The sequence below is a fragment of the Plecotus auritus genome, assembly GCF_963455305.1.
Source record: "Plecotus auritus genome assembly, chromosome: 1".
In the NCBI taxonomy this organism is placed as follows: domain Eukaryota; kingdom Metazoa; phylum Chordata; class Mammalia; order Chiroptera; family Vespertilionidae; genus Plecotus; species Plecotus auritus.
In genome coordinates this window covers 89987875-90132053 of record NC_137770.1, presented here as the reverse complement: position 1 = coordinate 90132053, position 144179 = coordinate 89987875, and positions in this window count along the sequence as shown.

The following is a 144179-nucleotide window of genomic DNA, read 5'->3' as shown; positions in this document are numbered from 1 at the left end:
AAAAATCAACTAATCAATCCATTTTATGAGTCATTCAATAGTAAAGGCAGTATTCTTTTGTCATGTTATAAATATGCCAGCAATTCCCATCTCTTTTTCAAAATCACATTGAGTTCTTAGGGTTTTAGAGGAGGCCAAATAAATAACTTCTCTTCCTCTCCCAAGTTTAGAATCAATTAAAAGATAGGTATTCAAGTCAGTTGGATAGAGCTCTAAAGGTCAGTTTTATTACTGGTAAATGGTGGAAAAGAGGCTTTGACTGGCCTGTAAGTTACTTTAAAAAATGTCTTCACCAGGAACCCTTGTCACATACCTGCAGGCCTCCCTACCAGGGCTGGAGTCTCTACTGGCAGAAGTGTCGACCTAGACACTGTCCCCACTGCCAGACAGAGGCAGACCTGAAGGAGAAAAATGCCGAGCTTCCTCCTGAATGCACCTTCAGAGAAATTGCTCCCCCTCTTCTGGGACCTGAGAGTAAAGGCTGCATGTCTCTCAGACCTTTCTCCTCCTAGGAAAGAGAGGGGCCATTTTCTCTCCTCTAGGAAACAAGAGGCATGGGTGGGGAACAACTGTTGGAAGAATCTTTTAGTTCTGCTACTAAAGAGAAAAGTCTCCTGTGTTCTGTGTACTACTTACAGTATTTGCTTCCTTGACCTACCTCAACTTATTTCTCTTGTGCCTGCTCTCCTCCTTGCCATAAGTGTATTTCTTTTCTTATTTTTTTATTGTTGACACTATTACAGATGTCCCCCATTTCCCCCCACTTCTCCCCCTCCACCCAGCTCCCCCAACATTATTGTATGTGTCCATGGGCTATGCATATATGCACATATGTTCTTTGGTTAATCTCTTACAATCCCCCCACACCTTTCCGCTCTGAGATCTGTCAGTCTGTTCCATATATCCATACCTCTAGTTCTATTTTGTTCCTCAGTTTATTTTGTTCATTAGATTCCACATATAAGTGAGATCACATGATACTTGTCTTTCTCTGAATGGCTTATTTTGCTTAGCTGAATAATCTTCAGGTCCATCCACCCTGTTACAAAAGATAAGAGTTTCTTCTTATTTATGTCTAAGTAGTATTCCACTATGTAAATGTACCACAACTTTTTTTATCCACTCATCTACTATTGGGCACTTTGGTTTTTAACTTGCCAAAATTACTTTATCATGAAGATACCTGGAGACCAGAGAGGAAGATTTTATTAATTTTTTATGTATCTATCTGCATAAAGCTTCCTATACCTCAACTCATGGTACAACTTTCTATTTGAGAATAAGCTACCCAGATATTGTAGCTAAAAGAGGTTTAATAATAATGATCAAACCAATGAATTTAATTTTAAAGCAGCTAAATAGGTAGGACCTCACTCTAATATCTTGATAAATCATAATATGCCTCTCCCTTATTCTCATACTTTTGCAGGCTCTTCCCAGTTTCTATTCTCACTGGTGCATGAGTGACCCTTGTGTACCAGTAAAATAAGTTGATTTAGGAAAGTAAACTTATTTGGGAAAGATGTGGATCCCTACTACTTAATAATATTTTTTTTCATTATATCAAACCAGTTCATACCATTCAAACAGGCACTGAATAAAACTGTACCAAACATGAGGGAACCTGTTACTATGACTAATTGTGTGGCTGGCAGCATCAGATCCACCAGGAGCTGTTAGAAAGACCGAGTCCTGGATGCCAATCCAGAACTCCCCAGCAGATCCCTCCCATCACAGGCTTCTCCAGGCCATGATAACTTTTTAGAGCAACTGGTTTAGGAAATTATTACCTTCTCCCAAGTGGTCAGCTGGTTGAGGAGACTCAGCCCTTGCTTCTTTGAGGCTCTTTTGCTCAAACTATTTTTAGAGCTAAAAAGCGGTGGAGTGGTGGGGCCCCATTGGCCTATTCTCATAGTTGGCAGGATTTTTTTAGTCTAGTAGCTGGGACTGTGTATGAGTGGTCAGACCTTGCACAAAAGGTCCATGACCGTAAGCAGCACTTGATCATTATTCAAACAATATGGACTGTGGCCTCCAACCTGAGTTTGAGTCCCGGCTTTGCCCCTTACCTGGACTGTGAGCTTAGCATGTTACTTGACTTCTCCTTAGCCTTACAGCATTATATATGAAAATAGGGAAATGATAATGACCTTTAGATTTATTGTGAAGATTACAATAAGAACTATAAGGTAAGTACATGACAATCTGTAGAGAAATAACACATTTTAGTTCTTTTCCCCCTACATTTTCTACAAGTGAAAGATAACCTTACTTGTTTTAACAGCCTCGACTTTAACATCTTGTTCTACCCCAGTCAATATGAGAGGTGTGCAGAGAGGTTTGCTCCTCCCTATGAGGTCATTGCCTTTTGTGGCCAAGCAATATTCGACATGTTCTCTTCTGCTGCGATAGCACAAATCCTTCTTGTGTGCTGATCATTTGCTATTCTCAACAGCCCTACTACTATTCCCATTATCACAGGTGATAAAAAAGCACAATGAAGTTAGGTAAGCTACCCAAGGCCATCGAGCTTCTAAGAGTTCAAAGTGAAATTCAAAACCGCTGCGCTTGTTCTAGAGCCCACATCATTAACAACTATGTTGGACACATAACTGGAAAGATCCAGTCACTTTCTTTTATGTTATTTCTGTTATGATCAAGGATGTGTATTTTTGGGTTAAGAGTAAAGTCTACAACCTGTGAGGAAACACAGAAGCACTTGTAGGAGAAGCCAAGCCTTAGATCTTGACCTCCGTTTTCTAGGTAAGAGTCACAACCTTCCATCTGTAACAATTTCTTTTTTTTAATTTAAAAAAATATATATTTTCATTGATTTCCAAGATGAAGGGAGAGAGAGAGAGAAATGGAAACATCGATGATGAGAATCATTGATCTTGCACTTGAGTTATATATGACATTGCACTCCCCCTACTGGGGATTGAGCCCGCAACCCAGGCTTGTGCCCTTGACTGAAATTGAACTAAGGACCCTTCAGTCTACAGGCTGATGCTCTATCCATTGAGCCAAAGCGGCTTGGGCTGTAACAATTTCTTTACACCACAAAGTTAAGTCACTTCATCTTTCCTATCCTTTTGGGAAATAAACAATCCTGTTTTTTCACAGACTGCTTTCAAGAACTCTGACTAAACAGTTAATGACTGTGAAGAAGATGGGCCAACTGCCTCTCTGAATTCTTTTTGTGGTAGCCAATGCCCATTGACCCCTACCTGGAGAACAAAAATTAATGTGAACTCAACTTACTTTTTAAGCCTCTTTAAGACTGTTATGGACATAACATTTATGATTTGTAATATACTTTCAATGTCTTAAAAGTTTTAAAAACTCAAGGTGATATTAATATTATTTTGAAAGATACCTAAAAACTCTAAGTGCTTTTATTATTCTGTCATTCATTCATTCATTCATTCATTCATTCAACAAATGTATATTGTGCATCTTCCTAGGAACTGAGCCTCACCATAAGCACTGAGAACACAGCACTCAACAAGACAAGCAAGATGCCCCCTTACATGGAGCCTATGCTCCAGTCTGAGGAGACAAAACTCATGCTCTGCAGGTACAGCCTTTGATATCCCATTTATGAATCTTGATCACTTTTAGCTAATGTGAGAGACAAAAGATATGGAACATTTAATTTACTGAAATGCATCCATTTTTAAACTACATGAATAAAAATAATTAGTAATAGTCTTTACTTGATGAAAACAAACCCACTTTAGTAGGCACATGTCTTAGGAGTTAGCGAGGCAGTTAGGGACGGCACTACGGGAAAGGAATGTAAAGGGAAAATGCAGCTGAACCCTGCAGGCGTGAGCAGGAACCAGGTGGTCAGCCATACCCTGTCCCATGAAAAATCACAAGAACAAGGGCGCTGGTCATGGGCTGGACACTCAGGGCGTGGAAAATGAGTGGTAACACTGAAGTTTAAAATGTATGGATGTTGCTAGGGTCAAATTTTTCAGAACTGTTAATGGGAAGTTAGCAGGGCACATATTAACCCGTAGGCAAAGAAGCTGTGCGGCAACTGCTTGGGTCCCCTCCAGGCCTCAGGGAGTGTTTCTGTAATAAAACTTTGCTTTGGCTCATCTCTTTGTCTCTGAACTCCTTCTTCTATTCCATGAGACAACAAACTCTACCCTAACAGAAAACCGGTATCATAATCAGCCTATCTCAGAAAACCTTAAATGATAGTAATAATTTTTAAATGAACAATGCTATTTGCAACTGAATGTAAGGCAAATCAATTAATACCCAAATATATGAACTTGAATATCTAGAAACATATCTTATTAATGTCCAGAAAATATAGTGTGCAACATGAAAACATCTATTAGCAATTCATTTATTTATCTATCTACATATATAATATCTCATAAGTTTATTATTTTTGATAAAACTGAATTTTTTGTCAGGTGCTATTACTTAATTGATCAAACTAATACTTTAATAACAACTCTTTTGAAGAGAAATGTGCCCTGACATTGTCCAGTTTAGGAGAGGTAATATTGCATATTGCCTGAAGAATGGGCTTATAGTTTTACTTCTCATCCAAAACCCTTACATTTTCTATTTTAAACATTTCTATTTCTCCATTCCTGACATTTGAATTCATCATTCATGTCTGTGACATGTTTTCATATTATCATTTAATACTGATGTCAGTACCAAACAGTAATAAGGGTGCAAACATCTGTTGTTTACTCTGAAATGATTAGTTTCCATATATAATAATAAAAATTAACCCTATTGCAGTAAAATTTTTAAAAACCTGCAAACATTTTGGACTCTGGTGATACCTTTAAAAGGACAATGAGCCCTAGCCAGTTTGGCTCAGTGGATAGAACGTCGGCCTGTGGACTGAAGGGTCCTGGGTTGGATTCTGGTCAAGGGCACGTACCTTGGTTGCAGGCTCCCCCCCGAGCCTGGGCCCTGGTTGGGGCGCATGCAGGAGGCAACTGATCAATGTTTCTCTCACATCGATATTTCTCTCTGTCTTTCCCTCTCTCTTCTACTCTCTCTAAAAATCAATTAAAAAATTTAAACAACAATGAAAAACCAGGCATATAAAGTTTGCCTGCTATTTGCTTAATCCTAGTAAAATATGGGATGTGTGGGAATAAAGTCCATTCCAGATAATGTTTACATTAAGGAGGGTCTATTAAATATATGCAAAGATCTGCTGGTATTTCACTTCATGGAGACTCAAACAATGCAGCCAAAGAGATCAAATCACTTACACTTCTGGTGAAGAATGCCTATTTTTTTTACTGTCCTTTTCCAAGTTGGCTGGTTGTTTTGTTGGTGACATTTAAGGACAAGACACAGTTGGTTGATAATACTGCTGACTTTAAGCTGAAATGGAAACATCTGGAGGAATCACATTTCTTTTCCTGGCTAACCTTTATTTCTCCTTTGAAATTCTCCTCAGGCAACATTTTCTATAGCAAGCCTTCTCTAATCCCCTAGTTTAGGTTAAATGATCTTTGAAACTCACAGCACCAGTGGATACCCCAAACTCAGAACTCATCATAAGATTCTATTCGAATAATCTCATATCTGAAAATCTTCCCTATTGGATTGTAAGCAGAGACCCAACCTTATTCATCTTTGTATCACTGGTACCAAATACAGCAATATATTGCCTGATCATGGCTAAGGGGCCAAAATTTGTCTTGATCTCAGAGAGATGAAGGGAGAGGGAGAGAGAGATAGGAACATTAATGATGAGAGCGAATCATTGATCAGCTGCCTCCTACACGCTCTCTACTGGGGATTGAGCCTGAAACCCAGGCATGTGCCATGACCTCCTGATTCATAGGTTGACACTCAATCACTGAGCAACATTGGCCGGGCCACATAGCTGAATTTTAACTTGTATTAACTAAGTGTAAGGTTAGTTTAATGAGCTGATTTATCTTGAAATTGTGGAAGATTTAATGTGGGAGCCAACTATTGAGAAATGAATAGATAATTGATTGCCTTAAGAATAAGAGAACAAGCCCCAATTTGCACCTTTGCTTGGTTTGTTTCCATTCCCTGTCCTGCTTCTCCACTCATTATTCTCCCTGGGAAACACTTCATCGATGAGTCATTTGCACACTAATTCTCATCTTAGGTTCTCTTTGTAAGGGAATATTTAAAAAATTCAGCTATGTAGAGGTTTAAATTTTCTGCTTTGATCCTCTTTCATATCCTTCCCAATGTCAGTTCTAAGTTCTAGGTGCCTCATGAAACTTCCGCCAGCATTGGAGAGGGAAGGACTACTTCCTGCTCTGGTTCTGAGTTGGTTCTGCACTGGAATTTTCCCAGAGGTGATTTAGGAAGCTTGTCCCTTGGCACAAATGGAATCCAGTCTTTCTCCAATGATGACTAATCTGTGGTTTTATTGAAACCCTACTTGGATCTTTGTCCTCAGGTTTCTGGTTGGAACAGAAACCAACTCTGTGTCCCCTCATGCTGGCCATATGACCCCTAGCTTTCTCTCTCAGCTAAACTTCACATCCCACCAGGCACAGAGGAACTGAATTTCCTTCCATACCCATTAGGGGACACAAACAATTGCAGAAAACATAGGAAGTCAAACGTTGTTGAGTTTCTTGGGTTGTGCGGTACAATTGAAAAATGTGTTATAAAGACTTGGAGAGGAGAAACCAAGATGGTGGCATAGGTAAACACCTAAACTGCTGCCTCGCACAACAATTTCAAAACTACAACTAAAAGACAGAACAGACACCATCCAGAACCACAGGAAAGCTGGCTGAGTGAAAATTCCACAACTAGAAGGAAAGAGAAAAGCTCGCAGAGAATTGGAGGTATGGCAAAGGGTCTTTGTGTGCGCAGAGAGGAAGGGCGGCTGAGAGCCTGGCTGACTTTCTCTGGCGGAAGGGGGAAGGAAGCCCCCGACCGCACTGAACCCCAGTTCTGACTGTACTGAACCCCAGTTCCAGGCGAGCCCCTGGGGACCCACGCTCTTACGGGGGGAATCTGGACTCTCGGGCGGAGACTCGGGAGCCGGGGAAGGCAGAGGTCTGGGGGTGCACACATGCCAGTGCACACAAAGGCTGCGGAGGTTGCCACAGGCTTTCCCTAGTGGAAGGGAGTCAGAAGCTCCTGACTGCACTGAGCCCCAGTTCTGAATGCACTGAACCCCAGTTCCAGGCGAGCCCCTGGGGACCCACGCTCTTGTGGGGGGAATCTGTACTCTCGGGTGGAGACTCAGGAGCCAGGGAAGGCAGAGGTCTGAAGGCGCACGTGTGCACACAAGGGCAAGGCTGACAGGAAGCCAAGACTGTCTGCTCCGCCCTGAGACTCCACCCCATCCAAGCTGAGCACAGAGGCTATTGCAATTTGGCAAGTCTAATCCTATAAGGCTGTCTCCAGCACCAAACTTCTCCCAGCATAGACACAGCTGATCCTTACAGCCAACTGGCCTGGAGGTCAATTCCTCCCAGTGATACCAACAACAATCAAGACTTAATTACAACAAGGCTGTACACACAGTCCACAAAGGGGTGCACCAAGAGTGTCCACCTCAGGTTAACTGGGGAGGCAGACCCACTGGGCCATATAGGAAACCTAGCACACAAATCTACCCTACCAACTCAGGGAAGCAATGAAAATGCGGCGTCAAAGAAACAGATCACAAACGAAAGAAATGGAGGAAAACAAACGACTGGATATAGAATTCAAAACCACAGTTATACGGCTTTTCAAGAATATCCTAGAAAAGGCCGATAAATATAACGAGACCCTCGAAGATATGAAAAAGGACCAACTAGAAATTAAACATACACTGACTGAAATAAAAAATATTATACAGAGACCGAACAACAGACTAGAGGAACACAAGAATCACTTCAAAGAATTGAAATACAAAGAAGCAAAAAACACTCAACTGAAAAAGCAAAAAAAAAATCCAAAAAGTTGAAGATAGTGTAAGAAGACTCTGGGACAACTTCAGGCGTACCAACATCAGAATTATGGGGGTGCCAGAAGAAGAGAGAGAGCAAGATACTGAAAACCTATTTGAAGAAATAATGAGAGAAAACTTTCTCTACCTGGTGAAAGAAATATACTTACAAGTCCAGGAAGAGCAGAGAACCCGAAACAAGAGGAATCCAAAGAGGACCACACCAAGACACATCATAATTAAAATGCCAAGAGCAAAAGACAAAGAGAGAATATTAAAAGCAGCAAGAGAAAAACAGTTACCTACAAGGGAGCACCCATATGACTGTCAGCTGATTTATCAACAGAAACTATGCAGGGCAGACTGGAGTGGCAAGAAATTTTCAATGTGATGAATAGCAAGAACCTACAACCAAGATTACTCTACCCAGCAAAGCTATCATTCAGAATTGAAGGGCAGATAAAGAGCTTCACAGATAAGAAAAAGCTAAAGGAGTTCATCACCACCAAACCAGTATTATATGAAATGCTGAAAGGTATTCTTAAAGAAGAGGAAGAAGAAAAAAGTAAAGATAAAAATTATGAACAACAAATACATATCTATCAACAAGTGAACCTAAAAATCAAGTGAATTAAAAACCTGAGGAACAGAATAATCTGGTGAATATAATAGAATCAGGGGCATAGAAAGGGAGTGGACTGATAATTCTCAGGGGGAAAGGGGTGTGGGGGGTTCATGAAGAGACTGGACAAAAATCATACACCTATGGATGAGGACAGTGGGGGGGAGGTAAGGGCAGAAAGTGGGGTGGGAACTGGGTGGAGGGGAGCTATGGGGGGAAAAAGGAGAAACAATTGTAATAATCTGAATAAAGATTTATTAAAAAAAAAAAAAGACTTGGAGAGTCCTCTTTCCCAAAGCAGATGCTGAGGGTGAGGAGAACACCCTGCAAAAGTCACAGCTAAACTTGGAATCTCTCATTCTTAATTTTAATTTTTTATTATAATAACAAAAATTAAGCCCCAAATCTTGTTTAAAATGAATAAAAATAATAAATAATGAATATAAGAAATGACTGTAGGCTTGTTATTTTCTTGCTATTGTTCCCACTTCTCCAAGAGACTGGCAAGACTACCAGGCAGGTATAGGTGCTATTTCATGCTATAGTCCTGACCTATTAGGGCACAGCTAAAGACCTCGGCCTTGAGTCGGGTCCTGGCTTTGCATTTATGTTCTGTCTTTAATCAGTCATTTCCTGTTTGTGTGAGTTAACGGTTCCTTTAGTGGATTTTTTTTTTTTTTTCTCTCTGAGTCATCTTACTTGATAATGTCAGCCATGGGCTCACTGGCACATGTTGTATTGTCAATCTGTGATTCTCACTTTGGGCCATTTCTGTTGCTTGTGTCTCTTCTATTTGCAATTTCCCTTTGGTCGCCATCCCCTATTTTGGGAGAACTCAGTCCACGTGCAGAGAAATATTATAGGTTGATCTCAGCAGGATGTGTGAGAAAGAGACCTTGGAAACAGGATGAAACTTGGAGTGTCATAATTCTATTTGCAGAGACTTGATCCTTGCTTACACGGACTGATCACAGTTGCTGAAAAAAAGTAACTCTGTGATATTTTCATGGATTCAGCCATATGGCACCACCCTACCTGAACCATCATTCTGTTTTTTCTTACAGACACTGAGGAATGCAATATGGACATCCCTCTGATTACACAGTATACAAACTCCTTACCTCATGTTGCAGATGGGTTTCATATATCCAAGGGGCTGTTTATTAATGTGGATATTTTTTCTCTCGCTTATTTACATATTGCTCAGAAGCCTGCCTACAACATGTAAATGATTTGCTTGCACCTCTTTTATTAGGAGTAAAGCACATTCCTACACAATAAGGCACATGATTTCACAGAGAGAGAGAAGTCATTTCAGATGTCCACTTCCATGTTTGGTGGGGGCAGTGCCAGAAAAGCACTCTCTATGCATTTTGCTTTCTACAATTTACTTGGAGTTTTGAGTAAATATAAAGAGGTTCTTAACTGCTTGGAAATGGTGGGGAGTGGTAGAGAAGCAGGACCCCAGGGAGGTTGGTAGAAGGAATGCAGGCCTTAGAATAAGATGAACTAAAGAAATATTCCTGGCTTTACTATTTATCACCTGTGCAGCCTTGGAAAATATTTAACCTGCATCCAATTGATGTCTCATCTATAAAACAGGGGAAATAGAATATGTCATGTAAAGTTGTAAGGATTGATCACTATGGATACATGATTCAAAATGGTGATGGGAATCGCATTATGAAATGGTGTTAAAATTATTTAGGAGTTATTATCTATGTTTTCTCAGGACAAGAGTATTGATGCTTCTAAGAAGTAAAGATAATTATCTTTAATTATTTGTCTTTACCTCATATGAGTTCTTGAAGGTATATTTCCAGTCCATGAGGAGATGCCTGGCAAGTACTAGTAGTTAATGCTCAATCTGTGTTTGTTTAGCTGTAAAATTGATTCATTCATATGAAAAACACTTAATGCCCCTAAACAGGTATTCATATTTAGAGAGATAAAATCAAAATTTTATAGATAATCATTAGATACTTTTCTGGCAGGAAAAGAAATCAAATATGAAAAGAGATATAGATTTATTTTTTACTCTTTCTTGCCTCCAGCTCTTTCGGTTTATACTAGTAAGTGGAAACCTGACACTTGGAGAACAAAAGAATAGAAACATGACTCAGTGAATGTCTTTATTTTTATATACTGCCTTCCTTTAAAAAAATGCTAACCTGCCTAAGAACAGAGATTTTGTCTGTTTTATTTTCTGCTAAAAAGCTACCCAGTGCCTAAAACTGTGTCTTGAACATAGTTGCTCAATAGTTATTGATAAGATTTCTATCTCTTTTCATCTAATATCTGGAAAGAAGTTTATAATAATATATTTTTCTTCCACTTTAATTGTAAAGTTAAGAAGCCCACAGTCCTCATATTCAGGATGTTTTTAAAATCTAGTATTCATATTAATTTTAATAAAACATTTATTCTTGTATTATTAATTTCTGCTTCTGTCTTTGCTTAAATGGTTATCCAAATGGTTTATCCTCCATACCTAACTTTGTTTCAGTCAAAATTCTTAATTTTGCTATCCATAGCTACCAAATTAGTGTGTCCTTTTTTTTTGTTTTGTCTATTTAGACTCAGTCATGGTATTCCTGTTAGAAGCAGACCTTAACTAGCACTACAAGCTTTGTGGGGGAAAATGTATATTAATTATTTTCTTATGACTTATTTTTCTGTTTCTATCAGATCAAACTTTCAGATGGATAGCAGATCATAGATCACCATCTTCCTGCCATCTTATGGCACATGGAAACACTTGATTTGCAAGCTGGCGCACAACTATTTGACCATGTAACTGTCAACAGCATAACTGGATATACATCTTATGCCTGGATACTCTAACTTGCACATTTTTATTTTCTGACATATTCAGAAAGTCTACAGTCTGAGTCTTTCAATTCACATTCATGTAGATGGCAATGAAGTTTTAAAATATGCCAAACTCCACAAGCTATTAGGGAAATGCAAATCAAAACTACAATGAGATACAACCTCACATCTGCTAGAATGGCTATCTTCAACTAGACAAATTATAACAAGTGTTGGAGAAGTTGTGGAGAAAAAGGAACCCTCATTCACTGCTGGTGGGAATGTAAACTGGTACAGCCACTATGGAAAACATCCAGCAACCCCTCTTCTGAGTATTTACCCAAAAATATTGAAACATGTATTCACAGAAATATATGCACCCCTATATTCAATGCAGCATTATTCACAGTGGCCAAGGCATGGAAACAACCAAAGTGTCCTTTGACAGATAATTGAAAGAGGATGTATTACAGCCCTAGCTGGTTTGTCTCAGTGGATAGAGCATCAGCCTGCAGACTTAGGGGTCCCAGGTTCGGTTCTGGTCAAGGGCACATGCCTAGGTTGTGGGCTTGATCCCCAGTAGGGGGCATGCAGGAGGCTGCCAATCAATAATTCTATCTCATCATTGATGTTTCTATCTCTCTCTTCCTCTTCCTTCCTCTCTGAAATAAATAAAAATATATTTAAAAAAAAGATGTAGTACATATATACTATGGAATACTACTAAGCTGTAAGAAAAAATGAAATACTGCCATTTGCGACAACATGGATGGACCTTGAGAATATTATGCTGAGATAAGTCATAGAAAAAACTAAAAACCATATAATTTTACTCATAATGTGGGACATAAAACTGTAACTCAGACACAGACAACACTAAGTTACCAGAGGGAAGTGGGGTAAAGGGTAGTAAAAGGTAAAGGGAGCCGAATATATGGTGATGGAAGATTATTTGACTTTGGATAGTAGGCACACAATGCAATATACAGATCATATGTAATAGAGATGTATACTTGAAAACTATATGATCTTATTAACCAATGTCACCCCAATAAATTTAATAAAAAGAAAATATACTAACCCTAATAGGAGTCAGACGAGAACCAATAGCAAAATCATAAATTATTCCCAAAGCCAATAAATATATTTTATTGGAACTAGAGTGAGGGTTAGCATCAGTTGAATTTCTTGCTCTTCTTAAACTCTTCTTATAGTAAATTTTCCAATAAGCATAGCTGGCCACAATGTGGAATGTCATGCACACTATGAGGGACTTAGCAATGGAACAGAAGGTGGATTCTAGATCCCCTGGGCTGTTTTTTGGTTGTGTGACCTCAGGCAAACTGTTTCACCTTTGGGCCACTGAGTCCTCATAGATAGAAGGAAGAATTTAAATAAGATAATTTTGAATCCTTTATATCTCTAGAATTTTTATGATCTACAAACCCAATAGGTCAACTGTAAATTATTGGAATATTGATACATAGTGATGTGAAATAAAGGAAGTCTTTCTGTCACAATTATACTTTAAGTAACAGCAGACTCCTTAGCCTTGCTTACATTTATATGACAAAATACCATGTCAGCCTCTGTCCTAGATGACATCATTCATCAGCAATACACTTTAAAATGTTTGAGGACTCAAAATATCACTCAGAATTTGTCTCTTAAATTTGAAGAAAAATAAACTCTGACAAAAATAAGATCCAAGGACTGGGTTGGCATGCTCTGGAAAATATTAAATATTAAAAAAAACCCAGCAATAGTAAAGCAATAGTAACTATAACAGTAATTTATGGATCAAGATAGCACTTAGGCACATGTGTGGCTTATCTATATATTCCAACATGTTGACAACAGAGCAATAATGATGTTTAATTCAAACAATCTTTTTATGGCAGGCAATATGTGAGAAATATTTTTGATACATTCATCATGTTTTTGTGTTCCAGGATCATCTTGCAAATGCAGGCTTGAAGCCTTCCTAAATGTGTGGTCCTTGATTTGCACTGATAGAATATTATGACTTCCTTTGTCTCCTGTTTTGTGATTTTGCCGGTAGTTGAAACAAGGAGAACAATAGAGTGTACATGAATAGAATTGAGCATTATGGAAGGTGTAAAGATACTGAAAGCTGACAAAAAAAGGAACACTAATGAACCCCAAAAAAATTCATTTAATTTCTTGTTAGTGATTTCTATATCTATCTTTTGCCTTCCTTTAAAAAAGAACAAATAGCTTATTCAGAGGGAATTAATTCCTTCACTTGTATTCAATTTATCTAAACTCAAATAGAATTTATATAATAACTCTAAAAGACAAACATAAAATGATACTGGGTCTTTGTGGGAAGAAAGCCCCAAATAAAAATAATAGGACCTCAAATACATGTGTTAAAACTGTTTATTGATTTATTTGTGAACACCTTTTATATATAATGTGATTTATTGCTCTAATCTTTATCATTAGCAACCTTAAACAGAAAGTCCATTGTTACATCAAAATGATCTTTCATAGAGAATATAGTCAACAATGTAATAAATTTGTACAGTGATAGATGGTTACTAGACTTGGTGATCATAGTAAGGTTATAAATGTCGACTCACTATGTTGCACACCGGAAACTAATATAATATTGTATGTCAACTATACTTTAATAAAAAAAGATTTCATAACAGAAAGACAGTTTGCTCTAGAAATGAAGGCACTGTTCTTTAGGGGACGTGAGAAGCTGTCCCAAAAGGCCTTTGTTCGCCTTCTAGCACCATGTTGCCTCCTGTTCACAGTCAACTGGGAACTCATGACCTTTCCCTTGAGCTCTTCATCTGCCAGTTTCCTCCAAAAAGTACTCGTCTCCGCAGAATCAATGCTCTAGACACTTCTCCCTCAGCCAGTCTATGAATCTGGATATGTTTATACTGAAATGGGAATATCGTTAGCTCTAGTGTAATTTGGCTTTTTAATGCTATTTTTCAATGGAAAGGGATCTTTAGTTGGTGGGTTTACTTGACTCCCACCCTCACCCCCCTTTTTATTCTCTGCCTTAAACTTGTCATTCTGCCAATAAAATACCTCATTTGGTTACTTTGAATTTTCCTGTTTGTTGAAAAATAATTTATTTCTTTAAAAACAAAGTACTTTGAGGGAGCCATTGTATGTTTTTATGCCCCAGTTTGTACTGAGCTATTACTCTCTGCCATTGCGTTAGATCCCACAGCTAATGGGTCCTAGGTGAGAGCACTTTAGTGGTTTGTTCTTGGGCACAGTGGGCCAATAGTCTTCACTCGCCCAGTAGAACAATGCCTCCTCATCTTCTTTTGTGTGGGATTCCTGTAGGAAGAGAGGGGACACCGGACAGTGACAGCAGTTTCTCTCTGCTCCAGCTGCCCTGCTTTCTCAGGCTTCCAGGTCTCTCTCACTTCGATATACAGAAACGATGGGCTCGTCCTCATCTATTAAGCTCCACGGAGTCTCAGAGGACCTGAGGTAATTTCTAGTTGCCTCTACTTCTGATATTTGGGGCTAAACTTTCTTTTCATCCAGCAAGAAGACATCTTCCCTTTGAATGTCCAGATTTTGGGTGGCGGAGGTCCCATATTAACGAGACCAGGTCCTGAGTGACAATGAGTTTTCAGCTTGACTGCACCAATGCTCTCTGTTCCTGGAACTCCAGACCCTGCATGGGCTGCTTCAATTTGTCTGGCAAATTCAGTTTCTTTTAGGAGATCCTTCATTTCTGTCTGTAGTCTGGCTTCTATTTTCACTCTCCTTTAGCTTATAAGATATATTAGTATATGTTTGGACTCCTATGAAAGACCAGGTTCAAATTCTTCCCCAGGATATTCATGTATGGCTTACAAATCAGAGGATGTGGCTGTTGACCTGTGCTTCAGTTTCTGTAAGCAAATAAGGAGACTTTGTCTTACCAGTGTCAGCTCTGACCCAAATAAATCACGTTACACCACATTTCTTCATTTGGTCAGACTAATTTATTTATTCAGAGCACAGGAGGGAGAAAGATCTCTCTCTTCACTGCTAGTCTAAATATTATATTAACCAAGCTGCTTGCTTTGTTATTGGCTTGGGGAGAGTGAGTGGCAGAGCATTTGGGGGGTATCATGGCTCCATGCCTTTTTTTATTATAAAGTATAAGTTGCACATTCTAGACCAACAGATAAGAATGGGGTGAGTGGAACCTTTCTCATCCATAGGGTCAGGTGAGGAAAAAATGGGGAGAAACATGGGGAATGCTACATGAGCATGAGTTTAGAAGGAGGGAAAGAGGGACTCCCAAGTTTTACAATCAGAGAAGAATTTTGTGGCACTCTGAAGGTAGAAGCCAGAACCAAGAAATTCAGAAAGCTTCTCTTAAGCAGGAGTTTGGGAATGGAGACATGAAACCAGAGAGTTTTCTTAAATCCTACATGAAATAGCTTTACTCTATTCAGAGGTGGGAAGATGAGAGTGGCTTCACAGGGTAGGGTACGGCCCAGTTGTGGCAGCACTGAGAAAGGAAGCCTGACCTGGGTAGAAATGGGAGTCTCCAGCACTAACCCAGAGTCGTAAGGCAAACAGCACAAAGGGACTTTGAAAGTTGAAGCTGATTATTCCTAAAGCCTACCTTGTTTTCAATTATTTTCTTATTTTAAGATCTCCTATACCCTGTGTTTTCTTCAAGCTAGTGTTTATCAGTTGGTCCCATTTGGCCACTGGATGACAGTGGATGCCACAAGAGAAAGGGAATGTAGGATAGAGAAATGATTTTATGTCAAGAGGTCAGCCCTGAGAATGGAAAGGACGACAGGAGGTCTTAGGCACTGAGAGGGGGACTCAGGTATTTGGGTAAAACGTGAGATTTCAGGGCAGAAAGTATGTGCACAAAGTCTCCTGCATACATCATAAAAATTTTCTTATTAATCTCCTGTAAAATGTCTGAGAATTAATACTTTTATGTGATATGAAAGTGTTCTTTTTACATAACCTTCAGTGAATTTGGGAATTTTCTTTTATACCTTACTAGTGGCCCGTAATTCCTGCAGGTGGGGGGCGAGGGGGGGGGGCAGGGATGCAGCCTGGCCTGCACCCTCTCCAATCTGGGATCCCTCTCGCAATCCAGAACCACTGGCTCCTAAGCGCTCACCTGCCTGCCTGCCTGATGGCCCTAACTGCTCTCCCTTTTTTGTCTGATCCCCCTAACTGCCTATCTGCTCTCTTGGCCTAAACCCCCTAACTGCCTATGTGCTCTCCCTTCCTCTCAGTGCCTTCAGACCCCAACTCAGGAGTGCTGAGAGCTCTCCGCTGAGGCCCTACCCTGGTCCTGATGCCCCCCCTCCCTAACCCCGCCCCCCTAGCCCCACCCCCACCCCCTCCAGGCCAGGTGGAGCCACAGGCCTGCTAGCACTTTCATTGTGGGGCCCACCCCTGGTGGCAGCCTCACATCCTGATGGCACAAATCCCTGCCCCCCAGCTCCTGTGTGCGTGCACCTTTGACTGGTCGTGACTGGGACACTGTAACAAATTAGCATATTCCCTCTTTATTATAGATGATGATTAAATGTTGGTAAGTGTGGCTGGAAGGTTAATAAGGACTGGCCCCAACTAAGAATAGAAAATTTCAAGATTTTAATTCATTTAACCAGAGGTTACCAAATTACAAAATCTATTTCTTTAAAAATAGTTTCTTTAGTCTGGAATACAAAGCTAGTGAGGTTACTGTACATACCTGTTGCCAGAGAACAGTGTTATTAAAAAGTAGAAATTCTTAGATCAGGATCAGTGGAAGTGGTAATAAGTAATGTTGTTTCATAGAAGTCCTTAATTGGTGAATTGTTATTATTTAACTGGTTCTGGAGACTTTGAAGACAGAGTCTTGAGTTTTCATGAATGTTTAATGGAGTGTGTCTCTGATTGATTTCTTTCCATGATTTCATTGGTGTTTCAAACTGAGGACCACAGTGGTGGGAGAACTAAAATGGTGCCATAAAATTGGTGCCGGTGTCTTCATTCTCTTGGAAGGCCGCATCTTAGTGCTTTTATAATATGAAAGCACCCCATCACGCTGATGGAGAAATCAAAGCTCTAGCCTGGTTATCTTCCATCTCAGAGTGGCGTAAAATATTACTAGTGTGACTGTGATAGTTTTGTTTGTAAATCAAATGGGTTCAACTAGAACTTTAAGGTCACTTCCAATTCCAATTTTAAGATTCTTAATTCTTTATCAGCTAATTGGAAATAGTTAAATCTTTAAAATGCTGAATCTTCCCTTCCTATACTTTTATTCATTTTATGTCATTTAATCATTTTATAGTTTAGTTCTTATTTAGTATATTTTTTCTTTTTATTGTCTAAGGTTTAACATATGTCTTCTTTTCCCCCAGTTGAACCCCTTATTTTTTTTTCTTTTTAAAATAAATTTATTGGATTGACATTGGTTAATAAAATTATATAGGTTTCGGGCATACAATTCTATGATACAACACCTGTATATTGTATTGTGTGTTCACCATGCAAGTCAAGTCTCCTTCCATCACCATTTATTCTTCCTTTACCTTCCCACTTCCCCAACCCCCCTTCCCTCTGGTAATCACCATATTGTCATCTGTGTCCATGAGTCTTTCTGGATCAGATAGTATCAATTTTTCATTTGGTATTTTTTAGTTTGTTGTTGCTAGGGTAGGAAAGCTAATATTATCCTACCTTGCCAAGCTCTCTCGTAATTTTTAAGAGATTTTTCTGTTGACAGTCATATTTTCTAGGTGACAGTAGCATACCTCATGTATTTGACATCTGGAGTAGATCATTATTTAGCACTCTGTCCTCTATATGACAAAATTATTTTGGGTAATAATCATGAAAGGAAACAAGTAACAATAATGGCCAGAAAAGAAATCCAGACAGATTAGAAATTCTCTCAATTGAATTTTATATTTACATATAGGGCAGTTTCTGACCGAAATGGTCTATAATATTTCCATTATGTATAAAAGTTTTCCATAGCTATTTTGTAAATAGTCCATTACCAAGAAAAAGAAGATTTTTTCTATTTCTAATTTACTAGTTTTTAATCAGAAATGAGCACCGAATTTTATGAAATAATTTTCTATTGTGACAATTGTATGCTTTTTATCCTTCAACTGGTAAATACCACATTCACAGTTTTCTAGAGGTTGAAGCATCTTTGTTTTCTCTTTTTCCTTCTGATTGAATTTATTGGGGTGAACTTTGGGGGTAAAATCTACTTCATAATATATTATTCTTTTGCATACTGCTCTTTGTAATCTGATGGTATTTTTTTGTAAACATTTATAAGCAGTATAAGTCTAGGGGTTGTCCTTTTGTGTGTTATTCATTTTTAGTTCTGATATTGGGGCACATTTCATCGATTGAGTTTGGCAGATTTCCATTTTTTTGGTACTCATGCAGCATAGAAATAGTCTGTTTCTCGCAGGCTTGATTTCCCCCCTTTTTGTTGAATTTATTGGGGTGACACTGGTTAATAAAATTATGTAGATTTCAGGGTTACAATTCCTTAATACATCAACAGTATATTGTATTGTGTGTTTACCACCCCAAGTCAAGTGTTCTTCCATCACCACCTATCCTCCCTTTACCCTCTTCAATCTCCCTGACCCCCTTTCCCTCTGATAATCACCATGCTGTTGTCTGTGCCTATGATTAAGCAAAAAACAAAACTCAAAAGCTTTTTTATTTAAAAGAAGTAGTTTTGTATTTTGTTATCTTCTGTCTAGGACTGCCAGAATTGAGTTCAGAATATTGTGACAGTGAGCCTATCTCAATACGAAACATAGATGATATGTTTTATCCTCTTCAATCTCTCTCTTGGAAACATTATATAAGTTATTTTAGAGTTACCAGTTGTCTCCTCTAATTGCACTGTTTCATTTGGTGTGGCGTTCAGTTCTTTTCTGTGTTGACTTTAGTGTCGCTTTTGCTGTGGTTTTCCTCATAAGTCTGCCAATTCTTGGTTATCTCTGTTCATGTGTTAATGAGGTTCTAGGTTGAACAGTATTGGTATCTGAAACAGAGTTTCAAGATAACAGCAGACAGCAAAATGTTGCTAATGGAATTTGAAAGCCCTTCTCATCTCCTCACACTTTTCACTCCCCGGGCATGAGAGCAAACAGGCCCTAGGTCAGTTAGCGCTAAGATTAGAGTGAACAAAAAACGGTCCCTTGTTTCTGGTTCGAAAATATACATTCTTAAGGATGAGAATAAATAGTAAGGGACTATCTTTAATATCTGTGTGTGATGCCAAAAACTTGTACAATTATAAAAATCTAAGTTAATTTTTTTTTTTTCTTTTTGGTCAATGATTCAGGGATTATAGGGCTTCTAGTTGTCTTTATAAATACGCCAGAGGAGAATTTTCCATTTAGGCTGACACATCCAAATCTAGCATCCTGGCCATGGAAAAGGAGTTAAACAGCTTCCAAATTCCTATGGCTTCAGAGAGAATTGTAACCAGTTTACCACAAATCTTGGCTATGAATATAGTACCGATGGGAGGGAATATAGAAAACTTTAGAAAGAATTAGAGCAGAGACTTCCCTTGAATTCGCAGGGGTGGAGTCCTCATCAGAGCCCCAGTCAGTGCATTCAGGAAGCCGGGTGGTTCCCTCCACCAGTGGAAGCCTTCCCTTCTCCTCTTCTGCTGCTGCCAGCGTCCAAAGAGGCTTCTGACAGCTGTGGTGTCCACCTGGAGTTGCTGGCAAGCCACTGTTCACTCTCAGATGGCTGGGAACCTGACTGTTGCCAGAACATCCACCAAGCCACCTCCCACACTACCATGTGCCAGTTCCTGACATTTTTGTGGATGCCAAGGTACCAAAGCGGAGGACTCTGCCAGTGCTGCCCTGTGCTCTTGGTGTCTCATAAATATTTTAGTCAAGCAACTACTTCAGGTTTATGTCCTAAAATGTGGGCATGAGGAAGTGATGGACAATCGGGCACACATCTCTCAAATACTGCCCTAAAACTCCTGGACTCCTCACGTCCTTGTTTCCTGAAGATAAGTACCAAGGTCCTTTATGGAAATAAACAGTGGACGGATCTATCACGGTTGTTCACAGACACAGAAACTTTTCTCAGTCATAGAGTACTCTTAGTTTAATTTGCCAAACTTGGCATCAGACGAAAGGATAAATAATGAATACATAATAGTGAGTAGATAATGTTCAATTTTAAAAATCTGAGACCTAGGTAGTGGACAAAGATATTCATTTTGCTATTATCTTTTATAATTTACATAAAAACATCATATACACAAATATATTATGTACATTTCAAAAATAAAAAGGAAAAAAGCCAAAATGAACAAAATTAATAGATAATTACAGGACCTCTCCTTACCCAAATAATTAATTTTAAAATTACACATGAAGAGGCAAAGACTCTACATATAAATTTATGTAAATTATGGTTGGTTTACATGGCATAACTAGAGAATTGTGTTAAATTCCACCTATTCTTTAGATTTCCAATTCTCTTTTATATCTGTGTTGAGAATTTTCTACCTTTAACTCACCTCTCACATGGGCATTGCTACATGAAGAGGAAATTGAGACTAAAGTTGTCCTTTAGCTTAATGAATGCATTAACATATAATTAAAGCAACAGTTTCTTTCATTGCCATCATGAAAAGGACAAAGAGTCTGAACCTAGAAGGGTTGAGAAAATGACGCAGCCAGTATGTTTTAGTTAAAGGTACAGGCATAGCAATCAAAGTCCTGGTTCGTTGGGGTGGGGTAGGAATAAAAGGGAGACGAGGGTGTCTGAGGAAGTCTGGAGAGCCTATGAATTCTCTCTGTGAAAAGAGCTGTGTATCCCCAGTCATTGCCCTGGCTCACTCTTTCATTCTCTCTGTCTATATTATCACTATTGCTGATTATTCCTCTGAACTAAAGGCTCCGCTCCACTGCCATCCGTCCTCCATGTTATCTTTCTAAAACACAAACTCGAGCAGTCATTTCTCTTCTTAAAAACTTTCAATGGCTCCCTATTGCTACAGAATAAGGTACAAATTCCTTGGAGTGACATCCAAGGCCATCCCCTCTCCTCCCTTCTACTTCCCCCCCCCTGTATGTACTGGTGGTTGGAAGCTCACATCTGGACTGTCTAGCTTTGAACCTTACTCTACCACTTACCTGTTACATGACGTTGTGTGAGATTCCACACCTTTGTCTCAGTTTCCTCTTCTAAAATAATAATAATGATCATCCTAAGTTTGCATGGGATTTTGTGAAGAGTGGTTTAATTAATACATGCAAAGTATTAGAAGTGATACATGCCAAGCACTTGATAAATATTAGCAATCAATTATTATTAATATAAAATTATACCAATCGACTCTATGTAATTTCTGCTATACCATTAAAATATTCTAGTTCCCAAAAAGTGGGTAGGCACTTTCCATCCTCCCAGTGCCACAATTTTGCCTATTCTATGCTGGAAGTTGCAAATTTCACCAGTAGCTTCCCAGGAAGCCCTCAGTTCTTTCTTGGTATATTCATCAACTTAGGCTGCCAGAACAAAAATTGTAGACTGGGTGGCTCAAACCAGCGATACTCATTTTCTCACAGTCATTGATGCTGGAAAGTCCACGATCAAGGTCTGGTTGGATTTGTTTTCCAGGAGGGCTGCCTTCCAGGCTTGCAGATGGATGCCATCTCCTTGGATGCGAACATGTCCTCTTTGTGTGCCCATCGAGAGAGGAAGAGAGAATCTTTCTTCCTCTTTTTATAAGGCCACCAATCCTATCAGGTTAGGGCCCCACCCTTATGATCTCATCTTATCTTAATTGCCTCTGAAGGGCTCTCTCTCCAAATGCAGTCACCCTGGAGTCTAGGGTTTCAACAGATGGATTTGGGGGTGGGGGCACAATGCAGTCCATTGCACTGGGGTAATGTCCTCTTAACAACTTTCTCTGAGTGCCAATTCACAATGTCATTATCTTCCCTTCTGATAAAAACACTTTTAAAATTAATTATATAATAAGCACTGACTTGCTATCTTTTGAAACTCTGTAGATGTGTTACAGTAGCCCCCTTATCACAGGTGATACATTCTAAGACCCCTGCAGATGCCTGAAACCACAGATGGTACAGAACTCTATATATACTACTAGAGGCCCAGTGCATGAAATTTGTGCATGGGGGCGGGGAGGCGTGTTCCTCAGCCCAGCCTGCACCCTCTCCTAAACCGGCAGTCGGACATCCCTCTCACAATTTGGGACTGCTGGCTCCTGATTGCCTCTAACCACTTGCCTGCCTGCCTGCCTGATTGCCTCTAACCACTCTGCTTGCCAGCCTGATAGCCCCCTAACCACTCCCCTGGTGGCCTGATTGATGCTTAACTGCTCTCCTGCTGGCCTGATCACCCACAACTGCCTTCTCCTGCAGGGCTGAGGGGACTGGGGTCTCAGGCTGGATGAGGTGGGGCTGAGGGAACTGGGGGACTGAGGATGGATGAAGTGGGGCTGAGGAGACTGGGTGCAGCCATCTTGTGGCTGTGGACACCACCATCTTGTGAGGGCATGGCAGTCAATTAGCATAGTCCCTCTTTATTGGCTGTGAGTGCTGCCATCTTGTGGGGGTGTGATGCTCAATTAGCATATTGCCTCTTTATTGGATAGGATGATTGTCCCTACACATGCATACTTATGATACAGTATAATTTATAAATTAGGCACAGTAAAGATGAACAATAATAAACAAAAACAATTTTAACAATATATTGTAATAAAAAGTATGCGAATGTGTCATTATTAAGATAAGGGTTACTTGGACACAAGCACTGCAACATCACGAAGGTGGATCTGATAACCCAGACAGCTGCTCCATGACTAACGGGCAGGTAGTGTATAGAACGTGGACATGCTGGACAAAGGGATGATTCACATCCTGGGTGGGACGAGTGGGATGGTGAGAGATTTCAGCACGCTACTCAGAATGGTGTGCCATTTAAAACTTATGAATTTTTAATTTTGGAATTTCCTATTTAATATATTTGGGCTGCAGGTAACTGAAACAGCTGAACTCAAAACTGTGGATAAGGGGGCACTACTATATTTCTCACTTTTTTGGATTTAGTGAGTTTTGATTATTATTGGGGAAGAGTCTCAACAAATAACATGTCTTTCAAAACCTTAACTTAAAGCATTCATGAAGGAAAATAAATCAATGTACTTAACTTAAAGCATTCATGAAGGAAAATAAATCAATGTACTAAAGAACTTCTTCAAACAATTATTAACAAAGTATTTACCCACATGCATAATGATCTCAATAAAAACCCAAACTCCCAGGGTTCATTTGTGATCACCTTCAACACGAAAATTAGCACCAACAACTTTTTACTGATTCTCCTTAACCTCAACTCTTAGGAGCCCTAAATCTGCTTGTGAAAACGTAGTTCTGACTAAATAATTGAATGGATATACTTAATGCAATAGATTAAGCAAACAAGGGTAAAGAAGATATTTTTAAATATACCTTTTTGGTGTTTCCAACAAAGCTCATTTTTTTTTTAAAATCCCTCTGAGACACCTCGTCCTTCCTAGATACCTGACTGGCATTCTGGTGCCTGCAGAGTGATACCTCTCCCAGACCTGGCTGCCTGCTCCTGAGGGAGCAGCTGTGCCACAGGCTGTCTGCAGCTCGGCTTCAGGAGGCAGAGCGTTCCCTGACACCAGGCAGCACCGCACCAGCTGGCTCTGCACGCCCCGCTTTGCTATTCCTGGATATTTACCTGTTCTCAGCCCTGTCACCTCGCTGTTTCTGCCATCTAATTAAAAACCTGCGCTATTGGATTCACTCTGCTACAAATTAGCAATGCTGTCTGTGTTCCTCTCTGAGCCTAAACTGGCCGTTTTTACTTTATGATACATGATTTATTTTTAAATTCCTACAAGATGCTTGATTATTTATTTGTGGTATATTTTAGCTCTCTTGTGGAGTCTCGATCAGAGTAATCCTCTCCTAATGTATTCATATAGAGTGAAGATCTAAATCTCCTAATCAAAATCATGTCAGCAAAAGTAGAGCTGCTCTTATGATAACATTTTAGTCTAGAAAATGATTTTCCTTTAAAAGGGATTCAATGGACATGATGACATAAAAAGAAGTGGCAAAATTACACACAATCAGTTCACAGAATCAAAACAGCAATGTTTTATATTCAGCAAGGATTTCTTTTTTACTATAATAAATGGAACAAAATAGTCCTTTTGGAATTCTGCAACTGTGTTATGGCTACAAATGCAATACTACTAGCATCCTATAGCAGTAGGGACAAAACTTTAGAGGACAGGATCCCATCGAGAAGTAGCCCCTAAATATAAATTTGAATATTTCATCACTAACACTGATATTCTGCCTACATTTAACCTCATTAGGAGCTCACTATTGAACCAAGATTAGACTATTTTCAAAACAGTCTAATTCATGCAAACGTACAGTTCAAATGGTTGCGTTTCAGTTACAACTGCCTGGAAAAGAAAAATATTATCTTAATATATACAGTGGAAGTATATAAATCTATGGGGTCTTTCTAGAGCCATCAGGAAAATCTGGTCCTGTCTGTGGGACAACCAATGGCCTTCATGCATACTTCTATCAGCATAATACTCTAGAAGTATGTGTTGTAAGGAATGTCCAGTTTCTGAAAGACTGGAGTTCTGTAAAATAGGCAGCATGTATTGCATAGCTTTGTATTCCTAGAACCTAGCCTGGGCCTCATGTATGATAGGTGTTTTGACATTGATTGAGTTCATGGAAAGCAAAGGAACATGGACTAATGTTTGTGTGAATTAAAGTATTAAGGTAATTGCCTTCAAGAGATATAAAATTATAGTCCCATCTGCTAGTATATCTACAAAAGAGTAGCCAAATCAGTTGCATGAATAGATGTGCATATTCATAATCAAAGCTCTGCTTCTTTCCTATTCATGGTTCTTTGATTCATAATCACCCCCCTCCACACACACACATCTTTATATAACCACTTCTTACTCAATGACCAAATAATCCTGTGGTCTTTTGTAGACTTTTGACCCTAAGGGCTTAATTTATAGAATGCATTTCTCTACTTTTCACCATGAACTGTAAAATACTTGATGTGAATTTTGGAATCAGATGATGCAGTGACTGTGTTTAGGAAGTAGAATCAAATGACAGAGGAGGTGGAGAATTTAAAAGTATTGAAGGTGCCCCTCAGCAGCTAGGCTGCTTTTAATGTGCAGGAAGTCGCAACCCCAATCCAAGGCAGATTCCTACTGCCACGGTTGGCTACAGAAGCCTTTGTTAAGAGTCTGGAAGTCACCAAGAAATTTAAAAGGGGATAGAGGAAAATATCATTGAGAAAGAGCACTTAATTCCCCAGGGACAGTCTGGCTGGCTTCTCTTCTCTCAAAATCTATTTCTTCCTGCTTCAGACCATAAGGTTGTCATGAAAAGAAGACTTTCCCTTTTCATAAAAGCAAACTGTAAAGATACACAAAGATTCCAGATGAGGACAGGACAGCCTATTAGAACTAGCATCATAACTGCCTGAAGTTAAACTGGTAAGCCTATAGCAATGGGTTGGTCAAAAGACAAAAACATAGGTGAGCAATAAAGTCGTTGACTGAGGTCTGACCAGGAAGGCCATTGCTTTTGTAGCCATTTGATTAAAATGGAGCCCATGGATGCTGAAGATGCGGCCCCAAAGCTAGCAGAAGAGAAAGTAAAACATTCTAGGTATATTGATACCAGCAGGAAATGGTACAACAGGGAAAGCGTAGAGGTAGGATGTGCACAGAAAGAGGATAAAGAAGAGCAAAACTAGTAATAAAATTCTCATACTGCCATAAAAGATCACTGGGAATGTAGAGAGGGAACCTGAGAGCCTTAATTGCTTACAGGAAATGTCAGCACCAAGTCCCCAAACTGGGCAATCTGATTAAGAAATAAAAAGAAAGGAGGCCACAAAAGGAGTGCAAAAATATGATTTTATTTTTGCACTCCTTTTGTGGCCTCCTTTCTTTTTATTTCTTAATCAACTTGCAGGTTCCTTACAAGTGTGTATAATTCTTTGTATTGATTGCACAAAAGTTTTTGTATTTTGTTTGTTTTACATTTTATAATAGGAACACATGGCTTGTTTTTATGTGCCTTTTTCCTTAAAAATTTTTAAAATAAGTTTTTATTGATTTTTTTAGAGAGAGAAGAAGGGAGAAGGATAGAAAGAAATAGAAACATCAATGAGAGAGAAACATCTATGGGCTGCCTCCTGCATGCCCCCCACTGGGGATCGAGCCTGCAACCCAGGCATGTGCTCTGACCGGAAATCGAACCAGTGACTCCTGGTTCATGGGTCGATGCCTAACCACTGAGCCACAGTAGCCAGGCTCTTAATTTTTTATGAGCTTAAAACCTATTCTAATTTTTTAAAATATATTTTATTGATATTTTACAGAGAGGAAGGGAGAGGGATAGAGAGCTAGAAACATCGATGAGAGAGAAACATCGATCAGCTGCCTCCTGCACACCTCCCCCTGGGGATGTGCCTGCAACCAAGGTACATGCCCTTGACCGGAATCGAACCTGGGACCCTTCAGTCCGCAGGCCGACGCTCTTTCCACTGAGCCACACCGGTTTCGGCTCTAATTTTTTATTTAATTACATTATGTGTCTATTTGCTTTAAAAACTTCAGTTATTTGTAAAGCACATAATTTAAAAATACTTGTATGTATGTTAATTATATGATACATTAAAAATTTTCCTTAAGCACAAATGCAATTAACTATACAATATATTTAATATATAAATTTATAAGTAGATATGTAGTTGCCCACATTAGTTAGATGTACATATTTATTTAAGTGTTAATTTAGACATTTATATAACTAATAGAGGCCCGGTGAATGAAATTTGTGCAGGGGGGGAGGGTGGGGGGGTACTCTCAGCCCAGCCTGCACCCTGTCCAATCCAAGACCCCTTGGGGCATGTCCAACTGCTGGTTTAGGCCCGATCCCCGGTCAGACATCCCTCTCACAATCCTGGACCACTGACTCATAATCGCTCACCTGCCTGCCTCCCTGGTCACCCCTAACTGACCCCCCTGCCAGCCTGATCACCCCTCACTGCCTATGCATGCCAGCCTGATTGCTCCAACTGCCCCCTCCGCCAGCCTGGTCACCCCTAATTGCCCCCCGCTGCCGGCCAGGTTGCCCCCAACTGCCCCCCAGCCAGCCTAGTCACCCCTCACTGCCCCCCCCTGCCAGCTTAATTGCCCCAACTGACCCCCCCCTGCTGGCCTGGTTGCCTCTTACTGCCCCCCTTGCCAGCCTGGTCGCCCCCAACTGGCCCCCTGCTGGCCTGGTTGCCCCTCATGCCCCCCCCCCCACCGGCCTGGTTGCCCCACACAGCCTGCTGTTCAGCCATTTGGTTGTCCTTCACTAACCTCCCTGCTGACCTGGTCCTAGGCAGCCATCTTGTGAGGGCATGAGGGTTAATTTGCATATTAACTCTTTATTATATAACTAATTATAAAAATGTATAAAATGATTTTGTTCACTAAAAGTGTTATTTAGTTCTTCTGAACTGATTGGCTTTTTTCTCTAGGTTCTCAAGAACCCCTTCAGTCATTATAATCCACCCCTAACTGGACTCAGGGAATCCAACCAACATTAGGCATCCTCTTGGAACATTTGTCCAAAATACAGGACAAATCATTATACCTTACACCACCTACCAAGAAAAAGGAAGCACGGTGCCCGGAGAGCCTTGTTGGGTTTTGAAGGCTTAACAGACCATATAGTATTTGAATGCATTTCTTGCCTATGTAGGTGACATAAGAGGCTGCTATGTTGACTAAGCCCAGTAAAGGGTTTGCACCAGCCACGTTACAATAAAAGTAGCTTTGCTACCTGTTCCATATGATCTAGTAAACCCCAGGGTATTAGACGTATCAATATGGGGGAGAATGGCATGTGGATTTTATGGCAAGCATAAAATCACAATACAGGCAGCACAGGTTCGGAAACAAAGGTATTCCTTTGGCCGTGAAGAATTATATACTTCTAGTTCTGAGTAGAGAGGAGGCTCTATCTGGCTGGGCAGACTGAACTGGAAGAACGGGCCATCTGAGAAGGCTTGGCCTACTGGTCTGCAATTTCGGCTGGGGTGCCTTGCCACACTCTTTCACCACTAGTTTGATATACAGACAAATTTTGAAAAATAACTTACACATACTAGATTGAACTATATAAAAATGGTGGTCTTTTTTGGTAGCTATGAATGTTGTCAGTATTTCATGTGCTTCAACCTAATAGGAAGAGAATGACTAACATATATTCCGTGCTTAGTCTATGCACAGACACAACTCCTTTGGCCTATTTCTTTTCCTCCCTCCCTCCCTCCCTACCTCCTTCCCTCCCTCCCTCTCTCTCTCTCTCTCTCTCTGTTTCTTTCTCCGTTCCTTCTTTACTATGTACTTTCCATCCTATTCTAGAATTTGACACTTTATTCCTTTCTAAGCTACTAAATGCATTTGTATTTTTGCAGTATTCACTGTCTTGATTTTTGTGATTATGATTTTTGACTGTGATAAGAAATTGCATGGAAGTCATAACCAGTTCCAGTTCCAAATGATCAACTAACACATTGATAGAAACCTTATTTTAAGATGGCCTATAAATCTATGAAGCACACATTAATGGGTGTAATGTTAGAAACCATCAGGCAATAAAACAAAATGCTTAATAATTATTAAAGGCTTAATAATTACAGCAGTTGATCATAATTTTAGCCAAGCTGCAAACACAAATGGCTTAGTTGAAAACACACCCAAAAGACAAAATAACACCATCGGTACCTACAAGTACTGAGTAAACATTTGTACCACTGAAAATGCATATTGGGTGTTGGACAGAATTGTGAGAAGGGCTGTCCTTGTCATCCATTAAGTTAGACAAGTGTGTATGCTGCCCTAAGTTAAGACATATTTCCCTCAAACGAAGAGGATAGGTTTAAATTACAAAGACTAAAAAAATCTGTACTCTGTACTATTTTTTTCTCCACAAATTGCATAAAATCAACCCAATCATTTTTTAATTTAAGATATTTTAGAAACATTTAATAATTTAGAAATGTTATTACTATTTGGAGACTATTTTATTTCACCTTATTTACTATAATATTTGCAGAAATAACTAGAACTAATGAAGAAAAACAATTTAAAAGTTCTTTAAGGAATTAAATTGATCATTGATATAGCCTCTTCATTTTCTTATTATTTTTTAAATATTTTTTAAAATGTATTTCAGAGAGAAAGGGAGAGGGAGAGAGAGAGAGAGAGAAACATCAATAATGAAAGAGAATCATTGATCGGCTGCCTCCTGCACGCCCCACACTGGGGATTGAGCCCGCACCTCAGGCATGTGCCTTGACTGGGAATTGAACCATAACCTCTTGGTTCATAGGTCAATGCTAACCATTGAGAAACACTGGCTGGGTCATTTTCTCATTTTTAATATAAGACTTCACAAGGTAGAATTATATAAGTTGAACTAAATGACATTAAAGAGCAGCTAGTCCAACTCCTGTTAATTATAGTGGAGAAAACTGTGGCCCAAAGAGAGTGACTTGTTGATGGAACTAGAAGGAGAACTAACGTCTTCTGACTCTAGACCTGGGTTTTATTTCATTGAACACATGAAACAAGATGAAAAACATTCAGCATTCAGTAGTGGGGACAACTTTGTCAATTATATGAACACTAAAGGCACAATGCACAAATTTGTGCACAGGTAGGGGGGTCCCTCAGCCTAGCCTGCACCCTCTCCAATCCGGGATCCCTTGGGGGATGTCTGACTGCAGGGATTGGGCCTAAACCTGCAGTCGGACATCCCTCTCACAATCCGGGACCGCTGGCCCTTAATTGCTTACCTGCCAGCCTGCCTGATTGCCCCTAACCACTCTGCCTGCCTGCCTGCCTGATCACCCCTAACTGCTCTTCCATGCTGGCCTGATTGCCCCTAACTGCTCCCCTGCTGGCCTGAATGGCCCTAACTGCCTCTACCTTGGCCCCTCCTACTGTGGCTTTGTCTGGAAGGATGTCTGGAAGATGTCTAGTTGACCTGGTCTAATTAGCATATTACCCTTTTATTAGTATAGATTAATCAGCTCAGACAGCCATAACAAAATATCACAAATTTGTGTGGCTTAAACAACAGAAATGTATTTTTCTCACAGTTCTGGAGGCTGGAATTTGGGGTCAGGGTATCAGCATAGCATCATCCCATACACCAGAAAGTGGTGGATCAATTGCCAGTCAGGGCACATGCCCAGGTTGCAGATTCAATACCCAGTCCAGTGAGTGCAGGAAACAATGGAATGATGTTTCTCTCTCTCTCCTTTCTTCTCTATGAGATCAATTAAAATGAATGATAAATAAATAATGTTCTCTAAGTATGGTTTTAACAAGAAAGACATTAGTGATCTATGAAGTGAAAAACTCATTATAACACATGTATACAGCATGACCCCATTTAAAAAAGTATTTATTTATTTCAGAGGAAGGGAGAAGGAGAGATAGATAGAAACATCAATGATGAGAATCATTGATCAGCTGCCTCCTGCACGGCCCTACTGAGGATCAAGCCCAAAATTTGACCAGGAATCATACTGTGACCTCCTGGTTCATGGATCGATGCTCAACCACTGAGCCCCACCAGCCGGGCCCCATTTTTATCAATACCAGGCATATGAGGTACATTGGCAAGATCTCACTCCTAGAAGAAAGTCTGAAATTGCTCAAACTCCTTTGCAGCTAGGTTTCTGGATATGAATTGTTTCTGCTGATTGGATGCGCTTGCACAATATTTTGAAGGCAGAGGTGGGGCAGAGGCATCTTCCCGCAGTTTGGGCTGTTTGCTGCTGGTGATCATGTTTGCAGAGATGTGGAGGTTTTCTGCAGAGAATCCAGGCTGTGCACAGGCAGTTGTGGCAGAGGCAGTGCCCAGTGACCTGTTTTGTGGGAGCTGGAGGGCACTTGCGGGGGCAGCAGTTTCCTGATCCCCGGGTCACAGCTGTGCCAGAGTGTCCTAGAATCCAGTTGTGGCTGAGAGGGCAGCTCCTCCCGCTGGCCAGGGAGTCTTTCCTGGGGGCCCAGCCTAATACCCACTCCTCCAGCTTTCTGATGATTTCCCAAGCACCAATTCCCTGTGCTAAATTCTTTCCTGCCTAAAATAGCAAAGATCTAAAAACATTTTGGATCCTCTACTTTCAACGAAAACAATGCTGGACAGGGTCAGGTCTGAGAAGTGGGTGTGGTGCTGCGGAAGGCTCCCTTCTTTGAGTCTCAGTTTCCTCTTCCATAGAACTGAAGATTATCTGTTCATAGTTACTGAAGACCATGGCAGCTGTGTTTCCCGAAGATGGCCACAGCATTTCCCATCCCTCCTGTGGCCTTGCCACTTCCAGCCACGTCCTCTCTCTTGAAGTGGGGCTGACCTCTGAATTCTGAGGCCAAGGCCGAAAAGGTTCAGGGCTGCAGCCCCGCTCACCCAGCCAGGGTTTCCAGCTCCGGCCCCACCCATGCCACTCGGGGCTCTGTCTGGTGCAGGGCCTTGCCCTCCTGGTTTGCTTCCCCTCCCGGACTGCTGTGGCCACCAGGAAAGCCTCCCCACCCCATCCCTGACTCCAGCACCCGGATCCCGGTCCACTTCCTCCAAAGGAGAGCTTTGCTGGCGCAGCTGCCTGAGACTGAGACCGAACAACTCCAAGGTCCCCAGACCCCAAATGTCTGCCAGCCAAGGCAGTTGGCCAGCTGGCCTCGCCCTGATCGGGGTGTTGGGGGGCGATCCGGCCTGAATCACGCTGGTTCGCTGGCCACCGTGGGTGTCATAGCAACCAGTCATTAGGTTGTTATGGTTGTGACAGCATTACAGTCTCTGGCTTTTTATGTACATAGATGCTTTTCCCAAGTGTAAAGCAAAAGGCATGCCATGCACTAAATGTATGTGATAATTATTGCTTAAGGGTAATATGAAGACTGACTAACTTGTAATTAAATATTTTATGTAGTAAAAATATTGCTTGAATATTATTATTTCTAGAGCAAATACGCAATCAATTTCAAACTAAAGCATATCTTAACAAATACACAGAACAGAAGAGAAGGAGAAAGGATTTTAGAAAAATGAACTTAGAAGATATGATTAATTTTTGAGAAGTTCCTCATGTCCTTCACCTAAAGGTCATTGGAGAATAATGACCTAGAAAGTTTTTTTACTGATTCTGTCTCCTCAGCTCCTAATCATGTCATTTTAACTAGCAGAAATGCAGCCTATTTGTACCTTTTTCTTTCTGCATCAGTTTCAATTCCTTTTTATATACCTGCTTTTATCTAGGTGTCAGATTCTCTCTAAATGATAGATTGTAATCTCATCTATAGAAAAAAATGAAACTTACAAAATGGATGGATTTGATTTTAAGAGATGTGGTCTAGTCAGACAGTAGCTACAGAGAGATGAGCCTCTAGTGAACTTTAGAATGAGATGTGCTTTGTATTAACCCTTGGTCTCGTGCAAATACAAATATTTTGTAAGGAAATTCTTAGTTGTATTTTGTAAAATTATTTTTAAAGTCCTTCCTTCTTAGGCGTTTGAGGATATTCCAAAACTTCTGGTAGTTTTAAATTCAGCCACCTATTCAAATTTTTTGTATATCGAGAATTTACTAATGCTATAAATTGGAAATATTTATCAATGTGAATGAGGAATGATTAAAACTTCATGGAACCTAGAGTCTAATGGAGGAAGCAGGGAGGTAAAGAAGATAATTATAGTGTGACAGACCTTATCATAGGGGTGTAAAAACCATGCTAGAAGGAATAAGGTTGTGGTTTCTGTGGGGCAGGGACTGTGCTGAAAACACGCTTAGGTCCTGTTAAAAAGAACATATCTGTAGCATAGAGTTGAAGATCTGTGCATGGACAGATGATCCACTGATCTTCATTCAGTGAATCAGAGAGCATCATGCTGTCTAGTTGTTGTTGAAATTGTGTAAAGTGCATTTTAAAAACAGTGGACTTTATAAGAGAAATGTGGGATAAACCACATTATTTCAATCATTTCTCCACCCCAACAAAGTTTCAAGAATAACATTTAGAGGATGCTAGTGTCCCATGTGACTATGCTTCACACTAGTTTGAAAGGGAAGTGGTTTAGGCATGAGAGAGATTGGAGGAAAATGTCCAATTCTCAGAGTCATTTCATTTTAAGTTTTGTAATGGGGTTTTTGAGTACCAAACTCAAATTTTAAGTATGAATATTACACAGAATCATATTTCATAATTCAATAAAATATTCTAGTGGTAGCAACAATTCAGTGACTCCATATACAAGCAGATTACTGAGAGGTGGATCATATTTACATGGGGAATGTCCATAGAAAAAGTGATGATGTGCATGAGGATCATCATCCTCAGCACCAGTTACTGAGGCCTGTATCAGTCACTGTTCTCTGTGCCATATATGTGTTAACTCATTTAATCTTGTAACATCTTATTAAAAATATGCAAATATTATCTATATTTTACAGATAAGAAAATGAGGCCAGAGTAGATAAGTGCTCTTTCTAATGTCACACATGTCTAGTAAATGGTCAAGCACTATTAGAAACGATAGAAAGATGCCAACAAAATGATGATGTCATCCTGTGTTAAAAATGCCCCCACATCTTCAGCTGGGTAGTATGCCACTGGCCATCCACTTCTGGTGAAGTTAAGAGGGTTAGATGCTGTTCAAAGGGGGCATTTCTATTTGTTTCCCAAAACTTGTTTCACATAATAGCAATTTTAAGCTACGGTAGTAATGTACATGGTCCAACAAATTTAGAAAATGATGATTTAAAGTCTTAGTTCAAAACATGTCTTTATTCTTGGACTTCTCAGAAGTTTTAATATGAAAGTGAGCATTGCAAATGGTCAAGAGGGTGCTATAGTATGCTGTGTTTCTCAAATATATTTATACAATAGAAACTTTTTTTGAAACTACTGTTTAAAGGAGTGTACCTAGATAAATGACAGGTTAAGTTACTCACTTCTGAGCCTAGTTTTCTTGTGTTTATGTTTAGAATTTATAAATGTATACATGGTTTGAAAAATTATTTACTCCTTCAGCAGAAATTTGAGATTGCTTACTTTTTCCCTGTCTTAGTCCATTCAGCTGCTATTATAAAATGCCATAGACGACTGGGTGGCTTATAAACAACAGCAACTTATTTCTCACAGTCCTGGGGGCTGTAAAGTCCACAATTAAAGCACCAGCAGATTTGGTGTCTGGTGAGGCTTCCTGGTTCAAGGGTGACTGTCTTTCCCAGTGTCCCTCACATGGTGGAAGGGGCAAGGGTTCTCCCCGGGGCCTCTCTAAGCAGGGCACTAATCTCATTTATGAGGGCTTCACACTCATGACCTAATTACCTTCCACAGGCCCCACCTCCTAATACCATTACATTGGGGGTTAGGTTCCAATATATGAATTTTGGGTGGACACAAATATTCAGTCTATGGTACTATCCTTGTTTGATACAGTAAAAGAGACCAAGCAGGAGCACCATAAACTTTGAAGCATAATAATCTTCATTAAAAACTACATAAATCTACTGACAATGTCCCATTATGTGACTATAATAAGAGACCGTGATTTTAAAGTCCTCATATTGTGATTTGAAAGACTGGATTGACACAAAAAGTAATTAAATCTACCAGGCACTATGTACCAAGTGACAAATATATGACAGGTGTTGAATTTATGGGTCATCATCAAGGACTGAAAGGGTGAGATACAAGCTTTCTGAAGAATGTGGGCGCTAAACTGAACTTTGAAGGAAGGATAGGGGTTGTAGGAGGTCCAGGTGAAGAGGGCATTTTGAGATCCTATGAAAGCTGTTTCCCAGAGAAATGGAATGACTCTTCTGAGCTACAGAGATTGTTTTTCCTTATCAGATTAATAATCAGCTTTGTTCTTTGTCAATGTAGATTGAACATCTTTGCCTTCAAAAAAGATATAAAAAAAGGATCCATCTCAGGAATTACAGACATCACCCACTATTTACAGCACTCATTATATCAGGAATGGTTTTGAAACATCTATATAACTTTGAAAATAAGAGAAGTTATATAGCATTTTAAGGCATTTTTGGACCATGCCAAATCTAAATGACTATTGGAAATCTCATAAGAACTGAAGTACTTGTCACAGAAAGCACCTCTTATTGTCATGTAATTTCAAGGTTATCTACTAGGGGTAGTGGAAAATCATGAACATCAAAAATTGTAGATTCTGTAATTTCTCTGCCTTTTGCAACTTTTCTTGTTTTCTTCCACAGGTAAGTTTTCATTTTAAAGAAACACATTTCTCTCCTTTCCAGTAGCAAAGATAAAACCTTTAAAAAATTTCCTATGTTGGCACTGTATATCTCAGCTATGCAGTTTTAACTAAACCAGAAAAAGACTATAAAGTAAGCTGTAATTGTTTCTTTCCCACTTTAAGAAGTAAACACAAGCCTATGTCGGGTCTTTTAAATCCTAGTTACTAGTATTGTTTCAGAGAATTTTATTTTTATAAGTTTCAGATGTTTTAATGCCCTCCCCCAATAAGCCATTTTGATTACTTATTTCAAAAATATGTTGACCTTTGCTTATTTATTTAAAAATTTGTTGACTTTTTAAAAAATATGTTCAAATCCTACATTTACTTTATTTTGGTGAATGACAAACCTGACAATATAAGAATGTGAAAAAAGTTACCACCCAAAGTCTAAGTCATACATTGAATCCATAAAACTTTAGACTTCTCACTATCAAACAAATCTTTATTGAATATTTAGAGAGTCCAAGGCATTGTTAAAATCACCGCAGGGAGCCGAAGATGGGTGAGTAAATCATAGACTATATTTTCAAAGTTTTTATTGTCCCTTGGAGAGACAAAACAAGTAACTAAGCAGCTATGAATCAATGCACATATGTTAAGGAGTAAGGTGAGAATTCAAAGTAAGTGAGAACAGTAGGGAAGAATTTGAGGTATGCTAGTAAAAGGAAGTGAATTTTTGTAAGAAAAAGTGGCATTTGAGAAGGAAGGTATAAGTGAGGGAAAGTCAAGAAACAGGAGAGAGAGGGAAGTAAAGGGCTTCGAGATCATGAATTATTTCAATTGGACGCTTCCTGAGTTTCCAACGGGGAAACAGCCAGAACAAAAGTTGGAAGGTTGGGATCACAGGGAAGTGCTCTAGAAAAACAGTATGGTGATTTAGTCTTGATTTGGTTTGACAATGAGAAGAGGATTACTCTAGGAAGACATATCACTGGCAAGTAGATTGTAGCTAACTGTAGAAAAACTGGTTAGGTTACCAGGTAGGAGGTCACTGACTTAATCTAGTGATACACCCTTGGCCCTGGGTAAGAAGGAGAATGCTGAAGCAAAATTTAAAAAATGCAGGTCGAACATTAGAAGGGATTTGAATCCAATAAAAATTTTTACTAACCATGATTCAGTTTTCTTCATTCCAGATGAAACAATAAATGAAAGCTTTCCCTAATGCCCAGTTTTATATTAGCTTGCTGTTTCAAAGATAATAATAAAGGACAATAATAATTTCTTGTAAGTAAGAATACTTAATGCTTAAAAGTGTTTCCATACAGTAGGCTATAGATTAACAAAACAGTATTTGGCCCCTGAATTGTAATCATCCCTTAACCCAGCACTGCCCTGCAATTAGCATTGCTCCTCATCTGCTCCTCCTTCTCCTCCCACCTCGGTTTTTGGGTTCAAAGCCTTTTTTTTCCCTTAGCAAAGGCACTAATACTGTCTATTTTCTTTTATAAAAAGGTTTTAAAGAAATTCTTCACAACTTTCTACCTACCACCTGTTCAATCAAGTCCATCTCTCTCTCTGTCTCCCTTCCTCCCTCTTTCTCCCCCCCCCTCTCTCTTATACATAGAAAGAAAAGGTAAAGTATAAAATTACTTTCTGCTTTAGTATTTTTGGACCATAATTCTTTGCTTTTGTGTTAATTTTTATGATTAATCCAATAGCAATTTCCTTTTAAAAAATATATTTATTGATTTTACAGAGGAAGGGAGAGGTAGAGAGAGATAGAAACATCAGTGATGAGAGAGAATCATTGATCGGCTGCCTCTTGCATGCCCCACACTGGAGATGAAGGCCACAGCCTGGGCATGTGACCTGACCTGGAATCAAACTGTGACCTCCTGGTTCATAGGTTGATGTTCAACCAATGAGCTACACCAGCCAGATGCAATTTCTAAAATATAATATATTTTATTTGACTAGAGGCCCGGTGCATGATATTCAAGTATGGGGGGGGGGAGGGGTGGGAGAGCCCTTCAGCCTGGCCTGCACCCTCTGCAATCCAGGACCCCTTGGGGGATGTCCCACTGCCTCTCGCAATCGGGAACTGCTGGCTCCTAACTGCTTGCCTGCCTGCCTGCCTGATTGCCCTTAAACACCTCTTCCTGCCTGATGGCCCCTAACCACCTCTGCCTGCTTGCCTGATTACCTCTAACTGCTCCCCTTACCTGCCTAATCACCCCTAACTTCTCCCTTGCTGGTTGGCCTGATCATCCCTAACCACATCTGCCTCGCCCCGTACCCGGAACCCAGAATTCCCTCCTCCAAGCTATGCAGGCACCCAGGACCTGGGCTTCCCTCCCTCTGCCTGGCCACAGGCATCCAGGACCCAGGCCGGCTTCGCCCGGGCCGGCTACAGCTGCAGGGAACCATGGGCGGGCAGCTTCTCCCGGGGCGCAGCTGCAGGCACTGGTGCCTGGGACCTCAGGGCAGGCAGCTTGTCCCTCTCCCAGGCCGCAGCTGCAGGTGTTGGCACCCAGGAGCACGGGGCAGGTGGCTTGTCCCTTTCTCAGGTCTCAGCTGCAGGTGTTGGCACCCAGGAGCACGGGGCAGGTGGCTTGTCCCTCTCCCAGGTCACAGCTCCTGCCGCTGGCACCCAGGACCGTGGGGTGGGTGGCTTGTCCCTCTCCCGGGCTGCAGCCTGGCTGGTCCCCATACCTCTCTCCCCAGTGTTGAGTGTCTGAGCCGTTACAGCGTTATGGCATGACCACTTGCATATTAGCTCTTTATTATATAGGATTCCCTTAAAATTTTCTAACAATGTACATGAAATCTAGGTCTTGTGCAGTGACCTATATTTTTCTTTTGACATTTTTAAAATTTATCTTTATTGTTGAAAGTATTACAGATGTCCTCCTTTTTTCTCTCATTGACCCCCTTCAGCCTGTACCTCCCCCAGGCCTTCACCACACTATTGTCTGTATCCATGGGTCATGCAAAAATGTATATAGGTTGTCAAGTAAAATATAAGACACCCATTTAAATTTCAGATAAACAACAAATAATTGCTTTGTGTAAGTGTGTCCCAAGTATTGCATGGGGTATCCTTATACAAAAAATTATTTGTTATTTATCTGAAATTTAAATTTAACTTTGGTGGTCTGTATATTTTATTTTGTTTTGCTTTGTTTTTGCTAAATCTGACAACCCTTTATATTATTTAAGTGAAAAATAATTACTCTCCTTTCATTGAGTTATATTTTAGGTCTAAGTAGCTGCGCTTACTAAAACATTCACAAGAAATACAACAGGTATTTGGCTGAACTCCCCAAATTGGAAAGAGCACATGGAAATACTTTTTCAAAGAACTTAGCCAATGTAAATGGTTCTTTATGTTACTTAACGATGAAAGAATTGTAGTATTCTAATAAAATAAACCAAATCTCACTAAATAATAGTAAATATTTCTTAAGATAAAATACAAAAATGATTGGCAACCCTCTTCCTACTATTTTCTCTAAATCCTGGGAGCCAGTGATTTTAAGTAGGTGATTTTTCATTGATTTTTGGTAGTTTAGTTCTGGAATTGTGTATTGGTATATTTTCTAGCTTTCAGAAGGACCATAAAAATGACATGGATTTATCTTTGCATACTCAATTATTCCCAAAATAAGTTGGTCTAACTTTTCTATTTGGAAATAATTTCTATTATTTTAATATACTGAATGGACCACTGATAATATAACATATTATAAAAGTTATTATTAATTATAAAAACAATGTAGATTGATTTCTACTTTTGGAAAAATAAATTAGACAGACTTTTCCCTGAGTAAAAATCAAAACCCTGGACATTATATAGAAAGCAAATATAAGGAGATTCTGGAAGTGACACAAAAAAGACACATTAACTGGAGACCTCAGGACCCAGAGTGAGTTCTCCAGGTTTTCTTTTCACTTCATGTCTCCTACAGTTGGAGCTGAAGAAGTTGGTAGCCTGGAAATGCCAATAGGTGCTGACACAAAAAGCCCCCGTGAAAGCCTGCTTTCTAGCCAAAGGACAGGAAAGGGCCTGTCTAGCTAAACAGAACCTTTTAGACAATAAGTGCTTTACTTTAGCGAAAACACTGCCGGAAAAACTGTAGCTCAGCCTCTACTCACACCAGCAAAGGCGAAGAGATCCACCCTTTCTAGGCTGTAATGAGGCTCATCAAATCCCTCACTGCGGTGGTATCAGAGAAGGATGAGTGGAGAGCTGAAACTTCCATCCCCTACCAATCTATATATATAAAAGTCTAAGCGACTGAATGACTGAATGACTGGTCAACCGGTCGCTATGATGCACACTGACCACCAGGGGGCAGATGCTCAACGCAGGAGCTGCCCCCTGGTGGTCAGTGTGCTCTCACAGTGGGAGCGCCACTCAGCTGACCGACCCATGCCAGTGGGTCACCAGCCCGGCGGCAGCCACTCACTCCCTCAGTAGTCCTGCAGGTCCAGTCTCTGGAGAACAGGCCAAGCACCGGCAGACCGGCTTCCCCTCCCTAGATGCTCCACAAGGAAGAAACAATATAAAAGTGGCCACCAGGAGGCTCCCGACAACCAGCGGGAATGTCAGTGGGATGGATCCCGATCCCAGGCCAGCAAAGGTGTCCCACCTTCTGCCCGGAGGGCCAATCGTGTCCTGGCCCCCTCCCAACCCCTTCAGGATGGGCTCCAGATGCAGGGCTCATGGCTGGCGAGCACTGCTGTGGTGGTGCCAACTTCTCCTGATTGGGACTGACTGGGTGTGAGCCTGCGGCAGGCACAGTGGGGCCAGGATGAACGGGAGAGGCAGGTGCTGGTTTCGGCCTGATCCCTGCAGGCTACCCTGAGGGATCCCACTTGTGTATGACTTTGTGCACTGGACCTCTAGTAAGCAATAAGCACTTCCTCTCCACCTGCCCCCTCCTCCTGTCCCAAGATGTCAGCAGAGGCCACCTGGGAATCGGGAACTTAAGCCCTTTCGTAACTAATGAAGCGCCAGGCCTCTTCCCTGCTAACGTGGTGTCTTCCTCCCCAACCCTGTGGTGTCAGTAATGAAACATTCCCGTCCTCCCAGCTAGGGACTCATGAGGGGAGGCAAAATAAACCCAAAGCAAGCAGGAGAATTAAAATAATAATGAACAGCAATCAATAAAATTGAAAGAAAAACAGTGGAGGAAATATCCATGAAATAAAAGAGATGGTTCTTTGCAAAGATAAATAATGTTGAAACCTCTAGCCTTGTAAGTCTGGCAAGACATAAGGAAAAAGGAGACAACACAAATCGTCAACATAAGGAATAAGGGGATATCACTCTAGATTCTGCAGACATGGAATGAATATTAAGGGGCTACTATACACCAGGCACAGCTAAGAGCCCATCTCTGGGTGATGCTGGCATCTGGAGCAGGAAGAGAGAGGGTGGGGATAGTGCCCGCCCTCTGAGGGCTCAGACAAGATTCATAGTCAGCCCTTAGTGTGTGTTTAATGATAAACCAGCCCCTCAGGCGGCAGCCAGAAAGATAAGCTTACAGACCTTTGTCACAGAAAGACTGAACCCCTAGGTCCATGGCCTCTTGCCTTGCCCTGAGCGAGGGTGGTGGCTGTTGAAGAACTCTCTCTGTGTTGCTTTCCGTTCTGTGAGAAGTGCAACGTTAGCCCTGCTAGCCACCAGAGCCCAGCAATGCAGAGGTGCCCTGCAAAACCAGGGTGCTAGACAAGGTATAAGCCCCTTTGTGGAAGATAAGGGGGAGTGCCCTGAGGCAGAGGGAGCGCGCCAAGCCTGCGTCCACAGCCTCCATTTCCTGAGAGCATCTCCGTGGCCTGTGTGCGCCACACCGGAAGCCTGCTCCCCAGGCCAAAGCTCCTAAACCAGCAAACAGGCCTCTTTCTCAGAAAGCCTGGGGTGTGCTTCAGTCAGCCGTCTGCCTAGAACTGTCTCTCCCAAAGTTACGATCCCACAGGACCCAGGAAAGCAAGCCCCCTCGCCTCCAGAGCCAGGCGATCTAGGTCCCCTGCGTGGCAGCTGCAAAAATCATGTCACCAGACCAGGGCACCAAAAGTGTGCAGAGGCCCTGCTCCCTCAGGGAGATGCTGATGCAGAGGGAAAAGGGTGATGATGGTGCCCACTGAGGAAAGAATAAGAAAGAGAAAAGGAAAAAGAAGAAAAAGAAAAGAAAGAAAGAAGAGAGAAAAGAAAGGAAGGAAGGAAGGAAGGAAGGAAGGAAGGAAGGAAGGAAGGAAGGAAGGAAGGAAGGAAGGAAGGAAAGAAGGAAGGAAGGGAGGGAGGGAGACATTTTTAAAGAGATGGCCCCCTCCAGCTTTAGAAAGGGAGAGGAAGAGCAGGCAGGTGGCGCCCAACAGCCTCCATCCCTACCCAGCAGGCCCCGCCCTTACGCTGATGCTTTAAAATGAACCAATCAGCTAAGTCAGTACAGGCCTGATGCTTTTCAAAGGGCGGCTGCGGTGTGTGCACACTTCACTCTTTTAAGAGCCATCCTTAGGTTTGCCAGAACTGTTCTCTTCAAAGCCAGATGTTTGGGGGACCCTTCTCTCAGGTACTGGTCTTAAAGGCTGGGGTGCAGCCTCAGGGCAAAGAATTCTGATTATCGATTATGGATAGCCACGCTGCAGGTGTGTTATGGTGAGAGCGTGTCTCAGCCTCTCCTCCTTGGTTTGATGTGGTTTCTCTCTCCTTGTGGTTTCCCCCTCATGCGAAGGGGTCCCTCCTTGAGTTCTTATTTTTTATTTTTTGTTGTTTTTATTTTTTGTTTTTAAAGGAAATTGTTTAATATATTCAGTGTGTCCATGGACCTCCAAAAGTCTTCATAGTAAAAGGAACCAGAGTGTCGGAATCAATAAGCTCAGAGGAACCAATTTGAGAGGAGAGGTGATACCAGAAATTTATTTTCCTTTTCTTGAATACTTTTTAATTCTTTAAAGAATACTCAAGGTAAAGCCATTTTCTTTCTACTTCAGTGACTTTCACGCTCAGCTGAATTTATTTTGAGGCTGATCTCCATGTATAAAATTGAGCCCATTCTGGGTGGATTTCAGCAGTTTGAGTTTATTACATGTTAATGTGGTAAAGTAGAACATTGGACAACAGTCTTCATGGATCATTGCAAGGAATACACTTGCCTTTCACAAAATCATTCAGTTCCTTATTTTTTAAAGTCCAGTTTTTCTTTCCTGAATGTATTATACCTAACTCAGGCGCAGAAACCGACACTTCTTTTTCATTTCCTTTGTTGTTACTACCTTCCTAACTTTTTGGAAACTTATGAATTCATGTTCCTTTACAGGAACTATAGAGAGATGCTAAAAGAAGTTATAAAATCTTGAGAAATCTGGGAAGTTATTTTCAATTGTCTACCTTTGCTCAGTCCCTACTAGTATTATTTTAGAGAGTAAAGATATAATTATTTTAAAGATTTAGAAAATATTGAAGTTTATAGGACCACTCTCATTTTCCCCTTTATGCTTTGCCAGTGACCTGCCTATTCAGAGTAGTTCATGGTGTGGTGATCGAGCCCATGACTGGGCAGAAGTGATTGCCATGACTCTCCTGGTAGTTTCCTCTGACACTTTCCTCTATTTTTACTTAGGTATGATATGAAGAAGGTCAAGCAATAAAAATGGAAGGCAGTTGGGATGCTCTAGTGTCAGAATTAGCTCGTTTACTCTGAATAGTATCTGAAACATTTGGTTACAAATTACTTCAAAAGCCAAACCTGAGTCACTTATTTGAATACATGGGGCTAGTAACAGTAGTACAGATTCTCAAAGAGCCTACAATAAATGTTCATATTTCAACTGGAAAAATATATGGAAAATGTTACTTTATTTATAACCTAAACGTTTTTGTGTCTTTATTTTTTGCAAAACCAGATATTTTTCCCCCTCTGTGTTTTTGTTTATTTTCACATGAAGGCCTGTCGGGTCCAAATTCTTCAGCCAGGGACTCGACCCCTTTGGATGCTGGGAATTGGAAGAACACACCAGCTGCTGTAGGTAGGGGGGACATGCTTTATCACAAACAAAGCAGCCAACAACTGGCTGGTCAGTGGCACCTTACATACATGCTCAAACAAAAGAGGCCTTGTGCCAACTAGTGACATCTGTGTTACATTAACATATATAGGTTATATAAGGGTGCGCCTGCGTAGTATGTAGAGTGCTACTGCTGAGTCATTGCCCTTGCTCATGCGTAGGGCAAAGGGACAGTTAACCTAATAATACCGCTGTGTCATTGTCTGCACACATGCATAGGCAAGTGGGCCTTTAACCTCTGGCGTACTCTGGTCAGGGCCCCCACAGGCCTCTTAATCAGAGCCTTTGAGTATCAGCATATAGAAGGTTTGAAGGAGTGAGTGAAAACATGTCAAGGCTGGGCAAAGAGATGCCTGAATTTGGGAGTGGCTTCTTAGAAAAATCACTTTTTCATTCTGGAATCAAAAATGGTCATGTTTCTGATATATTGCTATACTCAGACAGAGAGACCAACTTTTGAACTATGTGCTTCATATTTTAAGATGTCATTTTTATGACAGTTATTATCATAAAGGCAAGATGTATGATCTCATTCTCACCCTCTTAGGTCTGTGCTATCTACAGAATTAGTTTCACAAGACAAGGTCTATTGAAATGTGTTGTTGATTTCTGCTTGCTAGTAAAGGTTAGTTTATTTCCAAAAATTGTAATACAGGGATTGGCAAAAGAGGTTTACAGTTGTTCGTATGGAAAATAATACAATAATTAATAAATAATAATATAAGAATAAACTGTGTTTTATGTGCTCACAACTGTAAACCTACTTTTCCCCACCCTGTATTTATTAGAGTCCTATTACCTTAAGCTTGTAAGGAAATCCAGAGTTGTCTTTGAAGCAAGGTGATTTAAATATAGGATGACAATAAATGTAGACACACAAATCTAAGATTCAATTGTTTAGTAAAATAATCTCCAAACATTAAAACAAAGGGACAATAAAGATAGAAGAACTAGAGTTATTTTGTAAAGAAAAGAGAAATCTGCGTGGGTATTAATTGATCTCAAGTAAATTGGTAATATGTCGTTTCTACTTTCATTAAGGAAATGATGAATTCAATATAACATCATCTAAACGTAGAGAATTTTGAAAGTGAGTAGGATCTATTAATAATTAAACATGGAAAAATAGGCAAAAAACAGCATGTATAGTCAACCTAATAAAAATTCCTTCTTTCATTAATTCAACAGGCACTCTGCTAAGTACTTGGGGAAAAAATGAAGATCCTATCTCTGTCCCTAAAAATATAAAGGCCATGAGGGTAAAATAAATATGTTTTATTTAGGAATTAAAATAAAAGTTTTTTTAGGGTGCACAGAGGAGAGGATGCAATAAGATGCTATTAAGCCTTTAAAAATCCATAGAGTTAAGAATAATGAACTCTCACTCCCATTTGACAGCTAGGGAAACTGAGACTCATACTATTCACCTAGCCAGTGGTCGGCAAACTGCGGCTCGCGAGCCACATGCAGCTCTTTGGCCCCTTGAGTGTGGCTCTTCCACAAAATACCATGGGCTGGGTGAGTCTATTTTGAAGAAGTGGCATTAGAAGTTTAAGTTTAAAAAATTTGGCTCTCAAAAGAAATTTCAATAGTTGTACTGTTGATATTTGGCTCTGTTGACTAATGAGTTTGCCGAAGATTTGAGGCTAAAGTTCATAATCCTGCGTTCCATTCTAAAACTTTCCATCCCACTATGTTATTTTTATAGGAGTTAGAAGAAGGAAAGGGACATATGAAAATACTAGAGGTTTACTTTTACATTTCTTTGGAGACAAAGGATAGCATGAAACTTCTTTGTGATTTAATATCTTTTCAGTGAAAGAGAAGGTCTAAATATCTCAATTTAGTTACCTTTAACCTTATGAATCTTAAACTATAAATTTGCTCATTTAATATTTCAAGATAACTAGTAGTTTTTTGTTTTATTTATTTATTAAATATATTTTTATTGATTTCAGAGAAGAAGGGAGAGGGAGAGAGAGATAGAAACATCAATGATGAGAGAGAATCATTGATTGGCTGTCTCCTGCATGCTCCTCACTGGGTATCCAGCTCGCAATCAAGGCATGTGCCCTTTACTGGAATGAACCTGGGACCCTTCAGTCTGCAGGCTGACACTCTATCCACTTAGCCAAACCAGCTAGGGCTCTTTTTATTTTTAAGGATGACTCTTTGAGACAAAAATTTTCTTTAAAATGGAATCTCATGACAAGAGGAATTGCAATTTACATATTGTGCTACTAGGATAACTGAGCCTTTCACTATACCATATTCTAAGTAGAATTTCACTGTATCCAAATATACCATAAGCAGATCCTACTGTGTACACATATCAACTCAATTGAAGTCCATTATGAAAATATTTCTCAGAAGATGTTTTATAATAAACATGCCTGTTAGCTTGATATTTTACTAGTCCATAATATTTGGGGTGGGCCTGGCTACATGTTGACACACATTTATTTAGGCACATGTTATGTTGTTCAGCTATTCTGCCATTTGTTATTTCTCCAATGTTACTGATTTAATATTCCTTCAGTTGACTCTTTTTTCACTCACTTATGATAAACATTAAATAAATCAGACAAACATTAATATCTGAAACTTGTTTTTAATTTTGCTCCTTGTTTTTATTTTACTATAAATATAATGTTTATTAGTTTAATGTGTTTATTTTGAGGATAAAATTTTAAAGATAGACAGTGGTAATTATAAGAAAAGTCATAAAACGTGCTCTCTTTGAGGCAGAAAGTGCAGCACTTAGAACAAGACAATGGTATACATTCTCTGATTGACATGTGGATGTCACATTAGATGAAAATGATGAGATTTAGTGGACTGAAGAATAACTTCCTCTTGACAGTGCCCTGACCCTTGATCTATGGCCTAACTCTTGTTAGCTTCACTAACACAGTGTAATTGTCACAGGTGTAGGATAATAGACATCTCTACAGTAGCTATCAGTCTGAGATTTATTTCTTTTGATGACCATAAATGTGCTGTTGAGATAAAACAATAAATTCTCACCTCTCTGACCTATAAGAACATTTATTCAGTAGAAAGGAAAATTCTAAAAACAGAGCTGTGGGTTTTTTTTTTTTTCTTTTTTTTTTTTTTTTCTATTTGACTTGAAGATCCCTGTCATAATGGGGTTGGGGGTGGAGAGGTGAGGGGTAACAAGCATCAGGGCAAAGCTATGGTAAATGTGTTATTGTCCTTTCCCTGAAAGCATGTTTCTCACATAATTGTGACATGGATCTAATAAAGAATGCTTAATCCACAATAGACTACCTGAATTTTTATAATTATTGGTAAACTATTACTATGTAATACTCTGGAAGCACGTCCTATTCTGAAATTATTTTTGTATTTATATGCTAATCACCTTCTTCAAAAGGAATCAGTTCTTTGAGTTTTATTTAAATGTTCTGAAGTTAGTAGCTTTGAGAGTACTTACAGATGATGTGGTAACAACTGTGATTTCTCATGAAAGTTAATGCCTCTTCCTGTAAGAAAAATATATTGTATTCTCCTTTTTCAGTAACATAAGTAAGAAATTCAGAAAACACAGTGAAACACAATGAGTTATGCAAATCCATATTATAATAGAAGAATATTACAAGGGAAAAATCAAATGACTGCAACATCTATTACAGTGAAGTCAATATAGTAATATACCCATGATTTAAATAAAATAACTGTAGAAGGATGAATATTGCTGGTAAAATGACTTCACATTTCATTAAACAAAGTCAATGCAGTAACCTGGCAAGTTTTCAAAATGTTTTATCATGGAGAAAACAAAGTCAACTTTCCAAACTTTTGGCACACACACAAAAAAAAACACATGATATATTTCATTATTCTGTTTATTTAGAGGTATAATACTAGAATTATCAAATTTTTTGTACTCAATATAAAGAAAATGTAACAACTTTCTAACCATAATAGATTTCCAGGAGCCAATTTCTATTCAAAACTATGCAAAAAGCATAAATTACTAGTAAATTCATTGAGGGTTCTTATTCAGGTCATAGGTTTGGCCCTTCTGCAATTATTTATCCACAGAATGCTTTGATGACACAAAATTAGTGTATATAAGCTTTAGGATAATCAATGAAAAGGCAAAATTATGTTTATCTCAAAGTGATACTATATGTAAACTACATCAGTTGGTTCAGTAAAGGTGTAGCCAAAATATCACACTTTCTTTAAAAAAAATCATGAAAATAAGGGATATAATCATGTAACTTTTTTCATGCATACTTGGTATAATAATGCCCTTTTCCCAGACTACCATCTTTTCAAATGTGATGAGATCATCAGGTAACAGTGTAGGATATGAAGGCTTAGCATGCTGTGTTGTTAGCACATTAGAAAAAGAAATTGCTGGGATAATTAACAACTACTTATTTGTCTGTGGGATGCATTCATTATGGCTCTACAAATTGGAGGTCTCCAAAATCTGTGCAATAAAATTTACTCTTTGTTCAGGAAGTTCCCCTTGGATTTGGGGAAAATTCCGGTTTGCTGTGTCTATTGTAATTGTGACAGGCAGTTGACATGTCTCATAGTCTAAATGTAGTGGCAAGCAGGGGGTGGTACAATGATGAAAAAACTGCCATTCATTCTTGTGCAAAGGAAAGGTGTTTCTTAGCATATTCCAACCTATGTTCAGACTAGAGTTGGGTCTCTGGGGTTGAAGGTCAAATCTGTGAGGTCAAAGCTATTTCTTGTCAATCTTCGTTCACTAATGACACATGAATTGGAAATTAGAACAAAGTAAGTAAAACGAATAGCCAGAAGGTGAGTGTCTGTTTTATTACTCAGAAGAGCTGGGAAATCTGGCCAATTGTTGCCCTATGTGGCTTGAATGACAGTTGTTAAGTTGAAAAAGGGACAGTGTGATGGGAATGCCACTTTAAATCTCAATTACCTCCTCCACTCCAATCAGCTTGGTAGAGATTTAATGAAGTGCAATTCTCTGTCCTTTTCCTCATACTTCTATCTCTAGAATAAGCCTCACATTCAAGTTTGACAGCAGTACAATCAGTTTTCCATTCATCACTGGCCCTGTTTTAACCCTGCTGAAAAAGGGCCTAATGTACGTGGCAGTGATGGCAATTAGGCAGAAAAGTAATATTAGAAACAGACAAAAGCCTGAGTCTTTTAGCATTACAGGTGTTTTTTTTTTTCTTTTTTTTTTTTTTTTTTTTTTTTTTTTTAGCCTGTTCTAGACATAAAGGAATAGGCAGTGTTGTTAAGTTCCCTTCTTCAGTCTTCTCTTAAGCTGAAAGTCCAACGATTTCAAGATTCAATTAATTAGAGACATGGAGAGCCAAAGAACAAGGTAAAAGCTAAGTTCTTTCTAACTGAAGACACACTTAGTAATTGGCCCCTTATTAAAATGGATATCTTCTGGGTGTATGTTTAATAAGGTTGATAAAAACTCGTCATTTCCTCATTAGGATAACACATGAATACAGTCTGTATGTAGAAAAGAAATCTTAAAGAGAACAAACAGGAAAATATCAATCTGTTAAATATAGGAATGTGAAAGATAAAAATTGAAACTCTTGAGAACTATAACTTTTCAGAGATGGGGGATGTTAAATGCATTGTGCTTGTGTGAATGATGAGTGTGCAAGCTGAGTTGTTTTTTTTTTTGTTTTGTTTTTTTGTTTTGTTTTAATGACAAGTCTTGGCTCTGCAATCAGTTTATCTTGGGATGCAAAATATTCAAGCATTTGAGTTTTATAACCTGGATCAATGATACCTACTATTACTTTGTTTAGACCAATGGATGACACATTAAATGGCTTTCTCAAATGAAAACAAATGCAAGCTTTCAAAATCTATACCTTTGTGTCTGCATGCATAAGAATCCATGTAATAATCATGCCTGTATCTTTGCAAAGAAAAGTCACATATACGTGTTTAGGCACATCTATCTAATTATTTTTGTAAATATGTCCATACTAGTGTGTGAAACCTTAGAAACTATAAAAGTTCATAGATTTTTGTGTATGCATTTCTCATATATGTTTCCCTAACAGTTCTTTTTATGCCAATTTTAAAAAATGTCAGCCAGGTTGGGGTGTTTTTTTGTTTTGTTTTGTTTGATAGATTCCACAGGAACATGTGGCATCAGTGTAAGGATCTTGTTTAAGAGAATGGAGACTTGGAGGGGAAAAAAACACAGATGCAGCAATTAGGCGGCTCTTGCTGCTCATTGGGGAGGTGACACAAGTGGGTGATAGTGGCTTTCACCTCTCACACTCCCTTCTCTCCTGCCTGATTCCTAGAACAATCCCTGTCAGAAACACTCTTTGAAAAAGGCTGCATTAGACAATGGCTCTTCACCCTTATTTTACGCTTTAAGTAGTGGAGCAGAATGCTGTAAGGGGCTGAAAACAAGGCGTAATCTGAGAAAGACGCGCAGGCATTGTTATAACTGTGAAAACCAGAAGAGCCCCTTTCAGAGCCGTGACTGAAAGTGCTCGGAAGACCTTTAGTCCTTTGCACTCTCCCAATCACCAATTAGACAAACATTAACATCAATTAAGCTGTTATACGGCACAGGTTCCATATAATTACCTTAATGGGTTGACGCTTTCTTTAGCAGCAATTTCTTAAACAAACTTCATCTTTTGTGCAACAGGCTAAGAAAATTTTCAGCAGGGAGCATTTCCTTTTGTCAAGTTTTCTAAAGAGACAGCTGAATTGTTCTATTTAACAACAAACACCTTCACTAAGGACCCTCGTCTTGTCCCCGTTCCCACCACATTTGACTACTAGGCTCAAAGCTTATTAACCATCAGAGACAAAAAAACGAACTTGCCAGGGGAGCCCAGACACATGCAGGGCAGGCAGGACACAAAGGACCAGTGAGTCTGGCACCAGTTTGCAAGCAGACCCTCGGAGAAAGCACCAATTGAATTAGTTGCCTATTTAGTATCCAAAGCGCCAGATCCGTCCTTACCAAAAGCACAAAGAAAATGAAATAGAAAAACAGGATCTTGCTCATAAAACAAGACAAATCTGTCTAATTTATTTTGTACCAGTAAGTGCTAATTAAATGCAAGCTACTCAGATTCTTCCTGTTCCTGCCTCACCTAATTCGCTTAGAATCACGACAATGCCAGTCTGATTTTTCCCCCTGTTTAACAAACATTCATTTGAAATGTACTCAAATACAGCTATAAAAATACAACCCTTATATCACTTCTATTTTTATTTCATATAAAGTCCATGTGTTTTTACTCTGTTGTGAAATTATTTGGGGCGGGGGGAAGCTCTTGGCAGAAACACGTCCTTAAACTATCCTTGGGCATGGTAAGGAATAAACAACTTGAGATGCATATAATGAACTATAATTGTTTTTCCCCTCCCAGGGTTGGAGTAATGTATGTAATCAAATTTCACAGCAATTCATTAAAAGTGAGAAGCCTAACTCTTCTATCTGCAATTTTTAAAGTAGACCATGGTAGAAATAAATTAAATAAAAGTAAACAGTTATAAAAGATACAGCAAATACTTATGCCAAATCGGTCTCTAAAATGCTTTTCCTTATCCATCCTTCCCAATCTCTCTTATTCTCTTTCTTTCACATTCCTATTGCTCATTTTTACATACCTGACTATAACAATATCCCCTCGAGTAGGCAATTCATTTTACATCTTTAAGGTCAGGACTTGGTCTCCAAAGACAAATGTCACTCCATTTAGCCCTGCCCTTGTGAACTCTCAACACCTCTTGGGTCAAATGCTTAAGGCCACAAAATTAAAAGATGACGATGAACTTATGTTTACAATTTAACCTCAGGCAACTGTCACCCATGGGCAGAGGATTTTTGTTTGTTTGTTTACTGTGGAAAAATTCTAGATGTGGGAACATATATAATTACAAACTACTTGTTCTTAATTAGGTCGCCAAATTTCAGCATTTGAAAAAATATGTGGATACCAGAGATCAATTTATCTGCAATATCTAATCAATAACATATTTACTGAAGAGCTTTATGATCATAAAATAAAATTAAGGTTAACCCTTTTTAAACTTCTCCCTTAATACATTTAATATTTAGAACGATGTTCTCCATGCCAATGATGGTGTATTATTTATTAGAAGTTATTCTTTTTTCCTCAGTTCATGTGTTATGTTCACATTGATCTGGTTAGGAATATATCAAGTCTTCCTGGATTACTACCTTGGTGCCTCACGAGATCACTGTAAATACAAAACCATATTGCTCTGATTTTCTTCATTGGTTATTTCTGTTGCCCCAGGATAAATACAGCTACAAACTGGGATGGTGCGAATAAATGTGGGAAGCCCAAGTAAAGAATTTCCATGGCATAATTTTCTCAGGTTGGAGTTCAGCCACTCATGATCCAGTAGAAACATGTAAGATTAACTTAGGACAGGCTGAAAGAGAAGAGATTGCAGAAGATATCCTTTCAACATTTACTTTTTAACTAAAGAAGAATTAATGTTTTCAAATAGATTAGGAATTGGGGTTAAATAGACTATTTCTTTGTATGTAAATCTGTACCCTTCTTAGGCCTTTCACATAGGACAGATATAATTGGGTACAATAAAGAGGGACAGGATGCCAGGTGGTAAAGTCACCTATGTAACCACAAAGAAAATGTGTGTGGAATCTGAGATACCTTTTCCTAACTTCCAGTGTTTGAGATAAATCTGAGATGTATGAATGGATTTTTTTTTCATTCAACATATCAGGCAAAGATCTGAATAAAGTAGAAAGTTAATGTTCGCTTTTTGACACCCATATCAAACTGAAAACACCTCAATCAACTGTTGGATAGATTTGGCATAATTATTGATACACTTTGCAGGATGTAAAGAGTGAGGATTCAGTGCTCGCATACCACATTTGAAACGAACACAACTTATCAAGCAGCGTTCTGACATGTGTGACTCTTAGTATCATTTTGGAAGTGAAATAACCTGTCAGATTTTAAAATGTGTTAACAACTGGATGGTTAAATGGCAGGGACATGAAGAAAGGACATGGGCTTGGTTTGTGATTTTGTTCTGGAGGAGAGTCACTGACTGCCAGCCTAGAAGTAATCACAACAAAAGTTTTCCCCCAGGGGTTCTGAACAAAATTCTATAGTAGAATAAATAAACTACTACACAGTTAGATTATCTTAACTAGCATCTGCAATCTTCCTTACAATAGCCATTTATTGATGTCTTTCCAAATACATTAGAAGTGGCAGATGATTTATTTTGCCTTTGAAAAGTACTTATAACCATTCACTCATTCAACAAATATTTAAGTTTCTACTATGTGCCAGGCATTCTTTTCTAAGTACATTATCAAAGTCGAATAGTACAAAATGCCTAACATCGTTTTATCAAAGATGTCTTAACTTCAAATAGATTAAGGCAATTTATATAGAAGGCGAAGACAAAATATATCTACTTCTCTCGGACTTTCTACAATTCTTCATCCTGGTTAATTTATGCCTGTTGCCTGACACATAGTAGGTGCTTTGAATATGGTGCTCTGTTCGTTTCTCTGTATCAACCCCAGTTGATTTTTGTGTGTGTGCAAAATCGTTCAGCCAGAAGAAATCCTCTGCCCACTGCCATCATTCATTTGACTAGTCTCATTGCCATCTATGGCAGTGATTTCTTTTAAGCGGCTAGAACGCTTATTTTTTGCTTAATTTCAAAATATGTTTTTCTTTTTCTTTCCATCATATTCCTTATGGAAAAAGTGGGAGGGCAATATGTGAGGGGTAGGGTGGATGGGTGGTATTGGGAGTTGGGTCAGCAGTTATTTATTTTTGAAATGAGAGTTTAAATGACTGTGTGTTACACTTCAGAATGAATTGGAGTCACTCAAAATGAATTAGCAATTGTGGCTCTTCAAGGAAAAAATAATGGAATTGGAAGCAATGAAACCTAGGCTGGATATTATTTCCCTTTTAATAACAGTAAGTCAGAGAGCACCTATGTTGCAGAACATCTATAGGTCTGGGCAATGCGCTGGGTGCCACTGGAAGAGCTGCAGAAACAGTGAAGTATTTAAGAGATAAAAGTGTGATTAAAGCTTTCTTCTGAAAGAGTTTAGAACATGGGTTTATACTGCCATAGGACATTTATCCCTTGATAGTTTTTTGCTTCTTGAGGAAGCTTTGAGGAAATTTTGGGCAGCCTTTTATGCTAAAAGTTGGTGTATGACTCTTCAAACATAATTTTTTGATTCATAATTTTTATTAAAAATTGATAACAATTATTATATTATCAGTTGATCTAAAGGAAAACAAAACCTGTATCACTCATCTAAGGGCATAAAATAGTTGCATGCCAAATTGATCCCCTTGACTTCTACTGAAATCCTACCTATATATCTATATTCATATTCATATCCATATCCATCTATATGATCTCCCTATCACCTACATATCTCCTGACTTACTATAATTAAATTTACCCTCTATTAAAATTAACACAATAAAAATACTCTCAATTGTAATCATTTATTTTCCAAAGTTAATTTAATTCCCCTCCCCCATATACCCTCTCCCACATCCATCTCCCTCTACCCCCCACATTCACCACACTGAGATTATATTTCTTTAATAACTGGTATACACACACCCATGCACTGACAAATGTGAAGGAGCAATATTACTACTGAGATATTTGAAAATGCTAATCTATTTCTAGCATTTCAAATATTCTGAATATACATGAAAATAAATGGGAAATCTCTTTGAACCTCTTGGAGGGAGGTAAACATTTTCATTCAAAAATGTTGAGGATAAAATGAGAAGGCAAAGCCTGGCAGTAAACATATTAATAAATGTCCTTTGAAATTTCTTCCTCATCCTATTTCACAGTTCAATTTAGTGAAAGGAATGTTCTTATTAAAATTTTTAAGCCACTGGAGCCTATATGTGCACATCATTTCTATGATTCAAAAATCCTACACATTTTATAAACTTTTTTACCTTTGTCCAAGCTTTTCTATAGGAGCTATACTGTATATGGAGGGACCAGTCAGTATGTTAGATTTGAACTACAATTCCAATTCTTAACCTAATTCTTTTATATTTTACTTCCAATCATGCTCCTCTATTCTACTCTGAGTAAGAATGCAATGAAAACCTGGGGAATCATCTTTTTGAATACTTCCAAATTGTGCTCATCTTTCTAACGTAGTATCCAAAACACAAACGGCCACTGAAATCGATTTGTTGACAGTCAGTCTGGATGGTTTTGTTTCTTATTTCTAAATTGCAAACATATTTTGCTCTCAGATGGAGTACTGCCAATGTGCCAAGCACCCTTTCATCCTCATGGGAAAAAAAAAAAAAAAAAAAAAAAAAAAAAAAAAAAAAGGTCTTCCCAACCCAGTTCTTTAAAGGTCCTGTATAAACTTGGGCTTTTGGATGTCTGGGGGTCAGGAAAGTTCACTTGATCTATTGGCTTCTCATTTAGTTAACCTGGTATGGCCTAAATTCCTCAGGGCTTCTAAGCTACCCTGTCGTGTGTGATCTTTTCAGTGGTTCAGCCTGGTTAACAAACACTGTTTCCGCATCGTGCATCCCTGTCTATAGGAGAGGCCCAGGCTTTCATTCAAACCCTGAAAAGTTTCCTCCTCATTTGCAGGTGGTGGGATAAACAGGGAAGAAGGTTGGGGGTGTGTCTTGGGCCAAGTCTTTCCCCAGCGCCCCTCCTCTTCTCTAAGGGACAAAGGAATGTCAAGAGAAGGCTAGGAGACTTGAGGAGGGTTAGTGCAAGAAGATATGGACCAGGACTCTGTGAGTAGGGAAGATAAAATAATAATGGAGAAAGTGAAATGAGGGATTATTGGAAAATACAGTAAGAACAAGAGGCACACTTCAAAAAGAGGCTCTATAGCCTCTGTGGACAGTTTGTTTTGCTTTTGAAAAGGTGTCACAAATAAAAGTACATTAGGTCAGTCAGAGGTACCCCAGATCTTAAAAAAGAAAGAAAGGAGAAAAAAAACAACTTTTTACTTTGTAACCTGCCCCCCTTGTTATAATGCCTCAGGAAAAGATTATGACACAGCGGCCTTGCTCTTAGAAATGCATCATTTTTTTTCTTATATATTAACTACATTTGGCTTTTTGAGTGTCACACCATTAGCAAATTAGTTGTTCCCTAAGAGTATTCATGTGGGTTTTATTAAACATCCCCACCTTAATTTTAGAATATTACATGCAAGGGGAAAAATTGCCTTCTTTTTTATTGCACTCATTGAATCCCTTCTCTTAATGTTAGGCTCTGGAGTTACAGTGGCAGTTGGTTTTGTCATCAGAATATCAGCAGTTTGAATGGAATTTTGAAAATTACAAAGACTGCACTGGCATTAGAGCAGAATCAATCATTCTCTATATACGATAAAAGCACTCTCATTTTGAAGCTTATGCATTTCCTTTAATATAGCCCCCTTTCAATTCAATTCATTGCATTTATTACAAATATGAGATGGAAATTAGAAACTTCCTCCAAGGTTTCAGATCTTTTGTGTGCAAAATTTATGAGAAAGATAACTTTTTGCTGTTCTTTTGCATATGATTTAGTGAATTAAGCTAACCTTCTAAGAGGTACAACAAACTGTTCATTTGCACTTAAATGTGCAACTATGAAATACCATATCCATGTCCAAGAGAAGCCAGAGGTATGTTTTAGTTTCATGTTTAAAATAACCTATTCCCTTCTAACATGGTGCACTTCCAACAGGCAGGATTTTAAGTAGGACAGTCAGAGAGGCCCAGATGCTGTGTTGTATCTCTCTGAAAAAGCCATGCTGAAAATTTGCCAATGGACCATCATATCTGTGGACTTTGATGAATAGATCTGAGGTTATTTGAAGCTGAAGCTGAGACCATTATATTTTTGTTAGTTTCTTCTAGACTTTCATGATGTGACCATTGAGGGGAAAAATCTATTCCCAGCAAATCCAAGAAGAGTGTGTCATACCCTGAGAGAGTCATCCTCTATTACACGTGTTCTCAAGAGTGGCAGTGTGTGCCTTTCTTGGAGACTGGATGGGTGACTGGAACCCAGTCTGGCCCAATCTGTAATGGTTTGTCCATCACACCTATTAAGAGAGTTGTAAAATAGAATTTCACTTTTTGAGTTGAATATTTAGCTCTTGGAATCCCTGTGCATTGGTAATGAGTCCTTGAATAAGGTCTTCCTCTTTGAAAGGAGCTGGCACTTGGTAAAACACTCATATAAGTTCATGCATTTCCATCTGTTTCTCCAAATATGGGTGTATCTTTGCTTGTCAAGTCATTAATCCTCTACTTAATATCACACTCAAACCAAAAACTAATTATAGTAGTCCAGAACCGCAGCTTAATGTTCTGAAGATGAGTACATATTTATTTAAAGTCCCAGTGATAGCTTTAAAGGTCTATATAAGTTGGAATCACCATTTTGAATATTATTGGTAAAATTATGAAAAGCACAATGTATGAAAACACAATGGCATGTTAATTTCATAGTAAAATGTGATTTGCAACTGTAATTAATATTTAATATTATCCACTTCACAGTTGTGGGTCATTATATAGTTTAATTCAATTATTCTTGATTAAATAGAGATAATCCACTATAGGTATTGGTTAACATAATTCATGGCAATTAACAGTGGATAGACCTATTAAATATAAATAGTGAGAAATATTTTACTTAACATATATTTATGCTAGCTTAGTTTTAGAATTTAAAGATCATCATTTACTTTGCTCTGGCAGCACACGCGTGCGCGCGCGCACACACACACACATACACACACACACCCTGTGGTTAGTTTATTCCCTGCTACTTTAACAATCAGTTACTGCTTTGGTGAAAGCCTACAGCTTAATCCATTAAGAGCCATTCAGAATAAAACAAACAAACAAAGATTTAACCACTTCAGTGACAACAGTGCAGAACCAACAGCGCATTCTCAGAAAACCCCAGCAATTTTAGGATCAATAGTATCATACTGGATGCTCCTAAGTGATGAGAACAGGAACATTTGTGCTGTTAGGTTTTAGAGAATAAAGAATAAAACAAAACACAAAGTGTCTGGGAAAAATAATTTATAAGTTTAGTTTGGAAATACCCATGTGGTTCAGAGGACTGACTTAAGCCCTATCAGCAGTCATGATGGGAACAAACTGATTTAAACATCTCTTGGGGCTGAAAATTTGACCTGTGTGTCCTGAGAGTTGAAACTGTTAAAATATCTTTTAGTCTTTCTTCCAGTTCTACTACTTACAGCTTTATCATTACTATTTCTAATGAACCTAAGTGAAACCTTTGGTCTGTCTATCTCTCCATCTATCTACCCATGTATCTATCTTTTTGAAAAAAAAATACTTATCTAGTATCTCTAAAGTATTTAGAAGAACATTATAGTCTACTTAATTCAGGGCTACAATTTAACAATAAAACTAACAAATACATGTATATATAAGAGGAGCAAAAACAAACATTTTTTTTCCACAAGATTAAAAGCCTGTTCATTTCCTTTTAGAATTATTCCATTGTATATTATCCTTTGTGAAAAACCCATTAGCTTCTTTTATACATCTCAAGTCTTAAGTAATACACCACTGTTGCAGAATATGTTTTATGGAAAAAAAAATCTACTGTCATTCCATAGCATAAAAAGGCCTCCTACATCTTTTGTATTCATTCCATTATCCTTTTCAGTTTCACAAAATAATCTTACAGTACTATATCTCCTGTGGTTATAGTTTTTTAAATGCCTTTACGTTTATACTTAATTATAAACTCTGTAATGAAATAGGAGTATTATTTATTATTTATCTCAAAATGTCAGCTGGTTAGACTTTACCCACAAATTATCTGGAGGCTTTAAATTATATACCTTCATAGGTAGTCAACAGACATTGTTGGAATTGCCTACAGTATGTTTACAAGCTAATTTGTTTACTAACAATTGTCTACTTGTTTATATTTCTGTGTTTTGTTTTTTTTTAAAGCAGATCCTCACTGAAGAAATATACCTACTATAAGGAACTTATAAAAATGAGTATCAAATCAAAAATAGAATAATATCTTTGCTGAAATGTTAACAAATTACATTGACCATCAACATTTTACAGACTAAAGAAGTAAATTGCCCTGCAATACCATTAAAATGCACGGTATTCCTGTGTGTCAGGAATGCTGTGCAGTTTGGTCTGGACTCATTAAGGCGCTCACTGCATAAGTGCGTTGCCAACCGGGATGTGGGTGGCTGTAATGGCAGCCTGTAGGTTTGTATGGAAAACAAGTATGGCACTGTGAACAAAATCCTCCTTTCACCCTACAGATACCTGTACGGAGGGCTTGGGAGGCATCTCCATAGGCTCACTGTCAAGTGAATGCAAAGCCCCCTTCTCTGGGAAGCCAAGGTAAGTCTGGAAAATGCATTGATGAGAAAGGAAAGAGGGTGGGGGAGGGTGAAATCACCTAGCATTAGAGCCGCCTAACCAAGTGACAGACACGTAGACAACTCTGATGCTGCCAGAACAACACTCTGCACAGCCCACCAGCAAGCAATTTGTCACTGCGACAAGAATATCCTCCGCAATTTGGCATCAGGGTCCCTGGACAGCCAACTGCGCTTGTACAGCACGAGACGTGCTATTCGGCAACGGGAAGATGAGAACCAAGGTTCTCGTTATGCTCAAATGTGTTATTTTATGAAAAACATATATTTTGTCACGATCAACATAGAGATAGAACAGTAGTAATTGATAATAACTGGGGGCAAATAAGACAACAAATTGAGAAAAAAACATGTCCTTGTATGTTTGTGAGGTACCCTGTGTGCTGAGATTTCAGGATGTTTGCTCAATGTGTCTGGTATTTTATGACACATTCCCACAGTGTTTCATAGAAATAGTGAATCCATTGGTGCAAGAGTGAACTGGGACGATTTTTGATAGTAACTCACATGCTTTTAGCAGAAGTTACTCTTTGCTTTGTTTTAGGCTTTATGTGTTTGGCGTATGGTGTGTTGGTTAATATGTCACTGAGTGAAAATCCTTTTTCACTGGCATGATTTGAAATAAGACAAAGAATTCAAGGTAAGTTGGGTGATAAATGTGCAAAGGAAAGGCGCTTTACTCTTTATACTGCTACCCTGGTAATTTATTATAAAAGTGCAGTAAAGGAGAGAAGCCAGGGGCATAGGATAGAGGTATTTGATAAATAAGCAAGTCGTGTTCCCCTTGCCAATTACTTGGCATCTTACTTTGTAATTAAAGCCCTGGTAATGAAAAAGGTGGTAGTCACAGAGATTGGGCCTTTTGTGCATTCTATACAGAACCAAACACTCATACAAATCTAGCTCAAAGCTAGTCTAGTTTGGCTCTCTCCACAATCAAAACTTGCTAGAGAATTAGAACAATCTCATAGGGTGTGTGTGTGTGTGTGTGTGTGTGTGTGTGTGTGTGTGTGTTGCAGTGTATAATATAAGAGTGACATCAGGCTATTGTGGTATTGCTGTTTCCATCACACAGACAAGGGTGTCCTTCATTCCCCAGACACGATGGAATCTTGTACCTATTCTGCCAGAATCTAACATCGTGGTATCTATTATGTTCACTATTGTCCTATGAATCACTTTAGCCAACTGCTGCTTAAGTGGCTATGATAACTGCCTTGCAGAGCCTGGTGTGTTTCCCAGTGGCTTATCTATTTGTGCTCTATGGGAACTTTCAGGAGACACTAAAACTACTTGAGTTAAAAATACTGAAAGTGATAATACTAATAAGCATTTTTAGGAAGTAGGAAATAATCTAATTTAGGCAATTTTGATATCATTTGAAATGCAGCACACTTCAAAAATATGCAGCTAATAGTATGACAATATTTCTAAAAATATAAAAAATATATAGTTTCTCCAGCTAACTACATAAGCTGAACATTAATGGATGGTTTGGGATGGGGGGGTGGAGAAAGATGTTTAACTGTGCGATTTGGAAATAGTGTTAGGGGTGGAGTAAGTTGACTATGTATGCAGATGGTTAAGTTAAAAGGCCTAAGGTTTATATCCTTATAGGGGTAACATGCAAAGAAAGAGGAGAACAGAGAGGTATGGGAAGAGAGCATGTTCAAAGGCTAGAAGGTACAAAATACAGTGGAGACCATACAGAAAACTAACCCCTACTTTTCTAAGCTTTGCATGGGGTGTTTTCCTTGCAACTCCCATTAAAGTCAATGGGAATCATGCAGCTAAAACCCTGTGTAACTCTTGGACAATTTACTTCCTAGTGTCTGGAAAAGAGTACTACCTACTAAGGGCAATTTACTCATTTCAGTTTGTGCCTCCCATACAAAGATGAATTTGCTAGCACATAGCAGGAGTAAAAAGAGAGACTGCATTTAAGATTTTGTTATTGCAAAGGAAATCATCACTGAAAAAATGTCGCCTAAACTCTCACCTTGTTTAGCAACAACAATAAACAGAGAAAAGCAATCCAGTGAAAGAATATGAAAGGACATATTGACTTGATTACAGGAAAAATGGTGATTGCTAGTATGAGGTTTGTTTTTTTTCCCCCCATTTTAAATTCTCAAGCTCTGAACACAATTGCAGGATAATAAGAATAGAGGACAATTCTTAAGACACCAAATTGAAGCTCTTGATTACTTGCTTTTTTCCCATGTACCTCAAGTTGTACATATGTAAATATAGCTACGGTATCCTTACAAGTTCTTTGATAAAAAATACAGTTATGGGGAGGGGGGGTTATCATAGACTTCTAGTTATAGGCAGATATTTAGATAACATGAATAGATACTTATTCTGCTGTAAAGAGGAACTGAATAAATGCACTGTACCCTATATGTAATATTATTTTGAAAGCTAAGAATGTGAATGTTAAAAGTACATGCTATTTATAATCTCTTTCATGAACTTTGAAGTCAGAAAACAAACAATGGCTTCCAAAGTCTTATTTTTGAATAAGGTTCTACATTTCTTTACTCTCAAATGAAATGCCTATTTGGGTGCTATACTGCTTCACTGTTATAATTTTTACAAGTGTACAATTATATAAAAAGTTTATGTGGGCTGAAGATATAGCTCCTGTGTTTTCTGAATCCCTTCTCTGTGATTTGTTTTTTGACTTGTCCTTTGGAGGGATAAGAAGTAAGGCCCTAAAATATATGGCTTTACTTTTTAGTGAATGGAGCAGAGACACATCCATGAATAGCTGCCTGTACTAGTTGATTACTGGGCGATATAATGTCTCAGTTGTTATGGGTCAATGCGTGCTTCTGGCCATGGACCTAGTCTGTGCTCCAGTTTAGGTAAGCATACTGCTGCAGCAGTCTTGAAGCCATTGCTCTCTGATTAGCAAATCCTGAACTTCACCACCAGGAAAAGACATAGCTCCACACTTAGGAATGCCTGGCTTTTGAGAATTAGAATAAATATGTCACCAAAACCACCACTGATTTTCAGATAGACATCTCAAGGATTTTGTAATGATTTCTGAAAGCACAGTGATATTTTTATGGCAGAAATAATACATAGGGATGAATACAGTGATTTGATATGTGAGAGCATTTAGGAGAGAGAGATATTTTACTTGAACAGAATTAAAATGCATTCCCGGGCTGAGTCAAAGACTATAATGTTGCGGGGGGGTGTGGTTTGGACTGCGTAAGAATTTCTGAAATCTGATTTCCATGGAGGAAGGGGTTGAGAATTCACAAAATAATAAAAAAATGTGCTGTTATTAAAGTAGATTATAGTACTATTATAAAATAATATATAATAATAAATTTAAGAAGTTAAAATTCTCCAAATTTTAGTTTTAAAACTCACAGCTGGCTCTGACATCCAGGCCATTCATTGTTTGTGACCAGATCACATATCTTTAACCAAATACACATTAAAAAACTTCTATGCACAAATTAAACCTGATTTGAATTTAACACACAAAGCACTTTAATTATTTATTTTTTATCCTGTTTTTCTTCTTACAGTATTTTTATAACTAGCAAGGATAGGAGTAAGTTAATATCAATATTTCAAGCCAAAAAATAAATATTGCAGTGGCAGTGCCATTCACAATGTTACAGAAACTTGTTTTCCTCCAATGTTACAGTGTTATTGTTTCATTTTGGGCAAGAAACTGAATAATCATTATCACATTTCATGGAATCAAAGATTTACAGGATTTTATATTCTAGATCTCTTATTTTAGGATTTTGCTTTGCCATATTTGAATGAATTAGATATTTTAGCTAATTAAATTCTAAAATTAATGTCTTCATTTCAGACTGTTTTGCTGGGAATTTACTGTAAATCAATATTTGCTAGCACTGACGTTTAAGGCATCTTTCAATATTCATTTTTTCATACCTCCCTCCACATGGTTAAGAATTTATTATGATTTTGAAATGACATCTATGCAGTGATCTTGAAGTATATGTAGTTGGGGCAGTACATACAGAAATAATACATTTTCCCTTACAGTATCTCAGCTATCTTACATATTCAGTTTGTAAAATGAATGAACCCACTGCATTTCTTTTAGCTCAATGAGTGCATTTTTTAATATATTTGCCCTGAAACATTTTCCCAGTCCCAAGAATGATGTTTCCTGAACTGATATTTATCTCCTGTACAGGAGGATTATTCAAACATTCTCACTAAGAAACCAAACACATAAGTGAATAGTCAAATTAACGATTAATTATATTCATAAAGATGCATTTAATACATTCTTTTCTTTACTGTGAGCATGTTTGTCTTTTTCCTGTATCCCTGAAATGTCTGTCTACATTTCTTCAAATGAGACACTTGAATAGCTTCTACAACTAAAATACATCTGGAAAGTTAAAGCGTGGAGATAGGGAATTTGGGGTAAAGGTATGGTACTGTTAACGATGTTGATTCTCTGCCCCCAACAATCTTTGGGAATTTTTATTTGGCAAATTTCTACTGCTCCACTTCAAAGACTTGAGGCCTGAACTCTTCTTTGCTACATCAAAGAAAAGGAAGCCACTATACAATAGGCTGAGTAGTCTGGAGCAAAAGGTCATCCAACATTACACGTGCTTGTCAGGGACTCAAGCATGGGAAGGAAATCCTCCCAAGCAATGTTAAGTTGTCTGCTCTCTCCCTGGTGTGTGTACGAAACTTCTTTAACAGAAAGGGGATTCAAGCACAGGTATTGAAAGAGGAAGAGGCCTTTTAAGGTGAAATGAGATCTGGAAATGTTTCAAAGATACCCTAAAACAGACAAAAAAATCTATTCGAAATAGTAAGAACTGCGAGGCTTAAAAAAATGATGGCACAGAATGAAAATATTTTTTACAGTTCTAAAATTATAATGAACTAAGGTGATGGTGAAGGTGAAATGCAACATAATTTTCATAATTATTTAAAGGCACATTCACAGTCTTTCAAGTGGCAGTGTTGGGCAATGGAAAAACCAAGAAGATATTTCTCTGGTTTTTCAATATCATGCTACATAAATTTGAGCAAGTCACTTAACTGTTTAAGGCTTATATGGGTACAAAACAAGATTTTGACATTTATCATAAGAAAGAATGAAATATTATTTCAGATTTTTTTCTGATACCTGATGTTTCCATTGTTGTTTGAATTCTTATGCTCTAAAAGGGTATATTCTATTCTGATAGTTTAATTCATTTGCTCATTTGTTTATTCAAATATATCTGAGTATTGACTAAAAGGCATGACTATACTTGTTACCAGTTATTCAGAGACTATTAAGATAAAGTTCCAAACCTTTAAAATATTCATAGTATGGTTAATGAGGCAATAAGTCAAAATTAACAATACAGTTTTAACAAGGGCTATGATAAATGAATGCCACCATTTCTATGAAAAGTTAGAGGAGAAGCTTCTAACTTTGCCGCAGAAAGCCTGGAAGGCTTCATAGAGGAGGTGATTGCTGAACTGGAATGATGGTAAAAGTGGGACCACTTCAATTACTTGCTAATAGATCAAAGATTGCCACAGGAGGGCTGAGTTAATTCGTGCAGTTTAGCAGCCTTTAGCTTTAAAACATTGTGTGTACATGTGTGTGTGTGTGTGTGTGTGTGTGGCTTTTAAAATATACATTATTGTGAAATTCTGCTTCTAACAATTTGTTTTCTTTTTAAATTTCTTTATTGATTAAGGTGTTACATATTTGTCCTTATTCCCCCATTACCAATTTGTTCTGATATTAGTTTTTCTTTGTCTTTTTTTACATAGGAAGGAAAGGGGAAATCCATAGCTACTAAATGTAAATGTATGATTATTATCATGACTACTTTTTACCCATTCAATGCCTCTATTTTTTAATGCTTTATGTGTGTGTGTATGTATGAAAATGTAAACATAAGTAAATGTGATTATGATAATTTTATATCTTTTGAGATAACAGGAATGATGTTGGCATATTACCAAATCCAAATAGAAAAACCTACACTTAAATTGTTTTAAACATTATAGGGGGTTCTAGGGCTTTCCAAGAACAGCTAAATATATAAGCATTTTTTCTTTCTCTATTATACAATACTAGAGGCCTGATGCATGAATATTTGTGCAAAAATGGGACTTCCTTACCCTGGCTGCCGGCACTGCCTTTGCTCTGGCCAGAGCCGCCTTTCCGCCTTCCCACGCTTCCTGTCCTGCCCCGCCCCTGGCAGCTTGGCACTTGTATATGCAAATTAACCCACCATATTTGTTGGGTTGATTTGCATACTCACTCCTGATTGGCTGGTGGGCATCTCAAAGGTACAGTCAATTTGCATCTTACTCTTTTATTAGTGTAGATGTTAGAGGACTCTCATTCTAGCGAGTGTGCAAAAGAAGCAGGTAGCAGGAGAGCTTGTTACATAGAAAATATTGGAAACAAAATCAGAATTTAACGATTTAGGCCCGTGATTTCCAAACTATAATGTGCATAAGAACCACCTGGAGAACATGTAGGTGGTTCAGTAGGCCTGGGATTGAACTGATGAATTTTCATTTTTTACAAACTCACAGGAGATATTGGTGCTGCTGATTGAGGATCACACTTTAGGAACCACTAATCTAGACCAGCTCTTCTCAAATTTAACTTGTGTATGAATCACCTGAGGGTCTTGTCAAACTGAATATACTGATTCAGAAGGCCTGACATGCATGGGAGAATTTGTATTTCAGGTGATGCCTGATGCTGCCCAGCTGAAGACCACATGTGAGAAGCAAGGTCTTAGGTGACTTCCTACATTGTGAGTCCAAGTCATATGGCATGGCTTGGTGATTTCAGAAAATAATAGGATCAAATGGTAATGTCAAATTTACCTTCTGAGCAAATAGATTTCTATCCTTACCAACAAAAGCCAATAATTATTAATACTTATTCTTGTGTATTATGTGAATAAATATTCCTATCTCACTGAGAGAAGTATTTATTGAGCTCCCGTTCTCTGGTAAAATGCCTGTCCTAGTTACTGCAAAAGATTAGGTGAAATATGGGTTTCTTTTAAGTAGCTTCTATAACTACCTTACATTGGACTTTTAGAAATGAAACAATACTCTGTATTTAATGCATGATATTCCTCTGATTCTGATAAATTGTGTATATAAGGTTAAAAAGGATTAATCTAACCTCTCCCCCCAAAAAAGAGTACCGTAGAAACAGTACACTATTCAGGTTGTGTTATCTGGACCAGCCCTGACCCCCACCATCCCCCAGTTTAAAAATTCTACTTAGTTAGACAAGATCTATTCATGTAAGGAAAAGGTTGAATTAAATTAGTGAGATGAACTGAAAAATATACTTAATTTTGATCAGATAACAGTCACTGATGGATTATATGGGTGTGGTGTGAAAGAGCCTTACTGACACTTGTTGGCTGTCTTCAACCTATATTTTCTCATTAATTGATAACTCTCTATACCTTCTCTCATGTGTAGACATTTAAAAAAAATAGAGAAGTGAAATGACAGCAATGGTAATACATTAAGGGATTTAGAGTAGACATTTCTAACAGAACATTCAAATTAAAAATAAGAGGAATAACATCTATACTATATACAGGGTGTTCCCCAAAATGTATACACATGTTAACAGCTGATAGCTCAATTTTGAAAATGAAATGTATTTTAATAAACACTGTCTTTGTAAGTGTATGCATACATGTTTTGGAGACACTTGTATTTTGGCTAACTTTGAATAATTTTAATCACCCTTGAGATGCATATATTTCTGTTCTCTTTATTACCCTCCCATTTATAAACTTTTAAGTGATATGGTACTGTGAAATCCAGCGACTTAACATGGTTTTTGCATAGTTAAAAGTAAATTTCTCAATTCTTAGTTTATTTACATTTTTTGGTGCACTGGATAAATATCCGATCATGTTAATGCAAATATACAAGCCCTCATACAAATACATGTATAAATACTTAAAGTAATAATATAATTTTAACATTTCTTTTTGCCCGGGGAATGTGACTTTTTGTGTTATCATTTATAAGAAAATGGTAATCTTTACAATAATTATTTATGATCGAGTGCATTTGTAATGTCTAATCTTTCCCATTTCCAAAGGGTGTTAGTTTCTGATCTAATCATGAAATTGGGCTATTCAAGCAAAATTTTACTTGCAGAATGTTTGACTTTTTAAGACCTCCTACTTGTGTCTTTAGTTAACATCTATGTTAAAAAGTTGCAGATAATATGATTTTAAAATGTAGTCCTTTGGACTAGAAGAGTGGTAGTTCTTAACCTTTTGGGAAATATGGCCCTTTATAAAAGCTGTGGCTACCCTTCATAGAGATTGCTCAGGGAGTACACACAAAGAAATGCAGCATACAAACTAGTGCACTTTGACGGGCTTTTTGAAGGAAGATTAACAACTCCGATCTTGATAATTGAAGTGAAGTTAACCAAAATGCCATATTTTTTTCTTCTTTCTTACATAGACATCGAACCCAGATGGATCAATAGACTGTTTTTCTAAATACATCATTTTGTTTTCACTGTGTAAACCTTGCCTTACAAATAAGCCTTTCTACTGATTTGTAACATGGAAGCAAGTGGACATCTGGCTTCTGGAAAAATATGATTCACTCATTTGCATTTTTAAATTCCATTCATTCCATTTTTAAATTGTTCACTTGTCCTCTTTGCTCTTTCTAAAAGCAACTCTTCTCAGCTCTCTTCAATTTTAAATACCCACATAGTTTATGTTACTTATAATGCAGAACACCAACTCTTTAAAATTTTTAAATGAAAATTAATATTCAAGGTCCACAGTATGAAAAAAATCACAATATCTAGGTAAGCAAGAAGTGAATTGAAATCCAATAAGGAATTTGGGTGACAAAATTCAATTTACTCTAGTACTTTAATTGGTCTTGTGCTACTCTGAAATATCTTTCAAAGGTCATTTAATTTTTTTAGGATAAAAATACTAATAAATAAGTAATTTTATTCTTCAGGCCTGTTATGATATTTCTTTAAAAATATTTTGAGTATATAAAGTGATTCTATCATTAATGGTATGCTGTCAAAAAATTATGGGATGAAGGACTATATACAAGTATGCCCCACTTTTTGAAAGTTTGCTTTATGCAGCTTCACTTTTATGAAAGACCTGCATTAGTGCTTGCTTTCACTACCAAAGACATCTGAAGAGGATTTTCACTTTTAGGGAAAAAAAAGGAAAAGTGTAATCAGCACTCAGTGTTTGTTTTGCAGCCAGACCTTGTAGAGACAGGTGCACCCCAAGAAGAGAGCGTGGTGCCTCCAATGTCCTCTGCTAGGAACTACACTCAGCCTCAAGCGCCAGGGCTTTGCACTATATCTGTGAGCATCTGTGCTTTATCTCAGTTTATTTTGTGCAGGTGCTAACAAGATGTGTCCTGAAGTAATTGCTCTGTGTCTTCAGCCATTTAAACTGACAAAAGGGTTCGTAGGGAACACTTTACTTTCAGATAGTGGGGAAAACCTGTTACGCTGTTTGGTTGCTCATGAATATTATTTGCAGCAATACTTTTTGTAAGTGAAAATTTAAAGTACAAGAACTTGAGGTTAGAAAGATTTATTCTCAGTCCTAGTCCTTTTTATAGTTGCAAATCCAGAATCTAATACTTTTCACAATATTTAAATCTCATAATTGCCAAGTACAGAATAACTAGTAAATTCCCTTAGGATTTTAGGTAATATGTCACAAGAGCATTTTATTCCTCATCTTAAAGCTTATTCCCTGAGTGGAATTCTAGCATTTCAAAACGATAGTATTGATTAGTTAAATAGTAAATGTAATCTCTTTGCATATATCCCTATAACTATTTATATCCTGGAAAAACATGGTGTGTGTGTGCAAATGAAAATTTTCCTCCCGTTTAGTGAAATAGTCAATGAGTCTAAAATTAAACAATCCAAACAGGGATAACCATGATAGGAAATGATGATGAAATGGGAAAAGTTACTTCATCATGATCTTCAGCTATAATTTTGAACTCAATTCCAAAATTATACCAGAAGATATTGCTTCACTAAGACTATCAACAACATGAATTTTAAGGAGATTTACTTAGGGATCATATAGCATGGGCAGTAGAGAGGTATAGATGGGGAACTAGAACCAAGAAGACCAGGTAGTGGAAATTCTCAAGCTCAGAGCTTGCATGCTCTCATTTATAATTCATGCCTCACTATTGATGCCCTTTGCTAACTTCATACAATTTAGAAAATCCCTGGAAGAACATACTGGAGTTGAAATGAGAAGAAATAAATTTGGTTAAATTTCTTAACCTGGATTTTATCACAGCTATCACATTGAACTAAACCACATTTCCACTCAGGGTTTGGTGCCTATAGTTGATGAGAAATAAGTGATTGCTTTAATTATTTGGTTTATAGAGCTTTTAGAGAATGGAGAGCCCCTTTCTTGAGTTCAAGGCATTATAAACAAATTTTAGACAAGCTAGAGAATTTTAGAAGCTAGAGTCATATTCCTAGAACTAACTATGCACTATAGAAGTTGATCCCTAGAGTAACCTGAAACATAAACAGACTGATTTGATTCTAAGGGAGGCCAGTTAGTCCTATAAATCATTTAAGAAATGCCTCAACTCTTCTGCTTTGAGGAAAATGAGGTGTTCTATCATCAGGACACCCACTAGATCTTCTGAGGCATCGTTAATATTTATAGATCTATTGCGTCAAGTTCAGTATAGATGTAAGCATCTTCAGTTCCTTTAAGAACAAAAAGCAGTCTACCGCTCTCTTCCACTAATGCAGCTATCAGAATTGTGGATCAGGGGACACTTCTCTGTTCCATGTATCCATGCCCCTGTTTCTATTTTGTTTGTCAGTTTATTTTTTTCACTAGATTTCACATATAAGTGAGATCATATGGCATTTATCCATCTCTGACTAGTTTATTTCACTTAGCATAACAATCTCCAGGTCCATCCATGCTGTCACAAAATGTAAGATTTCCTTATTTTTTACAAATATTTGTTATTGATTTTTTACAGAGAGGAAGGAAGAGGGATAGAGACTTAGAAACATTGATGAGAGAGAAATATCGATCAGCTGCCTCCTGCACACCACCTACTGGGGATGTGCTTGCAACCAAGGTACATGCCCTTGACCAGAATTGTACCTGGGACCCTTGAGTACGCAGGCTGATGCTCTATCCACTGAGTCAAACTGGTTAGGGCAAGATTTCCTTTTTTATGGCTGAGTAGTATCCCATTGTGTAAATGTACCACAGTGTTTGTATCCATTCATCTCCTGATAGACACTTCTCCAAAGAGGACATACAGATGGCAATAGACATATGAGAAACTGCTAAAAGCCAATAATCATCAGAGAGATGCAAATTAAAACCACAATGAGATATCACCTCACACCTGTCGGAATGGTTACCATCAATAAATCAACAAACATCATTGCTGGCGAGGATGTGGAAAAAAGGGGACCCTCCTATACTGGAGATTGTAGAGAGAGCCTGGGAAGGCACATGGGCATTCCTTAATTATTGTCAGCTGAACCCAGTGGCATCAGCAAAGCCATGCCCTGGGAACACGCCTTGCCAAAAGGGCAAGGGTGTTGTCAGCTTGACCTTCATTTCAGCCCCTGTTATGGGGAAGTGGTTTTGATATCTAAATCCAGCCTAGCACCAGGAATGCTCAGGGCCTACTCAAGAATGCAAATAATTTCCTTTTATCTTGACCTTTTGGTGAAACTTCCTGGTATTTGGGATATAAAATAAACTCACTGGACTGGCTCTGGGTCACAGTCCCTGTCTCTCCATCAGAAGAGGACGGTGGTCCCACCAGGTCCCAGCTTTTTCCTTCTATCTCTGTGTCTTATCTCTTTCTTTTATTTCTCAATCCCCAGCTGCCCCTACTCAGGAACTGGACCCGCTCTCTAGCCGCGCTGGACGCGGAAAGAGAGAAATACCTATAGAGATGAGAATGAAGACTGGTGCAGCCACTGTGGAAAACAGTATGGAGTTTCTTCAAAAATTATAAATGGAACTGTCTCATGGCCCAGCAATCCCACTTCTGGGAATATGTTCTAAGAATCTCAAAACAGTAATTTGAATATTCACTACAGCATTATTTACAACTAGAGTCTCAGTACACGAAATTCATGCATGGGGGGGTGTACCTCAGCCCAGCCCGCACCCTCTCCAATCTGGGACCCCTCGAGGGATGTCCAACTGCCCGTTTAGGCCCAGTCCTGGTAGGATTGGACCTAAATGGGCAGTCGGACATCCCTCTCACAATCCAGGACTGCTGGCTCCCAACTGCTCGCTTGCCTGCCTTCCTGATTGCCCCTAACCACTCCCCTGCCAGCCTGATTGCCCCTAACTGCCCTCCCCTGCAAGCCCAGTTGCCCCCAACTTCCCTCCTCTGCTGGCCTGGTCACCCCTAACTGCCCTCCCCTGCAGGCTTAATTGCACCCAACTGCCCTCCCCTGCTGGCCATCCTGTGGCAGCCATCTTGTGTCCACATGGGGCAGCCATCTTTCACCACATGGGGACAGCCATCTTGTGTGTTGGAGTGATGGTCAATTTGCATATTACTCTTTTATTGGATAAGATAGAGGCCTGGTGCATGGGTGGGATTGGGGGCCAGCTGGTTTTCCCTGAAGGATCAGGGTGGAGGTTCCCTTGGGGCATGGGGCAGCCTGGGCGAGGGGCCTGTGGTGGTTTGCAGGCTGGCCACGCCCTGGCAACCCTAGTGGAGGCCCTGGTATCTGGGATTTATTTATCTTCTATAATGGAAACTTTGTAGCTTTGAGTGGAGGCCAGGGCCAGCCAGGAAGTTTGGCTTCCTCCATATTCAGGGAAACCCAAGCCTCCTGCTCGCTCTGTGGCCACAGCCATTTTTGTTGGGATTTATTTATCTTCTATAATGGAAACTTTGTAGCTTTGAGTGGAGGCCAGGGCCAGCCAGGAAGTTTGGCTTCCTCCATATTCAGGGAAACCCAAGCCTCCTGCTCGCTCTGTGGCCACAGCCATTTTTGTTGGGATTTATTTATCTTCTATAATTGAAACTTTGTAGCGTTGAGCAGATGCCTGGGCCGGCCAGGGTGTGCAGGAAGCTATCTTGGTTGGGTTAATTTGCATACTTGCTCCTGATTGGCTGGTGGGCGTGGCTTGTGGGTGTAGTGGAGGTATGGTCAATTTGCATATTACTCTTTTATTACATAGGATAGCCAAGATCTGGAAACAGTTTTCCTCTTTTAGTAAAAATCCAAATGGGGTTGGCTGTGTTTTTGGTTCATTCCGCCTCACTTGTGAGATAGGATAAAAGTATCACTCCCGCCGAAACCGGTTTGGCTCAGTGGATAGAGTGTCGGCCTGCGGACTGAAGGGTCCTGGGTTCGATTCCGGTCAAGGGCATGTACCTTGGTTGCGGGCACATCCCCAGTGGGAGGTGTGCAGGAGGCAGCTGATCGATGTTTCTCTCTCATCGATGTTTCTAGCTCTCTATCCCTTTCCCTTCCTCTCTGTAAAATATCAATAAAATATATTTAAAAAAAAAAAGTATCACTCCCTGCTCATTTCATATGTCAGTAGCCAGGACACAATAAGATAATTACTACTCAATATAAAACTTTTGAGATTTTAGGGGGGAAAAGTGCAAGTACATAAAACTCTAAGACATAGCACTCTATTGTGATTTATTTTATGGTTCTTTCCTTTGGAGTAATTACTGTGGAGGTGTTTATACACAAGAAGGTCTCAACTTCTCTTGCCATAAGTAAAATTGAAGACCAAACTCTTCATGAAGCCAATATGGAATCCAAAGCTATGAAACAATTTCTTTTTTTTTTTTCTAAATATATTTATTGATATTTTACAGAGAGGAAAGGAGAGGGATAGAAAGCTAGAAACCTCGATGAGAGAGAAACATCGAACAGCTGCCTCCTGCACACCTCCCACTGGGGATGTGCCCGCAACCAAGGTACATGCCCTTGACCGGAATCGAACCCAGGACCCTTCAGTCCACAGGCCAACGCTCTATCCACTGAGCCAAACTGGTTTCGGCTGAAACAATTTCTTTATTGGTATAGCAAGTTAGTAAAACACATGAGAAGACAAGGCTAAAACTTCTGAAGCCTATTTTCATTACCAGGAAATTATGTTTTGTGTTAAGTAAATTTTCATTGATGTAAAACCCATATTCAAAAGTGCACAAATGTAAATGTATGTATTATTGAATATTTGAACAAGGTAAACATATACATCTAATTCTCAATGATTTTAAGAAATAGAACATTATTAGCATATAAGAGTCCCCCTTTGTCCCATCTTGTCATGACATCAAAAAGAAATCACTATTTTGATTCCCATTTCTTCCAATTAATTTTGTTGTTGACTTTTATATAAACAATAACTATAATATATTCTTTGTTGTACTCCTGCTGTAGTGCAAATTATATATATATATATATATATATATATATATATATATATATACATATATATATATATATATATATACCCAGCGACCAGAATAGCGGAACGGCCAGAACAACTGGAATGACCGGTGGGCTATAATGCACACTGTGACAGCCAACCAGCCTGATCTGGGCCCCGATCGACCCCCAACAGCCCAATCAGGGGGTGTGGGGCCAGCTGGCCAACCCCCTAGCGGACCCCACCCCTGATCGGCCCCCAACACCCTGAATCTAGGACTCTTCGGTCCACAGGTTGATGCTCTATCCATTAAGCCAAACCAACCAGAGTGTAACTGTGTATTTATAAACTACAAAGGCTTCTACAGTAAAACAATTAGTATTTGTAAGTGAATTTGTAAAGAGAACTGGGTAAATGGTCCATATAAAAATAAATTATATTTTTATAAACTATCAACCAATAATTAGAAAATGAAATTTTAAAAATACACATACAACTTACAATAGCATCCAAAAAAAAGCAAGCCAAATGAAACTAACAATATATGTATAAGACCTCTACCCATAAAGTATTATTGATAAAAATTAAGATTATAAAAACTACAAATGAAAAGGTTTACCTTGCTTATGAACAGAATACAATGTTGAAAACAGCATTTCTCAAAAAAGTGATATATAGATTTAATGGATTTCCAACCAAAATTCTAGCACATACATTTATTTTTTTTAAGATTTTTAAAATTGACTTTTAGAGAGAGAGGATGGGAGAGTGAGGGAAGGGGAGATACACTGATATGAGAGCACAACATCAATCATCTGCCTCTTGCACACCCCATCTACTGGATCAAGCCCACAGCCCAGGCATGTGCTCTGACCAGGAATTGTACCGGCAACCTTTCAAAGCATAAGATGAACACCCAACCAAATGAACCACACTGGACAGGGCCTAGGAAATATTTTTAAATGTTAAAGTCAGCAAGATAATTTTAAATTTAAATGGATAAGAATAACCAAGATTATCTTGAAAAAGAACAAAATCAAAGGATATGCATTACTAGAAATTCAGATTTAGTTCAAAGCATAACAAAGTCAGTATAGTACATAAAGGAACTTAAAGGAGAATTTGAAACTACACAGACACAGTGTCACCTGTAATTTATGACAAAGGTGACACTACACTGTAATACTGCAAAAGCTGTCTTTTTAATAGATGGTGTTGGGCCAATCTTATATACATAAGAAAAAAAATTATAACAGATTTCTATCCCTCAGCATATACAAAAATCAATTCATGTCACCCTTAAACGTAAAATTAAAGGGTAAACAATAAGCTTTCCCCCAAAATAGGAATATATTGTCACACTTTTAGGGTAACTGAAGGTATCTCTAAAAGGGTCCAAAGTGCACTAACCATAGCAGATAAAACTACAGTAAAATTATGAGATTATGTTCATCCAAAGACACCATTAAGAAAGTGAAAAAGGCAAACTATAGTCTGGAAAAGTTGCTTGCAAAGCATTTATCTCATGAAGGATATATATACAGAATATGTCAAGTACTAAAAACTATAAGAAAAAAAGATAACCCAAAAAAAAAATGGGCAACAGATACTTCAGGAAATACAATATCCAAAGATCCACATAACAGGAAAAGTGGCCAAGCCTTACTTATTGCCAAAGGAGTGCAAGTTAAAATTACAATGAGATATCACTACATACCCACCAAAACTCTAAAGTTAAAAAGTGATAACACCAAACGCTGGTGAAAATAGAAAACATCAGACATTTCTGGTGCAAACATGAAATGATACAACTTCTGAATAGTGTTTGGTCAAATCTACCACAGCTGAACATACCTTATTACACAGCATTTCCACTCATAGGTATAAAGTTAACAGAAAAGTATACTTATATGCCCAAGAAAGATACTAGAAGATGAATGAATAGTAGCCAAAAATTGGAAATAACCCATGTCCATCAAAAGTGGGGATAGCCCTACCCAGTTTAGCTCATTGCATAGAGTGTTGGCTTTATGTTACTTTCTTTTTGACTTTACATAAATCAAAATTTTTATCAATCCATGCCCCCCTCTCTGAAATCTGGCTAGTTTAGTAATTATACTTCATTATATATTTTTAATTGATTAGAGATTATAACTCATTCTTATTTTATGACCATCTATTTTTAATTTGTAATTTTACTACTTTCCAGACAATGCAAGGTATACAGATAGAACACTTTATTTACCCATTTCTTCACTTTTGTATTATTGTTTTCACACAATAAATTTGAATTGTATTTTAAACTATAAGCTCTATTATTTCTCTTTGTAGATTTAATATCAATATTGATGTATAAACATATTTTTTCATTATTTTTATTTCTCACTGTATCTGTTCTAGATTCATTCTGTTAAAAGGTATCTTGCTGTATTCTTAATTTGAATCTACTGCTATGAATAATCTTAGTTTTTGTATATTTATCTAAGCTTCATTTTGTTGGAGGGATATTACATTTGGGTATAAAATTCTAATTTAGTAGGCTTTTTTTTTTCTTTTCAGCACTTTAAATATATTTTGTTATCTTCCAACTTCCATTGTTTATTTTACTTATTTGAAAGTAGTGATTGTTTCACACTCTGGGTACTGTTAAGATTAAACTATTTCTCTATGGTTTTTGCCTCCTTTATGCTGAACAAATTTAGTGTGATTTTCTTAGTGATATATATATATTTTTAAGTACTTATCTGTTTTGGGTTTGTAAGACATACTGGATTTGTTCTTGCAGCATTGAAAAATTCTTGGTAATAAATTTTGCAATATTGTGTATGCCACATACTTTTCTGCTCTCTTTCAAGAACTCATATTGCATGAATGTTAGATAGTTTTTGCCTTAACTCACATATATCTAATGATCTTCTCTATACTTCCCATTTACTTTATTCTCCATGCTTCAGTATGGATATTTTCTAATGACCTAGCTTTCAGCTCTGTAAGCCCTTCTTGAGCTCTTTCCAAATAACTGTTAAGCCTATTTTGTGAAATATGTATTTAAGTTACTCTACTTTTTAGATCTAGAATTTGTCTTTGATTTTTGATATGTTGCAGTTGTATGATAAAATCATCTGGCTTATTTTGTTTCTTGAGCATACTGATGAATTTATCTTAAAATCCATGTGTGATATCTTTAATATTTGTGTCACCTATGGTCTGTTTCTATTGTCTACTTATTTTAATACTTTTCCTTCAATAAGACTGTAATTTATCAAAATAGAATCCTAGACATTGTGTTTGATTATAGAAACTGACTTACATTATCTCATTCTAGAGAGATTCATTCCATCCTATGGCAGTTAGCAAAAGGACAGAATATATCAATCTAATGATGAATTGAGCTGACTGAAGGCAGATTTTCTGTCTTTGTAAGTCTTGGCCTTCTTATTCATCCCTTTCTAAAGACTATAGCTTTCCTGGGCTTCTATGAGAGAATCTTCCAAGGGCAATTAGAATGCCAGTACTCTGTCTTGCTTTATGTTTGCTTTCTACATGTTCTGAAGCCGATGATCAATGAAACTTTATTGGTAACTTCTGTGAAGAGAGTCTTCCTTTTCTGTGTGTGTTCTAGGCCCCTCAAATTCCTGCCTGCCTTGATAGCACAAAACTCATTTTTTACTTCTTAGCAGATAGCAGCTGGCTTTCACCTGACTTCCAAGTTTGACCCAAGCCAAGAATGGGTATATTTCATGAGCGGAAAAGAAGCGTTTGCAGCATTGGGCTTGACTTGGTAAGCTGCTTTTTCTTCAGAAACTTGGGCTTCAAATCTTGGCTGTCTCAGAAACTCTCCAGTTCCTTAAACCTTATGTAGTTTGTATGTTATCCAACTTTTCCTAATTTTTCTCAGCAAGGGCCTTGATCTACTATAAGCTATTCCATGGTATCTGGAAGTAAAAGTAATTCCCTATATATTTCTTCTTTTGGAAATGATCAGATTAGTTACTATTGAGTGAAATTTTATATGTTAACAATTAAAAAATTAAATCACTCAAAACTGTGTGTTGCTTAATATTATAAGAAGCTCCAATAACTTTTAAAAAATATATATTTTATTGATTTTTTACAGAGAGGAAGGAAGAGGGATAGAGAGTTAGAAACATCAATGAGAGAGAAACATCTATCAGCTGCCTCCTGCACACCTCCCACTGGGGATGTGCCCGCAACCAAGTTATGTGCCCTTGACTGGAATCGAACCTGGGACCTTTCAGTCCGCAGGCCAACGCTCTATCCACTGAGCCAAACCGGTTTTGGCATCCAATAACTTTTTTGAGTACCCTTTCTTGAGTATATATATATTGTAAATTTACATTCAGATAATTTCCAATTATTATTTAAAAGATATGTATTATATACTTCAGAAACATAGTTATATTTTGGGATATTAATGTTATAGTTTTGGTGTATGGCACTTTAATTACAAAATGATAACAAAATAAGAGGAAAGACATCCCTCAGGGCATCACAATAGTTGGTTCTTAGGGTATAAGATTATCAAAATATTTGGTTCTTGGGTACAAGCTTATGTAGGTGTTTTCAAATAGTCTCACTAATTAAATTTTCTTGGATAAAGTTCAAGAAATCCATTCAGCAGTATAAAAAACACTGAATTTTGTTAGAATGAGTTTTCAGAATCATAGCTTTCAATTAGTTAAGAATTGATATAAACATTAATCTGAAACATTTCAGAAGTGAGGTGGATTCTGTAATCCCTTACTCTAGAGCAAAACATTAGTAATACCCTATATTATATGAAATATTTTTCAAACTGTTATGGTCAGCACCCTCTTCCTTTTTGACATTGCACAATCACTGTATGCACCAAAGGTCAATCTTACACACTCCATCACATTCATGGTTGGTCTTTCCTCTGTATCTTAGTATCTTTATTTTCAGGGATGTTTAATTCCTTTTTTTTTCTCCTTCCCATTCTCCCATGTAGTTTTACCTGACCTGTATCTCATCATTTTAAGGCCATAGGTATTACCAAATATTTGATCAGATGAGCCAGCGATTTTTATTGGTGTGCTTGATTATTTAGTCAGAGGCACTGAGCTCTTTTTCCTTAGATTGAAAAAAAAATGACAACAGCAAACACAATAATAGCTGTCTAGTGTGAATAAATCAAAATTATACCTATATTTCTTGTCAGGTTGGCAAAAAATATATTTTTGATATGCTGAAGAATTTTATTAATTAATTTATGTGTGCCATGATATGAAAAAGGTTGTAAAACACTGAGATTAACTGATATATAATAAGATAAACATTTTAAATGGAAAGCTTTAAATATATCTTAAGCAAAATACTTCATTATAATGGCTTTTGAATAAAATCTTAATAGCATTGTGTTATATATGTATTTTCAAAGAAAAACATCCCTTTTTATGAAGCATTTGCATGAGTCTTTAAATGACAGCTTTCTGATTATAAACATTTATATTTTAATAAGTTGTAAAGATTTTTCTTCTGGAAATCAATTCAAACCTGGTGCATATATTATCAGTATCATAGTAATTAAGATATTCTTTTACCTTGAAGCTTCTTTTGACGAAGGTAGCATCTGATTTTATTTGTTTTGACAATTGCAATTTCTTAGTTTTAGGACTTTTTTACATTATTCTTCAAAATAAGATTGTATAGTGTTAGCCAATTTTCATGGTTTGCAAGTATGATGCCCATTAGGTGTTTTTATTAGAAATTACGGATTCTTATTTTATATAATAAGTTTTTAGAAGGGACATAACTTGCAAATCTATAAAAATGAAAATCCATTTTCATTCAGCTGTATAAATTATTTTATTACCTCTATTCTACAAAGATGCATTTGTCTCAAGGGCATTCAAGGATGCATTAAAAAACAAGTATATGTGTCACCACTTGTAGATAAGAAGTTTTGAAGATATTTTGCATGATCCAGGAATCAAAACACAAAAAAGGAAAATGGAAATATTATATTGCTCACAGCCTTTATCCTCAAACTTTACTGCCTTAATATCGTAAGCCTTATTTTCAGATTATTACTTTTAGATAGGTTACCAAAAACAGACCAGTATATTACTATTCTCTTGTGTATCTCATTAAACACCTTGCTACTTAATTATGATCTCTAAATGGTGTTAATATAAAAATGTTGTGACTTCAAAACATTGAAAATGCCTGGCCTAGCTGTTGTAACACCATGTCCACAGGATATAGCTATATCCCTGTTTTATACTGCACTTATGTTTAAATTTAATGCCAACATTTCATTGCTAAGAAACATGTTAAATGAGGATAGAGATGCCATATTTATTGAAGGGCACATCTACATTGGCAGGTGTTTTCTGAATTAAACATTTGTTTCAGATAATATTTTATTCAGGAGCATTTTATCAGCCAAAATGTTTTCTGTTTCTCTTTCTCCCCCTCCCCGCCCCCCCGCCCCGCTCCCCTCCAGATTTTGAGAATTCCAGTTTGCTCACTAAATATTCTAAGCTGGAAATGTTTGGGAGGAAATATTCTTTTCCTTTGCTCCCAAATGCTGCAAAATTCTAATTTCCTCAGTGAAAATTTTCTGTTGAGGGCTGGTATTAACACAGAATATTTCAACTCTTTGGGCATTGAACTTCATTTTCCAAATATTTTTCTTTAAAAAGTAGGCCTTTAGATTGGAGCTCTTCACTTGTTAATGGTTGAAAGGTATGTAAGCATACAGTCAAAGTGGAAGGATCGGGAAAGCACCATTTAGAATAGGACACTTGTCTAAGACAGTTTTCATTATATTCTCAGAAAGTTGAGTGATTGAGGTTCTCAAAGAAGCTGAGTTTGGATTCAACACAAGTCTAAATCTGTGCAATTTGACTTTTATTTATTTATTTTTATGAACAAAAGTTACACTTTGCACTCATTTGCATTGCTGCTACTTTCATTTGAAATCAGATTTTTGATATTTTTTTTACCACCATCCATCTGTAAGATACCTCCTGTCACTAATGTGGATTCCCTCATTAATATGAGATTCACAACTGCATAGATTAAAAGTTATCTGATCATATTTGGCTCGTCCCATGTTGTATCATTCTGTTTCTATATTTGATAGATTGTGATTTAACTCTGGCAATGTTAGCATATAAAGATAATGAGTCAGATAATAATGTTGGAAGAGTAAAATTTTAATATAGCTGTTGCTTTATTTTGTAGAATTTAAAATTATTAGGTACAGTTTTCTTTTATAGTCATTTTAATGAAGTAGAAAACATAAATTTTTCATCTTTAGTCTTATAAATAGTAAAGATTTATATCTAAATTAATGTCAAAATGAGTATCAAATGGTTTTCTAATTAAATATACATATCTGAGCTAAGAAAAAAATGATTTTCTTTCTTTTATATGATTAATCATTTTAAAAGCTCTTAAGCAAAATAAGTTTTTGTTTCTGATAACTTTTACAAACACATGCAACAATACAAAAAACATTGTTTTTAAGAATGTATGAAAACCAAAATGTTGAGCTAGTGAGAGAATAATAAACCTCTGGAGTATCCTGCCCACAGAAACTCTTACAGTGATTTTCTTAACTGGTTGTTTATATTAGGAACAAAGGAAGAAAACTCAACAAAACACATGAGTGCAGTGAACTGAAGATCCCTTTAAGAGTTGAATTTGATATGTGTTAAAGCATTAATAAGAGGTATCAAGAATTATCTTTATAATTTCAGACTTAACTCTACCTGAGTTGGCCAATGTTGAGACTTGCGGCTACTTTGAAACTCTTAGCATCTGTTCCTTTATTTGTTTGTTGAAAACATTGAGCATCTCTTACTATTAAAACCCTATCTTTAATATCAATGAGAATTTACCAATGGACTAAAGAACTCTTACTGCCACCTGGTTTCAGTGATTACAATAAACTGTATAAGGCTGTGCATTTTTAATATCTGTCCTCCCCCACCATGGTTCTTCATACCTATTATTAGGTCTTCTCTTCCCCAGTGTGCTCAGGAGGGGAGACCCTGAAGAGAAACATGTCCTTTTGACTAGTCTTTCCTAAAGACTATGTATCACTTTTTTTTTTGGAAAATAAGAATGACATTACCTACCTTCCAAAGTGTTTGGGAAATAATCTTTGTATAGTGCCTTGTATATGGAAGGCGCTAATACATTTTGGATCTTTCCCCATCTCTTTTCTCTCCCCTGCACCCCTCCCATGTGATGAGAATTGCCAGAGCCCTGGATAAGGAGAGCTTTTGGAGCCAATGGATGTTTCATGCTCTTAAATCATGCTATATGGGGACCACCTTCTCCGACACACTCTTCTCTGCTGCTCACGGCACCTTCAACTCTTCTGCTCTCAAGCTTCTATGTAATTCTTGCTACCTGACTTAGTTGAGACCTGAAATCTAAGTGATTAGAAGCTATAAACTATTTCTAACAGCACACCAAGTGAAAAGTTGAAAAAGTAAAAAAAAAAAAATCTTAATGTGAGAACCATGATGACTACAGAGATTACCACAGAAAAGTGAAAAACCAACAACACGAACACACTACACCACAACACAACTTTGGCTTAAGTTGTCAAGTCTTTTGCTCTTTTCCCCTTTTTAAGTGTGACACCTAGTAGGCTGCTTTACCTTTGTATTATTCAATTAGAGTACCTGAGCATTAAACTAGATCAGGTACAAAGATTTTCCCAGAACACTAGTACAATGAAATATCCTAAAGAAAATATCGTGAAATGCATTTGAAACTGCTGTGTACTATGGCCCGTTCCTCAACCCCCAATCTTCTAGAGTCACAAAATGACATTAACAAAATGTCTGTTAGTTCTTGAACAATAAAATTTTCTTAAAGTTGTTTAATCCAGTGTCCCTCACAGATGATCATTTTCCAAAACACATTCTGGAAGATGCTAGACAGCTTCAGTGAGAAAGCAAACTTTAAGAACTTGGCAATCCCATATTTTAACTAGCCGCCATTCTTCTTAATGTAAAAGGAATACAAGTCATCAAATCCTTAAATTTTCTATTGAATCTATTTCCCTGAAAACATCATCATATTCAGGCCTTTTAGGCTTATTAAAAATAAAAAAATGACATTAATTATTGTTGGCAGATTAAAAACAGTTTAATGAGAATGAAGGCAACATATCATCATAGAACACCTGTTGTTTTTACCTAATCTTAATATATGAGATGCATTATTTCAAAAAGTTTATTACTAAGCTCCATATTGTAACAGCTGAATTGCTCTCTGTGGATTAAATGCAATTTCTTATCAACCAATATTAATTCAGTGGAATCCTAATAAACGTCTATTCTGGGCCTTCCACTTATAACGCACTGTGCAGGAAGGCCAGTTGTGCCTCTCCCACAGTTGGAGATGGCTTGGGACACTTGGGACAGCAAACAGCAGTTGAGAAAGGTCGTGTGACCTACCCTTTGGCCCATGATGTGTGGAAGAACCTGGATGTGGGAATAAATTCATGCTGTGGCAAGTGACTAGAGGCAGAGTGACTGAAGGTATTCTTGACCTTTTCGTGCCGAACACAGAGCAGGCCCCTTGTGTCTCAGTGTCCCATTTTCTCATGTCACAAATGAGGTAGAACCAAATCCCGGCATTTCTCAGGTCCTTTTAGGTTATAATCATCCAAAGATCTCTTCAGCTAGGTTGTCATACCTTTTCATCATAATAGAGCCTCAGAGCCTAATTTCGATCCTGGTTAAGCATAGTTAAATGGAGCAGAGTTAATTAATAGGCATTTCGTATTTCGAATGTCAAGTAGCTTTGTAGATGAAGATGAGCCCTGGAATAGGTGTCATAGACATATTAGTGTGGGAGTAGGTATGTATGCGTGCCCAGATTAAGAAGGGACAAACAAAGACAGAAAAAAATGTCAAAAAGTAAAAAGAAAACAAATTTGGGGAAGAATGTGAAGGAAGGTGATTATGGCCTGACCGAGGGTTCTTTAGAAGGGGAACTACAATTTATTTATGTGATGGAAAGAGGTTATGCAAAGTGCTGAACTGAAGGAATGTGTTAAGTGTGTGTAGTGATGAAAGGTGGTGGTTTGGTATTGAAAGTGTCTGGTGGGAATGGAGTACTGGCTGGGGCATGTTTTCAGTCTAAGTGACAGAAATGTAAGTAAGTGTAGTTTTGCTGTTTCTGACCTGAAGGATGAATGATGTATATGTGCCAACAAATATAAAAGCAGATTTAGGTTCAATTTTGAATTTCAGAGGGTTTACCAAAATAAATACGGCATTATTTCCAAAGAAAGCTTCAGTGAACACACAGAGTATTTTGTTCCTTTTTAAAATATGATTAACAGCTTGATTGTTAAATACCAAACTCAACATTTTGATTAGCACGACTGTCACCGTGTTCTTTGTCTTCAGTTAATGGAGCATTTTGTGAGATCGTAGTGCATTTTCAAGGCTAGCTTTGCGATCAATACCCCAGAAATCCTAAACACAGAGGAGAAAACATATACAATTTGTTGTTATACAAGTCAGAAAATTACACTAACGGTTTTAATTTACATTCCACCCTAGCCTTCTGTTTTACAGGCAGCAACTGCGGGCTACCTCTAATTGCACAAGCAATTAGGCATTTACACTCTCAAAATTAAAAGGAAACGACTAATAGTGTATGCAATATCTGTGCCCACCAGTGACAGTGGCTACAGACAATCCTGCTACCGAAGTGAAAGCCAGGGATGAGAAGCCGGCCTTGAGTCATTGCCCTTTTTGAAGCTTGAACCATGTTTTGCTCATAAGTTCTCTGGTTTTGAAAGTTCTGTGTTTTTGACAGATGTAAGCAGTAGCCTCTAGTGCTCCTTACGATCTGAAGTACAAATTATTATCATTTAAATAAAGTGGAAATGGCGACAAGTTCTGAACAATTTTATTATAAGATATATTCTATTGAAACATTTTCCTCTGGAGTATTTTAGACCACTCATGTTGGAAATTTAATATGAGTGCCTGATTTTTCAAGTAACATGTCCTGCTCTTACAGCCCACCCAGAATTTGTCTCTAGTCATTTTACACCTCTTCAAATGACACCCAAATATTTACAGCCCCCAAAGCATCACAGGAGTTCCACTAAATATAGTACATTCACAAAAATCGCTGTGGATGCGAACAAAGGACGAGTCTGTGTCTTTCCATCTACCATGTCTGTTTCATTTGTATACAGTGAGTTTATGTTGCCTTTTCCTCACTAAAATATGTAAAATACACTTTCTGTTTGATGTCTATCTTTCAAAGTAAGAGTTGTTAGAAAACAATGTCTATTTGCTACTGAATATTTCCATTCAAAGTCTCCAAAAAGGAGAGAAAGACTTTTAAGACCCTTACCCAAGTTGAACACCCTCCTTGCAGTAATCAAATTCAGCTATTTTTAAAAATCATTAATAACAGCTGTTAAGCACAAAAAATCTGTGAGATTAAATTTTGTTATAACCACACACTGCAAATCTCTCCTTTTGCTAAATCTATTTAAAAGCCCACAACAGTAGTCAAACACAGCCAACCAACTCTTAATTCTACTTTCCTTTCTCAGGCTGATATTCTAGCCATTATTTTGTTGTTTTTCAAAAAATCTAACTACCCTTGCACTTATGTCATAAAAAAATCCTGCCTTTTTTCCCTTTTTTTTAATATTTGTATTCAAGACAAACAACAGGAGGTTGAAATCAGGCCATTTAAAAGAAACATCTGCTGACATTTATTCATATGCTACATGTTCCACTTTCATCATTGAATGTAATGATAAACACACATTCCAGTCAATAATGGCAATTCCCAGCCAAGCTTTACAAATGGTCTCTTTAACACCTAAATTGACAGCTCGGGAGATTTTGAGATAGAAGCTAAATATGGTACATTTGGACACTGTTTGCCTAAGTCTAGGATGTCTTGAAAACTTTAATAAGCAGACATACATTATAAAATAGAATAAAGTCTTGACTACACAGGTACTGGAGCAGTTGTTTGACTCCTTTTGAACAGATTAAATGAAGAAAAAAAGCAAGACCAAAGGGCCCTTGAATGAGTAAAGTAAAACAAAGCTCTGGCCCACGCTGTGTAGAACATGGTATCACTTAAGAGAGGAAACAGATTACATCTCATTTAAATTATAGATCTTAATTGTGGAATGCTAAGTAAGTTAAATATTTAGTTTGCTTCCCAAGTTAATTGAAAGAAACCCTGTTTTGAGTTTCAATTATGATCAGGACATTTTTTATAAAATATTAAATGTTTCATTTATTGCTTGCAATAATAATTATGCCAGTTTTTATTATGCTAAGGATTTTTTTCAAAGCCCATGCCATAGGTTTTGATACATATTTGTAACTTTTCCCCAAGCAGAGTGAATTAACAACACTCAAGGTAACCATTAGTTATTTCAGGAAGGGAATGACATTAGCCTGAGTCACCACTGTGAGAACACATGAATACATGCTCATCTGGGACATGAAGGATCCCGTTTTATGTGTATCTTTTATGCATATCCCTTTACATTTAGTTCAGATTGATTAACCTTGTAACTGAATCATAGACTGTGTTCCAGCCAAGCAGAAAATCATAGCTTTACCCAACTCCATCATGTGCAGAGTTTCTCTTTTCAAAACTCTGCCTTAGTGTGGTTTAAAACAGGCCACTCACTACTTATCAAAAACGAATCTAGACATTTAGCAAACTACCTCGGAAACATAATGAGAGGTTTGGAAAGTTATGTCATGCAATGACATCCAAAGAGCACGTCTCACCAATCTGTAGTGCTCCGATTAATGGTATTTTTCTCTGAAATCAGCTCAGTTTAGGAGACAGCTTGAAATTGTTTTTTTGTTTTTTGATTTGTTTCTCTATGCAGGACAAATGGAGCTAAATTTGGAATGTCATGTTACGATGTTTTCAGCTGCTTCCAAGGCATATTGGGCAAAGTAGCCAGACAAATCCTAAGGCCTTATTACTGTTCTATGTGGGAAAATAGAAAATTCAGACTAGGGGTTTATAGTGCTGTGTGCACAGTGTTATAGAGCATTTCTTGGTCATGGCAGGTGGAGGGCAGGTCACAAGGACTTCTCAGGCAGTGTGATGTAGGTCTGGTTTGAAATCACGGTTTTCAGAGTCAGCACTCAGATTAGAAAAGCATTAATACCATAATGTTCCTTTTTATAATGTCACTTCTCCTATGAATCTATTGAAACTAGTTAAAATGGCATTTTCCTCCAACCACCCACTTCCACATATTCACGTCTTGACTGTGCAATAAAATGACAGTGGGCAAATTAATTTGTTACAGCTTTGGGGCAGAGTTTAGAGGAATCGGTTGATTCCTACTGATTCTCGGTCCTAAAAGCTTTCTAACTGTGAAGGTTTGGCAGGAGTGTAATCCAGTCCTGCAGCAACTCCACTTGAGCAGAGTGTATTGTACTTAATGGCAAAAGGGAGAAAAAGTAGTATGTGCTCTCTCCCAGGCCCCCAAAGCCAGAGCAGAGCGAAGATGGGACGCCAAATAAATCTGCCAGTGATTACGCTAAAGGAAATTATGATCTTGTTATAGAAACCATTAAAGGAAAACCAGAGTTGGTATGTAAATATTGTTGCATCATTATACCACTGAAAAAAACAACCTAGTGCAACATTAGTATGTTATGCAATTAACAAAATGAAAAATGAGCTGCTTGAATTTAAAGCTTTTAATGTTTTTCAAACAGATAATAAGCACTTTCAACACCATTGTAAAACATAATAAAAAAGGTCTCTCAAAGAGTTACATATTTCATTAATACTTACTTTGCATTAAGGAGTTGACATACATTCACATATTTCGGTTATTTGTTATTTTCTAAGTCATCAAATAGCAACCACATAAAAGCTAATTCAGAATGAAGATAGAAGACTAGTGAGAAGATCAGGAAATAGTTTTTGTGACTTATGAAAGTGATTATTGGCCTGGACATATTTTACTGATTTACGGGGAAAAAAACAAACAGCTCAGATAGCCAACTTTGTATGGTAGGCAAAAGCCTCATTATTAAGTACTCTGTGAAATACTTTAAATCTAGAAATATTTTTAAAATATTAATATATTCTTCAGAGCCTTAGAATTATAAAATATAATTGACATTTAAGCTATTATTCAATATTCTTGTTGACTCCTGAAAACTAGCAGTTAATTTATATATTCAATTACTGTAGTAGAATCTAAAAAATACTTTAGCAGAGTTATTTCAATGGAAAAACAAAAACTTCTCCAAAATATGCCATAAAACATTCTGATGTGCTACACTAAGCAGATATTGTTCAAGTAATATAATATTTAAGATGTATTAATTATAACTATATAATTCATTTTACTGTGCTAGTATTTGTAGCTAAACAAAAAACAATTATTTTCTGTTTGAAAGTCAAAGAATTGCTCAATCAAAACAATTTTATAAACATGAATTTACATTACCAACAATGAAGCAATTTTACTTTTCAGATGAGTGATTTCAGTATCAAATTCAGAATAGTAAGGAAAAATTCATATGGGGACAGTGCAACTCTCATAATTTCTAAATGGATATGATTTACTGTAGGCACTAGAAAGTTAATATGTTCTCTAAAGATTTCTTTAATTTAGTTGTTGCTAATTTATTCACACTAATACAGAAAAAAATACTGCAAAATTTTTCATAACAAAAAAACTGTGCATATCTCTGTGTTTTAGCTGGCATGTGGTTCTACACAGATGGTTTGGGGCTTTCTTTGCTGCAAAACAGATGGGCCTGCACTGTCCCTTCCCAATCAAAAGAGGACTTGGAAATATAGGAATATCTTTACCTACACTGCGTCCTTTAATTCAGGAAATTAAAATGCCTAAAAGTATAAGTAACTGCCTGTGGAAAATAACTTTTGAAATGGAATTTCATATGTTGAAATTATACAGTAACCCAGTTCAGGTTAAATGCAAAAAAATACAAAAAGTTTGACTTGTACTTGATATTGTTTGTAACATACAACTATTAAGAAATTTACAGCTATGGAATGACTGTTATCATGTGTTCACCTTGCTTAAAAAACACTGCTGTTTTAAACGTGAAGTGCTGGTAAGCATATTTCAATTCAAAGTGATCATTCTAAGCAGCAGCAGCCATTGAACCAAATTAGCAAACACATATGAGTTTGGTATACTTATAACTGACATACTTTTACAACCAAAATAGAAATGAAAACAAAGCTCCAGATTAACCTTAATACTTTAAGTATTACTTTAATTATTTTCAACAGAAATGATAAATAAAGCATTTTGTACCTTGAATTAGAATTGCAGCCTGCCTTCGGTTTTAAGATTTCCATTGAAATGTGGAAGTATGATATCGGGACTATTAAAAGCACTCTCTTTGTTTTGTATAGAACAGGAAATCGCACGAAGTAATGTGGCAGCACACTCCCATGTCATCACCGTGTGAGAGACAGACATTGTGGGCTCATAAGCTTAGAATATAGTGTCGCTTATAGGGAGAGCGCCTACTGCTTTTATCTCAAACATACAAATAAAACTGTCAACATGTGATGCTGTGACCAATTTTGGATATTTTGTAAATATACATTCTAACAGTGAGCAACTTTGCTGAGCATAGTCAAGGCTACAGTTAGCTTTCAGAGGCTGGATTTTCTCTGTGGCATTTCCCTTAAAGGACGGTTTATCTCTCTGGTCTACCTAGTGATTTCAGAGCACTATGTACCCTGTATTTTACTTCTCTCCCAAACTATGCATTTATACATTGTACAACCTTTCCAGGAAATGAGAAGTGATCAAGCTCTAATGCTTCACTATAAGAAAAATAAATATAAATCCACTTATATGTAAGTCTATAACTATATATCTATATTTATCAACACATATAGATATATTTACATATATTTGCAAACTATACATATAACTATATATAACTGTATCTCTATATATCTATACATATATATATATATATATATTCTCTCTAAATATGTTAATATGGATCGTCATTCTTTGCAAATATTTTACTAAAGAACACAGAAATACTTTTTCTACATCTAAGCAGCATATCTTAAATTGGATTATTTATTTATGCATGTATGTATATATGTATGTATTTATTTTTAATCCTCACCCACAGATATGTTTTCTTTTATATTTCATAGAGAAAAATGGAGAAAGAGAGGGAAAAACATTGATGTGAGAGTGAAACACCAATCATTTGCCTCCTGTATGTACTTACAACTTGATTATATACCCTGACCGGGCATTGAACCCACAACCTTTTGGTATGTGGGACAACGCTCTAACCAACTGAGCCACCCAGCCAGGGCAGATTCTTTTTATAATGTTCATATTCCTAAAATAATTTTTCCTTTGTGTGACACAAAATAACAGCTTTGCTTATATTTTTTCAATTACATGAAAAACAGTTGTGTCTCTCATAGCTTTAGATCAGCGATTTTCAACCAGTGTGCAGAAAGAATTTTTAAAATGTGCACTACCAGACTATTTAGTCAGGGGCGCTGACCTTTTTCCCCTGATAGTGTCAATAGAAAAACCACAACAACCAACACAAAATAGCCGTCCAGTGTGAATGAATCAAAATTATACCAATTTTTCGTCAGATCAGCAAAAATACCTTTATCTTTTGGTGTGCGCAGAATTTTAGTGATTAGTTTCTGTGCATCATGAGATGAAAAGTTTGAAAATCACTGCTCTTGATAAAAGGTTTTGCCAGGCTAGTAAGTGTAAATAAAACTGTAAAATAAATATATTTAAGAAAAACTGTTCTCCATTACTCTTAAATACTTTGGCAGCATCTACATAAGCAAAAAATTGATACACTAATTACAAATAATTTTTATCCATTCTTTAAAAGAAGTTTCCAAAGATGTCTTCTAGCTTAAACCTAGATCAAATTACTGTTGAATGAAGTAAGATTAAACTCTTAAAAATGTCCCACACTTTAGTTTTTAAATAATTCAACAAATCTTTTTGTTGTTGTACATTGTAAAGTTTACTGGAATAGTTATCTAGTGAAGTATGAGTTATGAAGTTTTCTGGCTTAACCTTTAGTCAGTAGCTATTAGACCCACTAGAAAATCAAGGAACACAATCAGCAAGTTTTCAGCTTTGCGGCATTTTTAAGAAATATCTTAATTGTTGGGAATATTCTGGCTGAGGGGAACCAATATAGCCAAAGGTAAAACACAAACCAACCAACCTGAGGAACTAGATGAGCATTTTATAGACTCTTCCTGGACTCCATTGAGAAAGAGATATATTTCTAGGGTGTCCCCAAAATATACATACATTTTGAATAATTAGAAAGGCAGTGTTTATTAAAATACATTTCATTTTCAAAATTGAGCTATCAGCTGTTAAAATATGTATACCTTTATTTTTTAGGGTGGACACCCTGTATACAACTCTTTGGCATTAGAAAATTTAGATTGTGCCATCAGCCATTACTAGCTTATATGGCTCTTTAGTACCTTTCTAGAAATAGGTCTGATGTACCACCCTAAGAAATATTCATGCCTATTTCTTGGAAAGTTAGAATGTTCCAGAGCTTCTATGTCCATTTTTAAAGTATCCTCCTGCTAATTATGTGACCCAAGTTCAATTTTGCCAAGTCACGTGGACCTAAACAGAAGCTTTAGATCAGGGGTCCTCAAACTTTTTAAACAGGGGGCCAGTTCACTGTCCCTCAGACTGTTGGAGGGCCAAACTATAGTTTTTAAAAAAAAACTATGAACAAATTCCTATGCGCACTGCGGGACCGGGACGAGTCGGCTGCTAAGCAGGATAGGCAGCGGCACCCGGCGGGCCAGATAAATGTCCTCGGTGGGCCGCGTGTGGCCCGCGGGCCATAGTTTGAGGACCCCTGTTTTAGATTCTTTTTTATTTGAATTTTGTCAAAACTAGATTGTAAAGTTATATTAGGTTTCTTGCAAACAAATAGCCATTATATTAGGAAGTAAACATTAGCAACTCCTCAGTTTTCCTAACTTCAACTATTAATAGCTGTGAAAACTATATGAAAATGCAAAGGGGACCATTTATTGTTATTTGTCCTGTTATTATTTTCAAGTATCTGCAGTCCCCAGCGAGACAGGATTATACCAGTCACTGACTACTGACTCAGGCCTGGCCACAGGACTTGATTTTCCAATGACCTGTGAACCCAAATGATTTACATCACATCTAAGCAGAAACTGTCAGAGCTAAGGCATGACCATGCCATTACTCTTTCCTCAATGTGATAGATATGGTTGCTGTTCCTTTACCAACTCAGAAATAAAACCCGGGGGTGATTTCTAGCACGAGGAAGAAATAAACCCATGTTTTTGTGATCCCCTGAGATTTAGGAGTTATCTGTTACTACAGCAAAATTTAGAATAAGCTAACTGTTAAGAAAATAAAGAATTTCCAAAAGACATTACATTATTTCAATTTGTATTACGTCAAAGGAACTCTGCCACTAATGTGGAGGACAGATGACCATGGAGAAGTCTGGAACCAGGAATATTAGCTAGAGGACACCAAGAGGAAGGAGCTGGCATCCCTGGCACTAAGTACTTGACAGTTTACTGGGAGAGAGAAACACACAGGGAGCTCTGGGTAGTGGGAGTCCAGGGCCATGCGAGGTTTTGTGCAGAAGGTGAGTCTAAGGAGAAAGTAGAATGTGGAATGGAAAGTGGTCAACAGTGATTCAGAATGATCACTGTTTCCTGACCTGACAGATCACTGAGTTATCTCAATTTAGTGTTTTGTTTTCTACATGATGAAAGATGTAGTTTTATTTTGTGTTTCCTGGACATCACTATTAATTTTAATAGTTGTTTATTAGTTTATTTCTTAAATGTATTAAGTATTCAATGTTGAAAATTTAGACAAGCCCTTTGCCCCAAACTTTAAAAAAAAAATCTCTGAAAATTCTTACCCAATGATAACTTTGAACATTTTGATGATTTTCCTAATATATACCTTTTTAAAAATAAAAATATGTACATCTTCTGAAAAAGGTCATGAAATATTAATTTATAACCTGTTTTTTCTACTATATCACTAGCAGTTTCTGTATTATTACATTTTTAATCATTGTGCATAGTTATCTATTAATAGATTCAATATAGCCAAAACCAGGTTGGCTCAGTGGATAGAGCGTCAGCCTGCGGACTGAAGGGTCCCAGGTTCGATTCCAGTCAAGGGCATGTACCTTGGTTGCAGGCACATCCCCAGTAGGAGGTGTGCAGGAGGCAGCTGATCGATGTTTCTCTCTCATCATGTTTCTAACTCTCTATCCCTCTCCCTTCCTCTCTGTAAAATATCAATAAAATATATTTAAAAAAAATAGATTCAATATAATTCATTTAGCCCATATTATTTTACTGGTTGTTTCTACTTTTTCTCTATTCTAAACAGTGCAGTAGACATCTATATTTATTGATATATCTTTTAAACCACTTAAGGTGTTTATTCAAATATACCTCTTGCCAGCCAAATTTGACAATATCTATTTTCTTCACTCAATATAGTCTTAAAAATAAGTTCCCTATCCCTAGCAGAATAAATTCTTAAGCTATAAGTTATGTACCAGTGAAGAATGTTATCTTAGCCCATCACATGGTAACATGGTAAAGTTTCTTCACTCATGAAAGCTGTTCTACTGGCTTGTGAATGTCCACCCCACCCCAGCCCCTGTCCTCCAGTGTGTAAGAGCTAAGGCTGTCTGAAGAAGCACCAATCAAGACCACACAGTTGTATTCTGTCATCTTATGTATGGACTAGAGGCCCGGTGTGTGTCCCTCAACCCAGCCTGCACCCTCTCCAATCTGGGACCCCTCGAGGGATGTCCGACTGCTCGTTTAGGTCTGATCCTAGCAGTCGTGGATTGTGAGAGACATCCCTCCAGTAGGATCAGACCTAAACGGGCAGTCAGACATCCCTCTCACAATCCAGGACTGCTGGCTCCCAACTGCTCACCTGCCTGCCTTCCTGATTGCCCCTAACCGCTTCTGCCTACCAGCCTGATCACCCCCTAACCACTCCCCTGCCAGCCTGATTGATGCATAATTGCTCCCCTGCCAGCCTGTTTGCCCCTAACTGCTCTCCCCTGCAGGCCTGGTCACCCCTAACTGCCCTCCCCTGCAGGCCTGGGTCCCTCCCTCCCCCAACTGCTCTTCCCTGCAGGCCTGGTTGCCCCCAACTTCCCTCCTCTGCTGGCCTGGTCCCTCCCAACTGCCCTCCCCTGCTGGCCATCTTGTGGTGGCCACCTTGTGTCCACATGAGGGCAGCCATCTTTGACTACATGGGAACAGCCATCTTGTGTGTTGGGGTGATGGTCAATTTGCATATTACTCTTTTATTAGATAGGATAGAGGCCTGGTGCATGGGTGGGGGCCAGATGGTTTTCCCTGAAGGGTGTCCTGGATCATGGTGGGGGTTCCCTTGGGGCATGGGGCTACCTAGGCGAGGGGCCTATGGTGGTTTGCAGACTGGCCATGGCCCCTGGCAACCCAAGCGGATGCCCTGGTATCTGGGGTTTATTTATCTTCTATAATTGAAACTTTGTAGCCTTGAGCAGAGCCAAGCCTCCTGCTCACTCTGTGGCCGCAGCCATTTTTGTTGGGATTTATTTATCTTCTATAATTGAAACTTTGTAGCCTTGAGTGGAGGCCTGGGCCAGCCAGGGTGTGTGGAAAGCTTGGCTTCCTCCATTGCCAGGGAAACCCAAGCCTCCTGCTCGCTCTGTGGCCACAGCCATCTTGGTTGAGTTAATTTGCATACTCACTCCTGATTGGCTGGTGGGCATGGCTTGTAGGTGTAGCAGAGTGAATGGTTAATTTGCATATTACTCTTTTATTAGATAGGATATGCACCACCTGGCAGTACTATGCCAGATATCAGTTCAACTATTCCCCAAATAGTCTGATTTCTGTATCTAGGGAGCCCATCACCATGTCAAGATTATTGATCTCTGTGCCACCTTATCCCCCGCTCCCAACTCCAAAAGACCATAAAACCTCCAGGCAGAAGCCACTATATTTCTGTTTCCGTCTTTTTTTTTTTTTTTCTCCTTTGCCAATGAGACCAGGTCTGGATAGTGGCTGCCCTGTCACCTGATTCTTGTTATGCATATTCTGAACAGAGCCGCAGCTGCAATGGACAGAGAGTACAAGCTAGAAATATCCCTCTGATGTTGTAAGGCATGGAACTTCTGCCTTCATCTGCTATGACACATTGTTTATCCTGACTAATCTCCCAGAACAGCCATGCACTCATGGAGAGAAGGAGACTGTGGATGAAGCAAGCAACAACCTACTTTTACTTCTTTCTAACCAAGTAATCTTAAGGACATTTTTTACCCTTTTTAAGTTTTCTTATCTCACAGGAAAATGGAGGTCATAATAACTACCCTCTAGTAGTTGTTATGAAGATTGAATGAGATATCAAATGTAGTGTTTAATATTCTGATACTAGACTGAAAATTTTCAATATATGCCAGCTATTATATTTTAAAGTAGTATTAGTATTAGTTGTTTTTTATTTAAACACATTTTTATTGTCCTCAGAGAGGAAGGGAGAGAGAGATAGAAACATCAATGATGAGAGAGAATCATTGATCTGCCATCTCCTGCATGCCCCACACTGGGACTGAGCCGGCAACCCTGTCATGTGCCCCGGTGGGGAATTGAACCCTGGCCTCCTGGTTTATAGGTCTATGCTCAACCCCAAGCCACACCGACCAGACAGTATTAGTAGTTTTAAGCAGTAAAGAACTTCACATATGTAATACCTTAGTCAATAAAGAAATTTAAAAAATTTAAAAATAAATAATAAATAAATAAAAGCTTGAGATATATAAAAAAAAGAACTTGAATTTTAAGTAAAAATATCTGGATTTAAATCTCAATTCTACTAATTACTATCTGTGTGCATTTGGATGCATCACTTAAATTCTCTGAGTCTGTTTATTCATCTGGTTAATTGGGATAAGAATGCCTAATTCCATCCAAGTGCCTACAAATGGTAGTAATTCCTTCTTTTTTACGGCAGCATAGTATTCCATTGTGTAGATGTACCATAGTTTTCTGATCCAGTCATCTGCTGATGGGCACCTAGGCTGTTTCCAAATCTTAGCTATTGTAAATTGTGCTGCTATGAACATAGGAATTAGAGAACATTATGCTAAGTGAAATAAGCCAGTCAATGAAGGAAAAATACCACATGATCCCACTCATTTGGGGATAATGAAAAACATTATAAACTGATGAACAAAAAGATAGTTACAGAGGCAGTAAAGCATCAAACAGACTGTCAAATTACAGTGGTAAGGTTAGGGAGAGGTGGGGGAAATAAGAGATCAACTGAAGGACTTGTATGCATGTATATGAGAGTAACCAACGGATGCAAAACATTGGGGGGTGAGGGCATGTATGGGAGTGGGGTGGGGGTGGGGGGCAATGGTAAGATATGTACACATATAATACCTTAATAAAAATTTGAAAAAAAAAAAAAAAAAAAAAAAAAAAAAAAAAAAAAGAATGCCTAGCATTGTATCACTGAGGTGAAGAAATGTGTTTTGTGTATTTAAGGAGCACAATGTATGGCACATTGGAAACACCCAGCTGCTATTATGATTAAAAATCAATAGTGCCCTCTGGCTGGTGTGGCTCAGTGGTTGAGCATTGAGTTATGAACCAGGAGGTCACAGCTCGATTCCCAGTCAGGGCATATGCCTGGGTTGCACATGCAGGCTCACTCTCTAGTAGGGAATGTGCAGGAGGCAGCCGATAAATTGTTCTTATCATTGATGTTTCTGTTCCTTTCTCTTTCTCCCTTCCTCTCCCTGAAATCAATAAAAACATATTTTTAAAAAATCAATAATACCTACCATTTACAGGCCTCTGGATGACAAAAGTATTTCTGTGGTCATAGGTGATCTTCTCTCTATACTGTATTCTCAACTTGTTACTTTCAAATCTGGTTCTATACTCTTAAATCCATGTGATGGATCAACTGATTTTATACATAAATTTCATATAGCATGGCTATAGGAACCATCTTTAATCTGACCAAATATATTTTTGAAAAACTAAACAATGCTGAACTACATAAAAATATGTATCATACAAAATCTAATCTTTCATCTGGCCTTATCAAAGAGGATCTTAATTATATCTGAGATAAAAAGATCAGACAAGCAGTGGAACTACCTGAAATATCATCTTGATTTACCATAAACAGAGTCTATTAACTTGGGTGAGGGTTTGGGGTACACATTTCCTCATCTGTAAGGTTACGGTTCATGGCCACTGACTGAAATAGGAGACATTGTATATTTGGTTCTCAGAGGCCTGAAGTGATGGACAGATATGTCTTATATTACTGGAGCATAGTTTTCTTTTCAAATGTATAATTGGGTGGAAACTATCAAGTCTAATTAACACTTGAAAGTGCCAATAAGCTAGGACTTTATCTCTTATTGTTCTTCTCAAAGTCTTAAAGTAAATTTGGAGCAAAAAGCAACAGCATCATCAACAAGAAGCAAACAATCTCATCTGCCAGCCCCATGCCCAGGCCCACCTTGTCACAGTGAATATTGTCCTGTGAGTGTGGGAAAACAATTCTCCAAAAACTGTATTCATTTATTCAAATCTTATCTTTCTCTCTTCCATGCCATCCAATATAAGTTCTTTTTGTTCATTCATGTTAGTTGTCTTTTTCCAAAAGTTCTCAAATTAGTTGCAGTTGCTTTGATAGAAATAGAGTCTAATTTAAATACAGAATATTCAAAATACAGTTTAAGGAAGATATATATAAAAGTGGTAGATAAACATAAAAATGTTAGAAATTGATGGACCCTTCTTTTAGTGTCTGTCTTTTAATATCCCTAGACCACAGGATTCCATTTGCATGACCTCAAAATCAGGATAAATATGGGAGAACAAATTTTAATCCAATATTTGAGTGTTTGTAGACATCCAGATGCTTGTTTTTGTGTAACTACTGCACACGTAGAATTTTTCCATGTCAATCATATTTGTAAAAAGCATGAACACATTTTTTAACATTTTGAACTGGAACGGGAAAGTGGGAATCAGGAGAAACATCAAAAACATTGCAGAGCCATTGAGCAAGCAGCAGCCTGCAAACATAGGGATTTTCCTGGCCTGCCATTACCCAAGCCACCTTCAAGTGACTCAAAGTTTCCATGCAGGGAAGGGCTGTTACATCAGAATGTCTTCATAGTGTAGACCAACAAACTGATAGCTATCAGAAGCCGACCAGCAAATATTTACCGCCCTAAGGTACTAGCAGGTGAAAGGTGAAACTGACAAAGCAAAAACTTAGAGGATGATTAGGGAGTGAGAAGAGCATACTCAATACTATGAAAGCCACAAAGCTTAGTGATGCATATGGGGATTGCTAAGAATACAGTGTGGAGGAGTCTAGGTAGGGGGTGTCAATGAGCCTGGTACAAAATTAACTCCGAAAAATGGGGATGGGAAGTGTAGAAAAGGTTGGTAGAGGGCTTTGACTATCAAGCCCAAAAGTCTGCATTTTGTTCTGAAGACAGTGGGAAACCACAAATAGTCTGTAAGCAGGGGCTGACATAAGCAGAGCTGTGCCAGGGAAGATTGATAACCTGGCAGCGATGTGGAAAAGGGAAGTGTATGTGGAAGGTTTCCTGCTTTTCAGATGACAAGGTGCCACCAAGAAGGAAGGGTTTTTTTTGTTTTTTGTTTTTTCATTTTGTTAGCAGAAAACTTATATTTCCAATTGTTTTTTTTTTAGCTTTAAAATCTGTACACATGCCAGAAACATAAACTTTTAGCCTTAACTCTAACCAGAAATGGGGGTCCTAATTGCAAATCTTTTCATTTTATTTAATGAAACTCTTCCCCTGTGGTTCGTAACATTCAACAAAAGCTTGAGTTGTCCAATGATATAAAATTCAAAGGAGAAGAAAATACTATAGCCTAGAAAGCCTTACCCAGGCTCTGCTTTACCATGTAAAGTTTATAAAAACCCAACACAAATGCTTTTATTGTGCAATCCCTTTGTTGCTTTTACCAGTAATTAGGGAAGGTCTGTAACCTCCAAATCATATAACTTAAAGGAAGAGTGTATTCTTACAGGCTACTTTTTTTTTTTTGAATAAAACATCTTTCTCTTGAAAACTTGGTAATGATACTCATGTCTTCCTATAGTGTACAACATCATTAACTGTAAACAAGTAAGTGGAACCCAAAGGAACCACTGACATATTCTAGAACTGCACTCAAAATAATTTTGACAGTTTAAAACCTAACAAATATTGTTTCAGTTCAGCAGATACATAATATGGTTTTAACCCCCCTAAGAAAGGTAGAAACATTCTGAATCTTTAAGCTGATAACAATAATTCCTATACTTCTATATAATTGCTTACTAGTAAAGATATTTAAATTATAAATGAAATAGAGCAATTTCAAAGATAAAAATTTCAAATTCAATTAAGGCAAGTGTCAACTTTTTTCTATTTGTAAATTACTTCATTTTCACAAAACCCCCTTAAGAAAACATTTTGTCAATTTATAATTTAACAAATTTGACTTGTGATTTGAAGTGTTTAAAACAAAGGGAATTTTTTTTCCAATACAAGTAATACAAGGGAGTTTTCTGCTGTACTGTTACAGAACTCTTTCTCAGTAAAGAAACCTTATCTAATCCTGTTTCATCCTTGAAAACTGCCTACACACTAATCTCTAGGGACAAATTTAATACTTTGCAACAAAGAGAATATATCCCTTTTCAGCTTGAATAGAGGAATTGTTAGGACCCCAGTGAGGTATGAATAACATTATAATGCTGCCATTTACTTGGCAAGAGAAAAAGAAAGTCTCTTGTTGCAAGCAGAGAAGAAGGCTCCTTCTTTGGGTTAAATTTTTTGACCCTTGGTATATCCCCAGACACCTATGTTGCTGTGCTATTTGGGTCTTCTACCTCTTGCGAAGTAAACACTGAGCAAATCTAAGTAAACAGTTTGTTTTAGTTGAAGATAGAAAGACTCCATTTAATTGAGTTTTGATGATAGATGTGCTCCAAATGGTGCAAACAACTTTGACATGGTAAAATAATATTGTCTTATGGCATGTGTAACACTACATAAAGAATCTTAGCTTAACACTTTCTGAGTTTACAACATTTAAGTGAGAAAATGACAAAAGAAAGCCAAACTGTCAGAAACAGAAAAAACTTTAACAACCTTAAAATACAGACTACAATTTTCCTCTTTATTCATTTGATTTTGGGTATAATCTTTGCAACAGAAGGAAGGGAATGAGAAAGCAGTCGAACTTTGTACTTGTGAAACTTTATTTTTCTGTAGTCCACTGCATATAGCTGAAAATAACACCTCAACTAACACTTGAGCATTGGTTATATGATAGGTTGTGGGTGAGTAGTTGAGGCAAATCAACATGTCAAGAAAAGTAAACTCCAAACTGGCACAATCCCTCACTTCTATTTTGTTTACCACTACCATTTATGGATTAGATTCCATATAAAATATATTGTCATTAAAACCATGCACTGAATTTAAAACTCAAAACCTTATATTGTCAGTCTCTACTTAAAATATATTACTCATTTGAAGTGTTTATTAGTAACTAGCTTATTATAAAATGGCAAAATGCAGGTGTAGGTTTATCATTAAACTCAAAGACTGACATTTGTATTCTCTTACCCTTGCAGTATAGGTAATCCTCTTACCTGCTTTTGAGAAATATTTTATATAGCCTGACTAAACATCAGTTAGAAGTATTTTCTTCCTAGAATCTTTAGAAACAAACTTTTTAATATTCAGAAGAGTCAGTAACTTGATTTGATTTTAATCACATAAGCTAGCTAATCTCATTTACACCACGTTTTCGTATATGCACTATGGCCTCCTTCAAATGAAGGACACCTGTATCTTCTGGGAGCACATACAAAATTTCATGGGATTTTAAAATCAGGAGAGGCTAATCTGTAGCAAAAAATAAGTGATTTGGGATAATAATAAGCTATTACCCAACACATTCTAGATGTTTTCAAAGTCATACTATAGTAGTAAAGACCAAATGTTCCTGAGCCCCCATCCAACAAAATTAGAAGAGCAAATGCATCATTTATCCAATACTTGCAACATAGGTTATAAGCTTTGGACACACTTTTTCCCATCAAGTGCTTACTATTTTAATTTCTTTCTCTTCTGTATTTTCAACTTCTCTCTTACAACTGATTTGTAGTTTTATGGATCTAAACATTCTCACCTCTTCTTCTATCTTAAAACACAAAAACTCTAGAACAAACACTTCACAAGAAATATATGTAAATTATTAATAAACCCATGAAAAAAATGCTTGAATTTATGAGTCATCAGGAAATTACAAACTAAAACCTCAAATAAAAGCTCACTCTAGAATTACTGAAATTTAAAGAGTCCGAAAATATCAATTGCTAGAAAGGATGTAGAAAACTAAAACTCTCCTCAACTGTTAGTGGAAAACTAAAATAATAAAACCACTTTGAAAACAGTTTGGCATTTTTGATATAAAGTCAAACATACATGTAGCCTATGATCCAGAAGTCCTTGAAAAATTAAAATATATGTTCTTAAGAAGACTTGTTCAAAAGTGTTAAATGTTTGTCAACAGATGAGTAGGTAGGCAATGTGTGGTGTATCCATACAATGGAATACTACTCAGAGAAAAAAAGCAACAAATTGTGATATACCACACAGATGGATAAATTTCAAGATTATTATCTTGACTGAACGAAGCCAGACAGAAAAGAGAACATACTGTTTGCTTCCATTCATATAAAAATTTAGGTCAAGCAAAACTAAGCTGTGGTGAGATAAATTATAACTGGTTTCCTTCAAGGATTAACCTGGAAAAGACAGGAGGGAATTTTCTGCGGTGATGGAAATGTTTTATACATTGAATGAGGTGATGGTTACAAGGGTGTATAGTTGTTCAAAAGTATTTGAACTGTACACTTAAAATCTGTGTATTTTCTTGTATGTAATTAGCACTAAAAAGAAAATAAGATCACACATTGACCTCCAAATAAAACCCATCTCTTTAAGAGCCAATCTTCTTAAACAAGTTAATTCCGTTTATATTCTCCATTTCCTTACCTTCCTCTCAGCTTTATACACAATTGTTCACTCCAGTAAGGCCCCCACCGCATGCTATTCCTTCCATAGAGAATTCTCTTTTCCCTGGATGATGTGGCCTGGCTAATGCCTACTCGTACTTGAGGTTGTAGCCTAAACATCACCACCTCTGAGTGTTATGCATACATATTTCCACAACATTTTCTACTTTTACAATATAACATTTATCAGCTCTTTATATAATTACACACTGAAATTATCTCTCTCTACACTGAGCCATATGCTCTGGGCAGGAATGTTATGTTGTTGACTCTTAAATTCTCAGTAGGAGGCAAAGTGCATGATCTCTGAACACCTGTCAAATGAATAAATAAGTAAATGAAGGAGCCATCTCCTTTAACTTTCACATCTCTGTTCTATTATTTCTCCTTGGATTTCTTTCAATTTTCCCTTCCATAGTTCTAGTTTGAGCCCTCAACACCTCTTCTCTAGGCCTTGGTAATGAGTTCCTATCCAATCTTTCTGCCTGTGGTCTCTTGTCTTCCTAACCTGGCTCACATTGCTACAAGAAACATCAAACATGCTCTTTAAGTCAAGTCATTTTCTCTCTCTTCAACATCTTTAATTACTTCTGACATCATTTTTCAGGATAAATTCTTTGTTTCCCAGGTTGAAGTCTCTTGAATATCTTTTCTTTCCTCTCCATGTGTACCTGCCTTCCATTCTAGTGCATCTCCCACAGACTCGGCAGCATTGTCTCCTCTTAAAATAAATTTGACTAATCTCTTTTCACTTTAAAATCTCTTATTGGCCTGCTATTGTCTACAAAATAACATTTGTAGCTCCTTCCCTGAAAATGCAGGATCCTCTGTAATGCAGTTCTTAAAAAAACATTTGCACATGCTATTCCTCATTTTTCAAGAAGGTCCATTTCTCCATTCTTCATCTTGAAATACTTAGTGAAACATCATACCCACGAGTGGCCTCATCCAAGCTCCCCGGCCTGGCTCAATTCCCTGCTCATTCTCTGGGCTGCCCCACGGCTCAGTTCATGTTCCTGCAGTAACACTTCTATGCTGTATAGTGATTTTTCTCTTTTCATGTTTGTTTTCCCTTGTAAAACTATGGATTCTTGAGGGTAACAACAATGTATTATTATTTTATTTTTATTCCCTGTACTTAGTACAATGCATGGAGTAGACATGTGATCAATAAATATCTGTTGAATGAATGCACTAATGAATGTGAATCCATACTGTTTCTGAATGCACTTGGCCTCTTCACATGCTAGCTTTTGCTTCAGTGGTTTGCTCAGCCTGGATTGCCCTTCGTAACGTTCTGTGATTTGTGAAAACCTATACCTCTTAAAGGTTCGGATTTGACTGATTCCTTTTATGTGACACTCTCCCTGTTCTGTTGAGTAAGGATTAATGATAACTTCCTGTGTGTTCCTTTGGTGGCTTTGCTTATTTATCCATATTTAACTTAATGAACATAATATTGTGAACTGGCTACATCCTAGGCACTATATGTGCTATGAAGCATACAAAAGAGAATGTGACTTGGTGGTTACCACTGAGAAGTTCACAGTCTAATAGTGATATGCATTTGTAAAAATAAATATACAATTCAATCTGTTAAATGCAATCAAGATGAGAATAAAATGCTATAAGATCAGAGAGCTTGGAGGAATTAATTTCACATGATTCAGAGGCAATGATTCATGGAGTGTTAGAGATTTGAGCTGGTACTTGAAAAAGGCATAGAAGTTTGACAGGAAAATGGGTGGTTATAAAGATATCCCAGGCAGAAGAAACAGCCGTTGTAAATGCATATCGCCATGAAGAAGAACTCTGGCAAGTGATTCACCCTTTTTCACCTCCACAGTGATGTCCCAAACTCCTTGTCATGAATATAACACTTCTGAACTCTAGATAACAACTTATTAACTCTCAGCACCAGAGACGCCATTCAACCTCTCCAATGACCATACATTGGACTTGGTGTCACCTAAGATAGTAAAAACTCCAAAACTCTTCATTCCAATGTGTCTCTCCCATGCTTTCAATTCTCCACTTATTTTCTGTACTTTTCATGATTTTATGACCCTTCAACTCACATTGCCTCTCTTTGATTGTTTTCCATAAGAAAGGTGTATTAAATGAGCAATTTCAAGATTTAGGGAAAATCATAACCACATCACTAATAAAATATTGTTGTAAAATTTGAGCATTGTGATGTTTTGCTTTGGAGCCTTCCTGTTGCCATAATTAAACTCATCCAGACCGAGATCATGATACTCTGTAGTTACTTGAATTGAATCCTGTGGTCCTAAAAGGAAATTCCTATTGTCCATCAACTAGCTGGAGTCTGAGCAAAAAACAATTTTTTAAAAAAAAAGCACTGTTAGGACTTTCTTGGGCACCCTTTGGGGGTTATACATGTGTACAGAAATCACTGAATTACAAATGAGTTTACTATAGACCCTGGCTATGTAACTCAGTTGGTTAGAGCATTGTTCTGATGCACCAAGGTTGTGGGTTTTTCCCTGGTCAGGACATATAAAAGAAGAACCAATAAATGCATAGTTAAGTGGAACAACAAATCAATCTCTTTCTCTCTCCCTTCTTCTCTGTCTCTAAAATCAATAAATTAAAAAAATGAGTTTACTATATTAGATCAAGTTATACCTCATTTAACTGGATTACTTAACTTTCAACACTGAAACATAATGTTACATGTTTAGATATATATATATAATGCACACATATTTCTTAATTAGGTTTAGCTTTTGTGACTGTACATGAAAACTACCAAAAGAATACATTGAAACTCATATCCCAATATTTTACATACATTATCTTCAATACATTGCATTTTAAATTAACTAAGTGTTAGTATTGTTTTAAGTGTTTAGCAGAGCTGATATCTTAGAGTGAGCTGTGATTCAAACTGAGGCAATTTGGCTACAGGGTCTGGGCCTACAACCTACAAACAGCTTTGAAGGAAAGTCCTACACATAAAGTCATCCCGGCTCTGCCACTTACCACCTATGCTATCCTGAGTATGTTAGCCAAGCTTTGTGAGTCTCAAGATTCCAATATGGAACGGAGATGATGTAGAACCTACCTTTGTAGGTTGTTATAGACATTAATGACTGTATGTAAGTGTCACCTTTCATGACCCAGCTCTAGAAATCACTGAGTCACTTCTACTGCATTTTATTCCTTGAGGCAATTACTGTGTATAATCCTGCCCTGACTCAAGGGTGGGGGCATAATATATTGCCTCTTGATAGGAAGCAGCAAAGTTCTGGAAGAGCATGTAGAAGTGAAAGTACTGCCATGCCTATTTTTGGAAAATACAATCTGCTATATTCATGATTAGTGCCAAGAAATTCTAACAGCAAGAAACATACTCCTCTTGGTCTACATATGGCTACAGTATAAAGACAGTCACACTAACCTTTAACTATGGCACTTGGTTCTCTACATAGTTCAGGTGGAATCTTCAACTCCACATTTTAGGCCCTTTCAGTTCTTTCCTGGGACAAATAGAACAATTTAGAACTTTTCTTATATTCTACATGTTGCCTTCATATGTAAGAAAGATACACCATTCTAAGTTTGTTGCCTTCATTATTCAACTTAGACCACTTGCACATCGCTCTTGATGGTATCAATATCCCTGATGTCTTATCTTTCCATTCAATCCACTGAATCAGTCTCTAAACCTAATGCATTTTACCACCTACAATTTAATGGTGGTATTTTCTAGAAATTGTTCTAACTGTTGTTTTTTGTCTCACTGTATATGCACATTTCACCCATGTTTCAACTATAATTAAATATGCTAATAATGCTCATATTTCTATTGCCATATCTACCTAAAGTTCTTGTCCCTTTTGTCCCCAACTTACTATGCAATCTCCTCCAGAATGGAGAAAATACCTAATCTCCACATGGTGTTCAAACTTAACTCATTTATCCCCTTCCCAAACTACTCTTTTTATAGCCACCCTCACTTCATTGACCATGTTTTTATACAACAATCTTGGATTTCTTTCCTCTCCAATGCATGGTCTACTTTCTATTACTCACCATGACAGCTGATTCTGCTCCTTTAACATCTTTTACTACAATGTTCACTGTCCTGTCTCAGTTTAGGTCTCATCATTACTCACCTGGACTCCTTTATTCATTCCAATCCTACCTCAGACTTTCCACCTGAGTAATCTTTATCCTATATAATTAAGAGGGAATATGCTAATTGACCATCACTCCGTCACAAAGATGGCTGCACCCACAGCTAAGGCCAAGTTCCCTTAAGGAGCCTCAATGAGCAATCAGCAGGGACCTGAGGCTACGCGCCCTCCCCTGCCCCCATGGGGCTTGACAGGGGACCTCAGGCCGTGCCCCCTGCCCTGGCTTCAGGCTGGGGGACCTCAGGCTGCTTCTCCCACTAGGTGGGGCTTGACAGGGGACTTCAGGCTGCACCCCCCGCCCCAGCACCGGGGAAGGGGACTTGAGGCTGTGCCCCCCTGCCTGGCGGGGCTTGACAGGGGACCTCAGGCTGTGCTCCCCATCCAGCGGGGCTTGACAGGATCCTCAAGGTGCACCCCCAGTGCTGGGTTGGGGAAACTCAGGCCACGCCCCCTACCCACCGGGGCTTGATGTGGGACCTGAGGCTGTGCCCCCCTGCCAGTGGGGCTTGATGGGGGACCTGAGGCTGCACCCTCCTCCCGGTGCTGGGCTGGGGGACCTGAGGCTGCACCACCCTGCCTGGTGGAGTTTGATGGGGGACCTCAGGCCACGCCCCCCATCCTTGTGCCGGGCCAGGGGACCTGAGGCTAGCCCCCTGCCCGGAAGGGATTGATAAGGATGGAACTGGCTGGGTCTGGATCTTGCCCAATGAGGGTGGGCAGCCAGGTCTGGGTCTCACGTGATTTTGAGGTGCATGTGGGTGGGCAGGGACTTGACTCTGGGTCCCCCTTTTAATGTGCATGAATTTCGTGCACGGGGCCACTAATAAAATATAAGCCTTATCATATCACTCCTCTTTACACAAATTATAATTGATTCTCAGAAACTTCTGAATAAAGTCCAGTCTTTATCATTTCTAACAAGACCCCAATTTTGTAGGCTCTACCTAACTTTCCAACCTCACTTTTATAAATACCTAGTGTTCTAGGAATATCAACAATTTTTTCTCTTTCAAAATGTGCTGATCTGGGACCCTAGTTTACAATGTAGCAGATTGATAAAAGTTTTTTTTTTCTCTAATGAATGAATAAATAAATAAATAAATAAATAAATAAATAAATACATTCTTACCTTAAATATCCTCTCTCTATCACACTTTAGTTGAAAAAAAATCACTAGTAAAATCACTTCTTTGTAAATTCTCTTAAAAATATTTTGTTAGGTTTTGCATCAGTATTTATCACCATGATAATACTGCATAATAAATAACTACAAAAACTCAGTGGCATTACATACTAAATATTTTATTGCTCATGCTTATGGGTTGGTCACATGGGCTGTTCTACTGATCTTGCTCACACATATAGGGGGTGACTGACGTTTGGCTGATATAGCCTGGTTTCAAAAGTGATTACAGGGGCAATCAGTTCTGCTGCAAGCGTTTCTGGTCCTCCTGGGCTGATCTAGGAATGTCCTTTTTATGGAATTTGTAGAGGTGTAAGAGAACAAGTCTCAGTATGCGAGCCCATTCCAAGCGTCTGCTGATGCTACTTCTGCTAACATTATGTTGACCAATGCCTGTCACATTACTAGCTTCAGGAGGTGGAAAATTATGTCCCCTTTCTTACCATCAAAGAACACTTCAAAATTACATGGCAAAGAATGTAAATATATGAAGTATTTAAGAATTTTGATCAATATTGCAATTTACCACAGAACTATTCAATCAATAAGTTCAATAGTAACTATTGTTACCTGGCCGGCATGGCTCAGTGGGTGAATGTCAACCTATGAACCAAGAGGTCACGGTTGAATTCCTGGTCAGGGCACATGCACGGGTTGTGGGCTTGATTCCCAGTGTGGGGCATGCAGGAGGCAGCCAATTAATGATTCTCTGTCATCATTGATGTTTCTATCTCACTCTCCCTCTCCCTTTCTCTCTGAAATCAATAAAAATATATATTTTTAAAACATTTAAAAATAGCAACTATTGTTGGCAATAATAATACAAAACATTCTAATGAAATAACAGATAAGTTATTGAAAAGATAAATTAATCATTCCTTACAGTATTACTTGAAAAAAAATTTTTTTAAATATATTTTATTAATTTTTAACAGTGAGGAAGAGAGAGGAGAGGGATAGAGAGCTAGAAACATCGATGAGAGAGAAACATCGATCAGCTGCCTCCTGCACACCTCCCACTGGGGATGTGCCCGCAACCAAGGTACATGCCCTTGACCGGAATCGAACCTGGGACCTTTCAGTCCGCAGGCCGACGCTCTATCCACTGAGCCAAACCGGTTTCGGCTATAACTTGAAATTTAAATAAAGAAAACATATATGGCCTATACCAGTGGTCGGCAAACTGCGGCTTGCGAGCCACATGCGGCTCTTTGGCCCCTTGAGTATGGCTCTTCCACAAAATACCACAGCCTGGGCGAGTCTATTTTGAAGAAGTAGCGTTAGAAGAAGTTTAAGTTTAAAAAATTTGGCTCTCAAAAGGAATTTCAATCGTTTTCCTGTTGATATTTGGCTCTGTTGACTAACGAGTTTGCTGACCACTGGCCTATCCTATATAATAAAAGGGTAATATGCAAATCGACCGAACGGCAGGATGACCAGTCACTATGACACCCACTGACCACCAGGGGGCAGATGCTCAATGCAAGAGCTGCCCCCTGGTGGTCAGTGCGCTCCCACAGCGGAAGCACTGCTCAGCCACAAGCTGGGCTCGTGGTTGGCGAGTGTAGCAGCGGTGGCGGGAGCCTCTCCCGGGCAGTGGGCCTAAGCCATCAGTGGGATATCCTCCAAGGGCTCCTGGATTGCTAAAGGGTGCAGGCTGGTCTGAGGGGACTTCCTCCCCTGAGTGCATAAATGTCATGCACTGGGCCTCTAGGAGTCATATGTATGACATAAGATATATTTCATTATCCAAGAAGGAAACTATTAGTATAAATAATAATTATTAAAGAAGGCTTTGTGGAGGAAAATGAAAAATTTTAAAACTTTGCTAAGATTTCAAGGAAGGAATTTCACATAGAACACTTTTTCTTCTTTCTGGGTGTCATTAGTTTAATCCCATAAATTGTTTAGTATTCTTTATCTGGAAATTTGCAGACATCACTCCTAAATTGGTCTCGATGTGGTGATTGGTGCATTACAAGTAAATCACAACAGTAAATAATTCATAATCAAATCTCCCTTGAATACCTAAGTAAACACATAAATAACTATAATAAATTAGAAGGGAACATGATGACTTTGACTTGATTGACAAAGCTACCTGATGCTTTGTCTCCAGGGAGACATCACCAGGCCTGGTGCAGATTTCCTTCTGCAAATTAGAATTCTGTGCATGAATTTGCTCTGAAGCTCAATTAACTTTGAAATTTCAAAATGCTTTAGGGCAGTGGTTGGCAAACTCGTTAGTCAACAGAGCCAAATATCAACAGTACAACGATTGAAATTTCTTTTGAGAGCCAAATTTTTTAAACTTAAACTTCTTCTAACGCCACTTCTTCAAAATAGACTCACCCAGGCTGTGGTATTTTGTGGAAGAGCCACACTCAAGGGACCAAAGAGCCGCATGTGGCTCACAAGCCGCGGTTTGTTGACCACTGCTTTAGGGAACCAGGCTGGGTTGATGATAAGGAGAGTTATTAGTTTTAAGCACAAAGTAGAATATTTACAAACTATGTGAAAAGAACAAGGTAAACTAAAATGAAACCAAGCTTTCAGAAAATAATTAATGTATAAGAGAATATGAAAAAAAAAACCCTCAAATGTGCTGGTAGCAGGTTTATATTGTTTTTAATTTGTTATTTCACATATACTTCTTTCTGTTGCTGTTTGACTTTTAATACATGTATTAACAAAATTTTCAGTTTTCTATAGGCATCCTTTTGTAAACATAAAGGTACTTATTTCTGCCAAGAAGGGATAAAAATTAATAAATTGTCATACAAACTCTATATTTTGTAAATCAATTCACATTTAAAACTGGACATTTAATTTCTAACTCTCCACTCCACCATCCCCATCAATTTTGTGTGCCACACCCTGCTCTCTTTTTTCCTTCCTCTCCACTCCCCTAGGATGGATACACAAATACTTTCCATTGTGTTACAATTGAATATAGTAGTTAGCACAGTAATATGCTATACAAGTTTTTAGCCTAAGTGTGTAGTAGGCTACACCATCTAGATTTGTGTAAGTACATTCTATGACTTCACAAGACAAAATCACTTAATGATACATTTCTCAGAACATATCACTTTTGTTAAGTGATGCATAATGGTATTGCACTAGATATATCTATACTAATAAAAGGGTAATATGCAAATTGGTCAGGATGCCCTCACACAACAACTGAACAGCAGTCTGCGTGGGGCAACCAGGCTGGCAGGCGGAGCAGTGAGGGGCGACCAAACAACCAAACAGCAGGCTGCGTGGGGTGACCAGGATGGCAGGGGGGAGCAGTGAGGGGCGACCAGGCCGGCATGGGGGGTGGGGGCAGTTGGGGGTGACCAGGCTGGCAGGGGTGGCCGTGAGGGGTGAGCAAGCTGGCAGAGGGGGGCAGTGAGGGGTGACCAAACAACCAAAAAGCAGGCTGCATGCGACAACCAGGCTGGCAGGGGGGGCCGTGAGGAGCAACCAGGATGGCACAGGGGGTGGGGGAAGTTGGTGGTGACCAGGCTTGCAGTGGGGGGCAGTTGGGGGTGATCAGGCTGACAGGGGGGCAGTTACGGGCAATCAGGCTGATGGGGGGGTAGTTGGGGGCAACCAGGCCAGTAGGGGCAGCAGTTAGGGGTGACCAGGCAGAAGGGGGGCAGTGAGGGGTGACCAGGCTGGCAGGGGGGACAGTTATGGGTGATCAGGCCAGCAGGCAGAGGCCATTAGGGGAGATCAGGCAGGCAGGCAGGTGAGCGGTTAGGAGCCAGCGGTCCCAGATTGTGAGAGGGTACAGGCTAAGCTGAGGGGACCCCTCCCTGTGCACGAATTTTGTGCACCGGGCCTCTAGTGTAAATTATAAAGCATGATGACTACACAGTGAATCCATATTCAGTGTACTATCTAGAACATTGTGAATGTGGTCTTTGGACTCAGCCTATCCCATCTCCCTTTCGCCCTCCTCACATAGAATGACTATTCCTTTTTAAAAATTAGTTTTATTCTGCATATATCCATCCATAAACACTATTTAGTCTTCTTTTTTGAGCTTTATTAAAATGGTACACTATGTAGTGGTTATTTACTACTGAATGTATTTATTCAAACTATATTTCCAAGTAGTTGTCTAATTTATTTATTTTCCCTAATATATACATATTAGGGAAATGACATATATATTTTATATATGTCATATATATAAAATGACATTTGCTCATTTATTTCTCATTCTCCTATTATTGTGCATTTGGCTTGTTGTTTCCATTTTCACACATTTTGCTGTGAACATTCTTCTACATGTCTTCTGGTGCACATGCCCCAAGGTGTCTCTAAGGCTTATATTTAGGAGCAGAATTGCTGACTTAATGTGTGCACACGTTCAACATTACTGAGTAATACAAACATGTTCCCAAAGTAGCTTACCACTTTACATTACTATCAATAGTATATAAGAGTAAATATAGAAAAATCAATTTTATTGGTCAATGACATCTTCAGTGTTTGGAACTACCAGAATTCATATTTGAGAAACTAAGTTTTAAAGAGTATCTTATTGTGGACCTATTTGACAGAGTGCTGATTAATAATGATGTTGCACATTCTTTATTTTGCATGAACTATTGGCCATGCATGTTTAAACTTCTCTAAAATAACAGTTCATATATTTTTATACTTTTGTTTCTGTTATAGAGGAAACTATAATAATAAAAGGGTAATATGCTAATTAGACCAGACATCTTCCGAATGTCATTCCTGACATCCTTCTTGATGAAGCCGGGGCCTGAGGGAAGCTAGCCCAGGTCCCGGGTGCCTGCGGGAGGCTGAAGGAGGGAAGCAGCCTGGGTCTCAGGTGCCTGCTGGCAGCTGGAGGAGGGAAACATAGAGGGAAGACAGTGCCAGAGGGAAGCTGGTGCTGGTAGCCGGGGGAAGGAAGGCCTACTCTTGTACAAATTTTTGTGCATCGGGCCTCTAGTCTTATATACACTGAGTGGCCAGATTATTATGATCTCTGAATGCATAATAATCTGGCCACTCAGTGTGTGTGTGTGTGTGTGTGTGTGTATATATATATATATATATATATATATATATATATACACACACACAAATATATATATGTGTATATATATATATATATGTGTGTGTGTGTGTGTGTATGTGTGTGTGTGTGTGTGTGTGTGTGTGTGTATATATATATATATATATATATATATATATATATATATATATATATTAGAGGATTAGAGGCCTGGTGCATGAATTCGTGCATGGGTGAGGTCCGGCCAGCCTGGCCAGGGGGAGGGGACATGGGCGGTTGGCCGGCCTGCCTGCTGGTCGAACTCCTGGTTGAGGGGACAATTTGCATATTAGCCTTTTATTATATAGGATATACACTGAGTGGCCAGATCATTATGCTTTCAGAGATCATAATAATCTGGCCACTCAGTGTATTTGAGATACAGATTTTTGTCAATTACAAATGTTGCAATTATTTTCTTCCATTTTATGGTTATTTTTTTAATTTTTAAAAAATGGCTCTTGATAAACAAAAGTTTAAACTATCAATATAATCCTATATAATAATTAGGTAATATGCAAATTAACCCTCATGCCCTCACAAGATGGCTACCTAAGACCAGGCTGGCAGGGGGGTTAATGAGGGACGACCAAATGACTGAACAGCAGGTTGCATGGGGCAACCAGGCCAGCAGAGGGGTTTGTGAGGGATGGCCAAAAGACTGAATAGCAGGCTATGTGGAGTGACCAGGCCAGCAGGGGGGCTGTGAGGGGCAACCAGGCTGGCAGGGGAGGGCAGTTGGGGGTGACCAGGCCAGCAAGGGGACAGAAAGAGGTGACCAGGCCAGTGTGGGGGGGGCAGTTTGGGGCAACCAGGTCAGCAGGGGGGGGCAGTTGGGAGCAATTAGGTTGGTAGGGGGGTCAGTGAGGGGCAACTAGACTGGTAGGGGGGCAGTTGGGGGCAACCAGGCTGGCAGGGGTGGCAGTTAGGAGTGACCAGGCCAGCAGGGAGGGGCAGTTGGGGGAGACCTGGATAGCAGCGGGGGGCAGCTCAGGTGGGAAGAAGGAGGTTGCCACCACCATAGGAATCTACCTGGGCGGAAGGGCCTGGGCAGGAGCCTGACATTGAGCAGGATCCTGCCCTAGGCCGACTAGATTCCAGGCTAAGTAAATCATGTTTGCTAAATACTTGCATTTTGCAGCTAACTGCCCACAAGTTGTCAGTTACCACCAAACTTAGGATAAAGTGAGATGAAAAAAGTGAGCCAGATACAGAGAGAAAGCGACATAATATTGGGAGAAGAGAGGAGGGAGCCTGATTCTGGGATGCATCACCTGAGAACCCCCCTCTCACAATCTGGGACCCCTCGGGGGATGTCGCAGAGCCAGTTTTGGCCCGATCCCTTCAGGCTAGGCTGAGGGACCCCACTGGTGCATGAATCTGTGCACCGGGCCTCTAGTTGTATATATTAGTATTAGTCCTTATGGTGAGGAATTTTTGAGTTTTTCTTTTTATCCCTATTCTGAAGTCATAAAACAATTTTTCTATATTTTCATTTAAAATTTTCCCCTAGCCAGTTTGGCTCAGTGGATAGAGCATCAGTCTGTGGACTGAAGGGTCTCTGGTTTGATTCTGGTCAAGGACACATGCCTGGGTTGCAGGCTAGATCCCCAGTAGGGGGTGTGCAGAGGCAACCAATCAATGATTCTCTATCATCATTGATGTTTTTATCTCTCCCTCTCCCTTCCTCTCTGAAATCAATAAAAATATATTAAATAAATAAATAAAAAATAAATAACTAAATAAAATTTTAAAGTTTTGCTTTGCATGTTGGAATCTTGGAAGTGTTTTTTTGTTTTGTTTTGTTTGTGTGTGTATAATATGAGGTATGGTTTCATTTTCCCCCTCATATAAATAAACAATTATTTGAACATCATTTAGGGAATAGTCAGTCATTCATATTCACAATGATCTATAATAACATCTCTCACCTATTAAAATTTTATATGTAGACATGTGTTTATATATTGGCTCTAATTTGGTTCTATTTATCTATTTGCCTATCACTGTTTCAGTATCATACTGTCTTAAGTACCTGAATGTATGATAATTTTTGATATCTGGGAGGAAATGTTTTTCATATTAATCTTATTTAGAAATGTTTTGGCTATACTTGGAATTTTGCTTTTCTAACAAAATTGTAATGTTAAATTCTTAAAACAATCTGTTGAGATTTTTATTTGAGTTATATAGAATCTATAGATATTAAAGGAATTGAATCTGTTTCTCTTTTAGATTAGATTAGAAACAGATTCATAGATACAGAGAACATTTTGACAGTTGCTGGATGGGAATGGGAATAGGGGGAATGGGTGAAAAAGGTGAAGGTATTAAGAAGTACAAATTGGTTGTTTCAGAATAGTTATGAGGTTGAAAAGTATAGCTTAGGAAAAATAGTAAATATTTTCATAACTATCTATGATGACAAATGGATGTGAGATTTATTGGGATGTTCACTTAGTATGTTATGTAATGTCTAATCACTGAGGTGCACACCTGAAACTAACATAATAATGTATGTCAACTGTAATTAAAATATTATTTAAAAATGAAAAAATAAAGAAATTGACATCTTTATGATACTAAGTTTTTTTATTTGTAACATAGTATATATCTCCATTTATTAGGTCTTTATTATGATCTTTTAATAAATGTTATAATTATCCCCATAAATTATTTAAGTACCTATATATTTATTCTTGATTAATATATACATTTTGTTGCTATTGTAAATCGTATTTTTTAAAAATTATGATGAGTTTGTTTTTTATGTACAACACTGAAATTATTTTTTTCCTACTTATCTTGTATCCTGACACTTGGCTAAACTTATTATTATTATTATTATTTTTGTTAATTCTCAACTGGGATATTTTTCCACTGATACTTAGAGAGAGTGGAGGGACAGAGAGAGAGAGAAACATCTATGTGAGAGATGCTAATTGGTTGCCTCCTGCATGCGCTCCAATCAGGGCAGGAATTGAACCTGCAACTGAGGTAGGTGCCCTTGACCTGAGTCAAACTCAGGACCCCTCGGTCCCTGGGCTGATGCTCTATCTACTGAGCCAAATCAGCTAGGGCTAAACATATTTTTAATAATTTGTTCATAGTTTCTTCTGGATTCTTGTAGACAACTATATCATCTGTCAATAATGACAGCTTTGTTTCTACTTTTCCAGTTCTTAGGCTTTTAGTTTCATTTTCTTATCTGATTCATCTAGCCAAGATCTATTCGTGTGTGATAGATGTATTCTTCACCTGTGCATCCTGGGCTTTAAAGGAAGCTAGCATTGCAGATACACTTGACAACAGAAGAATGGGAACAGGGGAGAAAAATGATGTTTAGGGGAAAAAAAACTAGAAGAAATGGGTGAAAAGTCATATTCCAAACAGGGAAAGAACCTATCTTGCCTTTCAGGTTAGTGACAGGGTTGTTGATTCGCACAGATGATGGGAGAAAACACAGACAGGAACTGGGAGAAAACGCAGACAGTTAACAAAAACATTAACTTTTTAAATGTTTCAGCAATTGATAATCACTTCTCAAATTCATAATTCATTAGGATGTATAGAATTGGGATATTTTAATTTCTTAATTTCTTCTTCATTTATTAACTGGAATAATTCTATAAAGATAAAATTACCCTCACCAACTATTTGTTGACTCTGAATTTCATTTGGTATAGAAGCATGATAAATGCTTGATGTTTTTCTTTATTTACCAGTTTTTTAAAAAGTTCATTAATGTTCTTCAAAGGAGATCAATAAGGTGTTTTGGTTTTGTTTGTTGGTGTTGGGATGTGTGTGTGTATCGGTGGTGGGGGTAGGGGGGGGACGGGGGTGTGTGTGTTTAGAATCTTTACAAAGTAATAGATTTACACATATATCATGTGTTTTAATTCCTAGCAGTCATTATTCTTATAGATATTCAAATAGCCCCATCTTGCCAGTGGTAGCCTTTATACTACTTCTCTAGCCCATTAAAGATAACCCTGATGGACTTTGATAGTAACTTGCTTCTTGGTATTTTAGGTGACCCAGATTCATATTATTCATTTTTTGTCCTAGAGCTGGAATCAGCTATTTATCTAAGAAGACTTTATTCCTTTTAGTCAGATATTAATGACCAGAGGCTAAACATTGCTGCTAGGTTGGTCACTATTTCAAGACATGTTGGTAAATAAGAGTAGAAAATACATATGTATTCCCTTTATTATATATAATATATCATTAATTCTGTTGGTAATTGCAATTCAGATTCAGGACTGTGAGGTTTTTAACCTCATTAATCTTATAATTACATTTTGTTTTCTTCATCTTAAATACTAGTTTTTCCAGGATACCAGTATATAGTAATTAACCATTGGTTGTATCTCACAGTACACATGAGAGAGTACCAGAATAACAATATTGACACTCATTAACTAAAAGAAAGTTATATGTATATATATTTGCAGTTTATATTGACTTTACTATATATCCCACTTAAGAATGTTTTGTAAAATTACAAATTTCTTGGAGTAATTCTTTCTTGTGTGCTTGTGGTATCAGTTTGATACATGGATTTTACTATGAACTTTTAGAAAATGATTTTTGAAATTGATTTTGCTTTAAAATTATTTAAAATGTTTAGGTGGGTTTAAAGTCAAATTTAAAATTTATAAAACAAAACATATTAAAAGTGTTGGGGGAGGGGGTAATAGGTCAACCAAAGGACTTGTATGCATGCTTATAAGCATAACCAGGACACAGACACTAGAGGTGTGAGGGCATGTACTGGGAGGTGGAGGTGGCTGGGGAGAGGTCAATGGGGGAAAAAGGAGACATATGTAATACTATATGTAATACTTTAAGCAATAAAGAATTTTTAAAAATGAAAAAAATAACAAACAAGACCAAAAAAAAGTTTCATTTTTTTCCTATTCCCTCTCCTTCTGGGGTAACCTTTATATTTTTAATTTTATGCTTGTTGCAAACTATATATTTTTAAATTTTATAATATAAATTTTCTGTTACTATGACATTATAATGTGATTTTTAATATTATATGTATCTCCTTCCTTAGATAAACAGTAGCATACTACAAAACTTAAAATATTAAGTTTTTCACCTTAATATTTTTTATTTATTTTGGAGATCAATCCATAGTAGTATGCAGAGATATTCCTTATTACTTTTCATAGCTGTAAGTACTCTATTGTGTAGATGTACATGGCTTATTCCAAGTCTGATGGACATATACTTTTTTTCAAGTCTTTGGTTATTGCCAAGAGTACTATAATAAATCAATTTGTGTGTATTTTTACCAGTGTATGTTGGAAGAGTTTCCTATAAGTGGGATTATTAGGTCAAGGGTAAATATATATGAAAATCTATTAGATATTGCTAGTTACTCCCCTTAGGGGTTATGATATTTTTCATTCCCACCTTCAATGTATTAGAATGCCTATCTCCCAACAGCCTCATATATGTTATAGTGTCAAACTTTTGTATTGGTACTCAATCTGATAGGTGAGAAATGGTTTTGCAATATGGTAGTTTTTTATGTGTTAATTCTAACCCAAGGATATTTTTTCCATTGATTTTTAGAGAGAGTGGAAGGGAGGAAGAGGAACTGGAGGGAGGGAGGGAGAGAGAGAGAGAGAGAAAGAGAGAGAGAGAGAGAGAGAGAGAGAGAGATGTGAGAGACACACACCAATTGGTTGCCTCCCGCACCCGCCCCTACCATGATCTGGGATCAAACCTGAAACCCAGGTACATGCCCTTGACTGTGACTTGAACCTGAGAATCTTCAGTGTGCAGGCCAGTACCCTAACTACTAAGTCACACCAGCCAGGGCTCACCTCACTTTTAGCTGTTCATTCTTCCAGCACCTCCTGACTGCCATTCCTTCCCTACCCCATTTACAGGCCCCACAGGGATCTTTTCAGCAGCATGTTGATCTTAAGCAAAAGCTGACTAGGTATTTCATCACCAAAAAGGATTTATTTAGGGAAAAAGAGAGGGATGCTATGCAGTCCATGCAGCCATAACGAACCACATGCACACACTGTGCTGTAATATAGTTTGATTGTAAGAAAGATTGGCCATTACTCATAGCCACAGACCATTTAGGGTTTTTGGTGCTTTTAGAAATTAATAATATATTAAGACACTATCCCGTTGCCTGTGATATAATTGCCATTTCCCCCAGTTTGTTTACCTTTTTACTTTGTTTATTTGTTTGTTTGTTTGTTTGTTTATTTATTTATTTATTGAAAAAGATTCTTAAGATGTAGTAAGATTTGTCATTTCCATCTTCATTCCTTCTGGATAGTGAATTATAGTTAGGAAAGTTTTCCCCAAACACAAGTTACAGAGCAGTTACTCTGTGTTTTATTCTGGTACTTGTCTTGCTTTATTTTTTTTTTCTAAGAGTAAGCTCTCTGATCTTTTTGGAATTTATCCTGACATATAATGTGAAGAATTGATCCACTTTTATTGTCTTCCATGTGGATATTCTAACTTAGCCACCCTATTAATTAAGTTTTTCTTCTCTCTGCTTTTGTGAGACACTGACTTTGTTAGATACAAAACTTTTACACACAGTTGAGTCTATTTTCTCTCTTGCTCTCCCCAACCCCTTCTTTCTTTCTGTTCTCTTTTCCTTGGTATTAGAGACTGGTCCCTCATGTTAAGGATGATGTTGTACCTGTTTAATATTCTCGGAACTCTCAGGAACACAAACACAAACATGTATGCAAAGAGATTATGGACTTTAAAAGGCACATTTTCATGTAAGTTTGCATCCTCTGCTTCATGTGCCTTTAGCACGGAGACCACAATCACAGATTCTATATCTGACTCAGCTGTTGAATTACTGGGTAGTCCCACATATATCTGTTTTTCAAAGTTGAAGAAGGGTTATTATTCAATCATTAAAAACATATTACCTATTTAATTTTTTTGAGGAAACTTCATGCTGCTTTCCATAGCGGCTGCACTAGTCTGCATTCCCACCAACTGTCAACTAGGGTTACCTTTTCTCCCCATCTTTGCACATGTCATTGTTAATTTGTTAATGGCAGCTATTTTGACAGGTGTGAGGTGATACCTCATTGTCATTTTAATTTGCATCTCTCTCATGATTAGTGACTTAGAGCATTTTTTTCATATATCTCTTGGCCATGGAACTGCCATTTGACCCAGTGATCCCACTTCTAGGAATATAGCCTAAGAAACCCGAAACACCAATCAGACAGAATCTATGCACCCCATGTTCATAGCAGTGCAATTTACAATAGTTAAGATCTGGAAACAGCCCATCTATAAGTGGATAAAAATGCTGTTTACACCATGGAGTATTGTACAGCAGTAAGAAAAAAAGGGATCTCTTACCCTTTGAGACAGCATGGAGGGACATGGAGAGTATTATGCTAAGCGAAATAAGCCAGTCAGAAAAAGGTAAGTATCACATGATCTCACTCATATGTGGAATCTAAATAATAAAATAAAATGATGAACAAAATAGAGACATAGAAACATGGAACAAACTGATGAATCTCAGAGGGAAGGTGAGGGTGGGTGGGTGGTAAGAGATTAACCAAAGAACTTATATGCACATATGCATAACTCATGGACACAAACAATAGTGTGGTGAAGACCTGGGTCTGCAGGAGGTTATGGGGGAGGGATTATGCTAGAAGGGGTCAATGGGGGGCAGGAAAGGGTATATCTGTATAACTTTCAACAATAAAGATAAATTAAAACAACATCAATAACAACAGCAAAAATATATTATCTAAACAATGGTGGAATTGCTTCTTATAGCAGGTTGAATCATTGGTATACATTTAATAATGCACCTATTTTAATGTCTATTATTAGAGCAGTGGTTCCCAACCTTTTTTTGGTCATGCACCACCTAAGCATCTCTAAAATCCTGATGCCCACCCCCTCCTCCCATGACATAGAATTATTATTCAAAAAGTGAACTTGTATTCATGTGGAGGAAACCTAAAAGGCGATTAACTTGGTCTAAACAAGCTTCCAAAGAACATGGCATCCATGGAAGAGAAAAATAAAAGAATGAAAGGACAGTTGAAGTACTGAGGAAGAAATCACTAAGAAATTATGTTAAAAAATAATAATATGAAGTGATATGAAAAAATAGCAAATAAGGTTTCAAAACATATGAAAGAGAACTGAAATGCATAAATATGTCACTATATATTTATATACTGTATATGAGACCCCTAGAACCATACAAAATGCAAAAATTCACTGTTAATAACTCATTCTTGAATTGCCCCCTTAAAAATCAAATCTACCCCCCCTTGGGAACCACTGTATTAGAGCTTTGAGACTAGTACTTTAATCTAGTTTGTCCTGTGACAATTAACATGAAAGATGCACTATATCTATAACAAATTTTCCAAATAACATTTAATTGAAAGATACCAATGATTAAGTTGTTCATCATTGCTGTAGACATATGCGCATCCAGGCTATTGCTGTGTCCTCCTGCTTGCCTGTGAACTGCTAGAAAGCAACTGTTTTTAAAAAAGGGCAGAAGGAAAGAAAGAAAGGAAGAAAAACCTCTTGCAATTTTAGGAAAAAAATGAAATAGAAACGGATTCTGGAAACTTTATTATAAATGTGTAGAGAGTGCCTGGGAAGGCACATGGGCGTTCTTCCTTAATAATTGTCAGCTGAACCCAAGGTGACAGGCAAAGCCCAGTCTTGGTTACACATCTTACCAAAAAGGCAGATGTGTTCTCAGCATTGACTCTTATCTTTGCCCAGGTGTCGGGAAGTGGGTTTTGATATGTAAATCCAGTCAAGCACCAGGAATGCAAGAATGCAAATAATCTCCTTTGTCTTGACTTTTGGTGAAACTTCCTTGTATTTGGGGGTATAAAATAAACACACTGCATTGGCTCTGGGTCACTGTCTCTCCATCAGAAGAGGGCAGCGGTCCACCCGGCCCCAGCTTTTCTATCTCTGTGTGTTGTCTCTTTCTTTTATTTCTCAATCCCCAGCTGCCTCTACAGGAATTGGACCCACTCTCTAGCTGTGCTGGATGTGGAAAAGAGAGAAAATAGTTACATCTGGTGCCCAACGTGGCCTGGCTGAGTACAGAGGCAAGAGGTGAGGGGGTTGCTCCAAGAAGTGTGTGTACCACAGAATAAGATAAGAGCGGATTGTTGCAAGTTGTATTAACTGGGTGTAAAACATGGGTAATTCAGGGTCTCAGGAAAGAGATCTTTACTCTCAAATGCTTAAAACTATGCTCAAAGCTCAAGGATGCTCTGTTAACCGTAGTCAGATTTTTGATTTCTTAAGTTTTGTTGATAAAACTTGGGAAAAGGTTGGAAAGCAGTTGCGTGACCCATACGAAGGTCCAGAGAAGATTCCTATTCCTACTTTAATTCGTGATGGCCTTGATGCAGCACAGGAGAGTTTAAGAATGTCTAAGCAGGGTGTAGCCACGGCTTTACAGCCTACAGGGGAGGGGTGCAAATCTCTAAGAATATCACCTCCCCCCTCTGTGCCTCTTCCACCTCCACATGTCGCTCCTGCGACCGCAGTCAAAAGCCCACCTGATAAAGATTTATCTCATAATTATGAGCAGGAGCTAGAGTTTGAGGCAGAGCAGGACAAGCATCACTGTGAGTGGGATAAGAAAGGTTTTGCTCACAGCTGCCCAGCCTTTATGGCTGGATGCAGGCGCTTGGCTGAAAGTGACTTCATATTTCATTTTGTTGGAGGCTCAAACTACTTGTATTAGGCTGAACCAAGTAGAAAGGATTAAAGGAATTTCTCAGCAACTGCCAATGATTCTTTATCTTAAAAAATCTTTTCCTTAAAAAATAAAAATAAATAAAAATTGAAATAATAATGAAAATAAAAACAGTAGATGCCAGACCATCACTGAATTTTCCCCCAAAGCAAGAAGGAGGTGGGGGAAGGGAGACACGTGGCGATCCAATATGGACGCCCACTTCCCGAGAATGCCATTTTAAAAGGTTTCATCTTCGCCATGCTTAAAGATGATGGATTTGACCTGGGAAAAAATAAAAGTCAAGCTTCTGAGCCAGGCCTGTCAGCTGGAAATTTAAAAACTTTGAAGTTTACTAAATAAAATGACAAAAACTTATATCTAAATATATTGAAATGATATAATACTGAAATGTTGATCTGAGTATGCCTCGTATGAAGTCTAGAGGATAGAATTTTATCTATTAATTGAATATGCCTTGTATTTTATTTGAAATGCAGCCTTAAAAATATAAAAGTATTATTGATTTGAGAAATGCTAAGTATTTAATTTGCTACCTAAAATTTGAACCTCTGAAAGTTTAAGGTTAAGATTGAATTGGGAGAAATTATATAATTGTGGTAACTAAATGCTTAGAGTATAGCAATTTATTTTTGAGAGAATAATTTTTGTGTTTTCTCTGATAATTAGGAATTCAAAATATGTTACTTATTGGTCTAATTAAAAAAGAGGATTAATTTTGTGAACCAGTTTAAATGTAATTGATATTCTTTAAGATAATTTAAGTATGTAATCTTTAAATCATATATATATAATTTATATATGATAAAAACTTATATCTAAATATATTGAAATGATATAATACTGAAATGTTGATCTGAGTATGCCTCGTATGAAGTCTAGAGGATAGAATTTTATCTATTAATTGAATATGCCTTGTATTTTATTTGAAATGCAGCCTTAAAAATATAAAAGTATTATTGATTTGAGAAATGTGACTTCATATTTGAAATAACTTGGAAAGATTATATATATATACATATATATATATATAATCTTTCCAAGTTATTTCAAGACTTTGAGAGTAACTTTTGGACATTTCATGGGCCCTGAAATGTTTTCAAAAGTCTGTTCTCTCTTAAAGGAAATATTTTTTAATTAAACCGATTGATACTTGAAATCTTATGGAAAGCTTTATCAAAAAAAAATTAATCAATATATTTTACTTATATACATATATTTTAAATGTTATGAAGGTTTTGGCCTCTCAGAAGGGCAAAATAAAGAAACAATATATTTCTTAAATATAGCCAAATTTTTCAACAGTAGAATTTCAAGAAAGACTAAAGCCCCAAGCAACCTGCATTTTGAATGGGCTGGGGGTGGGGCAGCATTTGTGCTTTGTGAATCAGACCTATAAGTTTACTAAATTTGCTTGTTTTGCTTTTTTAATAAAAATACCTACTTAAATTACTTTATAAATTAGCTTTTTAAAATATAATTAAGGTCTCATATAAATTAAGTTATATAAGAAGCCAATATTTTTATAAACAATTAAATTCTAATAAAGCCACCAGAAACAGCTAGTGAAATTTCTGTTTGTCTGTGATATAATTTTGACTTTCTATCTTTTAGTGATTTTGGTTAGCTTTTCCCTTGTTTTTTGAGAAGAAGCAAACCATCTTTTCTGTGAAAGAACAGTTTAGAAGCCACCATGAGGACTGCCTGATTTGGCAGCCACCATGTTGGCCTCATGACTTGCCACTCCCATGGGGGCTGCCATCTTGAAACAGAAAAGGCCAGCCCCCTTCATTTGAATAAGCCGGTGTCTTTGTAGGCAATTTGATTAAGTCTTCTAAGAAAATTACTGAGACCTCCCATGATCCCTCTGTATATGCAAATAAGCCTAAGGGGATACTCCTTAAATATAAAATTCTAGCTTAATAAAAAGGAAAAATTAAAAAATTTTGAAATCTCTTTCACTGATATTTACAGTGTAAACCAAGATTGTTGTTAAAGTATTACATCTGACAGTAAATTAGTAGTCAACTTTACATAAAAGTGCTTGTGATATGGCTACTCAGACATATGACCCAGTACTTATTATTGGTGTAAAGAAAGACAAAGATTCTTAAGTGAAACTCTCTGTAGCCTGAAAATTATTCTGGAAGGAAATAAAGAGGTTTCCTTCAAATGTCATAAGGATTGTAATTGAAAGTCAATATATTTGGCCTCATAAACTGAAGTAAATAATTTGTGTTTTTGCCTCCCTGATAAAGTTTATGTTAAAGTTATTTAAAGACTAATTGTAGAAGTTTACGAGTGAAGTTAAAAAATAAACCTTATTTAAAATTATTTAAAATTGGCTACTTGAAATAAGTGAATATTCAAGAAAATTTAATTGTACTGGACAAAAAACCTGTTTCTGAAGTATTAACTAAAAATTTTATTGATAGTTCATCTTATAGTAAAATTGCTTAACATGCAATGAATCCAAAGCAGTCATATTTCTGTGCAAAAATTAAAATTACCTCAGGCATTAACCATTTTTACAGATGGATCCAGTTCTAGAAAGGCTGGATCTACTGCATCAGGGGAGCAAAGGTCCTTCCAACCCCTTATATTTCAGTAGAAATACAAGCTCTTATTTATGCCTTAACAGATTTTGCTACAGAGCCCATCAACCTATAGTGATTATGTGGTAAGCATGGCCAAAATTATTATAACAGCTACTATAGGGCACACTAATTTAGAGGAACTTTTCATTTATTTTTCAGCCTTCAAAATGTTATTTGAGAATGACAATGACAATTTCCATGTTTTATTGGAAGCAATGTCCTCAGTGTGTTATCCACCTCCCTGTGCCAACTTTAGGGGTAAATACCCGAGGACTTAAACCTAACCAAATCTGGCAAAATGGATGTCAATCAATAGTGGAAAGAGCCAATCGTACTCTTAAAATCAATTACTAAAACAAAAAGGGGGAGACGGAAGTTATGTGTCACCTCAAAACAAACTCAGTCATACTCTTTGTACTTTAAATTTTTTGAATTGCGATGCATAGGGTCGTACAGCAGCCAAAAGCCATAGGGCCTCCTGTACAATAGGCTCCACCAAGTTAGCTAGGTGGAAGGAAGCACAAACCAGACAAGAGTTTTATCAGATTTAGTAATAATGTGGGGAAGAGGTTGTGTTTTATATCTTTCCAGAAGGAGCAGCACAGCCAATTTGCATTACGTGCATCATCACAATGGACCCAGAGAAGCTCCTTGTCCCTTCAATCAAAAGGACTCAGAGTTGCCCCGATGAGAGCAAAGTGGAAGAAGAAGAAAACTGAAGGCTACACAAGGGACTGAGGTACCAACATGGAGTCATCTGAAGAAGTTAATGACTGAAGCCCAGCTGATAAGTAGAAAAGCAAGAAGTTGAAGCTACTTCTTCAACCATGTCTCTGCCTATGCTAGCATTGGTTAGCTGCCAGTCTTATGCAAAGTCTTGTGCAGCCAAGTCTGGGGACTTTGAGTAAATATACACCAGCAGCAAAATAAACCTTCTTTCATTTAGTAGCTAAAAATGTTAACATGTCTTGTAGTTTTGATTTCTCTCTTATTGCTGTTTTGCATTGGCATTGTTTTGTCATTATTTAATAGCCAGAGTTTTGCTCTTTATATTCAAGTTTTAAAATGATAATTTTAAGTAGTTTGGTGTTTGCAATTGTTTTATTATCAGAGCTTTGTTCTTGATGTTTAAATTTTACTTTCATTATAGTAGCTTAAAAACAAAAAAATGGTGATATGTAGAGAGCGCCTGGGAAGGCACATGGGCATTCTTCCTTAATGATTATCAGCTGAACCCAAGGCTACAGGCAAAGCTGTGTCTTGGTTACACATCTTACCAAAAAGGCAGATGTGTTCTCAGCATTGACTCTTATCTTTGCCCAGGTGTCGGGAAGTGGGTTTTGATATGTAAATCCAGTCAAGCACCAGGAATGCAAGAATGCAAATAATCTCCTTTGTCTTGACTTTTGGTGAAACTTCCTTGTATTTGGGGGTATAAAATAAACACACTGCATTGGCTCTGGGTCACTGTCTCTCCATCAGAAGAGGGCAGCGGTCCACCCGGCCCCAGCTTTTCTTTCTATCTCTGTGTCTTGTCTCTTTCTTTTATTTCTCAATCCCCAGCTGCCTCTACTCAGGAATTGGACCCGCTCTCTAGCCATGCTGGATTCAGAAAAGAGAGGAAATAATTACATAAATGTTTAGCACAATGATGCTAAATGGAATCAATATATTTACATTGAGTTTTTTCAACGTTTATCATGTTCTATTATAAAAAAACTAGAAGCCCGGTGCATGAAATTTGTGGGTGGTCCCTCAGCCCAGCCTGCACCCTCTCCAATCTGGGACCCCTCGGGCTTAAACGGGCAGTCAGACATCCCTCTCACAATCCAGGACTATTGGCTCCCAACTGCTCGCCTGCCTGCCTTCCTGATTGCCCCTAACCACTTCTGCCTACCTGCCTGATCACCCCCTAACCACTTCCCTGCCAGTCTGTTTGCCCCTAACTGCCCTCCCCTGCAGGCCTGGTCACCCCCAACTGCTCTCCCATGCAGCCCTGGGTCCCCCCCAACTGCCCTTCCCTGCAGGCCCGGTTGCCCCCAACTTCCCTCCTCTGCTGGCCTGGTCACCCCTAACTGCCCTCCCCTGCAGGCTTGATTGCCCCCAACTGCCCTCCCTTGCAGGCCTGGTCTCTCCCAACTGCCCTCTCCTGCTGGCCTGATCGTCCACAACTGCCCTCCCTTGCAGGCCTGGTCCCTCCCAACTGCCCTCCCCTGCTGGCCATCTTGTGGTGGCCATCTTGTGCCCACATGGGGGCAGCCATCTTTGACCACATGGAGGCAGCCATCTTGTGTGTTCGAGTGATGGCCAATTTCCATATTACTCTTTTATTAGATAGGATAAGATGCAATTAATAAATCATCAGTCCATGTGCCTTCTTTTATTTGAAAATGCTTAGGCATATTTTAGCATATCATTTTTAGAGTAGCAAATATCTTTAATGTATAACATTAATAAATGGTGATAGACTTTACTATAAATACTGCATCTGTTGCCAAGAAAAGTTACACACAAAAACAGAACATTGCAAACAGCAGTTCAGTAATTTTTTTGGAGTAGAGACGTGGGCCTTCTGCATCATTTTAAGTATCTTTGCACCACTTGACCTCTTGCAACTTGGAGAATATTGTTTTTTATACATCAACAGTTTGCTGGGTTTAAGGGATTAACACAATATATGTGGTCTTGTGAAAGCCCAGGAAACCAACTGAGAATTCACCCCTTGCCCCATTGTATTTTAATTGAAGAGAGAATTCAGAACTGAGGAAAAGCTGTGGCAAAGTTTTTATGTGTGCAGTCATAGCCAGATATTGTTACAAAGAGTAAATTTTTTAAAAATCAAGGCAGTAAAATAAAATACTTAGATAAACCTGGAAATAAGAACCATCAATCAAATAGCTTTCATGGACTAAGTAATTTTGGATTCCAATAACAGAGCTGTTATTTGAAAATAAACATTTAAGTAATACAATATGTAAGAATTCAAAAATTTATTGTTTTCTGGTTTGTTTGAAATATCAAAGCAGATACCAATTTTATTTTGCTAGGGCTATTTCAAAATTATCTAACTGTACTCTGAATTTTTTATAAAAAAAATTGTTTATGTATTCAATGTCAACTCAAAGGAAGCTTAAGGCATTGTAGTCCACACACAATAACACAAAATCAGAAGATCCAATCAACCACCATTATTTTTCTTCTGCTGCTTTCTTCCATGTATGTCTTTAATAGAAATATGGCAAAAGTTTATAATTTTTTACATAAGAAGAGGTAAAATATTTTATGTTTTAACTCAAATAAATAAACAGAATTTGAACCTCTAAATTCTATTTCTACTAACTTAGAAGATATTTAGGTTGACTTGTAATACTGCATATTTCTTAATTTTTGGCTACCAAATTCTTGAATATATTAGGAATTTCAAGGTAATAAGATAGAAAATAGATGACATAAAAATAGATTATTATAAAGAGGTGAAATAAATGAGATCTCTAAATTTCATAGAATGAAAAGTTGAGCATTTCATTTGTTATGAACTGTTTTGGGAAGTCCTCTCCGACTTCCTTTAAATCCTACTTATTTCCTTTTAACTGGCCTGATTACTTCAGGGCTTAAATTTTTCATTAGAGAATTATTTCTTCAGACTAAGACTGTTCTTTTTTTTTTTTTGTCTAAAGTTTTACATGTTTTCCCCAATTGAACCCCCCCACCCCCGCAGCCATTCCCACCCCTGGAAAGCCCCCATCACTCCAGTGTCTGTGCCCATTGGTTATGATAATATGCATTCAAACTAGTCCTTTGGTTGCTCTCTAACCCCCTCCTCCCCCTATCATTTATCTCTGGATCTATTCTTGTTCATCAAATTATGTTGATCATTATATCCCACATATGAGTGAGATCATGTGATATTTATCTTTCTCCAACTGGCTTAGCATAATGCTCTCCAGTTCCATCCATGCTGTTGCAAATGGTAAAAGTTCATTCTTTTTTATAGCGGGATAGGATTCCATTGTGTTGATGTACCACAGTTTTTAATCCACTCATCTGCTGATGGGCACTTAGGCTGTTGCCAAATCTTAGCTATTGTAAATTGTGCTGCTATGAACATAGGGGTGAATATATCCTTTCTGATTGGTGCTAAGACTGTTCTTTAAAGTACAAATACAATCCTATCTAATAAAAGAGAAACATGCAAATTGACTGTACCTCTGCTATGCCCACAAGCTACACCCACCAGCCAATCAGGATCAAGTATGCAAATAACCCAACCAAAATGGTGGTTATTTTGCATATCCAGGCGCAGAGTGAAGACTGAAGACAGCGTAGAAGGAAGCCAAGCGCTGCAGAAGGGAGCGAAGCTGTGGAGAAGCAAGCAGGGAGGCGGCGGAGGGAGGGAAGCAGGCGGGGCTGCGGAGAAGGGAGGAAAGCAGGCAGGGAGGCGGAGAAGGCTGCAGGAAGCCCTATTCTTGCAGGAATCTTCCTGCAACGGGCCTCTTGTTTAGAAAATAACATGCTAACTTGATAGTAACTAAAAGTCAACCTATATTTTAAAATATGAATCAGTAATCTTCAGCTCAGGCATTACAAAACTTGACTGGTAAATTGATAGGAAGATGGAAGCATTCTGAGCATGGATGTCTGCTATGCCAGAAATAGGGGTAACCTCAGTAGGTGCTGAAGCAGAGAGACATCTTAATTTGAAAATGCACAAAGCAAAGATAAGTTCCAAGAAATTTGCTCCCACACTTAACAGTTCCATCATATCCAGCTTCTTATTCATTTTTCGTATCATATTTTATACCTTTAAATACACTTCAAGAAAGAAAAGCTTTTTAAAAGATAGGAAAAAAAATAGTTTCACTTGAAATATTTTCCTTTGCCATCTAAAAAGTTTTCTTCTTTTCACTGGCAAATTTTACACTGAATGACAAATGTTCACTGCCTCCAGTTTATTGATATCCATGATCTTATAACACTTTGAATCTTGTTTCAGATTCCATCATACTATTGAAACTTTCAGGTTGAAGAATTTTTATCACCTAAACAATGCAATATTTGTTTTCTTCTCTGACTTTTCTCTTTGTTGGTGGTGGTGGTTTAAAAAACATATTTATGTCTCATAGTTCTGGAAGCTGGAATTCTGAGATCAGAGTGCCAGCATAGTTGTCGCTGGTGAGATCTGCCTTCCAGGTTGTAGACTGCGGATTTCTAGTTACAGCTTCACATGGTGGACAGAGAGAGCGCTAGCTCTCTGTCCTCTCCTTATAAGAGCGCTAATCACTCTCATGATCTGATAAACTCCCAATGACACCTGGGCCCTGGGGCAGCACCTGGGCCCGAGTGCGCTCCTCTCCGCCTGAGTCACAGCACCTGAGTCCCCACATTGACATGTAGTGAGCGCAGCTGGACGCCGTGGGCCAGGGCGCAGTGTGGGTCTCTGGGCTGCCCACCAGGGGCAGGCAGCGCACTCTCTCCCAGCTGGCCTCAGCAGACCGGCTCCTGTGCAAACCCCAAGGTGAGCCCGACTGGCCCCTGCAGTCCTGGCAGCTGAGGCCGTGCTCAGCCAGAAGCCCATCAGCCCATCAGCCCATCAGCCCATCAGCTCATCAGGGTCAGCAGGACCTCCACTGCCGCCCCCTGCCAGTGCCTCATCGCAGACGCCCGCCATGTTCCGTGCCACCCCCTGGTTGTCAGCACATGTCAGAGCAAGCGGTTAAACTCCTGGTTGAGGGAATAATTTCCATATTAAGCTTTTATTATATAGGATATCTTCCATTGATTTCAGAGAGGAAGGGAGAGGGAGAGAAAGACAGAAACATCAATGATGAGAGAGAATCATGGGTTGGCTGCCTCCTGCATGCCCCACACTGGGTATTGAGACCACAACCTGGGCATGAGCCCTGAGCAGGAGTCAAACCTTGACCTCCTGAGTCATAGGTCAACGTTCAACCATTGAGCCACACCTGCCAGGCTCTTGTTCTCATTTTAAAGGAGAGATAATTAACACTCCAGAGGTTGACTTGCCCAAAACAGCCAAGTCAAGCAGTGGCAGAGTCGGGGGCAGGGAGGGGTCTGGTTCCGATGGTCTTAGGCTCTACAGCAGTGGTTCTCAACCTGTGGGTCGTGACCCACAGGTTGAGAACTGTTAGCAGGGTCGCCTAAGACCATCAGAAAACACAGATATTTACATTACGATTCATAACAGTAGCAAAATTACAGTTATGAAGTAGCAACGAAAATAATTTTATGGTTGGGGGTCACCACAACATGAGGAACTGTATTAAAGGGTCGTGGCATTAGAAAGATTGAGAACCACTGGTGTAGTTGGAAGCTGTGAGGATTAGGCGATTGTGGCATATTGTGTGCTAAGAGGTAAAGGGTAGGCCATGGGACTTGGGGCTGGTCTCGGCCATTAAGTTCTGTGGTGCTGGAGTCGGGATTGAAGTCGGACCACCTGGGCAAGCTCTTTGCATTGAACCCTGAGCTCTTTTGTGTCCCCCATGACCCGGGTTATGGGCAAAGCTGATCTCTGTGTTTAAAAGGGAGCTTCATTTTCCTAGTTTTCAACGTTTGCTTTCCATAATACTGTACATTCTGTTTTGTTGTTTTTTGTACCAAAAATAAAACCATTTGCTAGTTTCCAATAAGTACTTGTCATCACTGAAGAGAGCTTGGGGGGTGGGGCCATGGCTCGGGGAGGGTGCAGTTGCCTCCTGCTGTCTCCCTGCTTCCTCTTCCCCCTCAGTCTGCTCCTGACACAGAAGCCAGCGGGTCCTCACCTACAGCCCCAGTGCCTCCCCCTGCACTCAGGGGACACCAGGTTCTCACAGGCCCTCGATCCCTGCAGGATGTGCCCCCTGACCCAGCCTTGACCCCCTTCTGTTCAGCCTCTGGCTGGTCCTGCTGCCCCTCCATAGGCTGTCCCCTCTGCCCAATGCCCTTCTCCAGGCATCCGCCTGGCTCTCCTCCATCAGTCCACTTTCCCTCAGTGAGCCTCCCTTTTCCCTTCCCTCATGGAGCCCCTATGTGGCTTCATTCCCATGTTTTCATGGTACCCATGCCCTCTAACAGCTGCACCTCACATTGGACAGAGGCTGTTTCCTCCCTGCACCCCCGTCCTCTCCTGGCGGAATGCACACTCAGTAGGACAGGGCAGCTGGCTCCCTGCTGCTCTGTGAGCACCCGGGCATGCCTAGGACACAGCGGGTGCTCAGTCAGTGATATGGTGGAGTAAGATGCTCAGGCAGCAGCGTTAGGTGTAAAGGCCATTGGAAGGCAGACTCACTTGGAGCCAAGGACTGTGAGGTCTCAGCACAGTGCTCAGGGCGGGACTGTGGGAGCCAATTGTTCCTTTTCTCGCATAAAGGCAGGAAGAAGAGAATGAAAAAGGAGCAGTGTGTGTTTTCCCTCAACTGCTTAAAAGCTGATGATCTCATTCCATCCTGAAAGCTATGAATAGAAACCCTTAGATCAACCCTGTGAGGTGGGTTCTGGGATTACCTGAAATTGTGTGGAGAGTACATGGCCTTCACCTGCCACAAAGATGGTGCTTAGTAACCTCCAGCTTTTAGTGCTGTGATTTGTGCACCTGTGGGCGACAGCCTGTGAGGATCAGCCCGCTGTGTGAGTGCCACTCATCCAGGTCAGCTGAGCAGCTGTGGACCTGCCCTCTGAGAGCCTGCTCCTGCAATGGGAGCACCCCGCACTGACCACCAGGGGCCAGCTCCTGCATTGAGCGTCATTCTGGTCATCCCGCCGTTCTGTTGCTGGGCTTTTATTATGTAGGACTAGAGGCCCAGTGCACAAAATTCGTGCACTCAGTGGGGGGTGTCTCTCAGCCTGGCCTGTACCCTCTCTCAGTCTGGAACCCTCGGGGGATGTCTGACTGACAGCTTAGGCCCACTCTCTGCAGGGAGTGGGCCTAAGCTGTCAGTTGGACATCCTTAGCGCTGCCACGAAGCCACTACCACTGCACTTGCCAGCTGTGAGCCTGGCTTCTGGCTGAGCGGTGCTCCCCCTGTGGGAGCACGCTGACCACCAGGGGGCAGCTCCTGCATTGAGTGTCTGCATCTGCTCCCTGGTGGTCAGTGCGCGTCATAGCGACCGGTCGTTCAGCCATTCAGCCGATTTGCATGTTAGCCTTTTATTACGTAGAACAGGAATCTGAATGGACAAGGTAAGGAATTCCTCATTTGATGTGATTAACTCAGACTTCTTTCACTTTCATTTCTTTCCTACTTTGGTGGACCAACACTCCAGGTTCCTTAAGTGTTGCAATTTCTCTAACATGTGCTGTATGTGTATGAAGATGAAGGATAATGCACAGAGGGAGTATGAGCAGGTAGGCATCATCATACACCAGAGAGGAGTGTTGAATGGATTGGTAAGAGGAATCTTTAATTACCTAGACCAGAAATATAGAACTGAACAAGAGAACCTGGGAAGATGAAAGCTGGAACAGTAATCCAAGACAGGGAAGTTGGAAGAGTGCTGTGGATAAAATCTGGAGAGGGCATTTTTTGAGAATAGACATTTATTTGTTATCAGAGTGAAGTTTTCCTACATAGTGCACCTTTGCATTCTCCAAAGCAATTTGATAGATTTTTTTACATTGAGGCGTTGAATACATATATTTTGAATAAATGATCACATAATAAAAATGCAACATACTTTTCGACTAAAGAACGACTTTTATTAAATTTTCAACTTACCATTGGTTTACATGGATAACAAAGTGATTTTTTAACCATAACTATGTCCTTAATGCAAAACCCCATCCATCCTATCTCTATATTAAAGAGAAATTTCTGAGTAATAATATTCTAAGTTCAGAGGCATTCTTATCTTTTTTTTTTTAATATATTTTATTGATTTTTTACAGAGAGGAAGGGAGAGGGATAGAGAGCTAGAAACATCGATGAGAGAGAAACATCGATCAGCTGCCTCCTGCACACCTCCCACTGGGGATGTGCCCGCAACCAACGTACATGCCCTTGACCGGAATCGAACCCGGGACCCTTTAGTCCGCAGGCCGACGCTCTATCCACTGAGCCAAACCGGTTTCGGCCATTCTTATCTTTTAATATAGATTTCTGAAAGTTCATTTTCATCTACCTTATTTTTCAGAATGTCTTTAGTATCAGAAATTTAATTATTTAGATCTGATTACAAAGAATATCAATTTTCAGAAAATCTTTTTATACAGTTTCTAATTATTCATCTTTGTCTTCCTCCTCAAGTTTTTAATTCTCTTTAAATGAACCATGATTTTACTCTTCATGTCCATGTCTATATTTGCCTTCTTGGTGTTTGGAGGTAAGTGCAAACTAGCAGATGCTGGTGGACTTGATAGCTTCATTTTGTTGAGACCATCTACTGGAATCTGGCAAGCTTGTACTCTTTTACTATGACTCCAAAAAGAATATCCTTTGCTCTCACATCTCTCTATATTCAAGTAGTAATCCTCAGTTTCCTTATGTAATTTAAATCATGATTATTACATGCAAAATCTCTGTTTTACCTGATTCAATAGACAATAGCAAAATTTACATGGCAAACTATTTATAACTTACATAGGCAACAACTTATTAAAAGATGTCCAAGCAACTGGTAATATAATGCATGCCTCCATATTATATATATTCTAGTATATATAATTGCTTATAGTATTACAGGTGTCTCTCTTTTCCACTGCCTTACTCAACACCTCCCAACCCCTACTCACCCTCCAAGGTCTTCACCACCCTATTGCTCATGTCCATGGTTATGCATGTAAGTATATAAGTTCTTTGGTTTATCTCTTCTCATTCCCCCACCCCCACATAGAGGTATGTCAGTCTGTTCCATGCCCCCATGCTTTGGGTCTTATTTTGTTGGTCAATTCATTTTGTTCATTAGATTTCACAAATAAGTGAGATCATGTGATATTTGTCTTTCTCAGATTGGCTTATTTCACTTAGAATAACAGTCTCTAGGTCCCAAGGGATAAGAGATCCCTTGTTTTTACAGATGCATAGTATTCCATTGTGTAAATATCCAATAGTGTTTTTTTTTATCCACTCATCTATTTATGGGCACTTGGGTTGTTTCCAAATCTTATGACCTTTGTTATGCTGAGGTATGGTCCCTCTATTCCTACTTTGCTGAGAGTTTTTATCACTAATGGGTGTCATATTTCATCAAATGTTTTTTCTGCATCTATTGATATGATCATGTGATTTTTATCTTTCATTTTGTTTATGTGATATGTCACATTCATTGATTTGTGAAGATTGTAGCAACGTTGCATCACTGGAATCAATGCCACTTGATTGTGGTGTATGATATTTTAAATGTAATGCTGGATCTGGTTTGATAATATTTTGTTCAGGATTTTAGCATCTATGTTCATTAAAGATATTGGCTTATAATTAATTTCCTTTCTTTGTAGTGTCTTTATCTGGTTTTAGAATTAGGATAGTACTAGACTTGCAAAAATAACCTGGAAGTCTTCCTTCCTCTTGAATTTTTTGAAATAGTTTGAGAAGGATAGGTGTTAGTTGCTTAAATGTTTGGTAAAACTCACCTAAGAAGCCATCAGTCCAGAACTTTATTTTGCTGGGAGTTTTTTAATTCTTCTTCTTATTACTGCTTAGATTTAATTAGATGTAATTGGTCTGTTTAGGTTTTCTGATTTTTCCTGATTCCGTTTTGGGAGATTGTATGTTTTTTAGGAATTTATCCATTTCACCCAGGTTGTCCCACTTTTTGGCATGTAGTTGTTTATAGTATTTCTTACTATCCTTTGTATTTCTGTGATGTCAGTTCTTACTTTTCTCTTCCTTTTCTGATTTTATTTATTTGGGTCCTATCTCTTTTGTTTCCTGATGAGTCTGGTTAAAGGTTCATCAACCTTGTTTATCGTTTCAAAGGACCTGTTTTTGGTTTCATTGCTCTTTTGTATTTTTTTTACAGTCTCTATGTCATTTATTTCACTCTGAACTTTATTATTTCCTTCTTTCTACTTACTCTGGGCTTTGTTTGTTTTTCTTTTAACATTTCTTTTAGGTGTAGGGTTAAATTATTTATTTGAGCTTTTTCTTGCTTCTTGCAGTAAGTCTGTAATGCTATGAACTGCCCTCTCAGGACTGTTTTCATTGTGTCCCATAGATTTTGGGTTGTTGTGTGTTCATTTTCATTTGTTTCCAGGTAATTTTTCACTTCTCCCTTGATCTCATTGTTAACCCATTTATTGTTTAATAAAATGCTATTTAGCCTCCATGTGTTTGAATTTTTTTAGGTTTTTATTTCAGTTGATTTCTAGTTTCATGCCATTATGAGCTGAGAAGATGATTGATATGATTTAAATCTTCTTGAATTTGTGAAGACTTATTTTGTGTCCTAATATGTGGTCTATCTGAGAATGTTTCATTTGCACTTGAGAAGAATGCATATTCTGCAGCTTTGAGATGAATATCCTCCCCTCTTATCAATACCACCCATCAGAATTGTACATTTGCTAAAATTGATAAATGACATATTATAATAAAAAGATCATAGTTTACATTAGGGTTTAATCTTGATGTTGTACAGTTTGGAGAAATGTATCCACCATTGTATTCTCATGAAGAGAAATTTCACTACCCTAAACATCCTGTGTTCCACTTATTTATCCCTCCTTTCACCCAGTTCCTGAAACCACTGATCTTTTTACTGTCTCCATAGTTTTGCCTTTTCTATAATGTCATATAGTTGGAATCTTACTCTATGCAGTCTTTTCAGATTGGGTTGTTTCACTTAGTAATATGCATTTAAGTTTCCTCCATTTCTTCTCATGACTTGATAGCTAATTTGTTTTTGGTGCTGAATAGTATTCCATTGACTACATTTACCAATTCATTTATCCTTCATCTAATGAAGGACATTATGGTTGCTTCCATTTTTGTGTGAATATGAATAAAACTGCTATAAACAGCTGTGTTGTATATGTGCTATAAACAGGTTTGTGTGTATAAGTTTTCAACTCCTTTGAGTTGCATTACTGGATCTTATGGTAAGAGTATGCTCAGTGTTTAAAACTGTCTTTCAAGTGTCTATATTATTTTATATCCCACAAGCAGAGAATGAGCAGTTCCTGTTGCTTCACAACCTCATCAGCATTTGGTGATGTTAGTCAGTGTTCTGGATTTTGGTCATTCCATTAGGTATGTGGTGGTATCGCATTGTTGTTTTAGTTTGCATTTCCCCAATGGCATATGTTGTGGAGCATCTTTTCATATGCTTATTTTCATTCTGTATATCTTTGATGGGGTAGCTACTAAGACTTCTTGCCTATTTTTTTAAATCAAGTTCTTTTTTTCTTATTGTTAAGTTTCAAAAGGTCTTTGTATATTTTGGATGGTGTTGTTGTTGTTTTTTTGTCAATTACATCTTTTGCAAATATTTTCTGACAGTCTATGACTTGTCTTGGTATTCCCTTCACAATTTATAAGTTTTCAACTTTAATGGAGTCCAACTTATGAATTCTTCCTTTTAATAATTCTTTTAATAATTATGTCTTTGGAGTTCTATCTAAAAAGTCATTGCCAAAACCAAGGTCATCTTGATTTTCTCAGGTTATCTTCTAGGAGTTTTATAGTTTTGCATTTTGCATTTATATCTATAATTCATTTTGAGTTCATTTTTGTGAAGGGTACAAGGACTCTATTGGATTCATTTTCTTGCATGTGGATGTCCAATATTATATTTAAATTTAAATTAAATGAAAAATGCATAAAATTTAAATTTCAGTGTTGCGTGTTCAGTAGACACATTTCAAGTGCAGTAGTTATGTAAGGCTAGTGGCTATTCTAGTGGTTAGTGTAGGTCTGAAGGATTGGCAAGTGGGGGCTTCTAAGCTTCCCATATCTCCTCAGGATTCAGACCACTGGTAGCACCCTTTATTCAGGTATCCAGTTTCCCCTTAGAATTTGTAAATACCTTGCAGAAAGGTCTGACTGACTCAGCTTCTCTATAGATAAAGATGATTTCAGCTTATCCCTGGGTGGTTTTGGCTTCTTGTGCCAGCCTTAGCAATCCAGGGATAGTTCTTTCTTATACCTTTTGTAATTTACTCAACATGACAAGAACATGAGTATTACACAGCTTCCATTAAAATTACTCTCAATCCACACAGCTACCTGCAGTGGTGCCACAAGAACCCAGTTTTTCTGGTCTTTAACAATTTTACATTTCAAGTGACCCACATATTGAACAAAAACTACTTTTTTTTAAAATTTACAGACACTCTATAATCAAAGGTGAACCTTTATAAAGAGATGTTGGGGTTAGAATCTTTGTCTCCCAGATATTTAACCATTTGGCAGCAAATTAATTTTACCAAACCTTGATTGGACAACCTATGCATAGCATTAGAAAGAATCAAAAATTCGATGGGGTAACTAAAATTATTTTTATTTTAACTCTTTTGCATTAAAGTCATAAGTCTAAAATGTAACTTGAAATTGAGTAGCAATATTTTTTCAACACGTGGTCAACATCATCTACTTCAAAACCGTCTTGGGAGCTTTTAAAAAAAGACAGATTCCTGGGCTTCCCCACAGAGATTCTGATTCAGTAGCTCTGGAGTGGAGAGCAGGAATTTATCTTTAATTCTGATATACACTGAAGTGTGAGAATTACTGGAATAGAGGTTATTTTAATAACCTAAATGAATTTAGAATTTTAACATTGGTTCAAAATTTTGTTTCTATTTGGTTTGAAGTATTATGTTTGATTTCCACTTCATGATTTGTCCCCTTATTTTATGGTCGAGTGGCCTTCTTTTTTTTGATGGCCCAATCATACATGTGTGTAGAAATGAAGCAAGTAATAATTAAGGTAACATAAAAACCTTGTTAATTGGCATTTTAATTAGCTATGTTATTTGTTCTCTAGAAATAAAACCTTTAAAAAAGTAAATACTGGACCCATTATAGGTTATATATAGAGAAATTTCAGCTAAAGCTTGGCACATTACTATATCTATATTTAGTTGCACAAAGACTTCTGCTTTTTATTTTAAATTTCCTACCTGCCCATATGCTTAAAAAAAAAACAACTGAGACACTTTAAAAGTTAACATTTTTTAAAAGTTATTTTAGGAAGAGATTCATTTTAGTTTATTTCATTTGGTAAATAATGTTAAAATGAGTCATATTTCATTTCCAACTTTAGTTACTTTAATAACTTGAATGTAATTCTACTTAGCACTATTTACATATATGTTCATAATATATATATATATCCTTGTTTAAATCTCATTATGTTTTTAGTTGTTTTGTATTTGTCATTTCCACAGTTATTTTTCCCACATGTGTTAAATCTGGAGGTTTTGCCAACTAGAAAGCTAAACAAAGAGAATGAAGTATATTAATTATGACAAGAGTAATTAATATGCATATCTACACTATATGCAATTATCTATGGACTTTCAAAAGCGCCTTGAAAATTCTGCCATAATTTTTAGTGGATTCTACTTCCTACTTTTTGAAAAAATTATTTTATGCCTTATTTTTCTTCTCACCTTTCACCTCACTCATACATTTACACCTACCTGTCCATCCTTCACTAACATACAATTCATGAAGGAAAACAGAAAGTAGTAGATTAGAATTAATTCCCTCATCTTCTGACCAGAAAATAGACATATACCTACCCCCACTGTCACTCAAATTATTTGTTTTTCTTATATTAAAATTCACACAGTTTCTCTAAACCTCTTAAAGGACAACCCATCCACTTATAAGCTGGATCATACACCATATCATCGACTTGGGATCCTCATGGGTGGCCCTCTCCCTCTTGCATCTTGCCCAGGGTTTTACTTTTAATTTTCTGTCCAGAAAAAATGTTCTGCTATTTTTTTTTTTTGCAATGCCTGTTCTATTTATCTCTTCATTTTACCTTAAATTACCTCCAAGAAATTTTCTATCACTCGATTTAACAAATGTTAAAGTTAGTTTCTTTCTTCTACCCTACCCCTGTTATTCTCTATCACCGCATCCTATTTTCCTCTTTATCTTCACATATCGTTGCTTACTTGGTACTTATCCATAGTACAAGCTCCACAAGGGCAGGGACCACACCAGTCTTCTTCACTTTTGTTCCCTAGCTCCTCACGCAATCCTTGGCCCTGGGAACTTCTCGCTAAGTATTTATTGATCACATAAATAACTTTTCCCATTTGGTGCATTTTGATATTCCATAGCATTATAATTCTCCTATGGATGAATATTTATTCCCATTTTCTGCTACAAACACTACCTCATAGGACTTATATATCCATCTCCATATATTCATGTTACAATTCTATAAGAATGACTTGATGGGAGTGTTGGCTCATGTCATAGGTGTAACCATTTAAAATTCTGATATTTGGGAACCGGAATCTTAACACTTCTTAGATTGATTCTAGATGTAAGAGGAAAATCTCCATTTATGCAGCCCAAATTCTTTTCTCGGGGCTGTTCCTTCCTTACACAGGTAATGAGATTTATTTTTAGCACCAGGGGGTGTACTTCACAGTGTGGACAGTGATGTGTCTTTGTTGCCTCCACCACAGATTTTAGTACCAACTATGAATTAATTGACTTCTCCAGATGACATTGCCTCCTTTACATATTCTCTCCAAATGCTGGCTTTATTTTTACCTCCGGAAATGGCAGTGGCCACAACTGCTGCTTCAGGGGTCTCGCTCCTCAATGGACTGCTCCCTGTCTGTGACTTCTTTGCTGTGATTAGCATCCTCTCTGCCCGTTTTGGCATAGGCAGGATTTAAAAAAAAAACACACAAAAAACTTTTTCTGGTGCAGAAGGTGACCCGATGCTAGGAGTTTGGACTTAGTACAAGTTTCCTCCCTTTACAATCATTTGAGGAGGATCAGGACAGTGCTGGTGCTTCAGGCAGTGTGGAAATATTTAAGGCCATGCCAGAGCCAGTCTGCGATACTCCTGCATGCCTTTCTCCTAGTCAACATTGTCCCGTTTCCCTGAACTCCTCTGTTCTCTGCACAAATACCTAATTCTCCTTTAGGTGTGAGCCAAAGCACTCTCTGATTCCCTCAGATAGAATGAAGTGGTCTTTCCTAGAGACACTTTGTAAAGATCAGTATCAGGAGCACCTACATTTTATTATGTGTGTCTTTTCCATTGTCTCTGTGCCAGGCAGAATCCAAGCCTTTGAGAACAGGGAACATGTGATGTGGCTAAAGGCATCTAGCTGTGCAATCAGAGAGATCTGTGTTTGAATCCATTTTTACCACTTTCTTGCTGTGTGAACTCAGGCAAGCCACTTAGCTTCACTTATGTCACCTATAAAAACAGAATAATAATAAAAAATACACAATGTCACAATGTTGTAGAGAAGTGATGAGGTGATGTCTCCAGTACGCCTAGGATGGTAACCGGCATGTTTTAAATCTTCAGTAAATGCTGGCTGTGGTGGAAGCCATGGCAAGGTGCCTCTTAGCTAGCAGACTGCAGAGCATCATTGACCCACAGCCTCAACAGTGTGCTCCTAAATGCATCCCCAGGTTTGCCTGAGGCTGCATCTCCCACAGGCTGCTCCATGCTGATGATGGATGGGGTGGAGTCAGGAAGACTGGTCCAATTTTTGGAGACTTGGGAACACTCTGACTTTGTCTCCAGGACACTCATCACCTTGCTAAGCTTCCTTAGAATTGCACTGCAATCTAGCGTTTTCCCACCACACTTCTTCCCTTCCAAGTATCCTTCAAAAGGATCAGATCTGCAACACTGACTGATGGCTTTCCCAGACTCCTCTACTTCCCTTCCCATTGTCCCTCACAGATGTTTCTTGTGTGTCTAATCCTGCCTTGCCATTGGTTTCTTGGAAGTTCTGGCCTAGTACAAATGGTTCTGAGAGTGGTTTGGGAAAACCATTGTGACTATGATAGGCTGACAACTTGAAACTGTCTTGCCTACAATTTGTGGGTGAAGAGAATGCCATTTTAGTTGGTAGATGGGGCATGAATAGTCCCTGACACAGGTGGCAGCTCACTTGTTAGAGGGTTCACCTGTAATGATCTGGGGAAATGTCCCTGGAGAGGAATGTTCTGGCAAGTGCAATAACGTAGGAATTTGAAAGACATGGTGAAAAAAAATGCCAATGATACAGAGCTGGCTGGTTATCACAAAGTTATACACTGAGTGGCCAGATTATTATGATCTCCGAATGCATAATAATCTGGCCACTCAGTAGAGGCCCAGTGCATGAATTTTTGCATGGGTGGGGTCCAGACAGACTGGCCAGGAGGAGGGAACATGGGCAGTTGGCCAGCCTGCCTGCTGATTGAACTCCCGGTTGAGGGGACAATTTGCATATTAGCCTTTTATTATATAGGATATACACTGAGTGGCCAGATTATTATGCGTTCAGAGATGATAATAATCTGGCCACTCAGTGTATAGATGCACTACAGAGAGGTAATGACAGACTAAGAGCAGTTAATGGCTAAGCATGGCAAACAAAGGGTCTCTGTGGTACTTGATAAAGAAGGACCTTATCTTCTTTAGCGGAAAAGCATATATAGCCGAAACTGGTTTGGCTCAGTGGATAGAGCGTGGGCCTGCGGACTGAAGGGTCCCGGGTTTGATTCCGGTCAAGGGCATGTACCTTGGTTGCGGGCACATCCCCAGTGGGAGGTGTGCAGGAGGCAGCTGATCGATGTTTCTCTCTCATCGATGTTTCTAGCTCTCTATCCCTCTCCCTTCCTCTCTGTAAAATATCAATAAAATATATTTTTAAAAAAAGAAAAAAAAAAAAAAATATATATATATATATATATATATATGCCTAAAGATGTCATTGTTGGGGCTGCAGAGTTCCAGAGAAGTTTGAATACTCAGCCAAGGAAGGTCTGGTATGGAAGATTAAATCCCTGGTAGGGAATACCTGACAATTTATAACATGGGATAGGGCATCTGGCTGATTTATCTTGATGATGTTTATTCTATAGAACCCACTGACTCTATGGGTTTACAAAAGTCATGTCCCTTCCCTAGGTGCAGCCAGAATTCCCCTCTGCTGGATAGTGCTGGGGAAGTCTTACCGTCACAAGCTAGCAGGGACCTCCCTCGGGAGCGGCTCTCACCTTCCATCTTGGCTGCCAAGGTGCTAACTAGGATTAAAATCTCTGCATAATCCATCTGGGGATGTGCTGGATGTGAAAAAGGAGGGAAGAGACAAAAGAATTGCAATTATTCATTAGCATATACCAGCAGGAGCTAGAAGAGTACATTAGGGATGAAGTGGGGCAGAATATAAGACTGGATAGAAATAATTCACTGATTTGGGTACACATTTTTCGGACATTGGATTAAATTCCTAAAAATAAGCCCAGGAAAATAGGGTAAACTTGCTGCTGAAGTTCCCCTTAGAAGCCTGGAAAAAGTTATGTCCAACACTCAGCAAAGTGGAAATCCTGATTTGCCTTGGAAGATGACAAAAGAAGGAATAAAGAGTCTGAGGGACTTGGACATCCTGAGATGGAGATCTTATGCAAGAGTAGAGGGTCCACCAGAGGATTGTGTTCCATAGAGGGGCCCACAGAAATACCATTCAACCAAGGCATCAGGAATACATCAGTCAGAAGGGTACCAAGATCACTAAGAAGTTCCGAGGGCCTCTGCTCCTCAGTCCAGACTGACTATAGGGTAGACAGTCACACAGAGCTGGGCTCATGAACATGTCTATGATGATGGGAACATGAATAAATAGTCAGGTGGCCATGTTTCAACATTAGAAGTAACATGACACCTCATTTAGCGTTTGTCTTCAGGGATTCCTGGATAGGAAACAGTTCACAGTGTGTCCCTGAGTCCCACTCAGTGGTCATTTCCAAGTTACCAAGTGTATATAATTGCAATTGGTATATTTGGCAATTGGAACAAAACCCACACTGGGTCCTTGGTTTGTGTAATAAAAACTACCATAGTGGGAGTGAGAAGCAATTAGTGCCACTGTTAAAGGCCTACAAGATACACTGTGGAAGTCCTTATTATATTTCTGTTTATTTTACCACTAGAGGCCTGATGCATGAAGATTCATGCAAGAATGGGCCTTCCTTCCCCTAGCTGCCGGCACTGCCTTCGGTCTGGCCCGGAGCTGCCTTTCTGCCTTTGCTCCAGCCTGGAGCTGCCTTTCCACCTTCCCATGCTGCCCAGAGGTGCGGAACTGCTGGAGCGGTGCAGAACACCTGTGTCATCACCATGGCGACGACGCAAGCTTCCCACACACCCCCCCCGGCCGCTTGGTGCCTGCATATGCAAATTAACCCACCATCTTTTTTTGGGTTAATTTGCATACTCACTTCTGATTGGCTGGTGGGCATCGCGAAGGTACGACCAATTTGCATCTTTCTCTTCTATTAGTG